Genomic DNA, 126,680 nt, shown 5'->3' with positions numbered 1-126,680 from the left:
TGGAATCTCCAAGGCCACTTGCCATGGCTAAGGCAATTTTCAGCGCCTGGATGAAAAAACAGAGTTCAGAGAATGGGATTTTCATGGTTGACGCTATCCCGGGAACGTCTGTGACAAAATGACCCAGTACCTCAGCAGTCCAGTGATAGGTGATGTTCCTGGGGACCTGGCTGGTGATGTTGAAGCCCTCCAAGACATTGAGGGCTGTGATCAACGCCACTCCAGCGTGAGGGGGAGGTGCCACTAGGACCTGATGTCCTGCAAATGAAGCAGCACACGGAAGATTTCAAGCAGGAACCTCCAGAACACAAGTGTGATGGTCAACGTACAACCATCAGCTTACCTTGATATAAACTCTCCACTGGTTGCTGTAAGACAGTACTGTAGTTACTGAAATCCTCTTCGGTCAAAACTCCCCCATTTGCTCTAACCTAATGAAAAATAGAGTGTTTATAGTGACAGTACATCATGAAAATATACCACATTGTTACTATTTTGGCCCAGCATCTCCCAAGGTTGGTACCGGGCTTGAATTTTGCTCTGGATTTTGGTAAAAATCAGAACCAGAACTCTGGACCTGCAGATATGCACTCTATATCCTTCCATACTTAAAGTTATGTTTTGGAATAAATGAAAAATAAACAATATTATTGACATAAACCCAAACGCAAAGTATCCCAATTTTTCGGATTTGACCAAGAACCAAGGAGGGATTCTAGTAGCAGTTGCTGTTAGCGTAACACCTCACCAACACTGCTACTTCCAACACACGGTCACACGGAAGACAGCAGTGAGCCGAGGTTCTCATCATCAGTAATGCGGATGAGAAGCCGAAGTGTGATGACTGATTTCAGCCCCGTTTCTTCAGAAATGTACCGACCTCAGCAACCATCTCCTGTGTCAAGTTTCCACTGTAGAACTCAGACAATCCACGGGCTGCGACCGCATCCAAAATGGTGGCTAGGTCAAGGCGCCTCATAAACAGTCCTGAGAGCGCGGGCTGGCCGTCAGGCAGGAACAGCTCCCGGAATCTCTCCGAAACATTGGAATCCTTCACGTTGGACAAGGCCTCAGCTACGGCAAGAGCACAAAAAACATGTATGTAGATGGTTGATCCCCCATGGTTTGGGGTCATTGTGTAAATACAGAGTGCTCATCTGAGTTTTACTTACACAAAAATATTCTGAGGGCTGAATGAGAAATTATAGGTTCAGAGAGATAACCAATCATATTGTACAGGAGGTGTGTCCAAGAATCTACAGGAAGCAGGACCAACCAATCAGATGTCTTTGTCCTGCCTCTTCTAGTTGCTTGGACCCACCTCCTCTACAATATGATTGGTTCAATTTTTCATTCTGGCCTCAAAACATTTTTATGTAAGTAAAAGTCCCATGAGCACGCAGCTCAATGATCTCTTCTAGAAGCTAGGCATGCTCACCAAGGTCATGGGTGACATTAAATCCATTTCTGGCAACGTCTGCAGCCATGGTAACCACTTCTTTCCATGGCATTCTGGGAAAAGAATGTTTAAGCCATGAAATATTTTATGCTACTTAAATGCCACGGGCGTGGACATACATTCCACCTTTAAGTCTATTGGTAATTTTGTCTTTTGCAGTCATATTTTAAATCCTTTTCCGAGAACCTAAACTTTCAAATTAAGAAATGCAACATTCGTTTAGGTTTTTTTTATTCCTGAAAGAACTTCAGAACAGAACAGAAATTCAGCATTACGGTCCGTAGGACATTACTGTGGAGGTTTCAGCGAAAACAGAAAGTTCAGTGAATACATTCCAGCAAACGGCAGACACAGTCTGTATGGACTGGCTGAATCACACGCTCCTTACCTTCCATAGAGCTTGTGGGCCTGGTAGAGTCCGCTCAGCATACCCGGTACACCCACAAAGAGGCCCGGCTAGAACACAATGGCAAGGAGACAGAGTGAGTGCCAATTGGCCACAGCTCCCCCGTCCCATTGCCCACAATCCCTCTCTGCTTGGTTTTCAGTAATCAGGCAGATTTGCCTAGAAGTATGGATGTTGTGTCTGGTAAATACGATTGTTAGAAGGTTCCCATTTTGACCTGTAGGGGGAGACATGTTCCACTTCTTTCAAATTACAATTTTCTTTTTATCCAATTTCACCAACCATTAACAGGAAAAATTGGAGAAATTGAATTATTTTGTACACTGGTCATTCGTTTTCAGCAGGTTTTACCAAGAGGGATCTTAGGGTCCTTTTTCATATAGGCAGTAAATGATCTTAATATTTACATTCAGATTCATTTATTCAGCGGACACTTTTGTCTGAAGGAACGATTAGGGAGCAGGGTCAGACAGTTCCTGGAGCAACTCGGTTAAGGGCCTTGACCAAAGGCCCAGAAGTGATCAGATTACTCTGTGAGCCGTGGGATTTGAACCAGAGACCATCTGAGCACAGGCACAGTAAAATCCATACTTAGAGTTATTTTTTCTTAAAACTTTCTATTGCTATATATAACATGTGTTGTTCGAAATGTTACATTGTGATCATTTAAAACTGGAATGAAAACTGGGGTCATATCAAAATAAAGTGCCCTTACTTTCTGAGCTGGATTGAACTGCAACATCTCTTCCCGTATGGCAGAGGGCGCTGTTTCACGGAAGTCAATGACCCGGCTCTCATTCCTCCGGATGTCATGAACCAGCATCACTCCTCCACTGCAGAGAGGGTAAACAGATTTCCAAGCCCTGCCATGCCACACATATCTACAGAAGAGATCGTGCAAAGACTTGTTTCTGTTGCAGAAATAAAGTCGTGTCATGTTGCAGTTCCCCCCACAAACATGGCCCGATCTAGATATCCCGTTAGCCGATTAGAATGGCGGAATGGCGGCACTCAAACATGTCTGGCATCGCTAGGCCAACTCACCCGCCGATTCCAGATGTGTGTGGGTGGATGATACCCAGACAGAGGGCGGAGACGACGGCTGCATCCACAGAGGAGCCCTGCTTATTCAGCACCTCGAACCCCAGAGAGGTACAGTGTGCCACGTCCGTTACCACGGCACCCTGATTGAAGATCTGACTCGAGACAAACACAGCGACCACAAAAAATGGATAAAAGCTTGCCAATGGAAATAATAAAGTCTGCATCATATTCAGTGGTCCCCTGACCTCAGATTCCTTGGTCCCGACCTCCTCTAGTTGCTGGGGCCCACCTCTTCTACAGTCTGTCTGATCATTTCTCTCATTTTTCATTCTGCCCTCAGATCACTTTTGTGCACGTAAAAACGCACACGAGTAAACTCCAACATGAGCTCCCATCTTTCCAACACTCAACTGCAGATGGTTCATCTTACATCCAACAAACTCAGAACCAGACTGTTCTCTTCTTCTCCTCCGTCACTAAGCCAGAATTGTACGTGATGTTTGCGGTGTTAAAGGTGTGGCTTCAGCTTCGAGTTGTTGGGGGCAGCCCCAGAATAACCTGGAGGGGGGGGGGTGCCAGCAGTAAGGATTGCTGAGCAAGTCTGAACAGTCTATTTTTCCCTCGGGGGGCGGGCTCGGGTCAGTCCTGTGGTGTAAGGTGTAAACAGTGTTCCAGACAATAATCACATCCACACCGAAGGTGAATCGTTGACGTGGGGGGAGAGGCCATCAATGTTTTCACCACAAAGCCAACACAAGAAGTTCCAGAGTGACACCCCCACAGTATACGTCCTACTTATTAGAACAAGTCCAAAGTCTTGTCTTACCTTGTCCTGCACTTTACAGACTTGCTCAGAGAGAGGTGATAATACAGTTAGCAGATTGTCATGAATGTGCCAGGGCACCAGACGGGTCTATGATCTTACAGTGTGCCCGCTGACGGTGGAATGTAAAACAACAATGCCGTCTACCAGTGAGCGCTCCGACTCAGAGACAGCTGTTCACTATCTGGGAATCCGATTCGGTCTTTCACAGTTACATACTAGGGATGCCGGTCGCTCAATACAGACAACTACTCCATCTACACTCACAACCCCCCCCCCCCCCTCTTTCTTTCCACTCTTTGCAAAGGCTCAAGTTTGTCATGCACTTCTGCAACTAGAATCCTACTAAGCGAATTAAACTGTATAGCTGGTTTTGCCTCTGGCTACACAAGAAGGCGGAAGGCCTGTATATCTCGTTTGGCAGTGATATCACGTCCCTCACGATCACTGCGGGCAGGTCGACTCAAAAGGGTCACCTCAAACCCTAACCCCCCCCCGCCTCACCATTTACTAATATATAATGTATAAAATATGCGTTTGGCAAGAAGAACCCAGGACTAAAAGACACATGATCAAGCAGGGAAAAAAACAAAAAGTAAAAACTTTACAAAAACTTCACATAAATTGCGAGAGATAAAAATAGTAGAGAAAAATAGTCGCTAAACAAGGCTACAAAATGTTAACATCATGCTTAATAATAAATTATATTACAAATAAATACCTTTCAATTATAGTTATAAAATAGAGACATTTTTTTAAATTCAAAGAATTAAATAATACACGTATATAATGAGATGGTCACACACCTGAGGATCTCCAAAGTAGATCTGCACGATAAGGGCGATGGTGACCCCGGTCGCAAAGGTGAGACAGGCAGTGATGATGACAGTGAGACCGTCCTGTCGGCAACTACAGTCCTCGGCCAGGGGGTCGCGGCGCGTCTCCCGCAGCGGCGTGCCGTCGTGGCTGGCCAGGTCCGACGCCGAGGACGGAAGCCGCTGGAGCCTTGCCGACTTCAGGAAGAGGTCGGGATCTGCTAGAAACCGGTACCAGAATCTCAGAGAGCGTATGCACCGGTTCAGAACTTATGCATACAGCAAACGTATACAAGCATGCATGGGATCATTTAAAAAGCAGAAATAATTTGGTCTTGTATTGAATGGCCCCCGATAATATACAAAACTATGAAAGCCATCATAGCACAGACAGGTAGTCTTCAGGTATCTCCTGCACATATGGAGGTTACCAGTTTCCTGCTCGCTCAGAAAGTTGTCCTCATCTTTGCGGGACTTCAGCGTGTTCTCCCCGGGCACGGTGTCTTCCTCGGGCAGCCTGGGGAAGCTGGTGATGCTCATGTAATCGACCGGCGAGTAAGCGCTGCCCAGTGTGGTCTCTTGGCCCGCATCCGTGTCCGGCGCGCCGCCGCCGCTGCTGCTGTACCCGGCCATGGCGTCGGCGCCCGGAGAGTACATAGCCGTCTGGTGCTTGTTTCACCCCGGCAAAGCGGCTGACCGCACACCGTCACACCTCCTCCCCTCCGCCACCTGGCCTCTACAGACCCGATCAGAGCAGATTTTTTTAAAAGAGATGCAATACACAGGATCTATTTGTGGGTGCGACATGAGATGCCATTTCCGATCTAAAAATGAAAAGAAAAAAAAATGTATATATGTACATGTGTTTGCGGCACAGCGCGCATATTTTACACGTTAAATAATGGGCGGACCTGCACGTTTATTACAATGCAGAGCATATTACTCACCACGGCTTTAAAAAAAAAAAAATCCATGATGGAAAACGCCGGTAATTGCCGATCGACTACATGTTTACCTCCCCAGAGATATCAAACCCCCAACGCGGGAATCCGAGCAAAATTAAAACGGTGGACAAATATCACGTTTTCTCCCCCCGAGCGCTGTTTTCGCACGTCGCTGACAAAGCCCCCACACCTACCTGCCACCGACGCCTCGCCCGGCCTTATAACACGCCGTCAACATGGCAGCAGCATCCCGACCCACTTACCGTCTGGATGCCGACGCGATCTCTACACCATCGTCCGTGTGTGTGTGCCTGTGTGTCTGAGTGTTTGTGCTGCGAGTGCAAATGCAATCCGAGACTCCCTTGCAGCCATTACCAGACGGGGAAAAATGGTTATCATTAAAGATCAGCTGACATCACACTGGGACTGTCAGTGCGTTAAAGGTGCAGGTTTTAAATAGGAAGCGATAGCGATTAATCGCAAATCACGCACCCAGACACTTCGCGCATTTGAACACTTGAGATTTTCTTTGACACCGCGTGAAATGCGCTCTGTCGTTTACTGCCGGAGTCACACACACCGTCTTTACGTTGAACTCGACTGGCTTCTGGAGATGGATTTGCCGCATTAGGAAACTGTAGAAGTCGTGGCAATTGCGGTGAAACCGATTGGTTTGCGTTGAAGGTGCCAGGAGGAGCCGATGCCGGAGGTGACACAACGAGGCGGCCAAAGCTGCGGAGCGAGTTTAGCAGCTTCTCCTGCTATTCATAATAACAATGGGAGGCGTTCGCTTCTAAAGGCCTACTTATGTCCATATGATCACCGCCCTATCGATATGACTGGGCATGAATAATTGGGTATAAAATCGCTATAGATGTCACGTAGCCTATAAAATAAATTTTAATTAAATATATACAAATATGTATAGATAGATAGCCTTTGTTGTCTTATAAGGATTTTTGTCTTCACAGTTCCAATACAAACTCAAGTACATTACCGGCCTCTAACATGTTAAACATGTTGTGCAGAAATACATAAAACGGCACACATAAACATATACACACAATTAGTAGCAGAGATTTGATGGGTACAAGGTTAATGTGGCAAGTTAAGTGCAGATATGGCAGTAGGGACGAAACTTGCCAAAGCGAGCCCGTTTCCATTTCAGGGTCCTGTATCTTCGACCTGATGGCAGCAGAGTAAACTGTGTATTAAGAGGGTGACGTGTCATTGGTTATGGTTCAAGCGAATCGAATGATAGCTCTGTGGTTTTCGTCAGCTAGACTTGGAATGTCATATCGCTGTTTTCATCTGGACGTCGAATTCTTCTAGTCGTCAGAGCTGATACCTTTAGTGCTATGTTTAAGTCAAGGCTAATGTTACACCTGTAAGAGGTAACTGCAGTTCAGCTACCGGGAAGGCACCTTCCTGATACAGGTATATCAAGTATCTACGGCACCGCGATCAAGGCTCTAAAGCGACCTCTCTCGTCTCAAACCGGTCACGATAAGTACCTCTCTTATAGCCTTGTGTTAAGGCTGCATAATATTAACATGAAAATTTACATTCACTTTGGATGGTATCTTATTATATGATGCGCCACACAGGTATATAAGTTAAACAAGCAATAACTTCTACATATATCTGCTATACATACTATAAATTCTATATAATACTATATATATATATATATATATATATATATATATATATATATTTGAGTTGGGTTTGAGTCTCCGCCATGGCTCCATATTCCTGTCGTCATGAGGTGTCCTCTGGTTGACTCCCCCCCCATCAGTATAAATGCTGTGTGTGTGTGTGTGCGCGTGTGTGTGTGTGCGTGCCCTGTGATGGGTTGGCACCCCATCTTGTGTTGTTCCCTGCCTTCTGCCCATAGGCTCTAGACCCCCTACAACCCTGAATGGAACAAGTGGTTTCAGGAAATGGGTGGATGGATGGATTATATATGCACTATACATAATCTAATCTATATATACTTTTTGTGTATTTGGTATTTCCTTTGTGAGCACAATTCAGGCAACAGGTGGAAAAGGCATTACACTACATATGTACAGTCTGTGCATGTGACAAACAAGACATTAAAATGCTGGTATCTATTATTATATTACTTATAATAATATTAATGCATACCTTTTGATTCTTTGAATAGTTAACTGTCAAGCTGCATGTTGTCCACAATGAAATCACAAAGATTTAACTCTTTCCTATCTGCGGTGTGTTGGCGTCTGCCTAGGGTTGGTTCCTGCCTGCGCTCGTTATTCCCAGTTGGGATTAAGCGGTTACGGTGATGGATGGATGGACTCTTTCCCATGCACAGTGATAATGTGCCTGTCAGGGCGTTTCCCTGGGTGACAGTCTGATGATTGTCAGTCCCCAGACAGAGGTGCTGAGAATGAAGAGTCACAATTCAGGTGTCAACCTGAGCGTTTATTGAGATTTTTGCCTGGCACCTGCGTTCCAGACTGACTGCAGGAACCGTGTCTGTTGTTTGCATAGGTCTATACTGTTCGAGACTGCTGTCCAATTGGGATGCAGGAACTGGGACAGTAAAAAAAAAAAAAAGTCACTAAACCCATGCAGACGAATGAAAGGCACAATCACCATAGATATCAGATACACCAGTTTTTCTACACTTTTTTTCGGGGGGGGGGGGGGGGGGGGGGAGACGCGTGTTCTTGTGGAGGGGATTACCCAACATAGACATCACACCCTATATTATGTGTTCAGTTTACATTTTCAAGCTGCCATGTTTTTAAGCAATTGAAACACAATATAAATCCCCCCCCTCCCCCATTTATAAATTACTTAGCGCTACTGTCTAAATGATTTAGGAAAAATACAAGCTTTTTTTGTTCAGTTTCATTCAGTTTTAAATCTACCCTTTCCCCCAATTTCTCATGCCACGCAGGTTACACATGCTTACAGGCGTGTCTCCACCACCAGTCACCGCATCCCATAATAAAACAAATGTATAGAGGGGGTGCCAAAGGCGGAAGCAGTTGAGCACTGTGGTGAGCCCAGGTTGACCAATCATAGTGCAGGTGTGGGAGTCCCCGCCCAGTCCCAGCTCCATGCCCATTGGCTCCTATAAGCTCTAATGGAAATCTCTAATGGGCGAGTCACACACTCTGCTGATGAGGCACTGATTTGGTAATGAGTGGGAAAGGAGCCCAGATCAGGGAGATTATGGTTGCTCACACATGCAGGGACTCCGAAATGCTACAAGTGCTAGCCAGCGAGGGCCTCACCACTGTGTCTCTTACAGAGGAAAATAAAGCCATCAAAAAGAGGAAGAAAAACGTTCCTATGCAATCTTAAATGCTGTATGTAGACTGGTTATCAGTAATAACGGGGAGATATTAGTGTGTTACTAGAGAAAGGTCAGTTATTGTATTCTAAGGAAAATCAGCCACTCTCTAGCTTACGAATTTCCTAAGGCTGCTGCACTACGCCATTTATTCAAGCTGTCAATCACCCACATCTTGTGTTTTAAATCCCACCTTCAAGGCGGGGATGTAGGTTTGCCATCGCCAGTCCCCTTACTTGCCACTAGGGGGCAGCCTCGGCGCATATCTGGCGTGCTTTTGCAGCAAATAGAAAAACTTCTACTTTAACTGCACGGACGCGCTCACAGTAAGGCTGAATGTGAGTCTTACAAGCCTAATTTGCATGGATGCTGAGTACTGACTCCAGCTTGGATTGTGTAAAAGATCTCCTGAGAGTTTGACCTTCAAAGTAGCAGGTGAAACATTTAAAAATACATTTAAATACGTAATAATTGTAAGCCTAGCTATTTAATTTCATCAGAAGCTCCTACAGGTCAGTCTATCCCTTTTGTATTCTGTAAAGTAATAGAACACGTCACACTTCTAAAAAATATCTCAATCACAGAAATATAAGACAGTGCAAACTTACATCCATATCTCATTAATTCACATACTTTAGCATATATTAAATTTACTTCAGCACCATAATGCTTCTACACTTCTCATTACCAGTGTAAATGTAATATATATTATAGTGATACTATACATTTGCATGGTTGTACTAAACAGGGGGGGGCAGGGTCAGTCATTCCATTTTGGGTTGGGTTTAAAAAAATGCATTAAGATTCCTGTTCTTGCACATACCTTAAATACTGATCGACATGGCTGGAATTAAGAGGTCTAATCTAGGATTCATCAAGAATGTTGCGTGGCATGATCCTATGAAAAGAGCACAAACGCACGCTGCATGACGCACCGCATGCATTTTTAAACGCATTTACATTTCACAGTGACGCAGTGGGCCTGGTCATCCCATAAAACGCACCTGCCTGGCTGCAGTACTGCTAGGAAATAGGTCTTAACCTCTGCTCTTACTGTCCAAGGACAGGCTTTCGGAAATGGCCCTAGGATTTGCAGGTATCCTCAAAAAGGCTTCTCCGCGACAACAACAAGCAGTGTTGAAATATACGATAAACACACGCAGCTATCTTTAATTCCACTCGTCAGCTTCTTTAGCACAACTTACCCGGTAATTCTGTCACTGCACACAACATTCTCCTTTCCAGCTACAGAGGCTTCTCGATGTACAGATTCCTATTAACCTCTCCCTGAGCAGGGCATTTCCTCATTCTCTAACAGACAATACGCATGAAAATGACACCAAGAACCACACTAAACACTGAACCTCTTTTTTCTCTTTACCTTCCCCTAATCCCCTCATCCCCTTCCTCTCACCTTCTGCTACATGCTTTTGCCCACGCTGCCACAAAACCTTCCCTCTGCTGTGTTAATCCTGAATGTTTTGGTTTTTTTATAATGTTCCGCATGCGACTTGAATGAACAGGGATGTATCCTTAGCCGGCAAACAGGAGACAGGTGCCATATTCCCTACAATCCTTTTCTAGTTGTTACAATACAAAACAAATGAGAAAATTCAATGTCTGAATGTAAGTAAACAATCTGCACCACTTTTGCAGTCCCGCCTGCCAATCGCCTCTGGATAATGAGCCCAGTCCCCAGGTCACAGACACATGCGGACCTGGTCACATGCTCACCACGCATCTTTGGTCGAAAGCCTGTCCTTGACCTGCAGAAGCAGTTTATAGCAATTTATACTCTTTCCTGTCGCTAATCAGCCTCCCTTTTACAAAACAGTTACTTAGCCAATTTCAGCTGGTTTCTGTGACAAAAAAACCTTCAAATTAGACTGGGACCAAGTCAAGTCTGACCAGGAGTTTAGGGTGAACTAGTCACTTCTCACTACAGCAGAGGAACGGGAACATGAGACTGATTAAGTATCAAAAATAAGGGGGTTTCACCCATACTGGGGGACTGCTGCAGTGCTGTACAGGGAACAGGGACCCCCAGAGCCTACAGCCTTTCTAGGACATGACCACACAACCGTAATATTAATTAATGTCATGTTAGATGCGCATAACACAATAAGTAACTTGTCTTTTTAAAGTTCTGGTGAGAGCTATAAAGGGTTGGCTAAAATGATACGACAACTAGGTTTTTAAAAGAGGGCGATGTTGGGGTTAGAATGATGGGGAGGCGTGATAATGCCCTCAGTGTAAACATTGTTCCCCCCACCCCGCCCCGGGTGGTGCCTCAGTGGTTGAAGGTGCGCTGGCACGGCTGGCGCAGGTAGCTGCCGTGCACGTGGGCGGGCCGACGGGAAGCCTGCTCCCGCACGCGGTTCTGCCGCTGGACCCGGTTGCGGGCGAGGTGGCGCCGGTCGGCTCGGGCTTTTGCCCGCTGCACGCGGGCCACTTGGGTGACCTTGGCCACTGCCCCGGCCTTGGCCGCGGCTCCGCGGGGGATCCTGCGGGGGGCGCTGTCCTGAGATGCCGGCGGTACGACCTCTGCCACCCTGCTGGGAGTGGAGAGATGGAGGGTGAGAAGGTGTGGAAAGGTAGAGAGAGAAAGAGTGGGTGGGGAAAAAATGAAGAGAGGAAAGGCGTGGCAGAAATGATAATGGAGAATACAGGCAGCGCTAGACTTATAGTGCTGAGCAAAAGTTTTGGGCCAGGGGTGGGCAGTCTTATCCAGAAAGGGCCGCTGTGTTTATATGCAGGGTTTTGCTGCAAATCCCTAATTAGATTACTAATTAGAGGACTGATTGGTTGAAGAGTCCTCACACCTGGGTTTGAACAGCTGACCTACAGGTTATCCCAAAAACCTGCATACGCACCAGCCCTTTGCGGGTAACATTGCCCACCATGGTCTTAGACAGTTAAAGAAAATTACGTTTAAATAATCTTCATGTTGGTGTATGATGATAATATATCTGTAAAAGTGTGTTTGCTTATTTCCAAAGCTCTTAAAGTCACCCCAATATTTCTTTTGGCTTCTTTTTTGAGTCCCCCCACCTCATATGGCTAATCAATACTTCAGTGACTGCTTTAAACTAGTCTAGTAAATTTAGCGAGCTGGTGGTGATATTTAACATGGAAACCAGCACATGGACTGGCTGAGGTGCCCCTGAGGGGAGATTTGGGAACCAAAGCGATGTTCATCTAGCCGTCCAACTCGATATCAGTGACTTTTGGTGGACTAAAGAAGTTCCTGTCGGATTTTATTACGTTACTTTTAAGTCTCGTATGTTGTAATGTGAAATTGTGTTTTTTGTTCTTAGTAAATATACATTTACTACCCAGATAAAGAATTTTAAACATTTCCTTTGACTTCCTAATACTTCCCTAAGAAGTGCAAACGCGAAAAGCCTCCCTGTTCTGCGGAAGATGGCGGCTGGAGGGGAATCGGCTCACCTCACGCTGCCCGTCAGGCTGGCCACGCTCTCCTGGACGACGGACTGGTTTCCGAGAGCGACGTATACGGACATGCTGGGATGCTCGATGAGCAGGTCCTCCATAGGGCTGCTTTCAGCGGTGGCCCCTTCTGCGGTGAAACAGGCGGGAGGGGTGACAAACCAGCTCTCATCCATGCAGCAGCTACAGTCACTCCGAGGGCCTGGGGGGGCAGGCGCGGAGCCCGGGGTGCGGGGGGTGGAGCCAGCCAGCCGCGGCCCATACACCGAGCTGTCGGGCAGGGCTGGCGGTGAGCGCTCCAGTGGTTTTGTGGCGGTAATTTTAGTCCTGTGACGAGTACAGGAGGGGGAGGGCAGGGGGGCTACCATCGACAAGGGGCTGCCCCTGGCCCCACCCTCGCAGGAGCGTAACGGTGCTGCCGGATCCCAGGAACTGGGCCTCGTCTCCACTGGGGCACCTTCCCCTGAGCACCGAGGTGAGAATCGGGCAGGCAAGGGGGCATTTGCACAGGATTGGGGGCGAGGGGGGGGGGGGTTATAATGAGAACACACACACACCCCGTTACCACAGCATGAGGGAATTCAAATAAAAGGGAGAAGGAAAATGGAAAGAGGAATAAAGAAAAAACCCAAACACAAAACATGGAAATAGGAAGTATTAGTTATTTTTTAATTAGAATATTTCAAACCAAAGTCTTTAATATATTTTTCCACTTCCCTTAGAGTTCTCCTTATAATTCAGAGGTTGAACAAGAATGGACAAACTCTGGCTCATGACAAACTTCTCAAGCTTCTTGTATTTTTATTCATTTCATTTAGGCTTGAAGTAATGACACACGACAAAAGAAATTGACCGGTCTCCCCTTGGACTGGGTCACAAACATGCCCTGATATTGTAAAGTTGTCAGTCAAGCAACAGGCAAGAGGCCAATCCGCGGAGGTGAGGAAGCCTGCAGTGTGCGACCATGTCCAGGCCACAGATGCAGAATACGACACCATCGCTCACCTGCTAGGTTGACCAGAAGCCAGCCTTCCTCATCTGCATCCGTCACGCAGGGCTTTGGTCCACTGATGTCAGAGGACACGTCCTCCACCTCGCCGAAAAACAGGGCGCTGAGCCTCTGGAACATGCTGGGTGACGGGGATCCGGGACTCTTGGGAAAATCCGCTCTGGCGTCGTTTGCTTCGGTCTTGATCCCCGGTTCTGTTCTCTGGCTTCAAAGCCACAGAGGAGCTGGAAGGCTGGTGCAGTGTAGAAGTAAGGTCTCACTTGGTATATGTGCAAAGGCCTGTTAGGTTTAAAGATAAAACCAACATGTATGTCATTTTTAAAAGATACTTTTTATCTGCACATGTATGTAGGAATTTTTTTGCCTTTAATATGTCTCTTATTGTTCTCCTGAGATACACCTACACAGATGCCAGTGAAGTCTGGGGATCAGGATGCAGGATCTGCAATTTTGGAGCAGTTTTCACGGTTAGAAGCTTCGCCCAAGAGCCCAAAAGTGACGCGATTTCCTCTGCTGGCCATGGGATTTGAACCAGCGACCTGCCAGACGCAGGCAGAGAGGCCAAAGCCACCTAGGCCCCCACCATCCCCAGACTGCCCCAATGGGAGCAACCAGTGGGAGGAAGGCAACTGGAGACAATATACCAATTAAAAGCAAAGAGCTTTCAAAAAAACTCTCATTTACATGTCGAGTTCAACCATCCTTCATAATTTTCCACACCCCCAGTATCTGATCTATTAATAAATGTATGTCATTCCAGCCTTACCTCACTGAAGTCATGCAATATTATCGACATCCCGAAGTTTACAGTAGTAAATTCCCTGGATGTGTACTGAGGGTGGAGTCAAAATATGCTCCCTCCTCCCCTGCTCAAGCCAGGGTTATTAAAACAACATAAGTCCACCCCCTCGTCCTATCATACTGGTTTCCTGCTCTTCTTATAATAGGACTAAAAAAAGAAAACGTTTTTCTTGGTGTTTGGCTAGCAGCTGTTTGGGCGTGTCATAGACAAACGAATGCCTGCTTTAAAATGTGTCCCATTTAAAAACTCTAGGTTATAACTTTCATTAAAGCATTAAAGAACCCTTAGAAGAAGGGTTATATGTAAAACCGAAGCCATGAGTTCTAATCTGACACAAACAGCGCTAGTCTTTGTGCTCCAAAGTTAATACAATAAAGCCACGATAGCGGACAGGAGACTTCTCAGATAAACACGGCCTTCTCTCAGAGTCCGGAAGGGTGACCCTGTCATTCTGCAGAATCCTCAGCCCAACACTCAAGCCAGTCGTAACAAATGTGGATTCCTTATAGGTATCATTGAACATACACGTCTCTACAAGTTACACTTGATCATTTCTCAGCTTGCCATTGACAGCAGAAGAAGAAATCTGGCACTTTAATAAATACTGATCTCTGGCTTCTTCACAAATAGCCTCAAACTGTAGGAGCAAATGTTCTCTCCACAGTTTGAGGCTATCTGGCGAGAGTAAGCAGCAGACTTTATATATATCCATGACTATGTGTGGTAACTGAACGTGCTAAGGGACAGAGCAGGTCATGTGAATCCTGCTGTGCCCTCCCACCTCACACTCCAGGGACATTGTGTATCTGGTATGAATGTCCCAGGAGAGGTAGTTAAATACAGGCCCCACTTAAGCTCAATGATAGTCAAGTCCTGTCTGTTCAGGTCTGAGAAGCCTGCTGTCAAATGAAAAATAATCCTGGCAAACTCCTATGCAAATCTCGGAACACCCCATCTTCCAATCACAGGCAGCCTCAGAGGCTTAAGTGTAAACTCTCTTCTGGTATTGGCAGTAAGTGACCTAATTGGAAAGGTAATAGTACAGCCTTTAGTAAGTTACTAGACATATGGCAGCAGACACACCTCATCTGACTGAATCCAGACTCTAAGGAATAACTGAGCCTTGAGTAAATAAAGTGATTTTCCCCATACAATGTCACTAAAGATGGGTAATTCTTTATATAAAAAAAAACATTTCCTTTCTGGATCCTCATCACTATCAAGACTCAACTATGTGCAATTTTGTTACACTAATATTCCTGTAGGGTATATCACACTCTATTCACACACATAAATCAGTCAGAAATCAGTATAGTATACTACAAAGAGAAAAAAAACTACTTTGAATCCTTTTCTGCATAGGATCACAAGGAAGTTGCAAATTAGTGGGGTCAAAGTGGGTCAGTTTTTACTTCCCAGCAGTATGTGGCAGAACAGTTTAACAACTTAAAAACAAGCACAAATTATTCTTTGCAGGGTCTTTGTCCCTGGAAGTGCCCATGCTGGTACCTTGAGTGTAGAGCAGAACATCCAGTCCCTTTGGATGCTTTGAAGCCAACTATACAGTGAACTCTGAGACGATACCACTTCAGGCAGGCAGTGGGGGAGGGGTGTATCTAGCCTCTATTACTTCTTTAATGCACAGTTTGCAATTTTACACCTCATCTTACACTACTACAACGGAAGTACTAAAGGCAACATACCTTCTGTTAATTCAACATTATCATTGTTGAAGAATTTATAACAAACATGGTTATGTTTTCCTTTAAATAAACTATTAGCTTCCCCTTTAACAAGTCTCCCTTTGAATGTATGCGGACCTCCCTTTAATTATGAAGTCGGCGCAATCAGACTCACATCAAAGGAGTTCTTGATCTTCTTTTGCATGCCAGTATATTACAGGCTAGTGAATCTTATTAAATGTTGAATACATTATGGTACATTTAAAAGAGACCTCAGATTTAATCTGTAATCCAATTAATATCTCCTTAACATGGGCATTCTTAAAATACAATTATTGTACTACTATGTAACAAGTAGGCTGCCACGGAATTTTTTTATGGTTAATAGTTTAATAAATGTAGTGCACTAATTTACGCAATTCACCATGTTCATTGTATTGCATTAACAGATTCATTAACATTCTTAATTTCACGTATTTTCCTCTTAAATTATTGCAATAGTAGTGATTATATACCAGAGCAGCGGTAATATCGCAGGGACAAGAAAAAGGTTAACATGGACGACGGAAATTTCCTTTTGACGCGTCCTACAACCGAACCTGATTTAAATAATGATGTCAATAAACTTAAAAATACGACTCCATATTTGAAACTGGAAAACTTCCGTATCTCGGTATCCAAAGACCGCGTCACTTCTTGGGAACGTCAAAATGGGCGGGGCTTCTAAGCAGGCCGCAGGAGGGGCCACTTCACACAAAAATAAAGACCGAATTCGCATTGGTGACGACAACACATACGTCACCAAGGCTGCTATAGCCCAACCCACCACAGTCAGAAAATAAAGAAATATACGTTTAGGAAGAATAAGAAAAATAAATATAATGTAACTATACAGCAAAGCACAGAAATCAAAAGCAGAATATAACACAGTTGTCTAGAAAGCCTTTTTGAACAACTGTTTCCGCCTAGCAGATATACATATAAAAAATAGCATATAAGCGTATCGTTTCAATCCAGTGTTTACAGTTGAAACGGAAAAGAAACCAGGTGCTTATTTTTCCATCTTACATCCATTTAGCTTACAGTGATTCAAAAGAAAGCACTCGTCGACTGCAAAAGCTGAAACTGAATTATCTATCCTTCGGAAACTCAACGCTCCTTTGGTGGAGGGGGAGAGCGACGGGGTCAGTGCAATGACAGATAGGCTCAGTGGTACAGTAATTTAAGTGGGGACTAAATTATTCATTTCCGAAAAAAAAATCTTGCTAAAGTAAGAATAAAATTCAAATTTCGTGCAAAAAGCGCATCATACAATATATCACCACTGTCGTTTCTCCATATATTACATTGCCAAGTCTTATTTATCCATAACATAAATGGACACAAGAAACGTTTCCCTCGTAGTGCCGGGGATTTAACGCTTCAGTTCGCTTTAATATATCTGTACATAAAACGCAGTCTCACATCGCGAATTTTACATCTGCACTATTTTGAGTAGAAGTCATTCATCACAGAGAAAAGAACCAAGATGTTTGTTTTTAGTATTGTGTGCAAGAATACGTAATTGTATATACATCGCATCAAACCCTATACAGTACAGTACTACAAAATACTGAGATCATTTTTTCCTATTTTGTATACTGGAGTAAGTGAGATACTCGCGCAGCTATATTTGCATTTTCCTAGTCAACGTAAATAACAAGGTGAAAAATCTCCGGCACGAATGTTACTTATGTCACCAACGCTGTTATTCAGTCATTCGGGTATAGACTTGATTATTGTCTTACCTGCCTTCGCAACGTTATTCAACGGTGTAAACGTGATGCCTAAAACGTTAAAAAATAAACAAAAAAATCGTAAAGCACAGCTTTAGATAGTTGCTCGATGAGGTAGGTATTTCGTAAAATTTAAAAAGGCTTTCTTCTTAGAAGAAGGGTTATACGTAAAACTGCATTTTCACTGAATTTATGATACCAAATATGCAGTTTGACAGTTGTGTTTTCCTGCAGATTTTTGTGCTGTTATTGCTGCCAACCAGCTGATCCTTGGATCAGAATTTAGAACGTACCAAACAGCTGATTGTGATATCACAATACTATGTAGTAACGCCCTTTCCCCGCCCACTAGCTTTTTGAACCTATCAGAATATTACACAAACCCAGAAGCTGGGCCTCATGTTGAAGGGATGGGGGTGGGGGAAGCAAGCTGTCATTGTAAACCCATTCCAATAGGAGTATTTCAAGTGACGTAACACGATGCCATTGCGGTTCTGAATGAGTATCCATTATTATGTATGTGACACTGTTGGTGCTATTTGTTTTGACAAACCTGTAAAAGCAACATTTTTCAGTTTATATGGTCTGATGTCATCTTAACCATGCAAATTGCTTCATTTTAACTAGAAATATTTGACAAGAATAGCTAGTTAGATAATGTGTTTTCACTTTCTGGATATTCAGCTTTGCATTTCCACAATTTCAAACCGATGTTCATTCTGTGTTATGAATGCGTTGTGGGTGCCACAGTGGGTAGATGAGTAGCACTGTTGCGTCATGTCTCCAGGGTTGGGGATTTGAATGCCAGTTCAGCTCTGAAATTGACCAGTTTCTATTTTCTCCCTGTATTCCAAAAGAATGCCGCTAGGCTAATCAGCATCTCTAACTTGCAGATTGTGTGTGTGCCTTGTTATGGACTGACACCCTATCCGGGTTCTGCCCCTATCTAGGCTTCCCATCCCTCTCATAGCCTGTCCAGGCTAAGTGGAGGAAGAGTGGATAAAAGCTCTGTGGGGCAGAATGGACTCAGTGACACTTGTAACTTGTGATTTTAACCTTCCTTGTTTATGGGTGTTTCTCTCCCTACGTTGTCCTTATGTTAACCTCCCAAATTTAGTGGGCCATGCAGCAGCCATTAAAGAGAGAATCTAGTCAGAATTTTTCTGCAGCCAGTAAACTTATAAGGGAAGTGACCAGCAATCATCATCTTCTTAATCGCAGGCAGGCAAAGGTTGAACTCCACCCTTCATTTTTTTCCAACTGTATCCACAGCCTTGGTTCTAAGGGTTTGTTTAGCGTTCTTTCAGGGTTTCGCTGTGACATCAGCACTGAACAGTGAAAGCAGCTGTATTCCAGTTCTCTTTAAGCACATCGGTCTTGGCTTCTCCTGGTCCACCCAAAGATTTGCATTATCCACCCACAGCTTCCAGCGATCCACCCCAAGGCTTCATGTAATCCACCCACTGTTTCTTGCGACCCGCCCAAGGCAGCGCACCTTTCAGAAAGCAGCACATTCATTTTCATCAAAGCTATGACTTCCTCAGTCATAATCCTCGTCAATGTTCTATAGTTGTCATACTGTTCTGTGCATGGATGTCAAATGGATCTAGTGTGCTACTACATTAAAGGCCAGAAATTGCTTTGTATTGTAATGTATTTGTATAAATAATTGAACAAAAATATAATAAAATATTTGTTATGGAGAGACGTTTTGATGTTTATCAGCTGTCACAAGGGAACTCAGATGCTACTTTACTTTTAAGAGTTCAGAGGTGTAGCCAATGAGAGTCGGCCAAGCTAAGAGACGGTCCCCGGCGACTGGGCGACATGATGAGCTCTGACACCCCCGGACACACGCATTACATCAGGACGCCGTCTTCTTGGCAGCCGAAGTGAGCAGAGGGCCCTCTGAAATGCAGGGGCGGCTGTTTGCAGGCTGAATGCGCTGTGGCTTCAGCACTTCTTCTGTAACCTTTGACGGACCTTTGACCTTTGACTTTCAGGGATGCCAAAGAGCCATGTGAGCTTGAGCTGGGAAAACAAATACTTCAACACAATGGTGTTAACTGTCCCCTAAATGATATTGTACATGTCCCTTTCAATGTGTGACCTTGGTTCCTGGCAGCTGTCTGGATTTTATGTGACGGTGTACTAATCTTAATCACGGAATATTACAAACATCAGAGCAGAGATCTAATACATCTCACGCAGTGCCCGTTCTCTAAAATGCGCACTTATGGTGCATTTCTATAACTTACCATCTGATTTGAAATCCACATGTACTATCTAAATGTCCTATTTGAACCTATTTATGGCCGGTATATTTCCCTAGCATTGCTTGCACATGCATTTATGAGCGCTGTGTTATTTCTGACGGGGCTAAATACGCCCATAAAACAGGCCTTTACCTGACGCTAACTAACTTTGTCTCCTCCTCCGCCGTGCTTCAGTTGTCTCCCCACTCAAATACACAAGAGGTACAAGAGTTTGGATCTTCAGTTACTTGGTGCTAGGCAACATACAAGGTGTGAAAGGCCAGTAGACTTCTCTTCTTTCTGTTCAGGTCCAGATACGTCGTCTGCATCATATGATAGCCTGGAAAGGAAATGCAAACATATAGCAGCCAGACTGTCAAATGAGACGTCTATAGCTCCCGTGACACAAACTATGTGTAAATCATGTGTAATACTTTAGCTGGTAATAAAACTCAAGAAAACACCTGCATGCACTGTCAGAATTCTGGAAGCCTTTCAGCGCTAAAGTTACACACTCAGTGGAAATCTCACTTGCATTGATTTTGAGGAATGCACTGAATAGAAGTGTAAATAATCAAGAATCTTCTCACCATATGCCTTTACATCTAGTTCTCTGCAGTTAGTGAAAGCATCTGCCCTTCATAACACGTCGCCCGTAGTTTGACTGGTTCACAGCCACTGTTCACTCTCAGTCCCTGACAGAAGTCATGCCTTTATATGGACTCTCAAGCATTCGTACCATGGAATTGGATCTGAAGTGTTTCTGGCCTCCTGATCCAGGGTGGGGGGCAGGGAATCGGCGTTAAACCTGATGTTTTTAACACGCTTTTAACACCGAGAAATGCTGGGGTTGATGCTGGTGCCCCTGTCGAGCACTTACATAGCAGGCAAAAGAATGATTCAACTGACAGACAAGTATGTCTCAAAGTGCAGACTGCACTCTAATGTAACCTTGAAGAATATTGAGAAAGATATATTAACGAACTGAAAATGCCTGAGGTATATACATTGCTCTGGAGAAAAGCCTTGTCAAAGTAATGCAAATTCCGTGTAATAACAAGAGTAATAATAATCTGAATAACAAAGGGAGGCAGTGCAATTATCTGATGTAAATAGTCAAACAAATATGATTAGGCCTCATCTGAAATGCTGATCTTTCATAGGTATTAATGAGTGTGCTTCTCACCCTATTTGGGCATTCTTGTTCGCTCCTCTCACCTCTTTGACAATAACAGACACTTTCCATTGCACTTGACCTTACCCACATTCGTTGTCATACTCCCCATACCCTTCATAGCACCCTTTCATCTAAAGCAGTGTTTCCCAATCCCATGCTCGTGGACCCATAGTTGGTCCGGGATTTTTGCTCCCTCCAAGCTCCCTGCCAGGCAGTCCACATTTTTGCTACCTTCCAGCCACTGGTAGGGAGCAAAAACATGGGACTGTCTGTGGGTCCCCGAGGACTGGAATGGGAAACACTGGTCTAAAGACTTGCCAGCCATGCATACTTGCTGCTGAAGTAGCTAAACTATATTGCCAAAAGTATTGGGACATCTGTCTTTACATGCACATGAACATCCCATTCTTAATACATAGGCTTTAATATGAGGTGGTCCACCCTTTGCAGCTATAACAGCTTCAACTCTTCTGGGAAGGCTGTCCACAAGGTTTGGGAGTGTGTTTATGGGAATTTTTGACCATTCTTCCAGGAGAGCATTTGTGAGGTCAGGCACTGATATTGGACAGGAAGGCCTGGCTCTCAGTCTCTGTTCACTTCTGTAGGCTCTAATTCACCCCAAAGGTGTTCTATAGGGTTGAGGTCAGGGCTCTGTGCAGGCCAGTCAAGTTCCTCCACACCAGACTTGCTCATCCATGTCCTTATGGACTTTGCTTTGTGCACTGGTGCACAGTCATGTTGGAACAGGAAGGGGCCATCCCCAAACTGTTCCCACAAAGTGAGCATGAAATTGTCCAAAATGGCTTAAAATGCTGCAGCATTAAGAGTTCCTTTCACAGGAACTAAGAGGCCAAGCCGAACCCCTGAAAAACAACCCCACACCATAATCCCCCCCTCCACCAAACTTTACACTTGGCACAGTGCAGTTAGGCAAGTACCGTTCTCCTGGCAACCGGCAAACCCAGACTCGTCCATCGGATTGCCAGACAGAGAAGCGTGATTCATCATTCCATAGAACATGTCCCCACTGCTCTAGAGTCCAGTGGCGGCAGCTTTACACCACTGCATCCAGAGCTTTGCACTGCACTTGGTGATGTAAGGCTTGGATGCAGCTGCTCGGCCATGGAAACTCATTCCATGAAGTTCTCTACGACCTGTTCTTCAGCTGATCTGAAGGTCACATGAAGTTTGGAGGTCTGTAGCTACTGACTCTCCAGACAGTTGGCGACTTCTGCACTCTGTTCACCTCAGCATGCGTTGTCCCCACTCGGTGATTTTACGTGGCCTACCGCTTCATGGCTGAGTTGCTGTTGTTCCCAATTGCTTACAGTTGACTGTGGAATTTTTGGTAGCGAGGAAATTTCACAAATGGACTTACTGCACAGGTGGCATCCTAACACGGTACCACGCTTGAATTCACTCCTAAGAGTGACCCATTCTTTCAGATATGTTTGTAGAAGCAGTCTGCATGTCTAGGTGCTTGATTTTATACGCCTGTGGCTATGGAAGTGATTGGAACACCTGAATTAAATGATTTGGAGGGATGTCCCAATACCTTTGGCAATATAGTGTAGATCACTCAGCAGCTATGGTCCCAGAGCTCCACAGATGGATGCCCTTGATGACCTCTGCAAAGGGGGGGCTCTGGTGGCCTCCCGCACAAGCCTGGGAGACACCTGCTCCCCTTCAAGAGGAGCAAAATCCCAAACCCTCGATACTCAGTAGCGCCAGTCTACTGAGGTCCGGTAATGTTAGGAACCAAACAAGCAAGTCATTTTAATTACAGACTTCTGGTTGTGATAAATGGCTCATTTCCTTCCTCAGCATGCAACAGTGTCGTTATATTTCTGGGTCATAACTGTATGCCGTATGATTATTTACATGAAAGCGATAAGCGAACTGGTAGAGAGCAGCGAACCCTATAACCTTGCATCACATAATATGGTTCTGTCAGGCCTGAAATATCCCTGTCACTGTCCCAGCTCGCCTTACATATATTTATAACATGGACACTTTGACCCACTAGGGTGCTGAAGCTTTAGAGGGACATACCATTGTCAAAAAAAGGTAACTCTCATCGGGGCTGGCGGGTGCTGTCTATTAGCCGCTGAGGACTGCAGGAAGTGACCAATCACATAGAAGAACTAAATATATCACAATGGGTGAAGTGTAGTGGTTTCTTTGGACGTTATATTTACCCATACAGTACTGCAACATCACAATGACCATGAACAATGACCAGCTTGTCAATACAGGATCATAAGAAGGACCAATGACCAAGGATACAGAAATTCACCAAACATTCCTAATCGATCGATCGATCGATCCATCCATCCACCTTTCACCCTGGGTGGGAGGGGCTGAAACCTATCACAGGCAGTGCAGGACAGGAGGGAGGGATGTGCCTTTGAAGCAATGCCAATCCACATCACAAAATGAACACACACGATACTGGCAATTTAGAGACACTGATTAACCTGAAACAAGTTGCAAAAAGTCTCACTCCAAATGTTTCTCATGTGTGGTTCTCTGATGGTGGAATGAGCTGCTGAACCACCTTCAAGAAATGCCTCAAGACCCATCTGGTCTAGGAACTCCTCCTCTAACCCGATACCTCTTCACGTCCCATGAAAGTTCCTGTGTTGTGCTTCTGGTCATTGAATAGCCTTATTATGTTCTTACTTTGTCTGGAAGTTATTGCGCAACTCCTTCTCCAATGCTGCTTACACTCGTACCCAGGCGCTCACTGGAAGGTCAGCTTAGCTGCACCTATGCCTAGCTGATTCCCTGACAGCTGTGTGTTTGTGATGTCAGAATCAGAATCAGAAGACTTTATTAATCCCGGAGGAAATTGCTCCTATTGCGACTGCACAATCACACATAGACACCAAGACAAGAACAATACAGTATAAGTACAAAATAGGAATGAAGTGTAAAACATATTGGAGCACTGTTAAACATTCTAATGAAATAAAATAAGAATAAAATGTGCTATTTGCCTCACTTGTACGTTGCTTTGGACAAACATCTGCTTAATGATGTAACTGTAACCTGAATGCATGTCTCTGAGCAGCAGGGGGGATTTGCAAGCCCCCACACATACTGAGAAGAGCCCCCCCCACTCGAGTGGCGCGAGGCAATAGCGCTACCCAGCAAGTTAGGCCCTTACAATTTCAGAGTCTCAATGCTAATTATAGCACCGGTTCAAACTCCTAATGTTTTGTCTGGAATAAGATGGAGCAGGGCATTGTTTTCACCAAACAGGGGCCCTCAGCACAGTGTTACTCAGACCTGATCATGGATACACTATGTACTGATGTTCACGCCCAACCCGTGCTCATGGTACATTTGAAGAAGAATTTCAGGAATAACATATGTTGACAGTTCTGTCTTTTATGTCAGAAATACCTTGGAAGAATTGAACACATAATTGTATTATATGCTAAAAATTATAGCACCATGTTTATTAATACAGTTCAGTATCAGTTCCCTCCTTGTGCATAGTGCCTTTAAAAAACAATGATTTGGAAAATATAGCATCATCCCACAAACACATATCATTACACCTGTTAATTGATCTGATGCATTAATCAGTATTTTGCAACAAAATATATGATGTGTAGCTTTCAGCCAGTTGCGGTGTGTTGCATTAAATTTATGACTGAATTTTCTGATGCAACAGTTTCATTTTCCTGGGTCAAATAGTTTCAGATCTCCACTCGCTGGGTGTGGCGATAAAACAAAACAGGGATGCAGGTGTTTTAGTCATGAAATTCCAGCCGGTGTTGCTACACGTTATTACTGTCTCTCGAGTGCTGAATAGACTTACGCACACACTCACAGCCAGTCTACATAGCAAAGTGATACGTCAGAAGTGCACGTCAAATTAAGACTATAGTTTATGCACTATTCACCAAAGAGTCATTTAAACTTTGAATGTTAAGTCACTTCACTGGAACTTTTTTCCAAAGCAATGTGAAAGTTATTATTATTATTATTATTTTAGCAATTGAGGACTAGCCATTCAATTCAGGATAAATACCTCGTTATAGGGTACTATATCCCTCCTTAGGCGTGAATCAGCAGCCTGCAGGATACAAGTTTGAGTTCTTAACTACCCTGCCACAATCTAACTCAGAAGATAGAATATGATTAGTTTTCTTGTCAGAAAGTAGATATATTTTACCAGGAACAAAAAGGTGAGAGAATTATTTTTAAAATACGCGCTGAGAGAACAGAGCGCGCAGGTAAAACACAACAGCTTTTAAAGTTGTAAATCCGTCGTTGAGGAAACTCCCTTAAACCGCGGTCTGGAGCCACCTTGTGGTCTTTTTATGGTATTGCATTACATTTATACTTCAGCGAAGACCAGGTGATGGCGCTCTCGCATAGCGCTCATTTCACGGGACTTAATCCAAAAAATTCATTAGTTAAAATATAATATCGGGGAAAATAAAGTACTTTCAATGTGTCACAATCTAACCAATGCTGAAAAGTCAATCAAATATTTGGGAGCATATGGTTAATAAAAAAAATAATAATAATCTGGTAACGATTCATAATTCCTCTCACAACCTGCTGCTGTCAAACGTATAAAATTAATAGACCTACATTAAATTGAAAACAAGTTGCTTCTTTCTGGACCACAGCTGGAAATAAATTACAATTTTATTCACATTAACCACAGAGAGTGTATCAAAGTACAAATGCAAGAGGGTTGTGACTTTTCTGTCATGTTTATTATTTTACCCCTTCCGAAAACGGCATCACCGTCAGGACTCAGCATCTATTGAGAAGGGCACACCCAAATACCGGACACACGCTCTTTGATTTCTAACCTTCTAACTGATCCATAACTCGAGAGATTATGAACGCTTTTGTCAAATCCCGAGCACTTCATTTCAGGCGCGTAGCCAGTAATGGGCCAGGGCGGCACTGGCCCGCCCACATTACTCCCTGGCCCACCCAGGCAAGTTTGATCAAAATACATTTTTAGTTTATTTTTATTATTCAAATGTATTAAAAAATATATATTCATATAAACCTGATTTATTTATTTCAAATCGTTCTCTGCTGAGAGTTTTCATTATTTTAATTTCTTTTACTTTTAGCCTACTTTATTTTCGGGTGAACTGTCTGCTCTGCACTGCTGACTAACCTGAATAAAATAGACAGGTTATTGTCTATGCTGGTGGTTTGTCCAGCCTTTATTGAGCACTGTTGAACATGATGGTTAGACGGTGTTTTGTTATTGCCTTTGCCGAATATTGCAAAATAAAGGTGTGTTTTTGCAGTTTGTTTGTCTATTATTTTTTCTACTCTCTAAGGTTTAATTATTATTTAAGTAATATTTTTTCTAGGAAAAAATATAGTCCCGCTCACTTTTTCAATGGCCCGCCCAAAATACAATTTCTGCCTACGCCACTGCTTCATATATTTTAACAGCTTATTATATTACGCAAAATACCGGTCATCTTATTAAACATAACTAACAACTACCACGCGGCGTCTAAACTCCAGATTTAATTGCACCGCTGAAGTTGCTGACGAGGGCAATTCTTCTCTTTACTGATGTGGATCAAAAACTATGTAGTGTACATATGAGTTAGACTTTCTACAGTCTTCACCAGTACCTAAATTAGATCAATTTGTTTATGATAAATTACAGACTTGTGCTAGACTTTGTGGCAATGAATCATCATGGTTAGTTGGAGGCTACTAAACCGGCGGTGGGGCCACCTCAAACCATGTTTTCTTTCTCAAAAAAGAAAAGATGACCACGTCGACACTGGGCGGGGATCGATTGGGTTGGTGTACCCTGGCTGGCCATGTTGAAACGTACACGGCAGCCAGACCTGAGTCAACTACGTAGGCTACGTCTGGTCATCGATCACTGATCAATCTGTCGAAATTGTGTATTCGGTTCTGCCGACGTGGAACGCAAATGAAGTATAGGCCCTATCCACTCGTCGTTTAAAATAAAGTAAGTTCTGTCGATATATGCTGCCTTGTCGAAAAATGCTACCGTAGTGCTAATCGATAGCCCGAACCCTAACCCCCCAAAACCCCTAAAACCCTTACCTTAACCCTAACCCTAACACCTAAAACCTAACCCTAATCCCAAGACGGTGGAACTGCACATGCGCAGAAAGGCTCGATAGCACGTCTCGATAGGTAGTATTTTTCGACAGAACAAAGTATCTTATACAGTACTACACCGTGCTGTCGGTCACCTTTGTCATTTTCTAAATCTATACAAAGGGCATGACAATCTTAAAACAACAAATGCATCTCGGAGCAATTCTTCTGAATAATTACGATATGATTTTGAAAAAAAATGAAACTATATACAGGGTTTTTCTGACACAAAATTCAAATCTCCCCACTCATCGGTATTTACATGTTCCATTGAATCCTTTCTGATGTAAACTGTAGACTTTCAGCTGGATAGGTGCAACACAAAATGGGTGGATTAACCTGCTGCGATCTGGAATTCCTATAGGACATCTCGTGTAGTGCCCGGAGTCTTCACCTGCACAGAAAGAGAAAAATCAGTATTTTCTAAATGTGCTGTCCTCCTAGTATATTGCTAACGTGTTATTTAAAGGAATTTAAATGAACACACGGGCAGTGTACATATTTACTGCTTATTTAAACTGATAAACTTTATTAAATAACATATACAATCCATGCACATGTCACTTTTTCAAGAACTTTTTAACTATTTACGATGTCTTGCACTATAACCGTAACGGTGATGTACACTGGTTTTTGCTGCTTATATTGCGGTTAATATATTCGTATGTCAGTTCCACTTATATTCTATTATCTGTCTATTTTCTATTTAGATTTTATATTTTTAAGTTTAAGTTTTTTTCTAGTATTAACACACTCTGCTAGGCCGATGGGTGAGTCAATGCAATGTAATTTAATTCGTTCTGATGTGCACTAACCAGTGTATGTTTTGAATGACAAAAAAGTGGCTATTCTATTCTATTCTATTCTATTCTATTCTATTCTAAAATACCCCAAATGGCATGTGAATCATCAACGAGTATCAACGCGTTTGATTTCTACTGAATGCTAAGTCTATCTGGAAAACCTATAGCAATTCAATGCAAATACGCTGCGTCGAGCCGGTGGAATTTCGTAAGGTGTTCCATTTCATGAATATCAATATAAGGTAGATAAATGCTGCAGCGTTGTCTAGTTCTTTATTTAGTTAATTCGTTTATTTAATTATTTACAGCCTCCTCGATTGAGTAGGGCAGCTGCTTCAAACCCGTGTGCAATAAGTTTATAGCAGAATAGCCTAAACAACAAACAGTGAACAAACAACAAACTCCATATTTTTTTGTAAGCTTGTTGGGTTTTAGAATTTCGGCTTGCTAGTGGTGGATCTGGCTGAATACCAGTCCAGAACCAGGTCTTATGTATTTACATAATATAAAAGAAAAACTGAAAAGTTGCCAACATCATTTGAACATAAGGGGGAGAAGAATAGTTGTTGTTATATGTATTATCCAACTAGTTTACCATTTAATGTAGGGTACTACGGCCTTTTATATAGGTTGTTAAAATGTAAAACTTAATCTGTCATATATCTCAACAGTTATTAAAAGTTGAATTATGAGAAGGCGAGAATAAATATTATGGTACGTGTGCATGTACAGAATCCGAACTTGTTTCAAATGAAACTTGACTGGGATAAAATCTATTTATAAAACACATTTTCCACTTGTACAATATATTTGACTGAATCTTAAAAAAACTGGGATTAGCCCTGGTATAAATATGCACCTGCGAAACAAACGAATAGTATTTAGTATACCTTTAATGTCAATCTGAATGGCGCGTGAACATTCCTGAGAAACAACGGGCATTCCGGACACCCCCAGCAAACACTGAAAACGTGATATTGCTGTATAAAGGTATCCCGACAACCAACGAGAAAAAAACAAATAATCATTTAAGGAGACTGTAGAGTGGTACGTCTACAAGATTTTTACAACCGCTGTTCGCATCTGTTGTGCTTCCCTAAACCAGCGTATACACCCACCACTTGCACAAATTTGGAAGGCAAGCGGTGGTTTTTTTCCCGATGGTCTCTAACCACAGGGCTGTACCGCCCCTCTGCCATAGAGACAACACTTGGTGCATTTTGGGAGATCAGATTCAAGTAATGTTTCCACGGTATTCATAAATCCCAATAATAAGTAGCCTACTGATTTGCGAACATTTATTCTTTTTTTAAAAAGCAGTTAAAGCATACAGTAGTTGTAGATATTCTTGTTTAAACGAACCATTAATGAGCAGAAGCACATCAATGCTTGTAAATGGAGATCCGGCGGCACTGTGGCCTCACGCTGGGGGGGTGAATGAGCGTGCAGTTTGCATGCTCGTCCGGCAGTGCATAGACACATCCGGAGGACACATAGGCCTATAATGTAACGTATTTGCTGATGCTGGTTGTGCTTTTTAATAGTGCTGAGTATGGCCGCTTTTGTGACTTTTTCCACGGATGCTTCCGACAGGGGACGCTGTGACCATATTAAGAAATGAAACATTGCCTTCTATGTTTTGTGAAAGGGAAAAGTTTTTTACTTAGCTTGCATTTTTATTTAGGATGTCTTCCAATATATTGAAATTTACGCGTTATGCTCCTGCTTATCCAATATATGCCCATAATTTATCCGACCCTGGTATGGTCCTTAATTATTATAGGTCTAGTTATTAGGCGTACAGTGAAATACTAAATAGCCTAATTATTTCTATTCTAATCGCACAGAACTATTAAAAAGTAAAACAACTATTTTTCTGTATAATTTCCTGTCCGACATTTAGAGGTTTTTAGTAGGCCTATGGAACTGCACTTTTACGTCTAATTATGTTTTTTTTTTTATATAAGTTTACATTCTTTGCACGTATTAAGTCTTAAAACCTATTTAGGAAGTCTGTCAGCATTCCTGAGAACTGTCGACTAGCTAATGGGCAATCGACCTTTTGCAGTGTTTACTGGCCGGGATATAAACAGCGCAATTCGATAAATCGTTTGCGTAATCTTTGTCGGAATGCGCCTCTTTCAATAGGCGACAATGGCACTGCGATGGCTGGGCGACAGTGCGCGTCGGCGTGATGGTGTCGTGTATTTGCGCTTCGGGCCACCTGTTTTTGGGGGACAGCAGGGCTGTGGTGGGCGGCTTTGGGGCGGGGTTATGATCTAACACTCCGACCCCCTGCCTTATCCTGCATGACTATATCACGCATCGCAGTGGACACTAGACCTAACTCTGCGCTTGTGGGAGCTGCACGATCTCTGTATGGGCTTCGGAAAATATCTCACGTCGAGAAATCAAACTCAACTTCTGTCTCTGCAAGCGGGTCTTTAACTTTTTGCACACATTTTTTTGTTAGCTATTCGTAGATTGGAGGGAGTGCGTAAAAATCAGGGCAACATCTGTACACATCAGCTCCGTCTTCTTGAAGGTACAACGATGCCTCGGTCTTTTCTCGTTAAGAAATATTTCACCAGTAAAAAGCCGAATTACAGCGAACTGGAAAGCCAAAGCGGTGAGTATCTCGACGATAAATATCTACACCAGGCAGATCTGGGCGTTTTTGTCGGCGCTCCATATTGAAATCACGGTTATTCCAAGTATTTCCCGTCATTTTAGAATGTGCAAGTCGATGCTATCATTCTAAAAAAAGAAATCTATCCCATAAAAAGTCGTTCCACCCCACAGCATGTAGAAATTATTTCTCTTGCCATCTGCGATTTTTTTAATGATAATTGTTTTTTATTCGTTGAAATACGTGTAGGATTGTAGACTTGGACGATGCAAGGCTGTGCTAAACACGCAGGATAGTAGGAGCAGGCTGTTCGGGATTGTGCTTGATGCTGATAGTTTGCAAACTGTTACCTGACACCTTGGGTGTTTGTTTTCAGGCCCCCTCTCAGCAGGTGTGCCGGAGAGGTACCCTTTAGCGGAGCTTCCCACCGGGGAGAACGGTCTGTCTACAGCCTGCTGCCCGGCCGGCCTGGTGTGGGACGTCAGTATCCTGCCCGGTCTCTACACCCCAGAGCCTGTTTCCATTCCCTCCCCCACGGGACCCCTGGACCTCAGCAGCTCCCATTCCAGCAGCAGCGAGGAGGATGAAGGGCGTTCGTCGGATCCCCCTAGCCCGGAGCCTGCCGAACGACACCAGTGCCCGAACTGCGGCAAGAGCTACGGCGGACCGGCGGCACTGTCCCGCCACCGGCTGTCTTGCTGCGAGAAGGACGAGGCCGCCGCACCTGCCACGCGCCCCGCTTTCCGCTGCAAGCACTGCACTAAGGAGTACAACAGCCTGGGGGCGCTCAAAATGCATATCCGCTCGCACACGCTTCCCTGCGTCTGCGCCACGTGCGGGAAGGCCTTCTCCCGGCCCTGGCTGCTACGTGGGCACATCCGCACCCACACAGGTGAGCGTCTGCAGCTAGCCAGGTTTCGGGGATTCGGCTGGGGGGGGGGGGAGGGAGTCGGTTTATGGGAGAGCAGCACTGGACAGGGGTCAGTGAGTTATTCATTGATAGGTACAATCTTATCTGGGTCGTTTAAGCATCGCCGTGAGTCTTGGTGGCTCCTGTCCGATTGATGTCTGAGTCACAGCTCTGAAAAATTCCCGTCCTCCGGTCAGGCTGATAGCGGAGGCCTCCGTAAGATCGGAGATGACTCTTGCCCCCTTTGTTCCAGGCGAACGGCCGTTCTCCTGCCCCCACTGCAGCCGGGCGTTCGCGGACCGCTCCAATCTGCGGGCCCACCTGCAGACCCACTCCGAGGTGAAGAAGTACCAGTGCGCCGGCTGCTCTCGAACCTTCAGCCGCATGTCGCTGCTGCACAAACACACGGTGGCTGGCTGCTGCTCGTCCCCCTCCTCGTAGGAGGACTGACGCACCCATATTCCCCAAAACTGGCCTTCGTCTGCACCGCACTGCAGTCGCAGTGGCGCAGTGGAGAGGGAGGCCAACCGGAAAAGATGACACAGCCTACATGTCTGCGGGGAGAGAAACCCTTCCCACTCCTGAATTTAATTCCTCAAGTCCTTTTTTGAACGTTACAGAAAGAAAAAGACTGTTCCCCCCCATATGAACCAGACAGACTCTACATGTGGAATCCATTCCATCGTCCTCGTGGGATGTGAGTCGGCCAGCCGGAATATGGAGAGTAGGATGTGCAGAGTCTTCCCAGGATACCGGCTGGCTCGGGACTGTGGCCTCGGTGCAGCTGCTGGCGAGTGTGGGGGGGCGTGTAGGTTTGGGGGGGGGGGGAGGGGAGGCGTCTCTCAACACGCTCCACACACATCCAGGAATTTATTGAGACAGCTGCTTCGGCACAGAGAGGTGGAGGCAGGGCGCTGACATATGTGCTAACCCTGACCTTTGGTGCTCCACCAGCAGGTGACCCCCCCACCCCCCCCGTAAACATCGAGAACTGACTGGTGGGAAATCAGGCCGTTCGTGCAGGGCGAATCGCTGGCCTGTGGGTCGCCACTTTCCAAAATGGACCAGATTCTTCACTTTCCACGTCGACATGTTTTGTTTTTGGACATGCAATGACTTTCGGCCGCTGTAACATCCCGGCTGCTTCTAGGCTGTTCTGCACATGATGTTAGTCTTCCTCTCTCCGGGATCTGTGCCTTCGTTCTGGCAGAAGTAAACTAGACAAAATATGTGCCTTACTTTAGATGGTAATCCTTTCTGTATGTGTGTACTTGTTTTTATACAATGCTAGTGCTGCGGTATTTGATATGCAAGGGGTGGGGGCCACCAGTTTTGGACCAACTGTCAATTACACAACGGATTTTTAGAAATATACCACGTGCGAGTCTGGTTTAAAAATTTGTTTACATTATGGTTTATGTTTTTATCCCTTTAAAGAAAATCAAGTCATGAAAGTTGCAGGGTTGGAGTGGGGGTGCTTTTGAAAATGCCGCACAGCCCCCCCTCAGCAGACTCCTGGTATGATTTTTATCTGATCCCTACTTTTTGTACAGGCATCAAATTAGCATTCAATAAAATAATTTATGTTTGTAACAAAAAAAAGAGGCTGTTTCTGTCCTGGTGTTGTTTATGCTACTGATCTCTGTGCGGGGGTGGTGGGGGGGGTAGGATTAGTGTAGGACTGGGGAGCTGAGAGGTGAGTAAGTCCCCAGCACTGCGGACCGTCCTTTGGCGCCCGTGTATGACGGATGGTGCAGCTGTCTACACGATAACGCCTCAAGAGGAGGACTTCCAGCTGCACATGAACCTGTCCATCCAGCAGATCCCTGGCCTCCTGATTACTGCCTAGTGCATTTTATATTGGAAAAACACGAATAACTTTAAAACCTACTATTAAATCAATACTTTACCCCCCCCCCCCCCACATATATATATATATGCATATACATATGTAAGCTTTCAACTGAACGTGAAGAACGTGCAAACTGCAGCCATTTGTATATCTCCACCTGAAGCAGGGCCAAACGCTAAGCTCACTGCACCTGGCGTGATTTACCTCGTCATCTTCCTGCCGGTGTGTCCGAAGAGGGTGTTTCTGATAGTCGGAACGCGGCGTTTGGCTTGGCCGACGCTCCCGGGGAATTTACGAGGAAGGCAGACATAGGCTATGAAGCACACGTTAAACTGTGGGGGCCTGAAGACCTCAAGATGTTCAGGGTAGGGTTGGGTAACAGCAGGGCACCAGCGATGGAGCCGAAGTCAAACATTCTGGTGCAAACCACCCTCCCACCCCCGCCCTCTTGGTACGATCCGCCCCGTCCCTTTCGTGTCAGTTTCTATTCTTAAAACGAACAAAAACAAACGCGGAGTCCCTTCAGCGCTGAGCACGCAGTTAGCGGCAGTGTAGGGTGTCCGTAATTGATGGGTCGGGTCCCGCCAGCTTGCTCGTCTCTGGGGCCTCTGGAGTTGTATTATGTGTCTGTCACTAATGGCTCAGGAATGTCGCATTAGTCAAGGCCCACACGCGTGACAACGACGCGACACCGGCGTTTAAAAGGGGACCTCAAAGCCACAGAGCCTGACACGGACAAACCCCAGAAACATAACCCGTAACCGAAATGTATGGCTCTGGTTTCAATATCACAAGAAAACAATACGATACGCTCTTTCATGTGGGCAATAAATTCTTATGGCATAAACGGGGCTAAAAGGACTGATGTGATTTTAGACTAGATCAGGCTGCTCTTTTCATGTTTTTACTGCTAAGTACTATTTTATTTATTAGTCGCCGTTAAGGCCACTGTAGGGCGTCAGATTGATTAACAATTTCGCTTTTCAAATGTGTATCTTTTACCAAGTCTACCGCGGCCCGCCGGAGGGTCTCCACGCCTACGCCGGGCACACGATCTGCCGCTTCTCAGTGACCTGAAGTAGCTTCAGGGAAGGTTGCAGATTCTGGCTACGCTGGACCGCAGTGTGTCTCCTGTCCTGCGGGGAGGGTGAGGAGGTGCAGGAGGAGCACTCCCTCCAGCCTGAGCTTTGAGCTCTGGACGGGGATACAGGAAGAAGCCTGTCAGGCTGAAGTAAAGGAACCTCATCCTGAGCTGTTGATAAAGAAGCAAAGGGGGGGGGGGGTGCGTTCAGAGAGACTTCTATTACTTGGGGGGTGGAAGAGCAGGAGCAAGCCTTGCATCTGCTGGCACGAGACTGCAGTGCCTAACTCAGGTCCCCCTACTCACTGCAGACCAAACGCAGACCCATGGCTGAGCCTGGCCAAGCCCCCAGCTCCATCAGCTGCTCCCCACCAGTGCTGCTCCCTCCCCCTGGCCAAGTGGCCCAACTCCTGGCCCACAGCCAGCCCCAGTGGATCCCGACCAGTACAGAATGAGCCGTAAATTTTTTAAAACATGCATTGTTGTTTTATATTATTGTTGTTTTTTTTTTAACCCATTGCCCGTAGAAACCCTGCAGAATGTTTCCGGCTGCCTGCTGCTCTGCCAGGAAGATGCGGCGGGTGGCCCCTGGGGGCCCAGGCGCCCCGTGGGGGGGCTGCCGCCTGCCTTCCTGGACAAATAAACCCGGCTCGGCCCCGAAGCAGGAAGCGGCTCCGGAGAGGCCCATCGGCCTGCATCCTGCCCTGGTGGCTTCCTGTGTCACACGGGGCTGTTATCGCCGGCCGGAGGCACGCCGCTCCCCCCGCCGCTCCCCCCGCCGCTCCTCTAGCCCCTGGAGGTGGCGCTGCCGTGCCTTTGTCCAAGGACGCCGGCTTGTTTGTTCAGCTGGATGGGCCCGAAATGGCCGTAATGCCACGCAGTAAGGAGGTAACGAGAGCCCCACTGGACAGAACGGGCTAGAACATTATTCGACATCATTAGTCGGTCATTGCCGTCTGTATCTGTGGCCTCCCCCCACCCCCGTGATTTGCTTGGCTCTCCGGCCCCCTGGCTTTCCTCAGACAGGATTTCTGCACCGTTCCAGTGACATCATCTCTCATCCTTGCAAGCGAAAACCAGGAGGGGGGGGGGAGGCATTGAGGGGAACGAGTATGAGAGGCAGAGGACCAAAAAAGGAAGAGGGACATTGTTTTTTTTTTCTCCTGAATAACTCTCCTCCTCCCACTCCGTTTTCCCTGCCCCAGGCTCTGATGACCTGCTGCAGTTTTTCCATAGATTCCAACTTATATCGCTAAGTAAAATTGAGTATGATAAATACTGAGAGACATATGTTCACTGAAAAAAGTTAGATACATGTGTCTGCTGGAGCGAGCGGACTGGGGGGGGGGGGGGGTGTATGGGTGGGGTAGGTGGGGGGTTGAAAGTGCAAGGTGCACAGCCCTTTTTGTGCTCCTGCAAGGGCTTGCAGGGGCTTGCAGGGATTTCAAGGGGGGGGGGGGGCACGGACGGTCCCATTGTTCTGGCACATTCTTCCCAATGTCAGACGGGGACAAACAGGCAGAGAGGAGTGACGCACTGACCGATCTGTGGCCTTCTTGCGCCCTTAAGGTGGAAGGTGTTGGGGGGGGGCGGGGTGAGGTCACCACATGCAAAAAAGGGCACTCGTTACCCAGAATCACTCACCAAAGCTTGAACTCCCATAATGCATTTTTGTTCAAGAAACACTTAAACACAACGGCATCAGCGCATTGTAGGAATCCAACATGGCATCATCACGCCGTCAATCAGAATAAAGACAGTGCAGTTCGCAGCTATATTAAATATGTCTGATCCCGGGACCAGGTTTTACGAGTAACTGATACAGATGACCCGCGTAGGGGTGAATTTCCTGGTGCCGTGTGTCCCGGCGTATGTTCAAGGTGCAGCAAGTCCCCCCTCACAGAAGGTGAGGGACAGGTGTTTGGAGACAGGAGGTGCCTTCTGGCTGTGGGGTGTGGCGGGGGGGGGGCACACCTGTCCCTGCTCAGCGCGGAGACTCCGGTTACACCGGGAGGGAGGCTGGGGCGTGTGCACAGGCTGCGAGGTGGCTGCGTGTGGGTCATGGTGGCACGCACACACGTGCAGACGCACAGGCGGGAGCAGTGGTCCGCAACAGACTCCCCCCCCCCCCCATCTTGGCCGGGGTTTCCTGCAGAGTGGCTGCAGCTGTTAGAGTGAAACACTAACTCTTTCTCCACCGGAGTGGAGCCTGCTTAAGGGTGGCCACTGGGCTGGGAAGCCAAAACAGCAGGCGGATTAAAGAAAAGGGCCCCCCCCCCCATAAGCCCCAGCCCCCAACCCTGCTTGGTGCTCCCCCACGGGCCAGACGGCCAGCTGGACCAGCAGGGGGACACGTTCTGTACCTACATGGGATCCTTAAGTACGTTCTGAAGCCTCACTTCACTCAGAACCCAAGTTGGACACCTGGAGCCCAGAACGCGCTTCTGTGACGGCGGCCAGGCGACCCCCCCGCCGGACTTCCCAGGATTCTGTGCCGCTGCAGGACACCATCACATCTACAGCTACAGATCTGTGCCCCCGTCTTACAACTCTACAAACAAAGATGGATGCTATGGAAAGAGAGAGAGGGAGTGTTAAGGAGACTAAGGGCTGAACGAAACGGCCGATGGCGCTGATCCAGTCCACCTCCCACACACACACTGAAGTCATTACTGAGCATTTTTTTTTAACCCAACCAAAAACAGTCTCTCCAGGAGAACAGCCAGAGAATTCCCACACAAACTGGGACAGCGGATCTGAAGTGGGACACCGACCCCCCCCCCCCAACCCTCTGACCTGCCCCAGATGAAGCCTTTCCAGATGTTCTCACATCCGTCCCACACCAGTCGGCGCCAGTGACACACACACGGACACACACACACACACGGACACACACACACACACACACACACACACACACGGGCAAAAAGTTTATGCCAAGTGCAAACACATGGTGCCTCAGGGAGATACAGTCACCAAACGCTAGCAGTTAGCAGAACGCCCAGGCCAAACAGATTCTCTCCCTGTGGTCGTCGAGAAGGAGCTGCGCTTTCCATACCTGTCACATCTCCATCTCGTCAGCTGCATCTCAACTCACATGAAACCTAGAGGTTCCTGAGCCTGATCCATAAACAACGCGGACCGAGATCTCCAGGTTGGTATGTGCACCGATGGTACAACTAAAGGTTTTTGGAAGGAAATAAACAGATTTAGAAAATGCACTGTGCCAGCCCATTGTGTATGTGTGTGTGTATGCATGGTGGGGGGGTTGCTGGCCCTTCAGCTTCCAGGTCCGGGGCCGACGTGATGAAAGTGTTTCTCGCTGTAGACAATACAGGCTGCCAATTAGCGCCTCTCACTGACATGTTAAATGGGTAACAAATGGCTAATTGACTCCCCCCCCCCCCCCCCCCCCCACACCGCTCACACCTGAGATCAAAGCACCAATCAAGAGAAAGATGCCACACCTCAAAAAACAGAAACAACACAGTGCACCATGCGGGAGACGCGATGCGAGGCTCCTGCCACAGGGGAACGGGTCAGGTTAATATTACATAATAAGGTTATTATTACAGTCAGGGTTGTCTTTGGGGAATGACCTTCTCCTTGCCCATGTTCTGGGTCGGTAGCCATTTTTAAGTGACTAGCTCTACATTTACATTTATATTTCTGACACTCATAGCGACATACTTTTATGAGGAAGCAGCGGCAGACGGTCCCTGGACCTATTTGTTGTTAAGGGCCTTGCTGAAGGGCCCAACAGTGACATCGCTCTGCCGACCCCGGGATCTGAACCTGTGACCTTCTTTCGGCAGGGTGAGGCCTAACTAAATAGGTAAAAAAAAAGTGTACTGGTGGAAGACATGGCGCTACCAGGCGAAGGTTGCAGGTTCAAGCCACATGTCAGGTACGGCCGTGTTACGCTTCACCAAGCGACTGGAACTGACTCCTTCCATACAATATCCAGCTCTGTCAATGGATTTAAAATGCACTCAGTGGCCAGTTTAGTAGGTACACATGCTTGTTATATGACATGGCGGTTCCAGTGTCTCGAAAACAGCTGCCCTCCCGGGATTTTCACTCATTATAATAGTCTGGAGCTTACAGGGAATGGCGAGAACAAAAAACATCCAGTCATGCCGGAGAGTTACGTCACCGAGAAGCACCATGTTAATGAGAGAGGTCAGAGGAGGATGGCCAGACTGGTTAAAGCTAATGGGAAGGACGCAGGTGAAAAGATAACGGCTCAGTACAGCAGCGGTGTGCAGGAAGGCGTCCCACAACTCTTGGGTTGGTTGTGGTCTTGGAGTCAAAGGGAATCCTTCGGGGTGCTATGTAGGGCTATGTAGGGCTATGTAGGGCTGCCTAGTGAAGAGGCCCATGTGTGTACAGCTTCTCGAATGGTAACATCGGCAAACTGCATCTGCTGTGTCGAGGCTGTGGTGCGACGTACCAGAGCTTCTTTGCCTGGAAGGTCTCCTGCTGTAATCTTCAGCGGGACTGTGGTCACATCCCTCAACCGCACTTTGCTCCGAACCGATGGCTCAGACCGAATGAAACTTCTGTGATTTTCGAAAGGCAATTCTGCCGCCAAAGGTGATATTGTTTGGGGTGGGGGGATGGGGGGGGGGGGGGGGCGCTGTCCTGCTGGATAGGTTTTTGTTTCTGGGTTCAATGAGCACTGAACACCAGCTGGAGCCTGTGGGAAGGAAGGAGGGGGGCACAAGGTGACAGGAAGTGGCGGGGGACAGGAAGTGGGGGGGGGGCGGACAGGAAGTACCACCGCTGGTCTGAGCTTCGCTTCCACACCTCTGCTTGGCTCCCTGCCACCCTCTCCTGCCCCTTTATCCTGCCCCACTACTGAAGAAGACACACACACACACACACACGCACATGTAGGGTATACATATCCTTATGGGGACCGCTCATTCATTTCAATGGGAAAAATGCTAACGCTAACTATGACAACCTTAACCCCTACCCTGCCCTAACCATAACCATAAGTAACCTAACAAAATACAAGAGTTTTTGCATTTTTAGTTTTTTCATAGCAGTCACCGATTTTTATAAAATAGAGTTCCTGGTCCCCATAAGGGAGAAAAAATGGATATTTATCACGTTATGGGGACATTATGTCCCCATAAGGATAGGTAAACCCGCTCGCATACACACACAGATACACACACACACAGACACACAAACCTGTACTCATATCTTAACCTTAAGTAACCAAACTAAATACGAGACTTTTGGCATTTTTAAGTTTTTGATTGCAGTGACAGATTTTTATAAAAACCAATAAACTGATAAAATGTCCTCGCAAGGTCAAAACAACAGGTTTTTATCACATTGTGCCCTGCTGTGGGGTGGGGGTTGGTGGGGGTCCACAGGCACACTAAGCCCAGTTTACTTCTCCACCGATCCCCCCCCCCACACACACACCGCAACACTGCATTCCTTCTGAAGTGTGTCTACAGACTGATTTAGTTAATTGTCAACAACGGGCCTGATTCACATAGTACCTCAGAGGTACAGCCCCCCCTTCCACCCCCCCATCACAGAGCGCTTCGACTGGGAAGGGCATGGTTACGAAACAGTGAAGAACGGGGGGTCGCTACCTTCTTCATGCCATAATTAGGTATTAAACTATTGTACGTATTTTCAGCGAGTAAATGGAGAATAAGCCGTAAGGTCGTCTCTAAGTGCTGGGGCATGGAGGTGATCAACGTCGGGGGGGCTGGAGCATGGGATGGTGCAGAATGAACAGCAATGGGCAGTTCAGGTTTGGGGAGTAGGGGGGTGAGAACTGGGAAGGCACCTTGCAGCAGCTGGTCTCCATTATCCAAGCAGGGGGGCGCAAAGGGGTAGGGGGGCACGGGGGGAGCATAGACCACAGGCGCCAGGAGGGGGGCAACAGGTCAGGGAGGATGAAGATTATCAAAATACAAGCAGGCAGCAGGCCCATGTGGTAGGTGTGTGTGTGTGTGTGTGTGTGTGAGCGAGTATACACGATGTCCCCACAATGTGATGAATACCAGTTTTTTTTCCTTATGGGGACCAGTTTCCAGGTCCCCATAAGGGAAAACTCAATTTAATAAAAATCTGTGACTGCAATGAAACTCTTGTATTTTGTTAGGTTACTTATGGTTATGGTTAGGGCTGGGTAGGGGTTAAGGTTGTCATAGTTAGCGTTGGCATTTTTCCCATAGAAATGAATGAGCGGTCCCCATAAAGATATGTTTACCTGACTGTGCATGTGTGCATGTATATGTGTGCGTGTGTGTGTGTATATGTGTGTGTGTTTGTGTGTGTATGTGTGTGCTGGTGGGGTATTCCTTTGCTTGATTCAGCGAATCAGTGTCACAGGATGTTGGTCGGTTGTGTGTTTAATTCCATTTCCTGTTGAAAGATAATCCTTTCCTGTCCATGTCTTCCCACCCCCACAGAAGAGGGGAGGCGGGGGGGGGGGGGGGGGAAGCAAAAAGAATCTCAAAACTAAATTCAGAATTCAGGAGGACTGTAGCAGGACAACAACAACAACAACCAGCAGAGAGCAGCATGCAACCAAAGGAAAAGAGCCGTTTATCTGTCTCCTCTCCAGCAGCTGGTTAACAGCCAATGAGTGACTCCGTAGCCAAAGGCTCCGCCTGCTGGGTTTGATCAGCTCAGGTGCAGCTTCCCAGTGACAGAGGCTTTGAACAAAACCTGATTTCTCCATAACACACTGTCTCCTGTATCCCACATACCGCCATTTCAAATGCGAAACCACCCCGCTTTCCATTTTCATACCATACCATTGTCATGCGCGAGTACCATGCCTGTAACAAGAAATAGATTTTTTTTTTTTTTTTTGGGTGGGACCCCCTCTGCAGATTTTGGCAACTGGTGGTGGGGGGGGGGTGTTCCCTCTCATTAGAATACAAGTGGAGGGGGGACCTTGTTGAAGCAAATTTCAAGGGGGGTGTAAACTTTCAGCCTTGGAAATGTACTCCATTGCTATGTCTTTGAAAGTTCGGTGTAGGAGCTGAGAGGCTTCCTCACGTTCTACAGAGATCCGTGTGACGTGAGCGGAATGAGGGACAGGTCTCTGATGATGGGCCAGCAACAGGAGAACATGAAGTCAAATATAAAATAGGTTTTAAATCGCCACACCATGGCTGGGGGGTAACCAGTAAGGCTCCCCCAACTGCATTATGGTTTTTAAAATCAAGTGTTTATATCAGAAAAATATAGAGGCCGACGTGACGCAATCTGTTGGGAAAAAAATCATATTGGGAAGTTTAGACTCACCAGGAAAAACCCCATTTCTACCCAAATTATGCCAGCAGTGCAGCAAAATGTGATAATGTTCACACTCAGCTCGGAGAAACTGTAGCAGAGTAAGACTCAAAACTGATCAAATGAGTAAAACGGCTGGTAAAACATAGAGTTGTTTTCATTAAAGAGACCATACAATTCAGCAGGGAGTCCAGGGCCACTGGCATCTATCTTCAACCTCGTATGTCCAGCCAAACACACACAAATAATGTTTCTATGTGGAAACTGACATCAATAAACTGTGGCCATTAAAGTCTAATCTAGAGTAGCAATGTGTGTAACAATGAAACGGATCACAAATGGATCATAAACTGTGCGATTGTGTGTAACACAGTCTGAAATTTCTATTTGTGGGATTAATAAAGTTAGTCTATATCTTTTTTTATATATAAGTTTGAGCTCAGGAAGAAATCCTGAGAAATGCTGTCCTCTTCATGGTATGTCATCTCTACAGCATCACTCTGACGTACCCCAGCAAGAAGTTCTTTAATCAAGACGGAATAAAGACAGAATTAAAAAAAAAAACTAAAGAAATTACAATCTCACTGTAAAACGTACAACCGCGTACAACCGCGATAGATGTGGGCACGTTGCTTTCTTGAAAAAACAGAAACGAGAAATGGCGCCCTCTAATGGTTAAATATCAGAAACATACCAGAAACAGCAGCGCAGTCAGAGTTAACAAGGAGGTTTATTATTTTTTTTGAACAAACCATCACCAATATACATTTTATTCATAGTTTACAATCCATAGTGTTATATATTAGCAACATACATATAAATGACTCAGCTTTGACCCACTTTTTCCAGAAACAGTATGAATTCTACATTTCTAATAAACAATTGCAGAAAACGAAAACATCACCACAGAAATCAACCAGTAAAATAAGTACAACCCAGACAAAAAAAAAAAAGTAAGATATCATAAAAAAGAATGAAAAGATGGGGGGTATTTGAGTGCATTAAGGCTCCAGGTACAGAATGTTATGGGTTCAAAACTCATTGTTGAAAAGGAAAAACATGATTAATGAGCAAGGACTTTAACCCCAGTTACTCCAGGGATATTAGCTCATATATGAAATTAGGGGTTTAGTAGCAGTAGTACTACTTATTAGTAGTAGGATTGTAGTCTTCGAAGAATTTCCTGGCACGGCTCAGGCTCTCTTCATCCGTATTTTTGCAGTAGACACGGATTACCGTCTCTGAAAACCTCTCAGGGAGGATCGCGGAGACCTATGGTTGGAGTGTTAAACACTGCATAAGTTACCATGTAGTGATCGGGTTCTTTCCCAGACTACATTGGAATGACCAGCTGATAACATCCTCCATATAAAAATTGGGGAGTTGTTGCATAATGTTTGTGCAATTCATGTATCCAAGACCAGCCAAGACAGGTAAGAGATACAGTTCTTCCCATTTATACAGCCGAACTCTGTGTCCCTTTGGTAGGATGGGGAACAATGTCAGAGCCAGAGCTGATGTTTGGATGAGAATCCCTGGGAGCCGGATATCATACCTGATCCTTAGTGATTGTGATTGCGCGGTCAGGGTCATCTTTGCTGTAAAACCGCATTCTATTGATTGGGTTCTCCTCCTTCATTCCATAGTCCATCCTAATTTCCTGAATGATGGTATAAAGAAACACCAGATGAACTGTAGTGTTGGTCAAATCAACCAATTACAGTGAACATGTTTGTTCTGATGAGTAATATGACAAATGGCAGGCAATCAGAAATCTATTTCCAGGGAAGAATAAGGACAATATGGGTTGGCCTACTTGGACTTACGTCAATGACAAAGTCTTCTTCGGCAAGTCTGATGTCATTTCTGGTCTGAGTTTTGAACCACCAAAGAATTTCATCCTAAGGAAATGCAGATTTCTGGATTAAAAACCACAGTAATTGGCAGTCAGAGATGTATATGAACAGCACTCTAAACCTTCCTCCCCTCAGCGTTAATCTGTGGTTATTCACCTTGGTCACAGTGGATGGGGGTCGCCGTTTCTCAAACACAAGCCTGTAATGCTTGCGGCTCTCAATCTTCTCCAGGATCATCCGTGCCTCAGCAAGATTCTGCTCAGTGGAGTTCAAGATCTCATGAAACACATGGTCTAGGGGGAGAGATTGACAGTCCAGCTGACAAATCAGCAGAGTGTTCGAGGAAATCCCACTCCACAGACACATCCAAGATTTTCAGATCTCAAACAAGACAAATAGCTATGGAATTTTCTCGAACACACCACACAGTTCTTGAAGGTATGCATGAAACTTGTATTTCTTCAGTTCTCCATATAAACCTGGTTGATTTAGAGATGATCAGCAATACTGATAAGATCCCTTCCATTTTCTAACAAGATGCCAACTAGAAGGCCTGACCTGTCAGCTTGGTGTAGGCCTCCATGTCATCGATAGCAGTGGAGAGGTTAAACATCTGGCCATCAGAGCCAGAGATCTGGATATACTTGTCAGCCTTTTCAAAAGCCTCTGATATCCTGAAAAACAGAAGGGAAAATCCTCATCAAAAAAAAGAACTGGGTTCTCCTAGAAATCTAAGCAGTGACTGTATCACCTGAGGCATCTGAGGAAATTCTAAATGTCCTCTGTGCTGCAAAAAACCTTCTACAGCACGACTGTGGGATCTGTGATTTCTGGGAGCATCACTGCCTGGTATGGCAGCTGTAGAGCCCAGAAGAGGGCGATATGGAGCACACAGAGAATCACCTGAGAACCACAAAGATTGTACTTTTGGTCTTGACAAGAAAGATCTTGCAAGATCAGTAGGACAGAGAACACACCAATTGTGGACTGAGCCATCACAGCAGCACGCAATGAATCATGGGATTGCTCTCATTTGGCAAGGATGCACCTGATCCATCCCCGGTATTTGGGGCTGAGCAAGACCAGCATTTAGGGATTTTTACTGTCCTCTGATCTTGTGATCGTAGTGTTGGAATTGGTCTTCGGCAATAGAAGATGACGTAAAACAGGCACACGAGAACACAGGTATGGTCAAGCACACAGACAGAACTCCCTGGCCTGCAGGACATCAGCACCCAGCGATGTAGGTCCAGGACATTACATATCATCAGAGAGACTCACCGCCCAGTGGCTGTTCTCAGACAGGTGCCTCACGGCATCCAACCTCTCCAGCTTCTGCCCCTGTTTTCCACTTTACATTATCCTAACCGATTCAACTAACAAACCTCACTCCACTGGCCAGAGAGAAGCTCCCCAGTGAAGACCAGGCAGTAGATAAAGTATGAACCAGGCTTCTCCAGCACAGATTACCCCTGGGCTTTGCTGCAAACAGTAGTTTCTGACTTCCGGTATTGAACACAGATTCTGGAGGACAGTACATGGCCTGTGGCTTTGCACACAGCAGCACTCACATTCTCTGAATGATGTGCACCACTCTGTGCTGGTAGGCCTTCTGGTGGAGACGGTGTCTGGTATGAAACATGTCATAGAGGTTGTGTGCTTCCTGAAAAGTAGCAGTTTACAAGAGTACAGTCAGCACTACCTTACAGAATGTCAAGAAAGAAATTAACATGGACACTGAATTAATATTCAATATTGATTAACTTCTGAATAAATTCAAGAACCTTTTATGAGATAATGTTTAACTAGTTAAGTATTACCAGTAACATCTCCAGTAATAAGCACATATTTATATGTAGAAATATAAAAAGGATATTTACAAGTACTTAAATTAAACCATTTCCAATGATAATTCAAATATAGTTTCTCTTTTGAACCTTTATTATATTACATGTATTATTATACATATAAGTGATAAAATTCATTTCCAAAGAAAGGCAAAGATTAGAGCAAACACCTTATCTCTGGTACAAATATGCATCTTCCCGTCCACGTCACACACACGGGCTAATTTCAGGAAACGTTTGTAATCAAAATTGTTCTGGATGCCCAGGTGGTGACAGTCTCTAATAGGGGACACAAGATAGATGAGATCAAAGGCAGGTAGAGCTGCAGGACCAAAAGCTTAAACATAAGGATGAGAATTTATGGATTAGGTTTAAATTGAGGAAAACCAATTGTCATAGAAGGACAACTTAATAACCAATAATTTGAGTAACAGAATAAGGGCTGGTTTTAATAAATCCAAGTGCAACAATTATCATACCACTTTAGTCAGCTGGTTCTGATAATCACTGACCTCCATCAGAGCTAAGAGGTACAGAAGCCTTACCTAGCAAAATAATCCCACTTGTCCACATCGACGCCATTTGTTTTATTCGCCACTATGTCATACAGGAAGGACTTGGATTCCGGGCGACCTTTGTACTTCCACTAGAAAGAGGAGATGAAAAACACACAGCAGAGACGCTAAAGCTTGGATCAGAGTCCGTTCCTTTTGATCGCTGCTGCTTTGACACAAGTGAGAGAAATCAGAGTATAAAAAATAAATATAATCATATACTATAATAGTATAATAATGTGTTTCACCCTAGTAACTGACAGCAAAGGTTCACATACTTTTCACACACAAATATGCAATGTGGGGGGGGCAGCATGGTGGAGCAGTGATTAGTGCTGCTGCCTCACAGCAAAGTCCTGGGTTCGATCCCTAGGTGGCGTGTGGGACCTTTCTGTGTGGCGCTCACATGCCCTCCCCATATTCTTGCGGATTTCTACCAGGGGTCTACAGTCCAAAAGTGTGTGTGACAGGTTAATTGGCAACTCTAAGTTGGCTCTGTAATTGGTCGAGTGTGAGTGTTTGCACCCTGCAGTGTGTTGGTTCCTACCCATACCCCTTGTTCCCAGGATAGTCTCCAGTCCCCCCCAAAATCCCAGTTGGGATTAAGCAGTTACAGTGATGGATGGATATGTAACATGGTTAGTTTTCCTTAATAAATAAAAGAACAAGATTAATGTTTTGTTTAATTTGATTTTCATTATGTAGTTAAAAGGACCATTTCTTCTGATCATTTATCCAGAAAGAGTAAAAATTCACAAACTTTCAAGCACCACTGTATTTTCCTCATTAGCTATGTTTTTTGTTGACATAAACCTTCCTGAAGAACCATTTGCTTTATTTCCTCTGCAAGTTTTGACTGAACTAACACATTAAACAACTTCTGCCAAAGCAGGGGTCTGGGGCTTCCTTTGGTTATGGGCCAACCCAGGAAAAGATGGCCGACCCCAGCCACACCCCCATCTACAGTGTAAAACACAACACAGATGTAATCACTGAGCACATAAACCCGCCTTCGGATGTAGCAAGCGACAGACACAGAGAAGTAAACTGTCAGCTTCGTAGCAGCTGGCTTCATAAAACTCCACCATCACTGAGACTGAGACTCACAGCAGCCTGATCCTGACTGAGGGACGAGGGCGGCTCCAAGGGGCCGGCAATCTGCTCCTTGATGAAATCCAAGTCTTCCGGCAGCTTGAGTCTGTACTCCTCCATGACCCCCTTCAAGCCGTTCACCTCGACCATGTGATCAAACATGTCCACACTGGCCTTCTCATGCTAGGACAGACAGACACACACACATGGAAAGACACTGTTGAACCAGGTAGATGCAGGTTTAACACTGATCCATTATCTGACATGAAAGACCTAAAAATCCCAACAAACAACCATTAAAAAACCATTACCTTCCAGTTCAACCCAGGGCGCATTTTTGGGATAAACATTCCATCAAACATATGAGAGAAAGGGCCATGTCCTAAACACAAGAAGAGTTCAGATTTTAATACCAGGGTACTGTTTAGACTTTGATTAATGTTTAGACCTTATAGATCTTTCAGCAATATATTATCCTAATTTACCCAGAAAGCAAAATAATGATAAAACAGCTGTGAAAAGCCACACAGCCGTGGAGAGAGAGCAGGGCAGCTGGAACAGACACTAACGCATACAACATGCACAGCTTACCCAGGTCATGGCAAAGACCAGCAATCTGCACACACAGCTCGTCCCTGGGGCTGATGCCCAGCTCTGGTTGCCGTTCACTCAGGGCCCGGACCAGCTGACCAGCCAGGTGTGCCACCCTGCAAGAGGAACCGGAAGCCAGACATCACCTCCAGGGGATCTGAGTACTCTTAGGCAAACATGCACTGACTGGCTGGTACACAACTTTACAAGGAATAAAGCTTAATACTGAAGTAATTTGCAGGAAGAAAACTTCACACCTTTTAATAAACTTTGCATCCCAGGCCAGATCAAAACAGAGGATGAAACACAGAATTTTACACGTTAGACACAAAAGAATGAATGAACACAAACTTGCCCGATGGAGTGCTCAAAGCGGTTGTGGCTGGCTCCCGGGTACACAGAGTATGCCCCCAGCTGCTTGATGTAACGCAGCCTCTGAAACTGCGGGGTGTCGATGATGCACACCAGTAGGTGGTGTAACTCAATGTGTCCATGGATGGGGTCATTGACCAACTGTGAGGGACGAGAGCACCTCTGTGATGGCCCAACCTACTTTTGACCACCAGCAGATGTTCTTAACATTTTTTGCACCATGACCCAATTTTTAGCATGCCAGCTCATTCACTACCCTGTATCAAGTATAGGTTTAAATTAATGCTATGATAAAGTATGCAGTGCACTCTGAAATTTGTACCAATCAGTACCTATCACACAAATCTGATTGGATGGGCCAGTGAATTTTAAATTAAGCATCTGTGGTGTGGCTTCTTGGATTGGTTGAGTGGTCACTAGTTTTGCACTAAACATTTGCAGACCCAAGACCCATTTATATAGGTTAATTCTAGGATTGGGGCTCGGAAATCTGATCATGGATCAGCACAGGAGCTTGCTGGTTTGCATTTCCAACTCTGCCTCACAACCCTTTCAGAAATTGCCGTGACCCAAATTTGTCACGACCCATGGGTTGAGAATCATTGCTCTACAATGAGCAAACATCCAGCTTTACCTTGTCCTTGTTGGTGTACATCCTCTTAGTTGGATTAGTTATTTTCTTCTCCTTAGGGCTTAGAGAGGAGAACAACCACAGCAAGAAAGAGTTAGCCAGCAAAACAACAGACTGGTATGACTGCATGTTTTGTCTTAGGAGAGACTAGCACATGACTGATGGCAGCACAATAACCCTACTCACCCAGCCTCCCTCTTCTCTAGCTGAGAGAGAGTGGGAGGGAGAGTAAGAGGATGCTATAGGTGTGATGCATTGTAAGATCTCTTCAAGGGCTTGAATGATTAGAGATAAGCAAAATCCATTAACCTTCCCTGATGAGTGTCTGTATGAGTAATACTCACATCAAAACCTGTTGGGGTTGCAGATACTCGGAACTGATGCTCCAGCTTAGGGCGCTCCTCTTCAAGCTGATCCGCCTCTACGTTTTTCTGTAAAAGCATCAATCTGCAAGTTATTCAAAGGCACTATATGTTTAGGTTTACGATTAGCTCACAAACACTTGGACCTGCATCAGATATACTGGATGCTTCTCCTCTAACTCCACCTCCTTGAGGTGCAGAGCCAATGCAGGTTCAGAGGTGGTGCTGAAGGTTGGTGTAATCCTCAGGCAGCATATTACCACCCCAGTGATAATTGTTTTGTTTTGCAAAACAAAAGGAGAAAAAGGGTCAACTGACCATTCCACCCCAAATGGGCAAACAGGCTAGAAATTAGTAATGCACATCAAATATGTTAGAATATATTAAACATGCATGTCTTTGTGGATCTTCACTCTATCATTACAGTAAAGTGTTGTGAACTATGACCTGTCTGTTGTTTCCCAGTTTGGCCAGTGGGTGTCACTGGTCATGTTGTTCTGTTCCCAGTGTTCCCCTAGGTTTACCCCCATTCCATGCTTATTTGCATTACGAAAGCTCTATGAAGCTATCATGTATAATGTATTATACATATCTTCCTAATGCAGTACAAAGAATCCATAATTCGTATACCGACCATTATAATGCATTATGAAGGTATTTAAAGTGCATTATACATGAGCACTTCACAGAGCATTCATGATGCATTATAATGGTCAGTATCTATAGTGCAGTATAGATGAGCGCTTCATAAGCAGTGATAATGAGTGATAAAACATAGCTATAATGTATTATGCCTTTTTATAAATATTTATAGCTGTGTTTATAATACTTTATGAACGCATTATAATGCATTATGAGGGTATCTATAATGCATTTATATGACTGCTTTAAGCAACGTGTTATCACTATTAATTTTGGATTTCTGGCCATGTGCATCTCTGGGTGTCTCTATGTATTTCATCATTTCTCACCCATTTTTTACAGTGTAACGCAGGTAATGGAAAGGGGATCATGCTTACTGGGGAGGGGACTGGGAATCACACGCACCTGGAAGAACATGGAAGGAGATACCATGGAAGGAGATACAAGCACTTGGAAAAGAACAGAGAGACAATATTGTGCTCAGTAATACCTCATAGAAATGATTCCTCACAATGGGTTGTGGGAATTATGGGTGGGCAGTACACCAGTCCCATCGTCATTACCAGTGTGATTGTGTGCCCAATTATACAACAGCCTATTTATTGAAAAAATAAAGCATTTTATTTTCTTCAAAGCTTCAGTTCTGAATACTTGTCATTATATAGTATATATACCCGGTTTATCTGTGTTGTGTGAATTTTCTATGAAACACACTCTGACGCTGTGTCATGATAGCAAATGAGCAAATAAACAGATTTTGTATAATTATACATGTGTATATGTAATTATACATTTTAAAAAAATAAACCGGCTACATATATATAATAGCAAATTAAAAGGTGAAACATTTCGGCTAAATCCGCATATATATGCGCCGCTGCCTTCATGGGTGCCTAGTAAAAGGCACAACTGTCCAATTAACACACGGTGACACTGTGCCAAAAGTAGCCACTTAAGCTCGATATTGGCTAATAAAGATAAGAAAGGTTAGGAAAGAGGAATAAAAAGGACATGAGTGGAATGTGGGAACCAGCTGAGACGTCAACAGGAGAGGAGACTCTCGTTCCACAAAGAGGGTGGGGTGTCTGTGTTATTTGGAACTGGTTTGGTTTCAAATCACCCAACATGGAGCAAACATCAGTGTTATGCAAGAGATGTCGCTGTGTCATGATAACAAAAGGTGGAAACACCGGCAACCTGTTAAATCACTTAAAAACACACATGTCCGTGAATATGAAGAGCTGATGCATTGTTAACTCTCCCTCCTTATCCACTTAAAGTTACTCTGCATGACACATCATTTAAATATTTCCCTGTATGTCTTAGTAGGCGTGTGGCTCAATGCTTTCATTTGTGTGTTCTTGCAAATTTCTGTAACAAATACAAACATGGAAGGAGATACAAGCACTTAGGAACGAACAGGGAGTTAATAGTATGCTCAGTAATACCTGGTAGACATAATTAATGTCGAAGTGGGTTTTGGGGATTGATCTGGTTATATACATACAGGGAATCACGGGAACTGGTACGGAAACAGGTCGCAGCTGTTAATTCTATGGAGAGATAAATGGGTGAAGGGGGGATGGTTGATGTGGTGGAGGTAGAGGATTGAGTTGTACCTTATACCCAGCTTAAATTACAAACCCCATTTCCTGAAAAGTTGGGACATTTTTAAAAATGCAACAAAAACAAAAATCTGGGATTCTTTAATTCATGTGAATCTTTATTTAACTGAGAGAAGTACAAAGAAAAGATTTTCAAAACTTGTACTGACCAACTCAGCTGTACTGCAGAGCAGCGGTGTGGCGGAAAAGGAGGAAAGGGGCAGAGACCACAAGTCGAGCGGCAAAAAAACAGGGGTCTTTATTTCAGCTCGCCAAACACCCCAAAAAACCCATGCCAAGAGAGTGCCAGCTTGGGCATGAATGCTCACCACAGAACCCTGCACGCATGAGCATGGGTAAGGAATGTGAACTGACAAACTTTAACTAAACTTTAACTGACTAAAGTTTGGGTCAGAAAGATTGAAAAGCACAGAGAATATTCCAGTAACACTGGTTTGGAAGACACCGCATTAGGCAGGCTAACTGCGAGCAGGTGAGGTATGATGATTTAGTGTAAAAGTAGTCAGTCTTTGTGAGCAAGGATGTATTGTGTCTCACCCCTTTGTGTCAAAATTCATGAGACAATTGTTAGTCGATTCAAAAAGAACATCCCTCAATGCAAGATTGCAGAGAATTTGGTCTTGCAACATCTACAGTACATAATTTTGTGAATATATGTTGAATGCATGTGATATTTGTGCTCTCAGCCACCCCCCCCCCCCCCCCCCCCCCACTGCCTAAGGAACTGTCACAATACAGTGACAAATACATCCCAGGATCGCCAACTCTCACGCATCTGGCGTGACTGTCATGCTTTCTGACTCTCATGCTCACACTAGAAATCTTACAGCAAATCATTATTACAGTATTCCATTATTAACCTAAAATTAGCTACATCAAAAGTGTTGGGGTAGTTTGCAAACCCCACTGTTTATTTACAAGGTAATAAAACTGTTACATACATGTAAATGAAGGCGCAGACTTGTCTCAGGTTGAAAATCTCATCCCAGCCAGCTAACAAAAGTTGACAACCCTGATAGCCACCTGAGTTCAGGGAATACTTCTGAGAACCATTGTCATTTAACACAGTCCTTTGCTGCATCCAGAAATGCAACTTGAAACTGTATTATTCCAGGAGGAAGCCATACATCAACTCTATGCAGAAACGCCAGCGAGGTCTCTGGGCCTGAGCTCATCTCAAATGGACCAAAAGATTGTGGGACCATGTGCTGTGGTCAGATGAGTCCACATTCCAGCTTGTTTTTGGAAAAAACAGGCGTCGAGTTCTCCGTGTCAAAGATGAAACCGACCATCCAGATCACTATCAGCGAAAGGTGTAACAGCCAGAATCTGTGATGGTTTGGGGTGCATCAGTGCCATGGGAGAGTTGCAGGAATGTGAAGGTACCATTGACTCTGAGGCGTATATTGGGATTTTAGAGAGACACATGTTGCCATCAAGGTGATGTCTATTTCCAGGACATCCATGCTTATTTTAGCAAGGCAATGTCAGTCCACGTTCTGTACGGGCTACAACAGCACGGTTTCGTAGACACAGAGAACGTGTGCTTGACTGGCCTGCTGCCAGTCCAGATACATCTCTTACTGAAAATGCATGGTGCATCATTGAGCATTAAGAAGAAGAATCCGGCCAACACGTCTGAAGTAGCGAATTGGACAATGGTGACCATAGAATGTAGAGCAGTTGAAGTCTTACATCATGCAAGAATGAACTTAATGTCCAATTACAAAGTTACTACAATTAATATCCTCAGTTCTTAAAAAGAGTTATTAAAAGGAAAGGTGATGTAACACAATGGTAAATATGCCTCTGTCACATTTTTTGTTTAGTTTGTTGCAGCCATCAGACTCTAACTTTGCGTATATTTATGAAATACAATTAAGTTGGTCAGTGAAACTGCTAAAAATGTTTTCTTCAGTTAAATAAATGTTCATGTGAATTAACATATCACAGATTTTTGTTTTTATAGCGTTTTAGAAAATATATCAACTTTATTGGAAATGGGGTTTGTGGTAATTTTCACTGTACAATTTCCTTTAAGTTTTGCCTCATCACTGAAGGAAAAGCCTATACCGCAATGAATGGGTTAGCGCAGGAGTCGGCAACCTGCGAATCTCTTTGACCGCGTGACTGCGGCTCTTCTCAGAACGATAGCCGCATTCACATTTTCATGTCTTAACATAATTATGGTAATACATTTGTAAAGATTAATTATTTATTTATGGGTTAATATTATTTTTCATTTAGATATTTCTTTAGCTATATGTGAATGAGGCAGTCCATCACACACTTCTGTGATGTTTTAACGGCATCATTTACATCTTCCTCAAAGTCATTCTCTACGACGAGAGTACGTCTCTGGTCAAATGGTATGCTGTACCTGAGATTGGATGTAAGTTTCAGAGTTTATTGGGATTCCTAATTCTTTCATATACTTTCTGTAGTAAATCGTCACCACGCCTTCCCAGGTCTTCGTAAAAATTATTATATTTCTCCTGTTTACATATTACAGCCAGCTGAGTTGTTACTACATTTGCGCTACTCGTCAGCACAGCAGTAGTGAGGAGGAGACTGAAGGGCAGACGACTGCAGAGCCGAACGAAAAAAGGGGTGAGAGTGACGACTATCGCTACAGAACTGAACAATGTTGTAATATTAGTCACCTTTGCGCTGTTACGCGTCTGAGTGATTTAAAACTGTGATGCCCCCCGAAACTGGTTTCCTTTATTTTTGTAAATACTTGAACTTTTGTTTTCGCGTTAAATGCATATATGCCCATATCACATTAAACCCCCATATCTCAACCCCCCTTGTCTACCCACTGCGGCTCATTGTAAATCTTGGTTCAGATATTTAGGAAAAAATGGCTCTTTGCGTTAAAAAGGTTGCCGACATAGACATTGAGGGTATTGGGGAGGAGCCGAGCTGACACCAGCTGTTGATTGGCAGAGGGTGGTTAGCGCCATGCCCTTCCCCTGTTTTAAAGCACTTTAGAACAACACGCACCAACACCACATCTGAGCGGGCGAAGGGAAGCATGGGGTCTTTTCACACCCCCGTTCTCTGTTCGCCGTCTGGAGCTGGGGGCTGGGAGGAGCTGGCCGTCCGGTCGGGGTCTGGGTTGGTGGGCTTCTTGGCTGCTGTGGGGTCCGGGGTGGTCTTCTTGTCCCATGCCAGAGGAAAAAAGGGATCCATCTCCGAGGTCTGGTGGCAGATTGCCCCTCTGGGGGTGGTGGTGCCTGGATCTCAGAGTATAGAGTATATATGGGGAGTGTGAGTGTGTGTACGGCGTTCATTTCTGTGTGTCTTTATGTTGGGCGAATGGGTGAATATTTGTTTATGTGTGCATGAGGGTGGGAACGTATGCTTGTGTATGTGTGCGCCTGTTTGTCTATACGCATGTGTCAGGTTGGGTCTTAGACTCCACCTGGAATAACATCTCAGGCTCTATTCCCCCCCCACCACACTCCCTGCTAGTGGAGAAGCGTGTGATGGACTCCCGGCTGCCGATGCTTTGGTGGTTCTCGATGTCCGGGGCTGGATGCTCTGGTGTGTGCTGGCTCACTCTCGGCGGTTGCCTGTCGGGGCCTGGTCCTTCCGGCTCTGTCGGGTCCCGGCTGGGGGGTGGGGGGGCCCTTGGACCTCTGGGCCCGGGGTCCGGTCTGCCCTGGTGTGGCCGGCCGCCGACAGAGCCTGCGTGCTCGCCGCCACGGCCCCCTGGGGCTCCTGCGATGTGGCTGCCGAATGGCCCCCCTCCGGAGCGCTCCTCTGCCCTTTTGTGGGTGGGGGCTGCAATTGTCCCTGCGGTGGTCCTCCTGGGGTTCCCGTGCCCTGGGGGGCCTCTGGATGTCTGGGGCCCAGGTCTCCTCCATGTCGGCTTCATGTCCTTGGGGGGGGGGGGGGGGGGCGGGGCTGTGGCTCCCCACACACACTACTAGACATTTACATGGAGAAACCTTATGAACACCAGCGCACTGACACACACAGGTGTGCGGACAGGTGTGCGGACAGGTGCTCACGGACGTGCGCTGTCTTGATCGGCTGTTGCTTCTGGGCATGTGTTGTAATGCTGGTTGTGTGTGCTGTTCAACAACATTTAACGTTTGATGGTCGTTGTGATTAGTACAGATGTTGTATGTTGTCTTTCTCTTTTCAGCAGACATGGAAGCAGCGGACCACCTGCGGACAGATGGTAACAACCTCCCCGCCAACTACAAGAAATGTGTGACAGCTGTGCTTCCAAACAATATGCTTTTTTTATAAACAATGGTTGGTGTACTGATGTGTCTGTGATTCTTCAGCACTGCTCCTCTGACCTGGAATCTTTTTTCATAAATTGCAAACCCTTCTACTCCCCTCACGAATTTGCGTCATTCATTCTAGTTGGAGTTTACATTCCACGTAAAAATCGTGCAGCGCACGCTGGTCGACCAGATACTGAGTGTGAAGCAGGGAAACCCAGACTCCCCAGTTATTGTCCTTGACGACTTTAACAAAGGTAACCTCAGCCACGCACTTCCAAAATGTAAAGAGTTTATTAAATGTCCGGCCAGAGAGGAAAATATCTTGGATCACTGCTATATCACAGTTCCCATCACACTGTACTCCGCGCTGCTTTGGGCCACTCCGACCACGTCATAGTGCACCTTATACCATCATACAGGCAGAAACTAAAGCTAAAGAAACCTGCAGCAAGGACTACAAGGGTCTGGAACAACACGGCTGCAGAGAGACTTCAGGTGTGCTTGGACTGTACTGACTGGGATGTGTTCAGGACTGCTACCAGTAGTCTGGTTGAGTACACAGAGGCTGTAACATCCTACATCAGCTTCTGTGAGGACTGCTGTGTACCATCACACACCAGGGTGAGTTACAACAATGACAAGCCCTGGTTCACAGCTAAGCTCAGACAGCTATGGTTGCGGAAGGAAGACGCCTTCACAAGTGGGAACAAGGACAGGTACAAGAAACTGAGGAACAGGTTTAGCAAAGAGGTGAGAAATGCTAAATGACTGTACTCTGAGAAACTCCAACACCAGTTCCCAGCCAACGACCCCACGTCTGTGTGGAAGGGGCTCAGACAGATTACTAACTACAAACCCATAGACCCCCACTCTGTCGATGACCTGCGCCTTGCAAATCAACTGGACGACTTCTACTGCCGCTTTGAAAGACAACTGGACAGTTCACACATCACCATCCCCCGCAGCTCCTCACACCGACCACTGACCACCTCCCCCACACCAACTGCTGGTGTGGCATCTTTGAAACCTCACACCCCATCTCTTCATATTCAAGACAGGGACGTTAACAAGGTCTTCAAGAAGCTGAACCCTCGCAAAGCTGCAGGTCCAGACTCCATCTCCCTGTTCACCTTTTAACACTGCACTGACCAGTTGACTCCTGTGTTCACAGAAATCTTCAACACCTCACTGGAGTCATGCCATGTGCCAGCCTGCTTTAAGACCTCCACCATAATCCTTGTGCCAAAAAAATCTAAGATAACAGGACTAAATGACTAAAGACCCATTGCTTTGACGCCTGTAGTTATGAAGTCCTTTGAGCGCCTCGTACTCCAACACCTCAAAGTCACCACAGACCACCTGTTGGACCCCATGCAGTTTGCCTACAGAGCCAACAGATCTGTAGATGATGCTGTCAACATGGCCCTTCACTTCATCCTCCAGCACCTCGACTCCCCAGGAACATACGTAAGAATCCTTTTTGTGGATTTTAGCTCTGCCTTCAACACCATCATCCCAGCCCTTCTGCATAACAAGCTCTCCTACCTGCATGGACCCACCTGCAGATGGATCACAGACTTCCTGACCAACAGGAAGCAACAGGTGAAGATGGGGAAACACATCTCTATCTCCCAGACCATCAGCACTGGATCTCCGCAAGGCTGCGTCCTTTCTCCCCTCCTATTCTCCCTCTACACAAACAGCTGCACCTCCACCCACCCGTCTGTCAAGCTCCTGAAATTTGCAGAGAACACCACCCTCATCAGACTCATCTCTAATGGGGACGAGTCTGCCTACAGACAGGAGATTGATCACCTGGTGTCCTGATGCAATGGGAACAACCTTGAGCTCAACGCCCTGAAGACAGTGGAGATGATTGTGGACTTCAGGAAAAGCTCTGCCCCACTTCCACCCATCTCCCTGCTTGGCTCAAAAGTCACCGCTGTGGAGAACTTCCGCTTCCTGGGCACCACGATCAGCAAGGACCTTAAGTGGGAGATGAACATCTGTTCTCTCACCAAAAAAGCTCAACAGAGGATGGCCTTCCTGAGGCACCTGAAGAAGTTCAGTCTGCCAAAGACTATGATGGTGCACTTCTACACTGCCATCATTGAGTCCATCCTCACCACCTCCATCATCGTCTGGTACCTTCCTGCCACTGCTAAGGACAAGAGCAGACTACAGCGCATCATCCACTTTGCTGGGAAGACGATCGGCTGCAACCTTCCACCTTTACAGGACCTGTACGAGTCCAGGTCTTTGAAAAGAGCAGGAAGGATCATGGCTGATTCCTCTCACCCTGGTCACAAACTTCTTCGGACTCTCCCCTCTGGCAGAAGGTTGTGGTCCATTGGGACCAAAACATCACGACATAAGGACAGTTTCTTCCCCACCGCAGCCCGTCTCATCAATAAGGTCAGAAACACTCGCTCCAAAACTATTTCCCCATCCTAGTACAAGCATGCACTCTCTTAAATATGTATATACTTCCACTGCTGTATCATATTCCATAATTCTCTGACATTTTATATTAGCACCTGTACATTTGTAATGGAGTTACTCGATGAATCGTTGCAGCCCTAACGTATTCAATACATTCTTCTGATATAAACAACTTGACTACAACAACAGCAGCTTGTTCAACAGGAGTTTGGTTGAGTCATGTATAGTACAATTATTTCTGGTGAAAAGCTGTTAAGCTTCAGTAACAAAAATAAAAATGTTTAGAATTTCTGGGTAATACAATGTAATGTAGGGAGTGGACAGGAGATCATGTTTACTGGGCACGCATATGGAAGAACATGGAAGGAGGTACAAGCGCTTAGGAAAGAACAGGGAGTTAATAGTATGCTCAGTAATACCTCATAGAGATAATAATTAATGTCGAAGTGGGTTTTGGGGATTGATCAGGTTATATACAGTACATACAGGGAATCATGGGAACCGGAATGGAAACAGGTCGTGGATTGTGTTGTACCTTAGACCCATCTTAAATTACAAACCAGATTTCCAGAAAAGTTGGGACATTTTTAAAAATGCAATAAAAACAAAAATCATGATTCGTTAATTCATGTGAATCTTTATTTAACTGAGAGAAGTACAAAGAAAAGATTTTCAACACTAGTATTGACCAACTCAACTGTATTTTGTAAATATATGCAAAGCTGCAACACACTCAAGAAAGGTTGGGACAGAGGTAAAATAACATTGAAAAGTGGACCGAATATTCCAGTAACACCAGTTTGGAAGACTCCACATTAAGCAAGCTAATTGGTAGCAGGTGAGGTATGATGATTGAATGTAAAAGTACAATCCGTCAAAGCCTCAGTCTTTGCAAGCAAGAATGGGTCGTGGCTCACCCCTTTGTGCCAAAATCTGTAAGAGAATTGTTAGTAGGTTCAATAAGAACATTCCTCAATGCAAGATTGCAGAGAATATAGGTCTTGCAGCATCTACAGTACATAATATTGTGAATAGATGTTGAATGCATGTGACCTTCGAACCCTCAGGCAGCACTGCCTAAGGACTACACTACTTTTCCAACACTCCCACATCTGGCGTGACACTCATGCTTTCTGACTCTCATGCTCACACAAGAAATCTTATAGCAAATCATTATTATTCCATTATTAACCTAAAATTAGCTACATCAAAAGTGTTGAGGTAGTTTGCAAACCCCCAGACTATATAGAAGGTAATAATACTGTTACATATATGTAGATGAGTGTGCAGATTTGTCTTGAATTGAAAATGTCACCCCAGCCAACTGACAAACGTTGGCAACCTTGATAGCCATCAGAGTTCAGGGAGTACTTCCATGATGAAGCCATACATCAACTCTATGCAGAAACGCCAGTGAGGTCTCTGGGCCTGAGCTCATCTCAGATGGACCAAAAGACTGTGGGACCATGTGCTGTGGTCAGATGAGTCCACATTCCAGCTTGTTTTTGGAAAAAACAGGCGTCGAGTTCTCTGTGTCAAAGATGAAACCGACCATCCAGATCACTATCAGCGAAAGGTGTAACAGCCAGAATCTGTGATGGTTTGGGGTGCATCAGTGCCCACGGCATGGGTGAGCTGCATGTACAGTGAGTAATTATTTGACCCCCTGTTGAATTACTAAATAGATCCATTTATATATAAAAAAGTCTGTAATTCCAATGGTAGGTTTATTTTAACAAAAGAAGACTGATGTTCAACAAAACAAACAAGAAGAAAATCATTATGTAACAGGTACAAATCAATTTGTCATTTATCTAGGGAAATAATTATTTGATCCCCTACAAGCCAGCAAGAACTTAGCTCAAGTACAAGTAGTACTTAATTAAGTATTAACAGATACCAAGCCATCATTGTCTCTTAATGGCATTACTTTGTTAAATAGTATTTTTGGGTGACTAACCTGTCTACATCTTCAACCTTATCACCATGGGAAATAACAAAGCTGTCTAAGGACATCAGAGACAAGATTGGTGAGACTTGGAAGAATGTGATGTGAACTCTACTCGCCGTGTTTGGAGGAAAAAGAATGCTAACTATAACCCCAGGAACACCATCCCTACCATCATGGAAGCATGGGGGTGTTTTTCTGCCAAGGGTGCAGGACGGCTGCACCGCATCGAAGGAAAGATGGACGGGGCAATGTACTGTAAAATCTTGGATGAGAACCTCCTACCTTCAGCCAGGGCATGGAAAATGCATTGCGGGTGGATCTTCCAGCGAGACAACGACCATAGGCTTACGGCTAAGGCAACAAAGGAGTGGTTCAAGAAGAAGCACATTTAGGTCATGGGGTGCCCTAGCCTGTCTCGGGACTTTAATCCCATAGAAAACCTATGGAGGGAACTCAAGCTTCATCTATCCAAGTGACAGCCTAAAAACCTTAAAGATTTGAAGGAGGTCTGCAAAAAGGAGTGTATGAAAATCCCTGATGATCTGACCAACTACAAGAAATGTTTGACAGCTGTGCTTCCAAGCAATGGTTATTCCATCAAGTACTAAAGCATGTGTTCCAAGGGATTAAATACTTATTTCCTGAGATGAATGACAAATTAGCTTGTATCTGTTACATGATGATATTTTCTTGCTTGTTTTTTTGATAAACTTGAGAATTCAGCATGGGGTCAAATAATTATTTCCCTCACTGTATGTGAAGGTACCATTGACTCAAATCTGTGGGTACTTATGTATTAGGAATTTAGAGAGACATATCTAAAGGTCATGTCTATTCAGGGCATTGTGCTTATTTTAGCAGGACAATGCCAGACCACATTCTGCATGGGCTACAACAGTGTGGCTTTGTTAAGACAGAGTGTGTGTGCTTGTTCAAATGAAACACTCCTCAACACAAGATTGCAGAGAATTCAGGCACTGCAACATGTACAGAACATACTATTGTGAAAAGATTAATCTCAGTGTGTAAAGGGCAAGGTTGGATTGTTGAACGCACATGATCTTCGAGCCCTCAGGTGACATGCCTAAGAAATCATCATGCTACTGTGACAAAAATCGCCCAGGGTCGCCAACTCTTACACATCTGATGTGACACTCATACTTTCAGACTCTTAAGTTCACGCAAGAAATCTTATGGTAAATCTATATTATTCCATTATTAACCTAAAATTAGCTATATCAAAAGCGTTGGAGCAGTGTCAGGGTCAGCTCCTGCTGTGGTCCTACCATGTCCCTTCCCCATTTGACCAGCAGGTGTCGCTGGTCATCCCGTCCTTCATGCTAGTCTTTGTTCTCCCCTGTTACCTGTCTGGTCATGTGGCTCAATGTGTTGAGCATGTGGTTGTCTGTGTACCCTTCTGTCCTGTGTTTGAATCCCACCTCCTGTTTTTGTATTTTGCTCCATAGTGTTTCATTTGAGTTTCTTTAGTTCTTGTGTCTGATTTTGTAGTTGGGTTTGGTTTTGTTCCTTGTGCCCCTGCTTGTGTCTTTACCTGTTTAATTCCCTAGTGTTGGTTTCTGTTTCCCTGTGTCCTTGGTTAGTTCTTAGTTTCCCTGTTTTTAGTTCCTTTGAGTTTATTAGTTTCACCTGTGCATTAGTCTCACCTGTCCTGTGTTAGTCTCGTTACCCCTTTAGTATTTTAGTTCCTGCTTCTGTTTAGTTCCTCTGTGGTTCATTGTGTTGTTGTTTGCGATGTTCAATGGTTTTGCTATTTTCAGTGTTTGATGTGTATTCGGTTTTTGTGATTTAGTCTTAGTTTATTCCCTTTAGTTTTTGACCCCTCGTGGTCCTTTTTGGTTTGTTATGTTTGTAGTGTTTTCTGTTTTATTTTATAAACCCTCTTCTGTTCTTGGAGCCGCTAGTGGGTCGTCCACCCTTTTTTGTGCCTGATGCCATGTCCTCGTGTCCGAGCCGCCCGGATCCTTGACAAGCAGTTTGCAAACCATACAGACTATTACAAAGTAATAAAACTCTTACATACATGTAAATGTGTGTGCAGACCTGTCTTGAATTGAAAATCTCACTCCAGCCAGCTATTCAAAGTTGGCAACCCTGATTAGGCCTTATATTCCTGTCACGTTCCACAAGGCACGAGCGAGGAAGCAGGCACAGGAGTCCAGGGAATCGGGTGAACATGGGGTTTATTCGGTGTAAAATACACACAAGAACACAGAACAGGCAACATTATAATGTTAATGACCGGACTGGGGAATCACTCACAGTAACTCACTTAATTACACAGAATCAATTAACACAACTAGAAACTGCTGATAACAAGAGGATTCCACACGAGGTAAACGAGGGGGCGTGGCACACAGGAGGATCGGAAGTCGGGACATGACAATTTCAATGTTTACAGTTGCACATCACATTCAGTAGCTTATGCTGAATTCACTTACAGTCATTGGTGATGAACAGACACAATGCAATTTTTAATAAGCATGTACATTGCCCGGCCAAAAAAAAGTCTGTATTGACAAGTGAGTTGAACCACTCCATAAAGCCTCCTTCAGCACATCCCTAAGACCTTCAATGGGGTTAAGGTCACAACTCTGCGGTGACCAAGTCATGCGTGAAAATGATTCCTTATGCCTCCTGAACCACTCTTTGACAATTCTAACCCAATATATCTTGGCATTCTTTTCCTGGAATATGCCCATGCCAACAGGGAAGAAAAAAATCCATTTATGATGGATGGAGGTATAACCTGGCCATTCAGTAGATTCAGGTACTCAGCTGACTTCACTTTATTGCTGTATAACGTTGCTGAGATGTAACAATGATCCAGTCATTGGCTCTTGAGTATTTGCTGATATAAATTCAAATGCCGATTTTTTTTTGGCCGGGCAGTGTATAAAAATACATAATCTGAAAGTTAAATGGTACATTTATAAAGCTGTATTCAAGCCGAATACTTTTAAGCTACATCTCCAAAAAAATCATGAATATGATTTTCCAGTGTGAAGGCGTTTTTTAAAGCAGGACTGACTTCTAATTTAAAGTGTCATAATTTTCAGCCACTAATCCAGTGATTATAAGGTGGCTATACCTTATGAAAGCAAAGGGTGGATCTTTACACACTATTGTTTCTTTATAGAGAACAGCATGCATATCTTTTTTTCTTTTGGAAGGGACCAAATGTCATCCACCCAAATCACCACCAGTTCTTGTTGCATTGAATACATCTTACTGCTTTGCCATATTTTAATACTCTTGGGAGAAAATATTAGTCATTATATTGCACTCGGGTACAAAGATATCCCGGAGTGATGTACCCCTTTAAGAATCACTGCAAAATATAATGCATGGTTTGGAGCAGGGCCGTGCAGAGACGTTTAAAGGGGCGGGTGCTCAAAGTTAAAAAAGATAGAACAGGCTGAATAACAACAACTCACATTCATGACGAATCTAATATGGAATTATGTGGATGTTGGGTTGAGATTGTTTATATATTATCACTCATGTCTTAAAGTATAAATAAACCCTCTCGTGGTGCCACACCCTTGTAGCTACACTGCGGTGTGCACCCTTGCAAGTAAAACAGCGCGTGTCTCATACTCTGTGGGCCAGCGGCCGGGGGGGGCTGATCACTCTCTCCGACAGTGGATATCCATATTAGATCATTTTTAGTGAAATAAAAGCCCTCCAGAAAAGAAGGGAAAAGTCCAGTAACTTACTTTAAAACAAAACATGTTCCCTAAAACGGTGGACAGAGCTACAGACCCCCTTGTAACACCCTTACCCAGTTAGCTAGCAGTTAATGACCACCACTACTCGTGCAGTTCATAAAAGGACAGGTAATGTTTGTCGCGCTGTTGCACAAACAGCACGCTCATTTATTTCAATTCATTTGTTGTTATAGACTATAGTGTGCGCTGTACACCCTATTTACTGTTTTGTTACAGTCTGCACCTTCCAATTAATTTGCCTGCTTCTCCTCCAGCTCCGCACCACCCAGCCTGCAGAAAATGCGTGTGCACTTTGCGAGCTTGTACCCGGCTCGTAACGAGCGCGCTCTGCCCTCAAGGGCGAGCATTGGTTAATGGCAGTCATGTGACTGATGCAAGCCAGATCCTTTTATTTAGCAAAATTGAGATTAATAGTTACATTTTATTGTTGAGGGGCAAAGACAGGGCTCCATACGCACATACATATTAAAAAAAAAAAACAAAAAAAAACAACAACAACAACAACAACAAAAAAAACCCAAGAAAAGGGGAGGAAAGGGGCGGGTCCTCAAGCACCCTCCGCCCCCCCCTCTGCACGTGCCTGGTTTGGAGCTTAAACCGCAGTTAGTACATATTTGGTTAAAGGCTCATTTGTGCTCTATTTGCATACGAAAATAAATACTGTATGTCCATTTCCACCGATGTAAGTGTCACTACCCTCCTGAAGATCTTCCAGACACAAAACACTGAGGAGAGAAGGGAAGTGAATCAAATGGATCTTTATTTATCAGGCAAACAGAATCCAAATCACTGGGCGAAATTGTGGTTGACAGAGCAAGAGCAGGGGTCGAGACATCCAACAGAATCCAGTGGACACGGAGATCACAGGACAGGAGCTGGAGACACACTGGGATCCAGGGAGCACTAAGATGGACGGGATCACAGCAGGTGGGTCAGATCAGGGCTGCACGGTGAACTAGAGGAAAGCGCTCAGTATTTATGGATGGATGGGTCAGCTGAGTCTAATTTGGCTGTTCTGCCTTCTGATGGGAAGAAGGCATTTCAAGATCTACATTTATTGTTTCCTTTGTGCAATAAACAACCACTTAATGTTTTGTACTTTTCTATAACGAACTGCTTAAAGCACAATACAGGCTACTTGACGTGAGTGTCTTATTTCCAATGCATACCAGTAATCTGAAAATCCAAGGGGTGCGCATAGTTTCTCACAGTCACATTCAAAGCACACTTTGCTAGATATCTCTATCTCATTGTTTTAGAGTTATTTAAACAGTTATTACACCGTTTGTGCTGTGCAGGGACATTCAGTCCACAAGATGGCGCAAGGCCTCATCCTTCACAGCAGAAAAATAGTCAGACTCGCCAAGATGGCTGCTTTACGGGACCCACCGACTACATTTAAAACAAGAGTGTGGGGTTATTTTGGTTTCTATAATTCAGGGCATAATTGCTTGTCATGCAACATGCCATTCGCAAAGAGTGTCACATGAAAATAAAGTACTCCGGAAATACGACCAACCTGAGGGCTCCTCTCACAAAACACCACTGGATTTACCGGCACCCGAAAAAGGTGAAACGGAATAAACCTACTCCCCCAAATCAGCACTCAATGGATACACTTCATTTTACTAAATTTCCTGCAAACTCAGAGGGAGCAAAGAAAATTACACAGTCCATCGCCTACTTTGTCTGCAAAGATCTACCACCATACAACGTCGGGGAAAATGAGGGGTTCCACTATATGCTTCTTGCAGTAGAACTTAGGTATGTGATCCCATCCTGGCTCTATTTTACTGACACGACCATCCCCAAACTCTACAGTGAAGTGAGGCAACAAGTAGAGACATTATTGCGTATAGCAGCAGCAGTTACGATAACGTGTGACTGAGTCTTATGTGACTGTAACTGCACATCACATTACGAATGAATGGCAGCTTCTGTCCCACATTCTCCAAACCAGGGTGAAAAATGAATGCCGTACTGGAACTAATATGGCTGAGCTGCTAAAAACTGCAACTGAAAAATGGGACATTGCAAACAAACACCTTGTTTTAGTTGCAGACAATGTGGCCAGTATATTAGTTGGTGCGCAGATGGGAGGCTACATCCAGGTAAAATGCCCTTAGTGCCCTTAATCTTGCCTTACAGAGTCCCGTCCTCAGATGAGATGTGTAACCTATATCACAGTGGCTGTCGAGGCAGCCCAATGAACACAATTTGGACTTACAGTCCTCTTTGTTCGTATGTCTGAAAGTTCGTAAGCAGAGGAGCGTCTGTATTTATTTATTAGAAAACGAATATGCATGGGGAAAGCACCAAATTCAGTTATTAGTGACGCTGTCCATCTTATTATCTTTATTTTCATGTAAAAAAATATACTAATGAATGCCATTTGGATGGAAAAAAATAAATAAATGAAAAAAAAATCAGTTACAATGACCATCCAGACATATATGATCAGTATAAGCAGTTGCCACTGTACACTGTATTAGCTTATTAGTCTGGTATTCTTTATACATGTCTTAGTATAACACTGTTATGTTGTAACAACCCCTTTTATTTAAAAAAAATACAAAAATAAAAAACTTTGAGCATTTTGTGGAACATTTAATAGATACTTCAAACTTCTAAAACTGATTTTTCTTTTAAAACAACTTATTTTGATCTGATTTTGATCTGATTTCTGATTTTGAACTCCTTAACTTCCAAAGACAAGATCATCTGGGCTAGCTGACCTACTTGGACAAACATTTAGTGATGCCAGAATCCCACCAAAATCTGCATTTTCTAAAGCTGAAGAGGACGTGAAGAGATACCAAGTACTGTAGCTTCACCACTGCTACTGGAAGACGACCCCCTCAGCTGGTGGAAAGCACCTGAGCAAGTTTATCCCTACTTGTCCAAACTGGCTAAAAGAGATCTCTGCATTCCAGGCACGAATATGTCTTCTCAACCGCCGATGATATTGTAACAGCTTAGCGGAGCACTCTAACATCTGAACATCAATGCTGACATTACCAAATCAGTTTAAACATTTCGGTTGACAATAAAACAGCTGACTGGAGCCCAGTATCAAACTCTTTAAATTTCATTGAAGCTTTAAGTTATTTTAAGTTAATTTCGTGGAACAATCTTTGCCAATTTTTTACTCACAAACTTCAATAGTAAGACTGAAGTGAGATTAATTGAGTCATGTGTTATTTTCCTTATTACTTGTGGTTGTGTTAAAAAAAACTCTGCATGCAAAATTCGTCCTTTACTGGTACATTACCATCACCTACAGAGCCTCTAATGGAACAGAGACACTGTCTCCATACCATTATGCTGATATAGCCCATCTGAGAAAAATGTATTAATGAATAGCTGCAAAAGAATATATGCTAGTATTTAAGAAATAATTATAACCAAATTGTAATGTCTTTGTCTGGAGGCTGATGAGTATCATAAACTCATATTTTGTAAAAATTCAATTCAATTTCATTCAATTTTATATAGCAAGTTTCACAACAGAGTCGTCCCAAGGCACTTTACATGGATGTGTTGTGACTCATCACAACATCATTAGAGAGAGTAATATAAAATGGGGAAAAGGAAGGAAAGAAATTAAATAAAGAAAGCCAGAAGACAACGGAGGAGAGGAACCGAAAACTCCCAACTAGGGATAAAAACAAACCTCTGGGAAGGTCAACTGTCTGGCCAACCACCCCCCCTAACCCTAACCCTAACCCTAACATTATTGAAAACAGAAAAGAGTGGAGTTGCTTGCTAAAGCCAAGGTGTAGGCTGTGATTAAGGATCAAGACAAAGTCCATCAATGAGTCTGTTATCCATGTTGGCCTGTGTAGTGAGGCATTGAAGGCTGCACCCATGAAAACATAAAAAGGACACGTCTAGTGTTATTCTGTATTTTATTTTGTCAGCAGTCGCACCCAAGTCTGCAAGTTCCTCACACAAACTGCGTGCAAACTCATCAGAAACAGCTTGATCTTGGAGACTGGCCAAGTCCAACCTTATTCTCAATAGTAGGTGGTAGCCTACTGGATCTAACCTGAATCTTTAGAGTAGCAACAACAAGTCTGTGATCAGAAATTACAAACTGGGCACTTCTGTAGACCCTGCAGTTCTGCAGGAGCCTCTAGCATCAGTCGATGAGGATGTGATTGATCTCCTTCGCTGCACCAGTAGTATTGCAGTACCAAGTCCAGCGATGCGGCTCAGGGCGTTGGAACCAGGATCTGGCCACCCGAAGCCCCAGACCTTTCACAAAGTCAGAACATGGAGCCACTCTCAACCCAATCTCCGGACACAATCTCATAGCCAGCCCTGTCCGTGCCTGTGGTCACTTTGAAGTCACCCATGACCAAAGGAGTGTCACCTCGTGGACACCCATCAACCACCGAGCGAAGTTGCAAGTAAAATGTGTCCCTCAACGAGACATCACACCGCAGTCGGAGCATAGACTGAGACAACAGTCAAGACACCCAGAGAATGCCTAAGCCTGAGCCTCATAATATGCCCGTTGAAAGGAGTGACATCAGAGACCTTTGGGAGGAGCCAATCCTCTACAGCAACAGCTACTCCCTGAGTACGGCAGCCGTCAGACCGACCAGACTAAAAGTAGGTATACCCACCTACAGAGATCTGGCCCCTCTCCGGTCTGCGTACCTCAGGGAGTGCCACCACCGAAACGCAAAGTTTACAAAGCTCTCCTCGACAGCAGAGGAAGGTCATCTTGCCGGAGGTAAGATGTTCCACAAGCCTGCCCGGATGGGCCGCCTCAAACTCATGCAGCAGGCGACATCTCAGCACCACACCAACCCCGACCCCCAACAGGCCTGACCCTATTAGCTCTCCAATGATTTCTATCTTCCGGGGATGAGGCTCACCAAAGGCCTTCCCCTATCCCCTTCATGATGCGTGCAGCCTTCCCGTGGTTGGCTGCAGCAGAGCTAGTTCCGTGGAGAGCAGAAGGGTATCGGGCCTGCTTAGACTGAGTTGTTCTGTGTTGTTTTGCGGTGGCTGGAGTGCCAGTCCCTGCACCAGCCCCCAAAATTTTTCCCAGCAAGTTGGAGGACCACTTGCAGGGCCAGGTGCAGTTTAACATCATATCTTTGACAATTACCTAGTAGCTGTGACTGCAGAGATTTTGCCGTGGCCTGACTCCATGGAGACGTGGAACAAAGGGCACAAATTCAGCATTTTAAGTTTTAATTTGTGACAGGAAGAACAAACATGGAGGATAAAGTGGGGCGAGTAGAGGGGCTGCATGGTAAGTGCTGGTTGGGCCGCTGGTTTCTCGCACAGGGGCCGCATGTTTTCAGACACGTTGGCAGGTTCATTACAGCATTACAGTCAGGCTGGAGGCCGGAGCCAGATGCCTGCCTGTGGTAACCGGCGTCATCTTGCATTGTGTTACTTAAATGCATCACAAACCAGGATTCCCAGCTGAGCTGGCTTATTCTAAAAATGGTCAAACATGGGTATCACTGAGCTGTTCTGGAACCATATTCTCAGCTGAAAAGGAAACATATCACAAATGGGCTCCTGAGCAAGGCCCATAGCCCCAGCTACTCACGGGACATTGGCTGACCCTACTGTCTGATTCTCACTATTACACCACAGCAAATTACCTGCTACATAAAGGAAAAGAGCAAGGAATGATACTTGGTATTTTTAAGAATAAAAAGTGCAATATTGATTAACCATGGAAATTAGTGAAATGCACACAAAAGAAGAAGATTTGTAATCTAGATTTAACATGGCAGATGTTGGGACAATCATGTACCATCACTGCTGTAGCAGGAACCTTGCAGATATGAACAAGTACCAGCTGTATTTTGTACACTGTGGTTGTGGTACATAGTGATAACTGGGCACAAGAAATGTACAACATCCCAAACTAAACAGCAAATACCTGCAGTACTTACCAACATGCATGATAAATCTAACAGAAAAATGTCCTAAATTACACCAATATGAAAACTGTAACATTAAATGAGTTCACTGCAACAACAATTACAGCACATAAACGAAAGATTCTGGGAATAAACATAAAGTATAAAATAAATACATTCCCCTCCTTGGCAAATGTTGCGCTGACATGCAGATTAACCCTGGTTAATGGTGTCGTACCACTGCTGAAAGTACATCTTGGCCTCTTCCAGGCTCTTATCATCTGTCTTTTTGCAGTAGACGCGGATTATCTTCTCTGAAAACTTCTTAGGGAGGAGCTCAGAGACCTAAGGTTAGAATGTTAAACAGCACATAAGTGATCAGGCTCTTTCCCAGAATGACCAGCTGTTTACACCCCATTCAAGACTCTGGAGTTAATACATAATGTTTGCACAATTCATGCTCTTTACAAATTACTTTAACCTGAAACCACCTAAGACAGATAAGAGGAGCATCCAGGGGCCTCATTTATAAAAGTTGCGTACGCACGAAAGGAAGTCCAAAATGTGCGTGTGTATCTTCCAAAGCAAAATTTAGGACTTAACAAACAAAACTTGTTGGGGAAAAAATGCAAATATTTATAGAAAGTCAACGGCATGGATAAAGTTTGAAAAGACAAATACTGTAAAGCAGAGAACTGTAGCTAAAGCAGCAGTGTGACTTTACGAATGCTAGCAATTCATATCAGCAACCTGTTCTTTTGGCATGAAAAACTGTCAATCTGAGAATGTTAAGTGGAATTTATCGATTTTATGTATTTACATTGGAGAAATTAATTTTCAAATGCCACATCTTGTCACCACTTACCATGAACTGATGTATGTAGCTAATTGCTCTTAGTGCAAATTTCAAACATTTGCCTGCCACATATGTAGTCTTTAGTCATGAGAATGTGATAAAGCATAATGGCATTCTTATTAGTGTTGATGTGAACAACAGGATTAGAAGAGATCGAGTTTTCAGGAGCCACTAAGATTTTAGTTTTTTACTCTTTTACTTGCTTAAGGATTGCACTGTGTGTACTGTCTTTGCACTTTGTCTGATTCACGTTATATGTTTGTCTACACTATGTACCTTGCTGCTGTTTGCACAAGAATTTCCCTGTATGATCAATGAAGTTTATCTTATTGTGTTTTGCCTGTGATTATGGCTGGCATACTGTATGAACCGATTTAGGCCACCAAGAGCCATTCTTTTAAATGTATGTGCTGATGTGAGCCCCAGATGTCAGGACCTGTGTGTCATGTTCCTGTATGGCCAGCAGAGGTCACTGCTGGCCATTCCATTCCCTTCTGTATGTGTCTATGGAAACCACCTGCCTCTCCTCCGTGCTGTTAGTCCATATATATTACTGTCTGCCTATCCTGTGCTCCCCAGTCCGGTCATTATCGTCATCCATGTTATTCCCTGTGCCATTCCCTATGTGAGCATTTCCTGCGTTTCAGTGTTAGTCTCGCCTTCCCCATAGCTGTTCTCGGTCCCTGGGTTTTATCCCCCTGGTCCTTTGGTTCCTGTTTATGTTTGTTTCGGTTAATAAAGCCCCTTTTCAGTTCACCCTACAGCTGCCTGTGAGTTCTTCCGTTCCCTGATGTGACACATGATCAGAGAGACCAACCATTCAGATTTGGGCTATACCTGCACATACAGTACTAATCAAAAGTTTGGACACGCCAAGCTGCCTCCAAAGGAGAGTGATAGTGTTGTTTCACATGACCTGGCCATCTGACCTAAGCACAGAAGAAAAGGTTTTGGAGGAGTCTGACCAGAGAGTGAAATAAAAGTGGCCAATGAGTCCTCAGTATATGTGGGACCTCCTTCACTACAGCTGGAAAAACATCCCAGGAGGCCTCCTCATGGAACTGGCATAGAGGAGAAAGCAGAGTCAGCCAGTGCCTAGAGCAATTGGGGTTAAGGGCCTTGCTCAAGGGCCCAATGGTGGCATCATTCTGTTGACCATAGGATTTAAACCAACAACCTTCTGAGCCTCAACCCACAGAGCTGCCCCCTCAACAAATTAATTTGACATTTTTTGTGTTTAATATTGTTTTGGTCAGTGCATAAATCCAGATATGTGTTTCTATGGGTAGCTGTGTCTAAACTTTTGATTGGTACTGTATAGAGGTTCTGCCTACAGTTGGCTTTCTAGCAACAGGCCCCTACCAGAGGGAACTGGCATGCTGATTGGTGATGTCACAGCCAACCGTCAGCTCCTTCATGCCATCCATGTTGGATGGCATAACAAAACTGGCAAGGAGCTACATCACATTTCCCTGTATTGTGGGTCAGCAGATGAATCCATGGTTGCCAACCTTAAATTTGTGATTTTACTGACAGGACTGACCACAGTTTTTACTGACACCATATTTTTACCTTTTTTAAGGACAATCAAATTTATTTAAGGATTAAATTTAAAGGGCAACTTTAATATAGACTGTCTGTAAATTTACAAACAGTTGGCAACCCTGGATAAACATAAAAACTAAATTTGCAGCAATTTCTGGTTTACAGTCGCGATTGTCAGATTTTGTGATAGAAAGGCTTGATTTGTGTATTATATGAACAGGCAGTTTATTTGCATGAACATTTATATCGGGTAGCATACCTTTTCTTCAGGTAATTGGAACGCTTCGTCAGGCTTATCCTTGCGGTAAAACCGCATGGCATCGATGGGGTTCTTCTCCTCCATTCCATAGTCCATCTTTATTTCCTGAATGATGGCAGAAAAAAACACTTTTGATGAGTATCGTGACAAATGGCATGAAATCAGTAACCTGTTGTTTCCATGGCAGGAAAGAGCAAGGAAAGTTGGGTATTTGTATAGTAGCCTGATAAGGGCTTTATAACCAAACTTACTTCAATGATGATGTCCTCTGCCTGAAGTTTGACATCCGACTTGGGTTTATTTTTATACCACTCATGAAATTCCTCCTAAGGGGAAGTAAATTTATCAATTAAAAACATCAGTAAATGGGGTACATAGGGGTACATCAGCAACAATCTCCACCCATTTCCTCTATGTACTAATCTGAGTTTTACGTGACAATCTTCACCTGCTTGATCTTGAATTTTTGGTGTGGCACCTCTGTCACAAGCCTGTAATGCTTACGCTTAACAATCCTCTTCAGGATCCCCTTTGCCTCAGCAAGATTCCTATCCGTGGAGTTCAGGATCTTGTCAAACACATGGTCTAGGGAGGGAGATTGACAGTCCAGCTGACCAATCAGCAGAGTATTTAAGGAAATTCCACTCCACAGACACACCCAAGACTGTCAGATCTCAAACAAGACAAACAACTGTGGAATTTTCTCGAACACACCGCACACAGTTCTTGAAGGTATGCATGAAACTTTTATTTCTTCAGTTCTCTCTATAAACCTGGTTGATTTAGGGATGATCAGTAAAACTGATAAGATCCCTTCCATTTTCTAACAAGATGCCAACTAGAAGACCTGACCTGTCAGCTTGGTGTAGGCCTCCATGTCATAGATAGTTTCGGAGAGGGAACGCATCCGGCCCTCAGAGCCAGAGGTCTGGATATACTTGTCAGCCTTTTCAAAAGCCTCTCCTATCCTGAAAATACAGAGGAAAATCCCAATAGTCAAAAATAGAACTGGGTTCTCCTAGAAATCTAAGCAGTGACTGTATCACCTGAGGCAGTTGAGGAAATTCAAAATGTCCTTTGCACTGCAAAAAACCTTCTATAGCACGACTGTGGGATCTGGGCTTTCTGGGAGCATCACTGCCTGTTATGGCAGCTGTAGAGCCCAGAAGAGGGTGATCCAAGAGAATCACCTGTAGGATATGTACATCCAGCAAAAAATGTTTTTTTTTTCTTACTGGAATTGTTTTATTGTTATTATTAATAATTTATTTAACTTAGCACAGAAACAGCTTATGTGATAACTGTTTTATGTTTGATTGTTCTCTGTTAATTTAACCCCTATGTACATGGGACATTCAGGAAGTTACTTTATTAAGGGTAAAAAGCAGTCGAGCATTGTCTGCAAATACAGCACTTAAAATGCGTGTGTAAAAATACAATTAGTTTGCCACGTTCTGTTCGCTAGCAACCCAGGACTTTTTTGACAAATAAATGACCATTAAAAAATTTTACGTTAAGCTATTTTGCCTTAAATTTAAAGTAAACTGTTGTGGAAGTAGCGTACATAGTATAATCTGACTAATTTTACACATAAACAATATATGTATGTGCTCATCGTGTTAGCCACCACATGTAAAGCAGTTAACCAAGCTTTCAAAATAATTTTAGACTCCAATAAATTGCAGTGATACAGCATTGTTGTGTTTTTGGTTCCCACAGTACATGATTTGGTGTCATTTTGTTGTTCTTGTATGTTTTTGTGTTATACAGTGCTGTGTGACTTTTTTGTTTGTTTTTGAACTGTGTCTTGAGATCTAAAGAGATCTAAAGTGCATGCGAGTGCTTCCTCTTGCCAGTGAACTTTACATACTGTAATGTAGAACCTTGCAAGGTTGAAATTGGTGTCTTTGACATGAATAAGCATCAATTTGCTAATGAAAAATGGTCAGTCAGTGACAATGAGAAAGTGGAAACCTGTACTATACTGTCATTCAGCATTGTGGAGCTCAGGAGCAGACTGACACTGACATACTGACAATATATCTAAGCATTTTGACTCTCATGGTTAAAATGATGCAGGTTGTACTATTCATTTTCGTAGCACTGACTAATTCCTTGGGGAAATTATTTGCTTTTGAAACATGAGTTTTTGTTTTGGGTTAGTTACAGGCTTTTGCAGCTAAATCATAAATTATTACAATATGCAGGAACTGTTTTGAGAAATGCTCTTATAGTCTTGAGAATATTAAATATGTTTCCCAAAATGTGGCATAGCAATTTAGAAAAAGTCACACCACCAATTAAAAACTAAACTATGACTGCAACAAAATGATGTACATTGGGACCCAAATATACAACAATGCTGTATCACTGCAATTAATTGGATGTATTTTTAAATTATTTTGAAAGCTCGATTAAATGTTTTGCATGTGGATGCATATATAGTTTTGGGTGTAAAATTATTTCAGTGGGAAACTACATCATCTTTTTTGACCAACGAGAATAAAGTTAGCTTTCTAGCAACAAGAAAATTGTGCCAAATGATGACAATTGTACAAAACAATTTCCATATACAGTAAGTATTAAAACATTTGGAAATTTGTGTGAAGCAATGAGAAATTATGTTCTGCTGTGCAGAAGTGACATTATGGTCTGGTGATTAAAGTTTTTGTTTTGCAAATGTTAAATACCATTTGAGAAATGCTCCAAAACCATCAAGAAAATTTGTAATTTAGTTTTTCTACCTTGTTTATTGCACAGTCTGGAGTAGTGGCAATTTAATTTCACTGCTGGTGTAACATTACAGTCATACATATGACAAAGAAAAAATTCTTGAATCTTGAATTTGAATTTTCCTCCATACATCCCTGATTGGTCCACCAAATCATCTTCACACATACCATCACGGTTCCATTCAAGCTGCTTGCAAAATCCTAACCGATTCATCTAATAAACCACTCCACTGGTCAGACAAAAGCTTCCCAGTGGAAATCAGCCAAAATATAAAGTATGCAGCAGGTTTCTCCAGCCCAGATCCCCCATGAGTGTGACGTGAACATAAAGGTTCACAGCTGTTTTTACTTCTGGTATTGAACACAGATTCTGGAGGACAGTACAGGGCCTGTGGTTTTTCATATGGTAACACTCACATTTTCTCCATGATGAACACCACTTTGTGAAGGCAAGCCCTTTGGTGGAGGCGATGTCTAATATGAAAGAATTCATAGAGATTGTCTAATTCCTGCAGAAGTGAAGGGTTTACGGTTAATACAAACAACAAAAATTAAGTCAGGCACTGAGCTGAATATTGGTTATTAACTTTTGCATAAATTCAAGAACTTTTTGTGAGGTTATATTTTACTACGTAACTAACCCCGATAACATCCAAAGTAATATGCGCATTTTTATATGTATTGATATAAAAATGATATTTGAGTACATAAGATAAACCACTTCTAGTGATAATTTAAAATAGTTTCTCTTTAGAACTTTTATTATATTACATGTAATATTATACAGTTTATGAGAGATTAAACTAATTTCTAGAGAAAGGCAAAGTTTAGAGGAAATACTTTATCTCTGGTGCAGATTTGCTTCCTCCCATTCACCTCACACACACGGGCAAACGACAGGAAGCGTTTGTAGTCAAAATCATTCTTGATGCCCAGGTGGTGAGCGTCTCTAACAGGGGACACAAGGGAGATGAGATCAAAGGCAGGTAGAGCTGCAGGACCAAAAGCTTAAACATAAGGATGAGAATTTATGGATTAGGTTTAAGTTGAGGAAAACCAATTGTCATAGAAGGACAACTTAATAACCAATAATTTGAGTAAAACAAAGGGGCTGGTTTTAATAAATCTATGTGCAGCAATTATCATACCTCTATAATCAGCTGGGGCCTGATAATCACTGACCTCCACCAGAGCTGAGAGGTACAGAAGCCTTACCTAGCAAAATAATCCCACTTGTCCACATCGATGCCATTTCTTTTATTCGCCACTATGTCGTACAGGAAGGATTTGGATTCCGGGCGACCTTTGTACTTCCACTAGAAAGAGGAGATGAAAAACACAAAGCACAGAAGCTAAAGCTTGGATCAGAGTCCGTTTGGATTATCAGATTTAGATAATGACATCCAGTGCAGCTCCTTGACCCCATGGAAGATGGAGGTTTCTCAGTTTAACATCCCTGTGTACAATCACTTCATGGTTCCTGTTGGACCTTCGACAAATTACAGAAATCAGAGTATAAAGAAATAATACTATATGATAATAAATATTTTATGTTTAGTTGAAGTTATTGCTGCACAAAGGGGGGGGGGGTGTCACACTAGTTACTGACAGCTATGGTTCATATACTTTGCATAGACAAATATGTCATTGGGTCATAATGTTTTTGTGTCACTTGTTTAATTTAGTTTTCTTTATGTACATTAAGAATGTCTGTTCCAATCATGCTTAATCACATTTTCACAATTCCAAGTTTACTGGTTAAGTGACAGAGCATCTCAACCTGGGCCTCTCATCCATCATGCCAGGTTTTCAGTCCCCTGGCCCCTTAGACCAGCAGTCCCAACACAACTGGAAATAGGGAACTGGGGGACTCGGTACCATTGACTGGATGGATAGTTCCAGGATGAGATTGTCAGGGTCAGCACCTGTCCAACCCTGCCCTTCGTGTCTCCTCCCTGTTTGGCCAGCAGGTGTTGCTGGTCATCGTGTCCTCCTCCCTGTCTCTTGCTCTTCAACCCCAGTGTGTTCTCCCTACTCTGCCGCATGGTTCAGTGGGTTGAGCATGCGGTTCCAAAACCGTTAACTCTCCATTCACAGGTTTGAGGCAAGCCTCTGTCCAGCCTCATCTGCTTACTTATATTTATTGGTTTTCTGTTCCCCAGTGTTTTTAAGGTTGTTAAGGTCATGTTTTTAGCAATTTATAAACACATTCATAATGCATTATAATGCAGTCACAAAGCATTATAAACATGGCTATAAATATTTATAAAAAGGCATAACACATTATAATCATGTTTATTATGCATTATGAATGCCGTATGAAGTTCTCATCTATAATGCACTATAGGTACCTTTATAATGCATTCTTAATACTTATACTGACCATTATAATGCATTATAAAGGTACCTATAGTGCATTATAGATGAGAGCTTTGTATGGCAGTCATAATGCATAATACACATGGCTATAATGTGTTATACCTTTTTATAAATATTTATAGCCATGTTTATAATGCTTTGTGACTGCATTATAATGCATTATGAATGTGTTTATAAATTGCTAAAAACATGACCTTAAGTAAAGTGTTACCAAACTAACAAGAATTTCTTCTGTTCTCCAAAAAGTTACTGATGCCTTGTTGGATGGCTAGATGAACACCGCTTCAATTCCCAAACCTCCTCAGGGACACCTCAGCCATTACATGTATTTATTACATTTCACCACCAGCTCACTTAATTTAATTAGTTAACAAAACTGAATGAGGCATTGATTAGCCATAGGAGGTGTGTTAGTGGTCAAGTCAAATAATACATGGGTGTATTGGATGGTTGGTGCAAATACTGTGATGACTTTAGGAGAGGTTTTGAAATGACTAAGCTGGCATGCTGTGATGGAAATAATATTATAGTTCTTCACCAACATGAAGATCATTTGAAAACCATTTTCTTGCACTTTTGCACAGTACTGTATGTATGCGATCATCTTGTTAGCCACCACATGCAAAACAGTTAACCAAGCTTTCAAAATTATTTAAAAATATTTTCAATAAATTGCAATAATACAGCATTTTTGTGTTTTTGGTTCCCAAGGTGCATGGTTTTGTTGCCATTTTGCTGTTTTTGTGTTATACAATAGTTTGGTTTTGTACTGTGTCATGAGATCTGAAGAAGTTACATGTGCATGCAAGTACTTTCTCTTCTGAACTTCACATACTGTAATGTAGAGCCTTGCAATGTTGAAACTGGTGTCTTTCACATGAAGAAGTTGTCAGGATCAGCACCCCTCCAATCCTGCCCTTCGTGTCTCCTCCCTGTTTGGCCAGCAGGTGTCGCTGGCCATCCTGTCCTCCTCCCTGTCTCTGGTCCTTCAGCCCCAGTATGCCTAAGTCTTTGTGTGTTTTCCTTGTTACCCGGACTGCTGTATACCTCTGTAGGTTGATCATATGGCCCTGAGACTGTAAACCTGCTGCTCATGCGTTTGAGGCTTCCTAGTCTTCTCTAGAGTTGTTAAGCCTTTTAAGTGTTTGTTAGGTTCCCTGGTTCCTGGGGGGTATTTCACAAAGCAGGATTTCTTGCTTTGCCAGATGACTTGTCAGAATTAAGGTAGTCTGGCCTGCGTTTGTTCATTTTCCCAGTCAGTCATGGTGTTAAGTTTCTGTATTCATATTACTGTGCATTTGGTACGCTGCTTGTTTTACAGTCCTGCTCCCTGTGTTGCCATTTTCCTTTGTTATGTTACTTAATGATCCGTGTAGTTGGCTCTTATATTTGCATGTTAGTTTTGGACCCATTGTGGTCCCTTTAACTTGTGCTTTTCCCCAGTGTGTTCTGTTAAATTCAATAAACCTTTCATTGTCTCGGAACTGCAAGTGGCTCGACACCTATCTCCCCATCTGCACCAAGCCATACCGTAATGGAAGTATCAGTTTGCTGAAGGAAAATGATCAGTCAGTGACAGTGAAAAAGTGGGAACTAACCTCATTCTGAATTTTGGAGCTCAGGAGTATACCTATACTGAGGCACTGACAATATATCTAAGCATTTGAACCTCGTGGTTCAACTTTTCATTTTGGTAGCACTGACTAATTCATTGGTGGAGTTATTTGCTTTTGAAACACAAGTTACTTGTTTTGGATCAGTTACATGCTTTTGCAGCTAAACCATACTGTTGTGCTATATGCATGATCTGTTCTGAGAAATGCTCTTATAGTCTTGAGAATGTTAAGTATGTTTCATGAAACACGCTAAAGCAATCGAGAAAAACTGCAATAAAATTCCACTACTCACAGGATCCTTGCACTTGGTTGAGTTGTCACAGAAATCCAGGCACTTGGTTAAAATCACACACGGATCCAGGAACCTGGTTAACTTCTCGCAGAGATCCAGGAACTTGGTTGACTTGTCACCCAATCCCAGGGACTCGTTCAGCTCATCAACCAGATTCTTGTACTCATTTGGCTCCAAGGGTCCATCAATCTGCTCTATGATGAACACCAGGTCCTCTGGCAGCTTGAGATTATACTTCTCCATGTCCACCTTCAAGTTGTTCACTTTGACCATGTGTTTAAACATCTCCACACTGGCCTTCTCATGCTAGGACAGACAGACACACACACATGGAAAGACACTGTTGAACCAGGTAGATGCAGGTTTAACACTGATCCATTAGCTGACATGAAAGACCTAAAAATCCCAACAAACAACCATTAAAAAAAACCCATTACCTTCCACTCTCGGCATACTTTTTTGATAAACATTTTATCAAACATATGAGAGAAGGGGCCATGTCCTAAACACAAGAAGAATTCAGATTTTAAATCCAGGGTACTGTTCATACCTTGATTAATGTTTAGGCCTTGTACATCATTCAGCAATATATCATCCTTATTTACCCAGAAAGCAAAATAATGATAAAACAGCTGTGAAAAGTCACACAGTCGTGGAGAGAGAGCAGGGCAGCTGGAACGGACACTAACACATACAACATGCACAGCTTACCCAGGTCATGGCAAAGACCAGCGATCTCCACACACAGCTTATCCCTTTTGCTGATGTCCAGCTCTGGTTGCTGTTCTCTCAGGGCCCGGACCAGCCGACCAGCCAGGTGTGCCACTCTGCAAGAGGAACCGGAAGCCAGACATGACCTCCAGGGGATCTGAGTACTCTTAGGCAAACATGCACTGACTGGCTGGTACACAACTTTACAAGGAAGAAAGCTTAATACTGAAGTAATTCGCAGGAAGAAAACTTCATGCCTTTTAATAAACTTTGCATCCCAGGCCAGATCAAAACAGAGGATGAAACACAGAATTTTACATGTTAGACACAATAGAATGAATGAACGCAAACTTGCCCGATGGAGTGCTCAAAGCGATTGTGGCTGGCTCCTGGGTAAACAAAGTATACTGCCCCCATCTGCTTGATGTTACGCAGCCTGTTGAACTGTGGAGTGTTTATGATGCGCACAAGCAGGGGGTGCAAAGAAATGTGTCCATGGACGGAGTCATTGTACACCTGTGAAGAACAAGAGATCCTCTGTAACCACCTAACTCAACAGTTATATTTGACCACACCCTTCAGTGAGCAAACATCCAGCTTTACCTTAGAGCCTGGTGGTCTTTGGGGCACCACAGCGCTAAGAGAGGAGAACAGATAGAGCATGAATGAGTTAGTCATCAAAACCACAGTCTGGTATGACTGCATTTTTCTTGGCATCATAATCAGCAAACTCACCAGATCCCCATCTCCTCTAGTTGAGTGTCTATGAGGTACAAGCAAGCCAACCACAGTGATCTACTTATCTAAGAGAGAAAATGATACATAAAAATCACCTTCCACCCAATGAGATCCCTGGAACACACAGGACCCCATTTTAACTTTCTAAAGTGCACAGAATGAAGCGCACCGTGCAACTTCTATTAGAGTGTGGCCAACGCACTTCTCTCGACATGGCCCAGAAGGGTTGTACTAAGTCTCCTAATTAGTCATGTTGTTAACCAATCAGTGTCATCTCCCATTCCCTTTAAGAGCCAGGTGCGCTTGCACCTTGGTGGATTGTTATTATAAAGCAGATTTGCCAGGTAGTGAAAAAGATACGCTTCTCTAGAGAGGAGACGGATCTGCTTGTGTGTGAAGTGAAAGCGCATGAGCAGACCATCTACAGCAACAGCAGGATTCCACTAAAGTAGACGTCTGCATTCCCACGCGACGCAGCAATATAGTGCAGCATGGAAGAAATTTTCATTTTTGAATGCAGGAGCTGGTGGGAATTAGGTTACTGATATGTTTGCAGGGGCAGGAAAAAAGTTAAATAAGTATTACTCAGAGCCAGTATGAAAATCTGTAATACCTGAGGATTCAAATGCCTGATTAAGGAAAATTGAATATAAAACGTTATACAGGGTTGCTAACTCTCACGCATCTGACATGACAATCATACATTCAGACTCTCACAATCACACAAGAAATCTTTCGGTAAATCTATATTATTCCATTATAAACCTAAAATTAGCTACATCAAAGGTGTTGGGGTAGTTTGCAAACCCTACAGAACATTTACAAGGAAATAAAATACAGTGATACCTCAGTTCTCGAACTCATTAGAACTCTAATTTCTTAAAAGTTGAACCAACCAGTTAAAAAAAAATTACCTAGAGCTCTATCTGAATCTCAGAAGTCAAACCGTGAACGCCGACCTAAGATAACTTGTACGCGCTGGGAAATGAGTCATGCGGCATGTCGTTCAGCAGAAACAAAGGGTAACGCTTCAGTCTCAGCCTCACATTGGCTGTGATAGCATCGTGCATGTTTACACTAGCCGAATATATATATTTAGACAGTAAAATACATTTAGACAATGATAGATAGTAACAGTAATTATTATATAATAAAATACATTTAAAAATAAAGATTTCTTATTCACTATTTTAATATTAATAATAAACCATTAATACGTTTAATTATAATAATATTGTTGTGCCCAGGTGACTGAACGGAGACAAAGGCGCAGACATCAGGGTATCGGGGAATACATGGTTTAATTACAGGTAAGGCAGGCAAAACACAGACGGACAATACAATGACCGGACTGGGGAAACAAACTGAAACACGGACTAATGACAACAACCAGAAACAGCTGATCACACTGGGATTCCACACGGGATTAACAAGGGGCCGTGGCACACGGAAGGAGCGGACGATCGGGCAGGACACATTATTTGGATACATTTATTTTTTTGACAAATTACTGTTTTGATAAATATGCTTAGATGTGTTTAGTACAGTATATGCTCTTCTTGTTTTATCCGGTTCATTTTGTGTTTAAATGCTAAATAAAAAAACATATTTAGGTGTAATTTTTTGGGGCCAGGAACCAATTAATTGGTTTTCCATTATTACTTGTGGGGAAAATTCGATCAGAACTCGAACTTTTTAGGATTCAATCCGGAGTTCTGAACGGATTAAATTCGAGTTCTGAGGTACCACTGCAAATGTGAGTGCATATGTGCATATGTGGTTAGATCTCTCTCCAGCCAGATGGTCAGAGTCGACAACCCTGCTCTTTAACTACTTAATGTCAAAATAAGTCATGCTAAGTTCATACTGCATGATTTTCAGCGAATCCCGCACACCGATAGTTTTTGGAGATTGCTGACAAAACCCCAGATTGGAGGCAAAGCAGTGTTCGTTCGGCGGTCGTTGCTATGTGTAAATTGCTTGGTGGAGTCGCCGATGCGTCACAGATAAACACAAATACTGTTTCCTGAAAAATCTATTTATAACGACGGTTACTTTGCCTCACGTTTCTAATATGTGTACTCATTTTATTAAAGTGTATCAACAATTTGTAATGCGTTGACAATAGAATTTTGATTTCCTGGTGTCATTCACACGTATGATTTTGTTACAACCAGGTAGCGGTGCTATCGGCGGGGCCTCCGCCCCTGGGCCCGGGCTCTGCCCTGGATCGCAGAGGGCCTTCCCCCACAGCCAAAAGAGGACCCTCCCATATACTAAATACTCATAAAGTCATACTGGGTAATTACTCCCAAGCTCTTGACAGCTAAAACATGTTATTAAAATTTCAGTTGTGACTTGTGATTTTATATATCTGTCATTTTTTGTATACATTCTTCTTATGGTGGGTGTATGGTGTAATTTTTATTTTTTAGAAAAAAAAATCTGTAAAATCCTTACAACAAAATTAAAATATAATACATAGTAATATTTTGAAGTCAAACTAAGCTGTTCCTTTTTATTTAATGGTTTTCCGATTGAGGAATTTGCAAAAAACTGCAGTGCATGATGGGTGTCACGATCCGCTCCATCCGATCCCGATGTGTGCCACGCCCACCTCGTTACCTCGTGTGATTCCCTGATTGTGATCACCTGTGTCCTGTTATGTCTGGCTAGTCTTTTGTATTTAGTCCGTGTCTCAGTTACTTTCCCCAGATCTGTCATTGTATTGTCACGTCAGATGTCCGTGCCTGTCTGTCCCTACCTTAATAAACCCCGTTACCCGACTTCCTGGCTGCTCTCGCCTACTTCCCCGGCTCGCCTACCGTCCGAACGTAACAATGGGTAGGATCTAATGGTTGCTGTCGTCCTCGTCCGTCTGACGACATACATCTAGACTATATGCTCTTCTTGTTTTATCCGATTCATTTTGTGTTTAAATGCTAAAAAAAAACATAGACTAGGAAGGTGCATGCCTGGTTGCGTTTGTTTCAGAAAGAAATTCAACATGTTTAAAAGTAAAAGTGGGGCACAAAAGAGGAAGAAAAAGAAAAAGAGAACTTTGAGCAGGTTCTGTTCTAATAGGCTGTTATATGCCGTTGGCCTTCTGTTCGTTTGCAATTTTGCCATGTAGACTACATTTGTGTTTTAATTTGTTTGCAAGGTAGGGTACCTTCTTTAAACAGCGTTTTGTTAGACTACATATTTCGGGATGTTTTAGTGTAGTCTTTGTAAATATGTATATAGTTTAGCCTAACCCAGCCACTTGGGAGCAAGCCAGCTCAGCTAGGTGCCAGTGTTCTGTCATAAAATCCTACCTATCGAGACGTGCTATCGAACCTTTCTGCGCATGTGCAGTTCCACCGTCTTGGGATTAGGGTTAGGTTTTAGGGGTAAGGGTTTTAGGGTGTTTTGGGGGGTTAGGGTAAGGGCTATCGATTAGCACTACGATAGCATTTTTCGACAAGGCAGCATTAATCGACAGAACACCGGTCCCAAGCCCGGGTTAATGGGGAGGGTTAGCGTCAAGAAATAAAGAGACTGTATCTTCACTGCATCACTGGTGTCAAAATGTGGGAAATATGTGGTTGTATAAATAAATGCGTTAAAGTACGTTAATGATTCTGTGCTGTCTAAATTGTATAGAAAATTCTAGGCATAACCAAACAAATCTCCTCCTGTCTGAAAAGACGTAGAAAACGCAATTTAGCCACCAAAACTTTACAGTTTTTGTGAGGGACAGTCAAATTCTCTCGTTAAGTTTTTTGTGATCCTGCACTTACACTTTAAAACTCGTTTCAGCACCTCCACATACATGCGTGGGGGGGGGGGGGGGGGGTTTGTTTTTCCCAGTGCAGACATACGTTTTGCAATCTTCAGAATAGTACTGGGCGGTTAGCTGTTGTACAGTAACAGCAGCTAGCAGTGAATTATAACGTAACGTGTCAGTCAGTTGCAAGCAAAAGAACACCGATGTTGGTTAGCAGCTATGCTCAAGGATAATCACACCCTCCCCTGAGCAACGACTTACTCAGGACCAGCAGAAGCTAACAGGACCCAAGGCGTCTCAATCTGTACCAATCCACTTACGCCCCAACACTTTGAACGACCGGTGCTTAATAAAAGACCCCACACCAGAAACACACACATGTGCACCTGGCTGAACTTGGAAGCAAATGAAAAGAAGACTGCTCTGATTAGCTACATATCAAAAGAATATTTTACTCATAGGCTGCAGTCATGCCAACAATACAAATCATTTTAAGACTGACACACCCATGGGCGCTCAGTAAGTGCAATTGGGTGTGGTGTACCGCAAGATCCCTTCAAAGCGCATGACTAAATGGGAACAGGTACTCTCATCATCATACATAAAACATCAGCTCTCATCATCGACATCTCATGATTTAGACTCTTATCACTCTTCTGCCAGCTGACCCTCCTTACCTGCGTTGCTGCCGGCATAGACTCCTTTGTTGGCATCGGCTCATGCAGCTCAGCATCACACCTTCTAAAGTCCTCTAATGTGTCCTCATTTATGTCCAACCGACATCCTCCACACATGGCAATGTTATGCAACATATAACACGCTACAGTGAATGCCGTGACCTTCTGAGGGCTGCCTTGTAATGTTACACCTGACTTATCTAAATATCTGAAATGCATTTTCACCAATCCACAGGTGCTGTCATGAAACAGCATCCCCAATGTGCCTGGCCACACCTCATTAAAAAAAACTACTCCTAAAAATGTGAAAATCATTCGCTATTTTGACAATGTGTGTGCGTGGCATGAAAATGAGCAATGTGCTTGTAAGAAACTAGCAAAATCATTTTGTGTTGCACTTTCCGCCAGTGGATAATAGGGCCCCAGATCTCCTTGGGCAACTGCGGGGTTCAAGCAATGTACTCAAAATAATTGAAATATTAGTCAACTTCAGAATCTCAGAATGGAGGCACCAAATGAATATGCTTACTCACGTCAAAACCTGCTGGAGATTCAGACACTTGGATGGTTCCCTCCCGGCTTGGGTGCTCCAGCCCACAAGGATTGCAGTTCCAGCTGATCCGCCTCTACTTCTTCTACAGCCTCATTCTGCGAGTTATTGTGAGGCACTAGATGTTCAGGTTGATGAATAACTCATGAAAACTAGGACCTGCACCAGATATTCTTGTCGCTTCTCCTCTGGCTCCACCTCCTTCAGGTGCAGAGCCAATGGAGATTCAGAGGCGGTGCTGTAGGTTGGTGTGTTCTGTTTTAGGATATTCAGGCAGAATTATTACCACCCCAGTCATAGTTGTTTTGTATCTGCTTTGAAAATTGGTCAACTGACTGTTCCAACGCAAATGGTCAATAAACAGGCCAGAAAGCAGTAAAGCACATCAACCACATTATTCCCAACACTTATGGAATACATCAAACATGCATGTTATTATGTACGTTTGTGAAATACTGAGTGTTTGACCCAACTGAATGGCTGTTTCTTGATCTGATGCCTATTAATGACTCCTGATTTTTTGCTGTTTAGGGTCATGGATTGCATTTGCTTTTTGTCCTAACACACTTCTGCCTGTTCTTGAACTTTGGATTTGTATTACATTACAGATTTGTTTGTGCTCACTGCAACCTGCTTATCGAACCTGTGGCTGTCCAGTAGAACAATGGAGTCCCCAGTAGGGGTGTCATCCAGTACCCCATCCAAGATATCCAAGAAGGCTGTATACTCTGAACTGGTGTTCATTGAGTACGTACAGACAACAATCAGATCCCATCCCTCAACCCGAAGTTAAAGGGAGGTGACCCTCTCATCATCCGGGTGAAGACCCAACCCTGCCTGGGGTCTCTCACCATGGGAGACCTTACCAGGGACAATTGCCCCCAACAACATAGATCCTAGGATCACAGAGGAGATACAAGCACTTGGAAAAGAACAGGAAGATAATAGTGCGCTCATTAATACCTCATACAGATAATTCCTCTCAAAGCGGGTTTTGGGGATTGACTGGATCATATACATACAAGGGATAACGGGAACCGTTACGGAAACAGGTCGCAAACTATTAATACTATGGAGAGATAAATTGATGAAGGGGGGATGGTTGATGTGGTGGAGGTAGAGAATTGAGTTGTACCTTACACCCAGCTTAAATTACAAACCCCATTTCCTAATAAGTTGGGACATTTTTTAAAATGCAATGAAAACAAAAATCTGTGACTCATTAATTCATGTAAATCAACCTGACCTGACCTGTTAAATGAGGGACATTGAACAATACAAGAAGGATCAGGTGTTGGCCTTTTCAGTATTAAAAGCTGTTGTTCCATTTTCTGCAGACACATTAAATATGTTATCATGCGATGTGATCCGCTTACCTGTAAAAACAGCACATTGTGCAACAGCAGGTGCGGTTTATTCATGTTAACTATTTATTTATTTAAGTATTTTTGTAAACAGCTTTAAAACTTCCAAAATTAAAATGTTTTAGAATTTCTGGGCGTGTGTGTCTGGGTGTCTCTGTATCATTTCTCACCCATCATTACATGAGTTTTTTTACAGTGTAACGCAGGCAATGGACAGGGGATCACGCTCACTGGGGAGGGGACTGGGAATCACACGCACATGGAAGAACACATAGACAGTATGTAACTACAGCTTTCTCACTGTTGATGAAGAGGGCAACCATCTTGAAATCTTTGGTTGAGGTTGTAGAAGTTCCTTGGACATTTCGGGTTGGACCTGCGACTTCAGGCGTCTGCCAGTTGATAATTCCAATTAGGAACGCAGAAATTCTGACTTCCCAGATCAAATGGAACCGACCATTAGTGTGACATGTAAATGACCCTTACATGCATTCTGCTACTGACCAAAGTGTATTTTCACTACATGCTCTGGTGGGCTGCATTAAGTCACAGGCCTTTACATGGCCAAATGCAATGTTGAAGTTCTCATAAAGCCGACCATGTAGTACATAGAAATATATAAATAGAAATTATATTACCATTTATTAGTAAGAAGATGAATTCAAGATTTATTTAGAATTCAATTTGTACTACTAAGAAATTTCACTTTCCAGGAAACTACACCACCCAGTCGATCCGCGTCTGTCTCACTCACTGTCTGAGTTTCTTTTCTTTCCTTTATAGTCAGAGCAATGCAATAGATGTGGCGTCACATCTATCGCAACACAGTATGAATGGAAATGATGCAGTGTTTCTGTAAGGTGTTGCGCGATCACTGCGGGCACCTCACCCAGATCCACACCCTCATCAGCCAGAGATGACAGACAGCCAAACAAACATGTCAGACACACCTCTGTTGACTGTGTTGGTCCAGACCGAGAGCTTGTTTTTGAAGGCCATGATTTTATCGTTGGCCTGAAAAATGTCACACGCTCTGCCCTGGATTGACAGGTTCATCATGTTGAAATGGTCCAGGATGTCAGACAGATAGGCTACCTTAATAATCCAGGACTGATCTTGCAGGAGGCGCAATCCAGGGCTGGATTGTCTATTTGTCAAAAAGACCTCAATTTCACGTCTTAACTCGTATACTCTGCTCACCACTTTACCCCGTGACAGCCAACGAAGCTCGGAGTGCAAAAGCAGATGAACATTATCTGCACCCATTTCCTCACACAGAGCAGTAAATAGACGTGAATTTGTCAGGTTGGCTTTAATGAAGTTCACGATCTGGACCACTTGATGTAGAACTTCATGTAGTTCTGTGGACAAGCGTTTAGAGACAAGCACCTCTCGATGGATGATGCAGTGCGTTGCCTGGACTGACGGAGAAACCGCTTTCACCCGAGCTACAACTCCGTCGTGTCTACCGGTCGTAGCTGCTGCCCCATCTGTACAGACACCGACACAACGACCCCACAGCAACCCATGCCCAGTGATATACCCATCCAGCACATAAAACATTTCTCCATCGGTTGTGGTCCCTGGCAGCTCCTTACAGAACAAGAAATCCTCATGAAACCGGCCCCCATGAACATATCTGATGTACACCAGAAGCATGGCTAGGTTTGGAATGTCAGTGCTCTCGTCTAATTGAATGGCAAACCAGTCAGATGACAAAGAAACTGACAAAGAAAACACTGCATTATTGTATTAAAAATACTATATTTTGTATTCACACAATACAGTACATGGTGTCATCATATTAGAAGCATATTTGTATCCCTAATATAAGTGAAAGTATGTACTATGGAAATAAGTACATATATGTGTGTGACACAGCAAGGTGCAGGTGGGTAAAAGATGACAATCCACTAAGTGGCTCCAAGACGAAAGCGTTTATTACAGTTTTTCTTGATTGCTTTCATGCAGCAGTCAACTCAAACTCCTCAATTACAAATCAGTTAACACACAGGCCTAAACAGTGGCACTCATGGTCAAAGTGGCACATTTTGTTTGCAAAAGGCTCTAACCGTGCCAAAACATTTACAATATGAAACAAAAGCAAATTTTGCCTTCAAACAACACAACTTGCAAACAAGTGTATGAGCTCTTCCAATCAATCATTACACAATGGACAACAAAATTCTAAATGCAGCGCTCAGTGTGAATCAGTGCACCATTGCTTGTCATTGTAGCCTATTACATAGCTGTCATTACCAGTGCTATCTGTTATCTTTCTACATAGGCTGTGTCAAATTTGACTTCTTGCAAAGAATTGGATCCAGAATCAGAAATGCTTTGATGCAAATTTTATTGATTTCATGACATTCTTTTTTTCAAACTGTGGCTGAAAACTGAAATTCTGTATTACAGAAAATACATGTAAAACAAAATAACATCTATCAGAGTATAAGAAATTAAGAAAAATATATAATCTATTGCAGTAAAGTATAAAAATCTATTACAGTATAAGAATTAGCCACTATTGATACTCAGTCTCTTCTGTCTTGACGATGGGGCCACCTGGCTTCATCCACATCACATTCAATATCCTCCCATGCAAAGCACCCAGGGAAAAACCTTCTTGAATGCCTTATCCAACCTTGATATACACCTTGATTTATAGGTGTACAGACTGATTGCTGATTGCAGATTTGTGTGAAGGAGTGTCAAACAGGTGCTGTAGTGATTTCATACTGGTCTACGTAGTTTCTTATAGTTGGGTATAGATGGTTTCTGTTTGGTCACCAGAGTTAAAACAATGGAGTTTGGGCTGCTTGAATGACATCTGTGTTAACTGTTTTGCAAATGGATGTGAAAAATGTGTGAATCCAATGAAAAAGTGTTATGACATTTGCTAGACATGACTTCAGGTCTGCTGAGATGGTGATGATGAAGACCGAGTGGGTCCCAGTTTCTTTCAGCAGGTCAAAACATCCAAGAAAAACTGTAAACAAACTGAACACAGTGGGGAGAAAAACACAACATAAAGGGGCCACGAGGGGCCAAAAACCACACGGGAAAAAACAAGAACAGACTACAATCTCAAGACAATCTGAGCATTTCTCACTACCTTCATCAGAAAAGTTCATGCATATGGCACAAAACTGGTTTAGCTGCAAAAGCCAGTAATGTACTCAAAACAATTGCAGTATTTCTTGATTGCTTTGGCACATTTTGTGAAGCATACTTAACATTCTCACGACTATAAGAGTATTTCTCAAAACAATTCATGCATATAGCACATATTAGCTGCAAAAGCCTGTAACTGATCCAAAACAAGTAACTTGCATTGCCAAAGCAAATAATTCCACCAAAATGAAAAGTACAATCAGCATCATTTTAACCATAAGAGTCAAAATGGTTAGAAATACTGCATTATCAATATGTCAGTGTAAGTCTGCAAACACCTCCCCAGAGAGCCACTCAGGAGGCATCCTAGATAGATGCCCAAACCACCTCAACTGGCTCCTTTCGATGTGGAGGAGCAACATTCTCCTTTACGTCCATCCTGAATGTCAGAGCTCCTCACACTATCTCTAAGGCTGAATGCAAACACGCTGCAGAGGAAACTCATTTCTGCTGCTTGCACCCACAATCTCATTCTTTCAGTCACTACCCAAAGCTCATGACCATAGGTCAGGGTCAGAACGTAGATCGGCTTCGCCTTCCAGCTCAGCTCCCTTTTACCACAACAGAACGGTATAGCGTCCGCATTACTGCTGATGCTGCACCGATCCATCCGTCAATCTTCTGCTCCCTTCTTCCCACACTCATGAACAAGACCCTGAGATACTTAAACTCCTCCACTTGAGGCAGCAACCCATCCCTCACCAGTAGAGGACAAGCCACACAAGAACCATGGCCTGAGTGCTGATCTTCATCCTGGCTGGCCCAATTGAGGTCAACAGTTCTTCATTGCTGCTTTAAACAGCATGGATAAAGCCCTGCCCCCCCCCCCTCCCCCCCTCCCGAGTTAATATGAAGGTTTGCCAGAACTTTTTCCAGGCCAACCTAAAGTCCTCCTCCATAGCCTCACCAAACTCCTCTCACACCCGAGTTTTTGCTTCAGTAACTGCCACAGATGCTTTCCGCTTGGCCCACCAGTACCTGGAGCCCCACAAACTAGCCAACCTTGGAAGGCCTCCTCCTTAAGCCTGACAGCTCCCAACAACATAGTTCCTTGGATCACAGAGGCACACAAACCCCTCCACCATGATAAGGTGCCTCGTTATGTAGACAGAAATTGAAACATGGCAAACACCTTGTCAACTTCTGTAATAGAAATTTAAATGTTTCAGATTTCTGGGCATGTGTGTCTTTGGGTGTCTCTTTGTATTTCACCATTTCTCAACCATCATTACATGAGCTTTTTTTTTTACAATGAAATGCATGGAACAGACAGGGGATCATGCTTACCAGGGAGGGGACTGGGAATCGCACGCATCAGCCTGATCAATGAGCAGGGTTTAAAAGGACCTGGTTCTCAGCTGATCCTTGGGAAGTACTGAGTGTTACACCTCATGGCACAGCTGATTCCTGACCTGATACCTGTATGACTCCTGCTTCCTCTCCCAGCTTTTTTGATTTTTGACCTCGGCCTCTTCTTGAACTTTGTATTACATTGAGGATTCGTTTGCCCGTGTTCCCTGATACCTGGTTAGTCACCCCATGCCTGTCCATGGACCAGGAATCTGGAGTTAAACCTGTGATTTCTGCATTTTGATCTTCTCTCTGTTGAGTCATTACAGTGACCTGTTGTGCACCACATATTTTTATTCATTATTACCTTTTTACTCTTATTTTGTACAGCACTGCTGTTTGTTCTATGACCCCATGCACGCGTCCCCCATGCAAAGGTGACACAAGAATTTCACTGTATTTTCCAATCAAATGTGGCAATAAAATGTGGAACTGAAAAACTGGAAAACAAATGCTGAATGGTTAAATGAGATCCAGGCATTTAATGTCTTCTTAGGCACGGCCATCAGGAGTGTGTCTGTCTGAGGGGAGAATGTCGACCTTGTCGAGAGATTTACCTACTATGGCAGCGACATTCATGTCTCTGGTGACTCTTCCTATGAAGTCACCAGACATTTTGGAGATCATGGGGGTCATGAGGTCGCTGGAAAGGGGTGTGTGGCTCTTGATATCTTTGTAAGAGGATGAAGGTCCATGTCTTGAGAGTCCTCTTGCTCCCTGTCTTGCTGTATGGTTGTGAGACATGGACGCTATCCAGTGACCTGAGATGAAGACTGGACTCCTTCGGTACTGTGTCTCTTCAGAGAATCCTTGGGTACCGCTGGTTTGACTTTGTGTCGAATGAGCGGTTGCTACAGGAGTCCCGAATGAGGCACATTACCTGCATTGTGAGGGAGTGTCAGTTACGGCACTACAGCCATGTGGCGCGTTTCCCTGACGGTGATCATCATTGCTGAGGACCCGAGCGGCTGGACCAGGCCAAGGGGACACCCACGTAACACCTGGCTATGGTAGATGGATGGACATTTCCGGAGGGTGGGACTGGACCATGTGTCTGCCTGGGGGGTCTGCCTGGGATCCCGAGGAGTTTCGTCGTGTGGTGGGTGCGGCAACACGCTGCGTCAGTGCATGCTCCCAAACCTGACCTGACCTGTTAAATGAGGGACATTGAACAATACAAGAATGATCAGGCGTTGGCCTTTTCAGTATTAAAACCTGTTGTCCCATTTTCTGCAGACGTATTCAATATGTTATTATGTAAAAACAGCATGTTGTGCAACAGCAGGTGTGTTTTATTCATGTTAACTACAAGTATTTCTGGTAAACAGCTTTAAAACTTCCAAAATGAAAGTAAAAGTGATTTAGAATTTCTATATGTGTGTCTCTCTGGTTGTCTCTTTGTATCATTTCTCACCCATCATTACATGCTTTTTTACAGTGTAACGCAGGCAATGGACAGGGGATCACGCTTACTGGGGAGGGGACTGGGAATCACACGCACATGGAAGAACACATAGACAGTATGTAATTTGTATTTATATATTTCTATGTTTCCTCCCACAGTCCAAAGTCATGCAGATTAGGTCAACTGGCTACTCTAAATTGCCCATAGGTGTGACTGCGAGTGTGTGTGGCTGTTTGTCTGTGTTGGCCCTGTGGTGGACTGGCGACCTGCCCGCGGTGTACCCCGCCTCTCGCCCGCAGATGCTGGGATTGGTATAGATAATGGATGGATGGATGGATGGATGGATGGATATTTCTATGTACTACATGCTCGGCTTTATGAAAACTTCAACATTGCATTTGGCCATGTAAAGGCGTGTGACTTAATACAGCCCACCAGAGCATGTAGTGAAAATACACTGTGGCCAGTAGCAGAATGCATGTAAGGGTCATTTACATGTGTACCTTGTACTGCATAAGAGTCAGGAATATGTTTGTATGATGATGGGTATTATGGAGAATATAAGATTTCCTGAGCCAATAAACTAAACTTAAAATCAACTATGCTGATAATCATAAAAGAAAGAAAACCAACTGTTTTTTTACAAACAAATAAATCTAAATAAAAAGGCCAAAAATAGGCCCCATCACTGAAAATGTTTCAATGTTTTTCTGCAAGAAGTAACTGGACTATTTTAAAGTATAGTGGCACCTCAGAACTCGAAATTAGTCCGTTCAGAACTCCGGACCAAATGCTAAAAAGTTCGAGTTGTGATCAAATTTTCCCCATAAGAAATAATGGAATTGGTTCCCGGCCCCCAAAAATCACACCGAAATATGTTTTTTTTTTTTTTTAGAAATTAAACACAAAATGAACCGGACAAAACAAGAAAAGCATATACTGTACTAAAGACATCTAAGCACATTTATCAAAACAGTAATTTTTAAAGTAAGAAAATAAATGTAGCCAAACAATGTGTAAAGTTAAAAAGAAAAACAATGTGTCATGCCCCGATCGTCCGCTCCTTCCGGAACGATCACACATGCCCCGTGTGATCAGCTGTTTCTGGTTGTTGTCATTAGTCCTCTGTATTTAGTCCGCGTTTCAGTTTGTTTCCCCAGTCCGGTCATTGTATTGTCTGTCTGCGTTTTGTCTGCCTTACCTGTAATTAAACCCCATATTCCGCGATACCCTGACGTCTGCGCCTTTGTCTCCGTTCAGTCACCTGGGCACAACAATATTATTATAATTAAATGTATTAATGGTTTATTATTAATATTAAAATAATTAATAAGATATCTATTTTTAAATGTATTTTATTATATAATAATAATTACTGTTACTATCAATGTCTAAATGTATTTTTACTGTCTAAATATATGTATTCAGCTAGTGTAAGCATGCACGATGTTATCACAGCGAATGCGAGGCTGAGACTGAAGCGTTACCCTTTGTTTCCGCTGAGAGACGTGCCGCGTGACTCATTTCCCCGCGCATACAATTTATCTTAGGTCGGCGTTCACGGTTTGACTTCTGAGATTCAGATTGAGTTCTAGGTAATTTTTTTTTCAAACTGGTTGGTTCGACTTTTAAGAAATTAGCGTTCTAATGAGTTCGTGAACTGAGGTACCACTGTACTTCCAAAGCAATAACATTAAAACAAAAATCAAGTATTCTTATCACAAAGGCATAAAAGTTTTCAATTAATTTAAATAAAGAAAAGGTCAAGCTCCCTCACTGAAAAACCTTTTTTTAGTATGTACAAAATGCACTAGATGCCACATAACAGTGAGAACAATACAACAGATTTGACATTAGATTAACAGCAGAGGTTCCATAGACTACTTCAAATATAAAGTACAGACGCTCCTCTACCTACAAACTTTCAACTTACGAACTTTCAGACATACGAATGAAGAGGACTGTTAGTCCAAATTGTGTTCGTTGGGATCCCGTTTCTTGTCCGCAACATCAAATTTTGTTCTTTGTGTGAATTCCACCTAGTACGACTTCTGGCCGCTACTCTCGCCGCGCAGCAGCGTAGCGTGCCGACTCCCAGCATCCCAAATCTTTGTACTTGCATATCAGTAAGACGTGCTCTCGTAAGATCAAAGTTTACTTCGTTTTTATTGTGAAATATTCTGCGCATCCATTATCCACTTTTGTTTTATGTATCATTAGTAATGTGTTTAGGATAAGAAAACATACATTGACTTTATATCATACTTACTTATGCATGTAGATTTGAGTACCCTTAAAATGATGTTGAATAATGCCTTACGAACATTTCAAGTTATGAACAGCTGAGACTCGAGCAGGTCACGGACATCACTAGGTAGCTACGATTTCCTCCTCAAACACAATCAGGGGTGGATCTAGAAAAATATTCATGCGGTGGCAAGAGGCGGGCAGGGAATTTTCGGGGGGGGGGGGGAGCACTTTATGGCAGAAATATACGTGCTGATTTAAGCACAGTATTATCAATCAATATTCACCTTGAAAGACCCCAGATTAAGATAATTTAAAGTCTAATCTAGAGTAGTAACGTGTTTAACAATGAAGCAGGTGACAGATTGATCAAAAACTATATGAAAGTGTGATACATGGGTTTGAGCCCAGGAAGAAATCCTGAGAAATGCTGTCCTCTTCAGGGCATATGCCATTTCCCCAGCATCACAATGAAGTACGAATCACTTCTCTAATCAAAGACAGGATTAAAAAAAAATAAGAAGAATTACAGTTTTTAGAATGGAACATCACCTCACCTTTAAAAGGCAGCGACGCATGAGCTATGGCGGCTTGCTATTATAAGGGACCCTCCTTACCTGCACTGCTGCCGGCATAGACTCATTTGTTGGAATCAGCTCATGCAGCTCAGCATCACACCTTCTAAAGTCCTCTAATGTGTCCTCATTTATGTCCAACTGACATCCTCCACACATGGCAATGTTATGCAACATATAACACGCTACAGTGAATGCCGTGACCTTCTGAGGGCTGCATTGTAATGTTCCACATGACTAATCTAATCATCTGAAATGCATTTCCAGCAATCAAAATGTCTTTTCAGTTACAGTACAGTCATGGCCCAAATTATCGGCACCACTGGAATTTTTCCTGAAATTCCACAATTTCTCCCAGAAAATTGTTTCAATTACAAATGTTTTGGTATATACATGTTTATGTCCTTTATGTGCATTGGAACAACACAAAAAATGCTTGAAATAAAACGATTTACCCACAATTTTGAAAAGGTGCCAATAATTTTGTCCGGCCCATTTTTTGAGCACTTAAAGAAAATAAACATCTGTTTACCAAACATTTGTAAATGCAACAATTTTCTGGGAGAAATGGTGCATTTTCTGGAAAAATTCCAGGGGTGCCAATAATTTCGGCCATGACTATATATGTGTTAAATTCTGATAATTAACTAGAAACTAGAAAACTGCATATTTGTGAAACGCGCTGCTTAAATACCATTTAATAATGCACTACTGACTTTAAACGTGGTTTTTGTTGATCAAAAGTGCAATGTCATGTTGCTTCCTTATAGCAATGGGCCAAGAATGCATCCAGCCAATCCTCATTTGAAACACCCCACTCCTACGAGTGCTACCCCCTGCTAGCAGGTCCTCCAACTTTCAGAGAAAAATTTGGGGGTGGATGGCAGGACTGGCACTACAGCCACCAGAAAAAAATACTGCGCACTGTTCCATTTCACTCTAACTAGTGTGGTGCACTCAGATTCTCATCCCTGCGGTGGTTCATCGTGTGGTGCGTGCGGCAATGTGCTGTATCAGCGCGCGCTCCTTACCTATCCCCTCTCTATGAGCAGAAAAACGGCCGAAAAGTCATTGTTTTGGTGACATGCACGCATGACTGCCAGGAGATTTACTTGTAGAGGAGGTGGGTCCAAGCATCTCTCTGAAACAATCATTTTTCGTTCTGCCCACAGAACATTAAAAGTAAAAGTCCTATGAGCGCACGCATGGCTTGAAAATGAGGAATGTGCTGGCATGAAACTAGCAAAAGCACTTTGTGTCATGCCTTCCACCAGTGCAACATATGAACATATGACTTCTTATAAACAGTTGCAGTAAACACAAAAACACAGGGATCAATAAGTACAATAAATACAACCCAGAAAATAAAATCAGGGGGTGGAGCAATGCAGGACAAGTTGAGGTTTATCACACCTTTCATAATCAATGGTATTTAGAAATGCTTTAGATAAACATGAAAGAATATCAATGAAACAGATAGGTATCTCAGTGGATTAAGGCTCAAGATCCAGGAGGTTGTTGGTTCAAATCTCATGCCTGAAAAGGAAATATAATCACCACTGGGCTCCTGAACAAGGTCCTCAACCCCAATTACTCACGGTGCATTTGCTGACCCTGCTCTCTGATTGTCACTCATACATCACTGTGGACAATAGTGCCTGCTAAATAAGTATATATAATAAAAAGAGGAAAACCTGATACTTAGAAATATTAGAAATAAAAAATACAATATATTGATTAACCTGGGAAATTAATCAAATGCACACAAAACAAAATTTTTTAATCTAGATTTAACATGGCAGATGTGGGACAATCATGTACCATCACTGCTGTAGCAGGAACCTTCTGGATATGAACAAGTACCAGCTGTATTTTGCACACTGTGGTTGTGGTACATAGTGATAACTGGGCACAAGAAATGTACAACATCCCAAACTAAACAGCAAATACCTGCAGTACATACCAACATGCATGATTAATCTAACAGAAAAATGTCCTAAATTACACCAATATGAAAACTGTAACATTAAATGAATTCACAACAACACCACAACAATTACAGCACATAAACAAAAGATTCTGGGAATAAACATAAAGTATAAAATAAATACATTCCCCTCCTTGGCAAATGTTGCGCTGACATGCAGATTAACCCTGGTTAATGGTGTCGTACCACTGCTGAAAGTACATCTTGGCCACATCCAGGCTCTTGTTATCCGGCTTTTTGCAGAATACACGGATTACCTTCTCTGAAAACTTCTTAGGGAGGAGCTCAGAGACCTAAGGTTAGAATGTGGAACAGCACATAAGTGATCAGGCTCTTTCCCAGAATGACCAGCTGTTTACACCCCCACCGGAAGAATCTAGAGTTAATAAACATAAGAAATTTACAAATGAGAGGAGGCCATTTGGCCCATCAAGACAGATAAGAAGGGGCCTCATATATCAAAGTTGCGTACGCACAAAAAGAAGCCTAAAATGTGCGTACGCAACATCCCACACAAATTATAGAATGTCAGAGGTATGTGTGCGCAACATGGTGGATAAAGTGTGAAAAGACAACAAATATTGTACAGCATAGAGCTGTAAGTAAACCAGCACCATGATTGCAAGCATACTAGTAATTCATATGAGCAAGCCGTGCTTTGGCATAAGGAACAGTAAATCTAACTACGTTAAGTGGAATTTATTGATTTGATGCATTTACCTTAGAGAAATTAATTATAAAATACCATATCTTGTCACCACTTCCCATGAATTAATGTTGGTAACTGTTGTGACTAAATGCGTAAAGTGCAAATTAGGCAGTAATCATTTGCATGCCACGTATGTAAATAGTCTGTAGTTATGAGGATGAGATGAGGCATAATGACGATGTGAACAGAAGGATTAGAAGCTAGGTGCCAGTCGGCCCATTAGGTGACATAAGTGGCAGTCTAGACCGAGTCAGAAAACCGCCAGTAAACATCAGAGCCAGGACTGACGTTTGGGTGAGAGTCACCGGGTGATGGGTAGCATACCTCATCTTCCTTGAATTGGAACACAGAGTCTGGGTCATTCTTGCGGTAAAACCACATGGCATTGATGGGGTTCTTCTCCTTCATTCCATAGTCCATCTTAATTTCCTGAATGACAGAAGAAAAAAAATACTTTTGACGAGTAACATAACAAATGGCTTGAAATCACAGGTCTGTTGTTTCCATGACATTGAAGAGCAAGGAAAAGTTGGATATTTGGAGACTAGCCTAATAAGAAAAGCATAACCAAACTTACTTTGATGATGATGTCCTCTGCCTGAACACTGACATCTGGCTTGGAAGAGGTTTCATTTTTATACCACTTATGAAATTCATCCTAAGCGGAAGTAGATTTATCAATTAAGAACATCAGTAAATACCAATCATAGGGGTACATCAGCAACAATCTCCACCCATTTCCTCTCTGTAATCTGAGTTTTACTCAACGATCCTCACCTGCTTGATCTCCTTGGTTGTGAGGTGCCGTATCTCATCCACACATTTGTACAGCTCGCGGTCAACAATTTTCTTCAGGATGGTCTGTGCGTCAGCAAGATTATTGCACTTGGAGTATAGGATCCGGTCAAACACATAGTCTAGGGAGGGAGATTGGCAGTCCAGCTGACCAATCAGCAGAGTGTTTGAGGAAATTCCACTCCACAGACACATCCAAGATTTTCAGACCTCAAACAAGACAAATAGCTATGGAATTTTCTCGAACACACCACACACAGTTCTTGAAGGTATGCATGAAACTTGTATTTCTTCAGTTCTCTCTATAAACCTGGTTGATTTAGGGATGTTCAGCAATACTGATAAGATCCCTTCCATTTTCTAACAAGATGCCAACTAGAAGGCCTGACCTGTCAGCTTGGTGTAGGCCTCCATGTCATCGATAGCAGTGGAGAGGTTAAACATCTGGCCATCAGAGCCAGAGATCTGGATATACTTGTCAGCCTTTTGAAAAGCCTCTGATATCCTGAAAACAGAAGGGAAAATCCTCGTCAAAAAAGAACTGGGTTCTCCTAGAAATCTAAGCAGTGACTGTACCACCTGAGGCATGTGATGAAATTCAAGATGTGCGAAAAACCTTCTACAGCACAACTGTGTGGTCTGTGCTTTCTGGGAGCATCACTGCCCGGTATGGCAGTTGCAGAGCCATGAAGAGGGCGATATGGAGCACTGAGAGAATTACCAGGACAGAACTGCCCACCCTGCCAGACATCTACATCCAGCGATGTAGGTCCAGGCCATTAAACATCAGAGACACTCACCACCTATGCCATAAACTCTTCAGGTAGCTCTGCTCATGCAGGAGCCTTCAGAATGTTCTGACTGGGGCTGAGAGCCTGAGATGAAGCTTCTACCCATAACCCACTCAGATCATTAACACCATCAATTAAAACTAAAACGAGCTATGACTGCAACCTAGATCTTTACTCATCTTAATCGGGGATAATGCACCGATATGAACACTTTTCCTGCTTGCCTAAGTTACTTCCTAGTATCAATCCGCTCCCCCAAAACTTGTACACCATACAAAACTGATGAATCAGAATTTTCCAATAATGGTTTTTAACAAAAACATCCAAGGGGTGTTTTTCAGACCATCCTCCATACATCCTTGACTAAGCCACCAAATAACCTTCCCACATACCTTCATGGTTCTATTTAAGCTGCTCATGGCATCCAGCCTCTCCAGCTTCTGGCTCTGGTTTCCAGTTCAAAATATCCTAACCGATTCAACTAACAAACCCCACTCCACTGGCCAGAGAGAAGCTCCCCAGTGAAGACCAGGCAGTAAAGTATGCATCAGGGTTCCACAGCCCAGATTCTACACGAGCATACCATGAACATACAAGTTCACAGCTATTTTGACTTACAATGTCGAACACAGAGTCTGGAGGACAGCACATGGCCTGTGGTTTTGCACACGCCAGCACTCACATTGCCTGAATGATGTGCACCACTCTGTGCTTGTAGGCCTCGCGGTGGAGACGGTGTCTGGTATGAAACATTTCGTAGAGGTTGTGTGCTTCCTGAAAAAGTAAGAGGTTGCAAGAGTACAGTCAGCACTACCTTACAGAATGTCAACAAAGAAATTAAGACAGACAAATCTGAATATTGATTATTAACTATTTGTGAGGTTATGTTTAACTAGGTAACTATGTAGAATTATAAAAATGATATTAATGAGTACGTAAGTTAAACCTCTAATGATAATTGAAAGCTAGTTTCTCTTTAGAACTTTTATTACATTACACATATTAAACTCATTTCTAGAGAAAGGCAAAGATTAGAGGAAATACTTTATCTCTGGTGCAGATTTGCTTCTTCCCATCTACGACACACACACGGGCAAACATCAGGAAGCGCTCAAAGTCAAAATTGTTCCTGATGCCGAGGTGGTGACAGTCTCTAATAGGGGATACAAGATGAGATCAAAGGCAGGTAGGGCTGCTGGACCAAAACCTTAAAGATAAGGATGGGCATTTATGGATTAGGTTTAAGGTGTGGAAAAGTTTAAAGTATAATTGTCATAGAAGGGCAACTTAATAACCAATAATTTAACCAGAATAAGGGCCGGTATAAATAAAACAATTATATCACTTTAGTCAGCTTGTTCTGATAATCACTGATATGCAAGAGGCTAAGAGCTACAGAAGCCTTACTGTACCTAGCAAAATAATCCATCTTGTCCACATCAATGCCATTTCTTTTATTTGCCACTATGTCATAAAGGAAGGACTTGGATTCCGGGCGACCTTTGTACTCACACTAGAAAGAGGAGATGAGAAACACAAAGCAGAGACGCTAAAGCTTGGATCTGGGTCCATTTGGATTATCAGATTTAGCTAATGATAAAAGTGGAAGCTCCTTAACCCATGGAAGATGAATGGTTCTCAGTTTAAAATCCCAGTGTACATTCACATCATGGTTCCTTTAGGACTCTGCTGATTTGACAAGTTATACAAATCAGACTATATAACAAGATATATATAATAAAAATATATTTAAGATTTAGTAGAAGATATTGCTGCACAAGCGGGTCACACTAGTTACTGACAACGATTCACATACTTTTTACACACAAATGGGTCATGCTTTTGTATCACTTTAATTTGGTTCTCTTTGTGTAGTTTAAGAACGTCTGTTCCGATCATGTTAAATCACATTTTCATATCACATTTTACTGGTCTCTAGTGCTTACTGGTTAAAAACATTTATTGTCCTTCAGAAACAAGGCTTGCGACAGAACATCTCAACCTGGGCCTCTCATCCATCATGCCAGGTTTTCCGTCCCCCGGCCCCTTAGACCAGCAGTCCCAACACAACTGGAAACAGGGAACCAGGGGGACTTGGGCTGCTGACTGGATGGGCGGCTCCAGGGTGAGGTGAAGCAGAAGGCAGAATCCATTGCAGAGGAGTAATAAACAGGAACCAGGGAACCTAAAAAGGAGAAACACAAACAAAACCCAAGACACACATAAAAGACCCAAAGCAGGACACCAACAGCAGAACACACCAGCTACGCAATGCTGGCCACATGAAGCCCCCCTCCACACACACATAGAAACCAGCTAACCAGAAGCCCAAGACCAAATACCAGTCAACAAGAACCATGAACCCCAAGCTACCCACACCACCACACCAATACCTGCTGGCTACTGACAGTCACAAGGAAACAGAACCACTCCATCTAAACCTGTCAAACAAACCTCTGACTGAACAGCTAGAGAACCCTATGCTCCAAGAGCTTTGATGACTGAAATGACTGAAATTACTTAAATTAGCCTGGCTCTAATTGCCACCATCTTAGAGCGGGCTCAAATATCTGATCATATAATCAGGGACTGTAGTGACACACATCATATTTATGCAGAAATTCTTGCAGAATTCTAACAGGTTAACCCACTTTCAAGCACCACTCTATTTTCCTCATTACCTATATTTTTTGTTGGTGTAAACCCCATGGTTCTAACCCTTTTCAGCATTAAGGTTCACCTACTTATCACGGCATGTTGTCAAGGCCCAGTGGGCCACGTTAGATGGTATTTAATAAACAAGTACCAATATTCATCTTTCAAAAAATGTAATTTCTTTGGCACAGAAATTAAATTCACATATATACACATAAACTAACATATGGAGTACTGTTCAGATAATTTACATGAAAAAAATGAAAGATTTGTTTTATCTATAACTCAAAAACTTTAACAAAAACAGTTCCAAAAACGTTGAGTGACCCTCCAGCAGACATCAGTGCTCATCTTCTTTCCTGTGTTGGGAACAAACCTCCAATTTCGCTCCAATTTCGCTCCGATACCGCTCACACTACGATTCTGAGGCGTGCCCAAATCTACCCAGAATTCATCTGTACAATTATCAAGATTGTTACACAAATTAGCCTAGATGGAATTCGCAAAGTATTTCACAAAGGAAATTGATAAATCATACAAGTGTACTATTCTTATCAAACGTATAGATTACAATAATGTACAGCAAAAACAACAATGTGAGTATAGATTCACTTTGGGATCACTTTTCTCAGAAACACGAGTCAGTGTGCTGCGCGAATAGAGAATAGGGACGCGGCGGCATCAACGGAAAAAAATTGAGGAATTTAAAACGTGCCTGTATATTCTTTAGGCTATTAAGCCCACTGATTCCTTTATTTTTAAGATTATTTTTGTGTGGAATGCCATTGCCAAACCTGTCCGTTGTTGCCTATAAGTTGCTTAAAAATATATATTTTCTGTTCTGACTGGCAATGTTGCCGTTGTTCATATTTCTTTATGATATAAGGCTTTGGTTTAAGGTGACATTTGTCCCTCTTTTAAATTGGAGCGAGCGTGGAGCGATTTGACTGGAGCGGGAGGAAATTTTAGCGGAGCGGCTTAGTGCGAATTAGAGCGGAGGAGCGGGCGGAGCCAACAGCCTCGTGAGCGAGGAGCGGAAATTCTCACCGCTCCACTCCGCTCACATGCTTTGGTGGCTAGTGACCCTAGAATGGTAAAATGATTGTATTTTTAGTGCGCATTTGAAGTGCTCCATTTGCAAACAGCATTTGACTGCATTTTTACCCTTAGTAAAGTAATAGTGTTTCCTGAAAGTCCCACATACACACGGGTTAAATTAGCAGAGAATAATAAAAAATCAAACAATTATTACAAAACCTGTGACTGTTAAGTTAAATAAAATAAAAATGATAATAAAAATAAAACCATTCCAGTAAGTAAAAAAACAATAGGGATCATGTAGCTAATGCTGCTTTAATCCCTAATAATAGGACCTTTCTGTAAAATCTCTGACCGTGAAATAGGCAGATAATTTACTTACAAGTTAGCAGCACCGCAAATGTAATGTTATCCTATTGAACTTACCTGGGCGCCGACGCGAGTGGCAGCATGTCCTTTAGCTCCGTGTTCCTAAATCTCCATCTGGACAAATAAAGTATCTATCTATCTCTCTCTCTCTCTCTCTCTCTCTCTCTCTCTCTCTCTCTCTCTATCCTGTTAAACATGCTGTGTAATATATATTCTAAATTGCAGTCTTTTGCGATTTCCTAATCGTGTTGTTTTAAATTGAGAATTCCATTTGAAATCGATAAATCGTTCAGCCCTATTGTATCTACTGCCCAAATTAAGCATGCCTACGGGCAAATGTCCTCTCCTGATTTTAGATTCGCTACCCACACAATGGTGTCTGCTGAAAAACCTGGGTGTAAATATTTCCGAACAACCATTTGCTTCATTTGCTCTGCAAGTTTGGACTGAACTAACACATTAAACAACTGCTGCCAAAGGAGTGGTCTGAGGTTTCTTTGGTTATGGGGCAGCTCAGGAAAAGATGGCCGACCCCAGCCACACCCTCATCTACAGTGTAAAACATAACACAAATGTAATCACTGAGGACAGAAACCCGCCTACGGATGTAGCAAGTGACAGACACAGAGAAGTAAACTGTCAGCTTCGTAGCAGCTGGCTTCATAAAACTCCACCATCACTGAGACTGAGACTCACAGCAGCCTGATTCGGGGACTTGGTTGACTTGTCATCCAGTCCCAGGTCCTTGGTCAGCTTCTCAACCAGTTTCTTGTACTCATTCAGCTCCAAGGGTCCATTAATCTGCTCTATGATGAACACCAGGTCCTCTGGCAGCTTGAGATTATACTTCTCCATGTCCACCTTCAACTTGTTCACCTTGACCATGTGTTTAAACATCTCCACACTGGCCTTCTCATGCTAGGACAGACAGACACACACACATGGAAAGACACTTTTGAACCAGGTAGATGCAGGTTTAACATTGAATCATTAGCTGACAAAAAACACCTAAAAATCTTTTAAAAAACCATTACCTTCCACTCCAATTCAGGGCGCAGTTTTTTGATAAACATATCATCAAACATGTGAGAGAAAGGGCCATGTCCTAAACACAAGAAGAGTTCAGATTTTAATACCAGGGTACTGTTTAGACTTTGATTAATGTTTAGACCTTATAGATCTTTCAGCAATATATTATCCTAATTTACCCAGAAAGCAAAATAATGATAAAACAGCTGTGAAAAGCCACACAGCCGTGGAGAGAGAGCAGGGCAGCTGGAACGGACACTAACGCATACAACATGCACAGCTTACCCAGGTCATGGCAAAGACCAGCAATCTGCACACACAGCTCGTCCCTGGGGCTGATGCCCAGCTCTGGTTGCTGTTTTCTCAGGGCCCGGACCAGCCGACCAGCCAGGTGTGCCACCCTGCAAGAGGAACCGGAAGCCAGACATCACCTCCAGGGGATCTGAGTACTCTTAGGCAAACATGCACCGACTAGGTTAGGGCTAATTTCCCAAAGGAGAAAGCTTAATACTGAGGTAAATGCCAGAAAAAAAACACATCAGGCTTTTTAAAGAATTTGGTGTGCCAGGTCAGAATGAAACACAGGATGAAACACAGAATTTTACACATCAGACACAAAAAAATTAATGAAAGTGAACTTGCCCGATGGAGTGCTCAAAGCGGTTGTGGCTGGCTCCCGGGTACACAAAGTATGTACCCCCCAGCTGCTTGAGGTTACGCAGCCTATTAAACTGTAGGGTGTTTATGATGCGCACAAGCAGGGGGTGCAACCAAATGTGTCCATGGATTGAGTCATTGAACACCTGTGAAGAATAAGAGATCCTCTGTGACCACCTAACCCAAAACTTATTTTTGACCACACCCTTCAGTGAGCAAACATCCAGCTTTACCTTAGAGCCTGGTGGTCTTTTGTCCAACATAGGGCTAAGAGAGGAGATCACACACAGCAAAAATGAGTCACCAAAACCACAGACTGGTATAACTGCATTTTTGATCTTGGCATCTTAATCACCCGACTCACCCAGCCTCCATCTCTTCTAGCTGGGCGTCTGTAAGGTACTGCAAGCAAGCCCCAGTGATCTGCTTCTCTGAGAGAGACAGTGATACACTGAAACACCTTCTCCCCAACAAGATGCCTAGAAAACATAGGGCCCTATTTTAATGAGCTGAAGTGCACAGTATGAAGCGTACCCTGCAACTTCTTTTAGTGCATGTCCAACGCACTTCTGCTATTTTAATGGTAGAAAAATAATCGCTGCACCAGGCATATGACCCAGAAGGGTTCTACTAAGTCTCCTAATTATTCATGTTATTAACCAATCAGTGTCATCTCCCATTCCCTTTAAGAGGCAGGTGTGCTTGCTCCTTGGCGGATTGCTATTATAAAGGCAGATTTGCCAGGTAGTAGAAAAGAATGCTTCACTGCAGAGAAAATGGGGACCTCCTGAATCCCACTGAAGTACAGCTGGAAGACTTGGAGGAGAACTTAGTTTTTTCCCCAGGGTGTCTGGGCTCAGCCTTAGATATAGGGTGAGGAGCTTGAAAGGGTCTCAAATTAGGGCAGCTGATCCTCTGCATAGAAAGGAACCAGTTGAGGTAGTTCGGGCATCTACCTAGGATGCCTCCTGGATGTCTCCCTGGGGAGGTGTTTCCGGCGTGTCAAACGGAGGATAATCATTTATTTGCCATGAATTAAGTTTATGATACTGAATGAAATGTGTGACCATGTGTGTTCCCTACCCCTAGACCCCAGAGGGTTAAACACGCAAAAGGTATTTGACATATGACAAATGGGTGGCAGTGTAGTAAACTGCATTGAGAATAACAATGCACCTTTTATCAACAACACCACATCTCTCCCCCCCTCCCCCAAAGTCAGCTATTGTATCGTTTGTTCTCATGCCTGCTCTTGTCTCCTTCATTGTCGGAATGTGACAGAATGACTTGACTTGTAAAACTCATCAGTGGCATGCAGCCTTGCTATGGCTCTCAGGTCACCCTCCACCCAGTGGATTGGACACCCTGGGAGCTTCCCAAGGCCGTTCTCCTCTTTGCAGGGGAGGAATCGGTCAAGCTCACCCGGGATACAGATGACCGAAAGGCCGAAATCATCAGATGCATGTTATGGGAAATTGAGGAGCTGGTGAGACGTGAGTCCTCAGGCTGGTCAACTTGCCATGAATATGCCGGCTGCTTTTTTTGCTGCCAGCCCCTGAGATTGCGCTTTAGAGCTCCCCCTGCTGGGAGCTGAAGGGAAAAGCGGCAGAGGCAAGCAAGTTCTCCAACACCCTGCCCAGGAGATGCCACTGCTCTTTCACCAGTTCCCAGTGAGATCCCCACTGAACCCGTCCTGATCCCAGCTGAGCTCCATCTGACTCCAGGGCTGTACAAGCTCTGTCCTCCAAAGATGCCTGCCCATCTCCTGAGGTGCCCTCTGAGCCTGACCAGCTGTCAGAGGGGCCCGTCCTGCTGGCCCCCTCCAGCCCAGCACCCATCATGCCTGTCTGTCGTCCACTAGGGAAGACACCCCACTAGGTGACCTGGAATGGGACTTCTCTGGTCTGACCCTGAGTCCTGCACCTTGATGCCCTGGCCCCCATCCAGAACTCAGGGCCAAAACTGTCCCAGGCAATGGGGTGGTCCCTGGTATTGACAGGGGTCCAGCAGGAGGGCAGGTTGTGGCTGTCTCCCAGAGAGGGAGATGGGACTACACCTGGGGTCCTGGCCCTGCTATCCCCTTGGCACTGACTAACCCCTGTCCCTGCAGACCCCTCAGCGTCCCTTGTACCCGGCCCCAACTATGCTGTCCCCTTGGCTCCACCTGGTCCTGTGGGCTCATGTCCAGGGGTCCAGAGGTCCTTCTAGCCCAGCCCTGTTCCCTCCGGCCTCATTTCAGTTTTTGCCCCGGTGCCCTGTCCTGCCTTCCCCTGTCCTGCCTTCCCCTGTCCTGCCTTCCCTTCTCCCTGGTTTGTGGTTCCTCTCTTGCTGTCTGTTCCTGACCTTGGTGACCCTTCACTTGTCCACTTGTTTAAAGACAAACATGAAATAATACCTTTTCTGAAATTATTTTATTATAAAATGGCACGTTATTGAAATATGTATTCATTTATTTATAGATATTTTTATTTCATTTTGAGTATTATGGCGTTCCATACAAACATTTTAGGCAGTTTAGTTACCCTGAAATGTTATTATTTAAATAAACTGCAGGAAAGGGAGATCGCACTATGTAAGTCTGAAACATCGTTACCTCCATAGTTTGAACTATGTTTTCGGGAAACTCCTGTGTCATATTTGCTTACTTCAAACTATGCAAGTTGCCAACATACAGTAGTTCACACCCCAGGTGGGAAATGTGACTTAAAAACAAACAAACAAATCCTTGGCATAAATAAATGAATTAATAAATTAAACAATGGAATAAATAAATAGATACAATTCATTTAATCATTCATTTCCTTGAAAGATTAATTCATTCATTCATTTTCACAAAACATTTATTTATTCATTTATTTATTTCTTCACATTGCATGTTAATGAGGTGGGCAGCTCTAAACTTTTTTTCTAAAAATCTATTGGTCAAAAATGTACTGTAAGGCCGATCAGACAAATCTAGTAGATAATATCGAGTCAAGTACAGTGTATGTTTTATCGTTATACCCAATGACACAATAGTCCTGAGCGGTTAGCTGTTGTACAGTAACAGCAGCTAGCAGCGAATTATAACGTGTCTCAGCCAGTTGCAAGCAAAAGAACACCGATGTTGGTCAGCAGCTACAGTATGCTCAAGGATAATCACACCCTCCCTTGAGCAACGATGAGAGTATTCAGCCAAATGGCTACTTCAATATTAGTTTACATACTAGAACTCGTGGCCATGAGTGGAAATTAGTGGGAGAACATTTTTAAACAAATTTGAGGAAGCACTTCTTTACACAGCGTGTAGTTAGAGTATGGAATAGTCTTCCTGCTAGTGTAGCAGAAGCTAAAACCCTGGGTTCCTTTAAATCAGAGCTAGAGAAGATTTTAACAACTCTGACCTATTAGTTAAGTTCTCCCCAAACGAGCTTGATTGGCTGAATGGCCCCCTCTCGTTTGTAAATTTCTTATGTTCTTATACTCAGGACCAGCAGAAGCTGGTCTGCAAGGCATCCCAAGGCATCTCAATTTGTACCAATCTACTAACGCCCCAGCACTTTGAACTACCAGTGCATAATGAAAGACCCCATGAAAGAGCTTATATTGCAGTGCAGAGTCCAGATCTCCTTGGGCCAATGCAGGGTTCAAGCAATGTGCTCAAAGGTACAGAGATATGAATCAGCTTCAGTCACGAAAGCACCAAATGAATATATTTACTCACGTCAAAACCTGCTGGAGATTCAGACACTTGGATGGTTCCCTCCCGACTTGGGTGCTCCAGCCCACAAGGCTTGCAGTTCCAGCTGATCTGCTTTTACTTCTTCTATACAAGCATCATTCTGCAAGTTATTGCGAGGCACTAGATGTTCAGGTTGATGAATAACTCATGAAAACTAGGACCTGCACCAGGTATTTTTCTTGTTTCTCCTCTGGCTCCACCTCCTTGAGGTGCAGAGCCAATGCAGGTTCAGAGGTGCTGCTGGAGGTTGGTGTAATCCTCAGGCAGTTTAATAACCACCCCACTCATTATGCTTTGGTATTTGTTTTGCAAGTCAAAAAACAGTCAACAGACTGTTCCACCCCAAGCTGACATGCTATCAATAAATAGACCAGAAAGTAGTAATGCAATCAAATATGCATGTCTTCATGTAGACATTTTACTGAGAGATAAACATTGTACATTAGCTGACTTCCACAAATTATTGCAAGGAACTATATATTAGGGATGATGATTAAAAAGGACCTATTATGCTAATTCTCATTGTTCATAATTTTATTTTTGGGGTCTACTAGAATAGATTTACATGCTTCAATGTTCCAAAAACACATACTGTACATTCACTCTGTGTATGACTCTGCCTGAAATGCTGTGTTAGGGCTTTAAGCCCCACCCCTGATGAGTTCACTGTGCTCTAATTGGTCAACTTGTTCTACATGTTCTGCTCCTGTCTTGTAGTCTACAGACAGATCCTTGCAGGTAGGCAGCCAATAAGGATACTGCTACAAAGTGACCTCACCACGTCACAGAAGTATGGGCTGGAATTCCAGCAAGGTATTTCAGCCAGATTTGAGAGCAGTGGTTTCTGTGGTCCTTTAAACATGGCCCCTGTTAATGCATGAAGACCATTTTAAACAGTTATCTGACAACTACTGACTAGTAGTATTCACATATGACTATGACTACTGATACTTTGAACAGGGGAATGAAAGATAAATTTTAAAGGATTCACAAACAAGTTTAAAACAATTTATTGCGATGTTAGGCTGCATGTATGATATGTATTTATAGACAGATTAAATAAATAGACAAAAAATGGTTTGAAGAAGGATGGGTAGACTTACATCCAAAAATGCTAAAAGAAAACATCCAAAAAAGGCAAAAAATTATTTTTACAGTATGAAAAAATGGTTGGTGATGAAAACAATTTCAGAATATATTTTGAATAAAAGTTTTTTTTTTTTTGCTTCTTCACATCACGCACACATAATTGTAACATTTGTTCTTCAATTTCCTCAATATCATTTCCATTTTTGACCATTTTTTCCAGTGTACAAATAATTTTTGGCTACACTGTATATACAATGGATATAACAAGTCTACATAGGCCTGTTGGAATGGCCTTTGTTATTGTGATGTACTGTAAAAAATGAAACTAATGTAAGAGCTTTTTCTGCCTTTAAATGTGAAAATGCAACCTATAGAAATAAGATGAAACAAAGTCTTTTGGGAGGGAAAACCTAAGACTTAAAAACTTACAAGAACCTGGTTGTATAATATGCACTCCCTTTTATAACTGAGGGTGTGGCTATGTTCAGAATCAACCAATCACATTCAATCTCTTGTTAAATAGCAGTTAGTATACACCTATCAAATCTAAAAAGCCATCCAATTTTTTAGCTTATCGAAACACAGTAAAAGCCTATCAACAAAAGTATCACACACAGGTATATAAAGTTGGGTGTCATCAGCATAACAGTGGAAGTTGATATTCAACTTCCAACAAATAGACCTCAGAGGAAACATATAATTTGAGAACAACAGAGGGACCATTATCGATCCCAGTGGAACACCGTATTTAAGTCGGGCAACAGGCGAGGACACATGTCACCAACAGTAAAAGTCCCACCTTGAAGATAGGAAGAGATCCACTTCAGGACAGAGTCTTCAATGCCAGCAATGTTCTCTAGCCAATAGGATACCATGACCAATAGTATAAACAGTATTCTTCAGTTGCTCTATAAAACAACTAATAGCAGGAGTATGTGAGTCACCAAAACACAATAAGGATCTGATTGACATTGCAGTGGAAACATGCCAGCTAAGGCTAATGCAAGAATAATGTTAAGGCTAATACAAAATATATCGGCTATGTCCGAAATCAGGGGCAGCATCCTATTAAGGCTGCATTGGAAGACTGAGTGTGTTATGTAACAAGGCTGCCCCATTTTGAAGGTTCCTTCAAACGCAGTCTAGAAATGCATCCTTCTTTAACCAACTTGCGAAGGATCCACCTGATGGAACATTCGCATCCCATCATTGCGCAGCAGCAAAGTGGGCGTGTCCTGACTAGGCGATAGGAGCGGCGCTTACATGCCTCAAGCGTAAGGATGGGAACAGCTGGTGATGCAAACAGAAAATTATCCATAAGCCAGACCGTGCCATTTGACACCTTCTGTTCGATCTTCAAGAACGCAGCCTACAAAGGATGCATCCACTAAATTCGGGCACGACCAATGTTAAGGCCAATGCTAAGGTTCAGTAGTGAAAAGACTTTTGATAAGAACAGCAGTGAGGGCAGCATTTGTCTGATATGAGCGTCTTAACAAACCAGGTGTTAGGCAGGTCTCCCATTGCAACTAGTTCTGGACTGGTAGGAAAATCTTGTCCAGCAGAATCCAGGCTATTTTCTCCAATCTATCAGGGAGTATGAAGAAAATACAAAGCAGGCAGCAGGCCCTTGTGGTAGGCGTGCATCTGCTGTGTGTGTGTGTGTGTGTTAATGGGGTTTTCCTTTGCTTAATTCAGCGAATCAGTGTCACAGGATGTTGGCCAGTAGCATGTTCAATTCCATTACCTGCTGAAAGATCATTCTTTCCTGTCCACATGCCAAAACCCTCTGAGGAGGGGAGGGGGAATGGAAAAGTAATCTCAAAAATTAAATTCCATATCTGCCACCATTCCAGGTCCAAAAGTGCCTAACTTTCTGGTTAAACCATTTTTCCAAGTGTACCGTTTGCCTCTCTCAGACGCAGTTGCACTCATAACTATAAATGTATCTATAGTGCATTATAGATGAGAGCTTCATAATGCACAATAAACATGGCTATAATGTTATGCCTTTTGATAAATATTTATAGCTGTGTTTATAATGCTTTATGAATGCATTATAATTTGCTATGAATGCGTTTATAAATTACTAAAAACAAGGCGTTACCATGGTGTTCTATCAAATGTACCAGAAACACAAAGCAGACAGAATCAACATAGTGGTTTATTACTTTTTCAACAAGCCACTATCCAGGTTTTTTTTCCCTCACATTTTCAAAGCATGATGTGACACACTGCCTTGATTATACAAGATCCGCTCCACAGACCATATATATTAAAATGGGGGCACATGATGGGAATCAAGAATTAAAGCACAGACATAACAAGGGGGAAGAAACACACACACACACCCCCCCCCCCCCCCCCCACACACACACACACACACACACACACACACACCAAATAGTGAGTTTAAATCCAGCCCAAAATCCAAAAAAAAGGGACTAAGGAAAGACACGTGAACCAAACCCTTCAACGCCAGAACACCAAACAGATAAAGAGAATACTTAAAAAAATTATTGCATTGTATGCAAATATATAAAATAAATACACATTCAGGTTGAAAATGAAAATACCTGCATGCATGATAGTTCAAACATTAAAATGCTTCTAAACAGTGCCAATATGAAATGCTGTCATATTAAACAGACTATTGTAACACTGTCTAGCCAGTGGCCATACACACCCTTTATAGTACATAAATATGAATATGAAATAAAGTATAAAATACGTACAATAATTCTAGTTCTTCTCATAGCCAACAGCTGGCACCAGAGAAAACTGAACTGCATGTGGATTGTTTAAGCTGGGCTAGTCCTGCCCCTTCTATGGTACGTGCCTGTTTAATGACCAGCCTTCCCCACTCCCAAACCCCCCCTGCGTCTTCAGAAGAGGCGGTTTCTCACACCCTGGGCACCATTCCTGGAACCCTTAGGGTGGTGCTGACCAACATCATCGTCATCCTCATCATCATCTTCCCAGTTGGCCTTTAGTGGAGTGAGCTCAGGGGCAATTATATCCCCGTCCTTACAAAAAAAAATAATAAAAATGAAGACGCAAGAAATATGAAAGTAATGTCCCTTATCACCCCCTCCCCCCACTGCGGTACAGTTTCACTTGGATTAATTGTTGGCTTGGGCATTTTTTAAGTACCGTACATCATCAGAGAAGGGAGTCATTAGAAAATGGATCCAACTTTTGATGGAATACACTAGAGTACTCTATAGGGTGCCTTTTACTATTCTCAACTCCCTTGCTCGTGTCTCACACAAAAACACCATATAATTCCCCCCAAATCAGTTATAGTCCCATGACATCTGTCACAGCTACGCCCTGGTGAAAGTGATCGTCTAGCTACACGGTTACTGGTGAAGGCACAGTTCACTACCTGAGGTTTAATGAAGTCTTTGTCGATGCACCACTGCACAAAGTATTTTTTGGCTGCTTCCACACTCCCGTCGTCCGTCCGTTTGCAGTAGACGCGGATTAGCTGTTCCGCAAACTTCTCAGGCAGGAGTTGGGAGACCTGCGGTTGGGATCGTTTAAAGGTACGAAAAGTGTGTCACGTAGCATTGAGCCGGATATTTCAGCCTGACATTTATACAAGTCATGTGCTTTATAACCTTTAACCCCAAACCAACTAAAATCAGTTACGGGAGTTTGCGGTTTTCTTCCCCTTTACAAAACAAAACCCCGTGACCCATTCGAAGAGCAACATCAGACCCAGCATTGATGTTTGGAGTTCCATGGACCCACGCCAGCATACCTGGTTCTTACGGATCTTGATGGCCTTGCTGGGATCATTCTTGCAGTAAAAGCGCACGTTATTGATTGGGTTTTTCGCCTTCATTCCATAGTCCATATCAATAACCTGAACGAACGCCGAAAAAAGGGAACACACCAGATAACGGTTATAGGTCAAAGGACCATTATCTCAGGGACAAAGGAATGTCAAGTCAACAGATTGCAAAATATGGCGAATGCCTTTGTTCTGACAAACTAACGCAACAAATGACAAAAATCACAAATCCATCACTTCCATGGAATAGACCAGGGTTATTCAAATCACGGTCCTCGAGGTCTGAACACTGCTGGTTTTCCAGCCTTCCTTTACCTATCAGTCAGGTGTGAAGCCTCTGACCAGTCAGAAGCAGTAATTATTAAACTAACTACCTGGGAGAACTGAGAACAAGGCCTGGATTTGGAATTGAGGTCCAGATTTGTAGAACCCTGGAATAGACCAATGAGGACAAGTTTGCTACTCGGACATGGTCCTGAAATGGGCTGTAGAACCGGACTTACGCTGACAATGAAGTCTTCAGCCTTAAAGAGGACATCAGTGCCGCTCTGGGGTGTGGAATCCGCAACAATTTGGCACCAGTCTAGAAGGTCGCTCTGACGATGACATATTATACTACAGCAAAGGCCAGTCACAGGAGTATATCAGAAGTCCCCATGGCTACACCACTAGAGAGAGAACCAGATGTTTGTTCAATGATCCCCACCTGTGTGATCTTCATGGGCCTTCGGGGTTGGGTCTGCCCCACACACTTGTACAGCTTACGGGTGACTATGTTGTTCAGGATGGTCTGTGCCTCAGCAAGCTCGGATGATGTGGAGTACAGGATCTGCTCAAACACATGGTCTGGGGTGGAAGGAGGAAGATAGGCAGTGCAATCAGCAGAGTTTTTCCTTAAGGACCATATAGATTGATTAGATCTCAAACCAAACATATGTGCAATCCAGACACCACTCAAGCAGTTTTGAAAGATATGCAAGAAACTATTTCCTTCATTTCAACCTGGTTGATTCTGGGACAGTAGCTGTGAAGACCCTCTCTTCTCTGACAGCTAGAAGGCCTGACCTGTCAGCTTGGTGTAGGCCTCCATGTCATCGATAGCAGTGGAGATGGTAAACATCTGACCATGAGAGCCAGGGATCTTGATATGATTGTCAGCCTTTTCAAAAGCCTCTGCTATCCTGAAATCACAAAGGAAAAACCCAACAGTCAAAGAAGAGTTTGCCATTTTCCCTATGGTTTGCAATAAAATCTGAACGTTTTTAGGAATCTTGCATCTAAGATTAAGGCATCATACCTGCTCGCTACAAACCTTATTGATTACATTTAAGATGCATCCAACCTTTCTGGTTTAAAATAGGGATTTAATGAACAAACCCCACTCCCCTAGTCAAAAGTTCTCCAGTGGAAACCAGGCAGTAGATAAAGTGTGAACCAGACCTCCCCAGCCCAGACTCTACATGAACAGGCCAGTTTACACTGACTTTTACTTCCTTTTTTGATACCAGGGGACAGGAAGTGGTCTGTGGCTTTGCGCATGGCAGACTCACATGGTCTCGATGATGTTCCCCACTCTGTGCTGGTAGGCACGGCGATGGAGGCAGTTTCTGATGTGAAACATGTCATAGAGATTTCCTACTTCCTAGGAAAACAAGAGCACATTCAGCAATACTTCACAGAATGTCAACTAAGGAATTAAATCAATTTCCCCCAGCATTAAGACAATCATTAACTGGAGTAAACAAATAAATTTGTATTAACGAAGAACCATTTGTGAGCTTGTATGTATCTAGGTAACCTTATCCAGTAACTTTCCAGTAACCCAGTAATAAGGACATATTTATAGGCATATGCAAATGAAATAGTTACAAGGACATACACTATATGGACAAAAGTATTGGGACACTCCTTAATCACTGAATTCAGGGGCTTCATTCAGACCCATTGCCACAGGTGTATAGAATCAAATCCTTAGCCATGCAGTCAGGTTTACAAACATTTCTGAAAGAATGGGCCATTCTGAAGAGCTCAGGGATTTGACGTGTGGTACCGTCATAGGAGGCCATCACTGCAGCATTCACCATGCCTCAGTTGAGGTCCAGAAAGAACAAATGACCCTTTATACTCAACTGGTTGGTTGAAACAAAACCTCAGTCTGCAGGTGTACTTTCTGGACCTGAAATGTCCACCTCTGTCTGTAATAGATTACTTTTGTGAGTAAGTTCCCCAACACTTCCTACAGATTTGGACTGGAATATAATAAAAGTTCCAGTAGGTGTAATGGCCAGATGTCCCAATACTTTTGTCCATGTATGCTAAACCATTTCCGATGTTTAAAAATCGTCTCCGTTTAGAATTCATGTTAAATATACTGAGAAACAGGAACATTTTTAGACTACAAACCTCGTTTCAGGCAAATATTAAAGGAGTCAGGTACCTTATCTCTGGTACAAATATGCATCTTCCCGTCCACGTCACACACACGGGCAAACTTCAGGAAGCGTTTGTAGTCAAAATTGTTCTGGATGCCGAGGTGGTGACAGTCTCTAATAGGGGATACAAGATGAGATCAAAGGCAGGTAGGGCTGCTGGACCAAAACCTTAAAGATGAGGATGAGAACTGATAAATTAGGGTTAGGGTGTGGAAAAGTTTAAAGTAGCAATTGTCCTAGAAGGACAACTTAATAACCAATAATTTGAGTAAAAATACAGTATAAGGGTTAATATTAATAAATTCATGCACAACATTTCCCACAACACTATAATCAGTTGGTTGTGATAATCACTGACCACTGGCACTACATCAGGGCTGAGAGGTACAGAAGCCTTACCTAGCAAAATAATCCCATTTGTCGACATCGATGCCATTTCTTTTATTTGCCACTATTTCATACAGGAAAGACTTTGTTTCAGGACGACCCTTGTATGGCCACTAGAGACAGAAAACAAGGCACAGAAATGAAATCTTGGGACTAAGTCTGTTTGAAGTATCAGATTTCAGCAATGACACTATTCTGTGAAGTCCTTGAGTTCACAGAAGACAAATGTTTCTCTGTTTAATGTCTCTGGCTACATTTACTTCAAGGTTTGTTTCGTCCAAGGTTATCGTTAATGAATACTGAGCCAAAGCAAGACACAAAAACTAAACTGAAAGTAAAACTCCAAAACTGAAATAATATAAAAATGAGCAGAAACAAAATTGTGGTTTCTATTTTAAAAACCTACCAAATGTTTCTCCACTAAATAATCCACAGGCAGCACAGCCTATGATAAGCGTATCAAATTGACAAAATTACGCATGTGCCTCCGTGAAATTAAACCGTGTTTTGAAGAGATTAGATTAAACATGGACATGCAGCAAGCTGGATGCAAATGCGATGAGTAGAGTGCAGAACCATTCTGAGTACGATGCAAATTCTAATAAATGCATGTTTTATGGATGCAGAGATGGTCAACCTTATAGGCAGCATATGAAGCCAACTAGAGCGCCAACTTCTGAAGGGGCTTGACTTAGCCAGTCACTTTTACTTGTGCACAATGTGCACTGTCCAAGAGAAAGTGAAACTGACTCGCTTGTGACCAAAAAGCTATGCAACTTGGGAGCAGCAGTTTCTGGTGCCAATTTTTATTTAGCAAAAACCGTTCCTCAAAATGAAAGTTTAGGATTAGGACCAGTGTTAGCCAGTCCATGGAGCATCTGGGGTTAACCGTATTGTAACTTCTCCTTCAGCCTCCCACCGCACGCACAGAACTGAGGAAATCCTCCTTTTGATCTTATGCACCGCATGAGTGGAATATATTACAAAATATATTGAATTTAGACTCCTTGCCTTCTCTGAATGTGTTTAAAAATCTGAAACTCTGAGCTATGTATTTTTGTAGTTTGAGTATTTGTATGTGTTTTCGTTTGTGTTTATATCTGTGTGTGTGTGTGTGTGTACATGAAACATTTGTCCTATTTTTCTTATTTGTTGCCATCTTGGCCAGGACTTCCTGGAAGAAGAGATATTGTATCTCAATGGAACCTTCCTGGTAAGATAAAGGATAAATAAATTAAATTAATTATGATCAGTTAATGACACTAGACTGAAGCTAACATATGACTAAGAACTTTATAATGCTCATAACCATAAAATATGTCAACCTGATCCTTCTGCTCTTAGCTCTGCTTGCTTTTCTTGCCTAGCATGCACTTCTGTATACACTAGGAAAAAATGCCTACGCACAGACAACACCTCCACCCCTAATATACACACAAAAATGACTGTCGGTTGAATACCACTCGGATACTCTCTGTATAGTGAAGAACTTCTGCCAAAGCGTTCTTGCGCAGCCGGAAAAAAAAATGGGTGTGGTTGGCCATCTATACAACCCACGTGACCACTGAGGACAGAAACCTGTCTGTTACTCTAGCAAGCGAAAGACACAAAAGTAAACTGTGTGTTTTGTTGCGGCTGGCTTAAGAAAACCCCACCATCTTTGACATTGTGACTCACAGCAGCCTGCTCCTGACTGAGGGACAAGGGCGGCTCCAAGGGGCCGGCAATCTGCTCCTTGATGAACACCAGGTCTTCCGGCAGCTTGAGTCCGTACTGCTCCATGACCCCCTTCAAGCCGTTCACCTCGACCATGTGATCAAACATCTCCACACTGGCCTTCTCATGCTAGGACAGACAGACACACACACGAAAAGACATGACCGACCCGGGTAGATGCACTGAATACTGAACTTTCACCTGAAGATCAAAGAGATAAAAATTCCAACAACCAACCAATAAATTTTTTATTATTTTTTTTAAATACATTACCTTCCATTTCAAACCAGGACGCATTTTCGGGATAAACATTCCATCGAACATATGAGAAAAGGGGCCGTGTCCTAAACACAAGAACAACAGAGTCATTTCAGATATTATTATAAATTATATTTAAATGGGGGGAAAAAATCAGGAGGTGTAACTGAATAGCGGTTAAATTTGAAAGGCTACTGTTTAGACCATGATTAATGTTTACATCTTGGGGATCTTTCAGCGACATATTATTCAAATTTTTCCAGAAAGCAAAACATTGATAAAACAGCTGTGAAAAACAACAGGCAGAGCTCAAGGCAGCTGGAATGGACCCTAAAGCGCACAACATGCGCAGCTTACCCAGGTCGTGGCAAAGACCAGCAATCTGCACACACAGCTCATCCCTGTTGCTGATATCCAGTTCTGGTTGGCGTTCACCCAGGGCACGAACCAGCCGACCAGCCAGGTGTGCCACCCTGACAGAGGAAACAAAAGTCAGACATGACCTCCAGGGGATCTGAGTACGCTTAGGCAAACATGCACTGACTGGCTGGTACACAACTTTACAAGGAAGAAAGCTTAATACTGAGGTAAGAGCCACAAACAACACATCAGGCTTTTTATTGAACTTTGAGTCCCACGCCAGGATTTAGACACAATAGAATGAATGAACGCAGACTTGCCCGATGGAGTGCTCAAAGCGGTTGTGGCTGGCTCCCGGGTACACAAAGTATGTACCCCCCAGCTGCTTGATGTAACGCAGCCTCTGAAACTGCGGGGTGTCGATGATGCGCACCAGCAGGGGGTGTAACTCAATGTGTCCATGGATGGGGTCATTGAACACCTGTGAGGGACGAGAGCACCTCTGTGACCTTTATGACCCCCCCACACCAGTGCTTATTTTTGACAAAATGTCCAACTTTACCTTGATGGCATCTGCCGAAAGCTGCCAGAGCTTCCTCAGGCTGTGAAGAAGCTTGATTCGTTCCCCAAGAGAGCTAAGAGAGGAGCAAACCCACAGCGGACGTGATTCAGCAAGCATAACCACAGACCCGTAAGACTGCATGTTAGGCCTCTTCCGGGACGAAGGACTGCCACGTGACCGTCGACATCTTAACCACCACACTCACCCGATCCCCATCTTCTCCAGCTGGGCGTCCGTGAGGTATTGCAGGCACACCCCAGTGATCTGCTCCTCTGAGAGAGAAAGAGAGAGAGGAAGAGAGAGACAGATGGAGTGGGGGGGGGGGGGGGGGGGGGGGGAGATGCCACTTCAGAGACAGATGCCAATCGTTAAACCACAGTGGAGAACCCTTTCTTCCTCGCACAGATTTCGCATCTGCCTGCTGCTAAAACTAACACTTTACATTTCATTGCTGGTTGCCAAATGTTTTGCTAAATAATTTCAATTGCGCACTCTTCTGACAAAGAGGAACAGAAAAACATTCTAAAATATCTGTCTACTTTCCCTTTGCAAAGTGCCAGTTACAGATAGGGAAAGCAACTAACTGAAATATACTGATCTCACACAATGTCTGGCGCGGACAAAAATGCTTCCATATTCCCATGACCTTCATGAGTCTAGACCCCTTCTCTGCAGACGACACACAGCAGTCAAAGCAAAATTTTTTCGCAGTGGTTGTGTTGTCTTGCTCTAACTGTCAAGTATGAGACTTTGTTTGGCGATTGGGGGTGGGCGTCAAAACAGGGGGCATCCCAAACCATGCTCATTTATCGACACCTCATCAGCAAGTTATAACTGATTAAAATATTCTTCCCTGCTAACAGAATTAATCATGCAAATGCACAAAACACAGAGGGACAACGGTTTCCTAATCATTTTAAAATATGTGTAACAATAAACATCTGGATTCAGGTTTTATGGGATCATCATTATAACCAAAAAGGAATTGTTAAAGTAACGGATTTGTTAAGAACTCTGAAATAAAACATCAATGTCTTCCACTACGTCTTAACAGACTGTAACTCCTGGTAGTTTGACGAAGCGGTAAGCATGCAATATTAAACTGTATAGAAAGCGAATTGCAACATACAGAAATTCCAAGTTCTCATTTAGACTGAAAATGCACATCATTATGGGAAAAGAGCAAAAGATTTGAAAGACGACCCACGCTGCGCGTCTACCACTACATTTTGATCAAACTGAAACGAAACGTCATATATGCAAAACCCATTTCACTGACATACTCGATTTTAAGGGGCACGATGACAGACAGCAAAGCCCGGCGAAGGTGAACGTTCACTGCGATTTATCTGCAAAAGTGGACAGTGGAGGCTTTTTTTCAGCTAATACTTAATCGCTCAGTACCTCTGAACTTTTCTTCCAGGTTACCGAATCCCTCTTTACGCAAATATCTGCATGTGTCCTCGATCCCCCATTCGCGATAGTTAACCAGCCGATGGGGGACGTCGACAAACTTCTTCTCCGGAGTGGAGAAACTATCTGGGTGAAGGCTGTCGTCCCTGGGACGCTTTCGGGCTTCCATCTGGTTAAGTACAAGACGACCGTCGCCTACTTTTGCAAGATCTGCCGGCGAAGCAGCAACAGCGATGACAACAGTAGCCCCGCTTTAGCCGCTCATAAAAGTGCTGCGCTTAACGAAGCTTGCATCTCATTGGTGGAGAAGCAAAAAAAAAAATATCAACGCACCCTACGGTGGCCCACCAGGGTCTTATCGTGCTGCAAAAGGGATGCGTGGTGAAATTAGCATTAATGCAGTGTGCAAAATGAACACGACTAGAAGGATTATGGCATTTAAACCAAAAACTACTAAATTGCACGCAATTATACAGAAATGCAGAAATGCCGTCGTTTCGAAACCAATGATATATAAAGTTCAATAAATGTTTATATAGTGCATTACACCACATAATACTCCAAAGCACACTGACACAAGTCTACAATAGAGGTACTATAGGGTTACCACCATCCTGAAAAACCTGATTGACAGCCAACAAGTAGCCATAAGTGGTAACCAAATTATACAGAAGACGAAACATCTATCTATTTTTATCAGCCACCTAAATATTTCAGGCCGACATCTACGCTTAGTCTAAGGTATTCATGACCATTCTTATTCGGCCAATAATTGAGGAAGCATTATAACTACAAATTACATTTAAAATGTTCTTTTTGGGTTCACTTTTCTACCCTGCTTTGCTAGCTTTCTTGTAATGTTTGCCATCTTCACAGAAAATGATCCTTTTAAGAACTGTACGTATTACCTACTCATGTTTTTTTAATCATAGCTGCATTTTACTATCCTGATTAGTCAAGTTAATGCTATAGGCTAACACATATGTCACATCAACCAGAATTTAAAGCATCTGAAATTAAATTAAATAAAATTACAAATATAAAAAACTGCTAGCATCAATATAGTGTGTCTTAAACAGTAAAATATATTATGGCATTTATCTTTCACTAGTAAAGTCAAGTTACATTAAAAGACTTTTGCTCCCTTTATCAAAGGAAAAATAGATAAAACTTAGGGATATAGTCACGGAAAAAACAGTGGGCGCCAATTTGCGGAGATAATCTCTGGATTATCTGCCAGTAAAGAGTGAAGATAAATGAATGTGTTTTGCTGTCTTCATCTATAACTATGTGGGGGGAAGACTATCCCAAGAAATGGCGTTGATCAATAACTGTCACTTCTGCACTTCCTGGTTCACATCTGGTGGTTCGAACTGCTGCACTGTGACATACAAAATGTGCTTTCGAAATAAGCTCATCTGCAGATAAAATTATTTGAATATCGCATTATATGTTCGCTACACTAATCTGAAACACTAGACACACTAGAAACACTATATAGCAATAGTCATGAACTGCAAAGTGTGCTTTTTGCATATATATACATATATATATATATATATATAAACACACACATACACACACACAAACAGACATACAGTCTACATTTTCCCCGACTAAAGGATGCCAGGACATTTTGCACTAAAAGCGTCGCTTTCAGTTCAATGACAAGCAATTTGATGGCGATGCTTGCGTCGTCGAAAAGCTTAGCACTAACCTTTGCGGTACCATCAATGGCCGTATAATTATGTTCGTGGCGGACTCCATGTATACATGTAATTTCAAATACATGACTTTGTCTTCTTTGGACGAGCGTCTTATTCGTCTTAAAGGTTGTTTTATACGGGCTCTGCTTTTCTTGCGCAACGTTTGCGGGTCGCTCTGAGTCCCACACGCACCCTCTTTCTTTGTAGTAAGGGGTGAAACTTTTTTTGCCAGATATTTTAATTAGTTCCTCGTTCCGCTCCCATGTTTCGCTATCCCTTTTTCTTGAGTTTGTTTACTGACCTAAACTTTAAAGTAACGTGCCTGAATTGTCATCATAATGCCACTCCCCTAAACTGTTCTGGCTGAATAGAGGGTGTACCTTACATCAATCAATCCCGTTGTTTGTACAGAAATGATCTGACCGGGTGAAAAGACACGCTTGCCAATGATAACATTCCGTAAGCGATACTAAACCGTGTTGAACAGGGTGGTTGTCTGATTCTTTGTTCAGTGTTGGTTAGCTGGTTTTTCTGTTTAATTGTATTGTAATCCGAATAATAGGCTATTTTTGTTTTAATAGTTGGGCCACACTTGTAAGGCACTCAAGGGAAAAGCCTATAGGAAAACTTTAACATTTTATATTTCTTTTACATTATTCTAAGGAGAGACATGTATGATGTCACAGACTCAGGGCATGGTGCAGGCAGGAAAAGAGGGTCACGATCCACTAGCTGCTTCAAGACAAGTTAAGGGGGTTTATTGGGGAAAACGGAACACACTGGGGTAAACTACAAAACAAAAGGACCACAAGAGGTCAGAACTAAACAGGGGAAAAACAAAGATTAACAAACTAAAGAAAGAAGACATTAACTATCATCTCAGTGACACAAGGAGGGAGGAAGACCTGGCCCAAGAGCTAATTGCACCATCTGAACTCCCCATCCTGTTTAACATCAAGGAGCCCACCCTGGCAGAAGTCAGGAACACAGTCAGAGCAGCGCAGACAAGCTCTGCTCCTGGGCCAAGTGGAGAGCCATAGAAAGTGCATAAGCATTGCCCAAGACTTCGGGAAAGATTCATCAGGGTAGAGTGGCGGAGAGGGAAGGTAGCCAAGCAGTGGGGATATACAGAAGGTGTCTGGATACCAAAGGAGAAAAACACAAGTGACTCCATGCAGTTCCTCATCATCTCCCTGCTCAGAGTGGAAGGCAAAGTCTTTTTTAAGATTCCTGCTTACCGCCTAACAGAGCACCTGAAGCATTACTACACTGACACTGCAAGTGCAGAAGGGAGGAGTCCCAGGCATGTGAGATTGTGTAGAGCATACAGGAGCGGTTACTCAGTTGATCTGCAAGGCAAGGGGGAATAGAGGATTTGGCTTGACCTTGTCAATTGACCTTAGGGGGCAGCGTGTGGCTCAGTGGACTAAGCCTGTGTGCCTGTAATCAGAAGGTTGCCGGTTCAAACAGCCTCAGCACGTCTGTGGGTCCTTGAGCAAGGCCCTTAACCCCCAGCTCCCTGGGCACCACTACGGGTGGCTGCCCTTCGCAGACAACTTACTCTACAAAAAAGAGCAAGTTGAGGGAGGCGTAAAGACAATTTCCCCACGGGGATCAATAAAGTATCAATTATTATTATTATTATTATTATTATTAATGCCTATGGATCCATTCCACATAAATCTGTAGCAGTAGTGTTATCAAGGTACTATGTTCCAGAGATGATCAAAGACCACATAATGGACAATGACCATAGTTTCAGCTTGAGATTCACCTCTGGGACAACAACATCTGCATGGCATCACCTAGAGAAAGGCATCATCAGTGGTTGTACCATATCAGTGGCAGTGAACATGCTTGTCAAGGTAATAGAAGTGGAATGTAGGGGCCCCCTATCTAGATCTGGCACATGTTAACCTCCAATCAGAGCATTCATGTAAATCTCCAATCAGAGCATTCATGTTAACCTCCAATCAGAGCATTCATGTAAATCTCCAATCAGAGCATTCATGGATGACCTGACTGTCACAGCAACATCAGTGCAAGGATGTCGATGGCTCCTGAGGACGGGTAAAGTGATCACCCCCAGCTGGGTCACCCAGGTGAGGGTGTCTGATGATCTGAGACGTTCATCACTGATGATGTGTCCAAGTTGCAGTATATAGTGGCACAAGAAACTGCATAAAACGAAGACTGACAAAACATTCACTTAATATGCATTATAAATGTATATATCAGGGTTGCCAGCTCTCACGCATCTGACGCGACACTCACGCTTTCAGATTGTCACACTCATGCAAGGAATCTTACAGCAAATCTATATTATTCCATTATAACCATTTACAAGGTAATAAAATTCTTACATACATGTAAATGTGCATGTGTGTGCAGAATTGTCTCAAACTGAAAATTTCACTAGTCAGCTGACCAAAGTTGACATCCCTGATATTGTATATCTGACAATACTTTAATTTAAAATGCATTTAACATCAACATAGAAATTATGTTTGACAAAACATTAATTTAATATGTATTTTACATGATCAAAGGGCATATGTGACTAGTGACACATTCATTTAATATGGATTGTACATAAACGTAGGACTTATATGTGTGACGGTACATTAACTTCATATGTATTTTACATGAATAAAGGACATATTTGTCTAATGACAAATTAAATAGATATGTATTGTATATTTATTTTGAGTGCAATATAATGTGCTTATATGTTTAGCGAAAAACATAAGGGTCATATGTTATTTTAATTATAATATAATATATTATAGTCGTAGGGGGAGACAGGTGCATGCGGAGATAGAAAAAAAACAATGGATGCAATACAGGATGATATGGTGCGATATAAGAACAAGAATATGCATTAACAACTTAAATAATAAATAACGCAATGTACGGGGAAGGTAGCTACACAAGATGTGCAAATTATTAATGCAATAGTGTTGCAAAGGTGCCGGTAGTGCATTAACAATAAGGTTCTGTGTAAAACAGTGGTTATAGGATGGGCAGGTACAGGTCACTGCTTGTTTAGTGACACGAGGGCTTGAGGGAAGAAATGAAATGTGTGGTGCGGACGGTGATACACTGGTAGCGTTTTCTAGAAGGCAGGTGTGTGAAGAGGGCATGAGCTGGGCGGCTGGGATCCATGGTTCATATATAGTGTCTTTGTGACACGTGGAGAGGAGTGCAAAACACATGGGTGGCCGGAACACAGTGATGGACATGCAGAATAGTCCATAGGGGCATGTACAGTGGCACCAGCGGCCATACTTACGTGTTAGTGCTGTGTGTTAAGGGACAGGTAAAGCAATAATAGGTCTTCGGTCAAGATTTAAAGACTGAGATCGATTCAGCATCCAAAACATGAGTTTGCAGATTGTTCTGCGTATTGGGGCCCTGAAGCTGAAGACTTTAGTTCTGATGTATCTGATGGTTAAT

General features: G+C 43.3%; 5 protein-coding genes and 1 long non-coding RNA gene across 26 annotated transcripts in view; 1 reads left to right on the top strand and 5 right to left on the bottom strand.

Annotated features, from left to right (window-relative positions):
• The window catches only part of LOC111837067 (glutathione hydrolase 7), an 11,219-nt gene extending 4,097 nt beyond the window's left edge, over positions 1-7,122 (bottom strand). The window contains exons 1-11 of one of the 8 annotated variants that reach the window (XM_023798845.2): positions 6,635-7,122; positions 4,979-5,283; positions 4,539-4,768; positions 2,910-3,061; positions 2,581-2,698; positions 1,848-1,915; positions 1,439-1,512; positions 881-1,074; positions 344-431; positions 131-258; positions 1-46 (exon numbers count right to left, since the gene is read on the bottom strand). The exon at positions 1-46 is cut by the window's left edge and continues 43 nt beyond it. In XM_023798845.2, coding sequence (XP_023654613.1) covers positions 1-46; positions 131-258; positions 344-431; positions 881-1,074; positions 1,439-1,512; positions 1,848-1,915; positions 2,581-2,698; positions 2,910-3,061; positions 4,539-4,768; positions 4,979-5,204 — 1,324 coding nt within the window. In that variant the 5' untranslated portion in view covers positions 5,205-5,283; positions 6,635-7,122. The other 7 variants (XM_023798842.2, XM_023798836.2, XM_023798837.2 and 4 more) reach the window with 7 other exon arrangements.
• Positions 7,123-7,926: 804 nt separating this feature from the next.
• On the bottom strand, positions 7,927-20,466 carry tp53inp2 (tumor protein p53 inducible nuclear protein 2). Of its 5 annotated transcripts, XM_023798848.2 has the most exons (5): positions 20,383-20,466; positions 19,946-20,132; positions 13,275-13,557; positions 12,270-12,732; positions 7,927-11,374 (listed from the first exon to the last, which is right to left on the bottom strand). In XM_023798848.2, exons 3-5 carry the CDS (start codon positions 13,396-13,398, stop codon positions 11,110-11,112), a joined length of 852 nt encoding a protein of 283 aa, XP_023654616.2. In that variant the 5' UTR covers positions 13,399-13,557; positions 19,946-20,132; positions 20,383-20,466; the 3' UTR covers positions 7,927-11,109. The 5 variants fall into 5 exon arrangements, with proteins under 5 accessions (XP_023654616.2, XP_023654618.2, XP_023654615.2 ...); XM_023798850.2 differs by lacking the exons at positions 19,946-20,132; positions 20,383-20,466 and adding an exon at positions 17,550-17,862 and having other exon boundaries at positions 7,927-11,371; XM_023798847.2 differs by lacking the exons at positions 19,946-20,132; positions 20,383-20,466 and adding an exon at positions 17,550-17,861.
• Positions 20,467-29,494: 9,028 nt separating this feature from the next.
• On the top strand, positions 29,495-32,271 carry snai1b (snail family zinc finger 1b). Its single transcript, XM_023798807.2, has 3 exons — positions 29,495-30,539; positions 30,916-31,431; positions 31,703-32,271. The coding sequence occupies exons 1-3, from the start codon at positions 30,464-30,466 to the stop codon at positions 31,888-31,890; spliced, it is 780 nt and encodes a 259-aa protein (XP_023654575.2). The 5' UTR covers positions 29,495-30,463; the 3' UTR covers positions 31,891-32,271.
• A 10,100-nt stretch (positions 32,272-42,371) lies between these two features.
• On the bottom strand, positions 42,372-109,663 carry LOC111837111 (deoxynucleoside triphosphate triphosphohydrolase SAMHD1-like). Of its 9 annotated transcripts, XM_072701810.1 has the most exons (16): positions 85,616-85,821; positions 80,638-80,705; positions 80,506-80,539; positions 80,303-80,418; positions 47,956-48,000; positions 47,601-47,716; positions 47,321-47,391; positions 47,025-47,192; positions 45,909-46,009; positions 45,534-45,642; positions 45,088-45,179; positions 44,075-44,190; positions 43,673-43,809; positions 43,487-43,561; positions 43,216-43,320; positions 42,372-42,932 (listed from the first exon to the last, which is right to left on the bottom strand). In XM_072701810.1, the coding sequence occupies exons 2-16, from the start codon at positions 80,646-80,648 to the stop codon at positions 42,804-42,806; spliced, it is 1,425 nt and encodes a 474-aa protein (XP_072557911.1). In that variant the 5' UTR covers positions 80,649-80,705; positions 85,616-85,821; the 3' UTR covers positions 42,372-42,803. The 9 variants fall into 9 exon arrangements, with proteins under 9 accessions (XP_072557911.1, XP_072557910.1, XP_072557903.1 ...); XM_072701809.1 differs by lacking the exons at positions 42,372-42,932; positions 43,216-43,320; positions 43,487-43,561; ... (11 more) ...; positions 80,638-80,705; positions 85,616-85,821 and adding exons at positions 68,810-69,857; positions 72,173-72,277; positions 72,424-72,498; ... (10 more) ...; positions 106,146-106,260; positions 109,485-109,663; XM_072701802.1 differs by lacking the exons at positions 42,372-42,932; positions 43,216-43,320; positions 43,487-43,561; ... (7 more) ...; positions 47,601-47,716; positions 47,956-48,000 and adding exons at positions 68,810-69,857; positions 72,173-72,277; positions 72,424-72,498; ... (6 more) ...; positions 79,629-79,693; positions 79,903-80,018 and having other exon boundaries at positions 80,258-80,418.
• Positions 48,011-49,083, bottom strand: LOC111837112 (uncharacterized). The gene is made up of 3 exons (XR_002836576.2): positions 48,948-49,083; positions 48,607-48,664; positions 48,011-48,113 (listed from the first exon to the last, which is right to left on the bottom strand). It is a non-coding gene; the product is annotated as an uncharacterized lncRNA (long non-coding RNA).
• A 3,074-nt stretch (positions 109,664-112,737) lies between the features above and the next one.
• samhd1 (SAM domain and HD domain 1) lies at positions 112,738-123,534 on the bottom strand. 2 transcript variants are annotated; one of them, XM_023798752.2, is made up of 16 exons: positions 123,236-123,534; positions 120,311-120,377; positions 120,106-120,178; positions 119,864-120,024; positions 119,541-119,656; positions 119,199-119,269; positions 118,887-119,054; positions 117,222-117,322; positions 116,828-116,936; positions 115,941-116,032; positions 115,456-115,571; positions 115,097-115,236; positions 114,894-114,986; positions 114,358-114,462; positions 113,980-114,117; positions 112,738-113,617 (listed from the first exon to the last, which is right to left on the bottom strand). In XM_023798752.2, exons 2-16 carry the CDS (start codon positions 120,319-120,321, stop codon positions 113,477-113,479), a joined length of 1,635 nt encoding a protein of 544 aa, XP_023654520.1. In that variant the 5' UTR covers positions 120,322-120,377; positions 123,236-123,534; the 3' UTR covers positions 112,738-113,476. The 2 variants fall into 2 exon arrangements, with proteins under 2 accessions (XP_023654520.1, XP_023654519.1); XM_023798751.2 differs by lacking the exon at positions 123,236-123,534 and adding an exon at positions 121,510-121,828.
• Positions 123,535-126,680: the final 3,146 nt, after the last annotated feature.

Source organism: Paramormyrops kingsleyae, chromosome 18 (genome assembly GCF_048594095.1).
Source record: "Paramormyrops kingsleyae isolate MSU_618 chromosome 18, PKINGS_0.4, whole genome shotgun sequence".
Lineage (NCBI taxonomy): Eukaryota > Metazoa > Chordata > Actinopteri > Osteoglossiformes > Mormyridae > Paramormyrops > Paramormyrops kingsleyae.
Note: the sequence above shows the minus strand (reverse complement) of the source record. Positions and strands in the feature narration are given on the sequence as shown.

Bases quoted from the DNA above. Each gene is read 5' to 3' on its own strand.
- tp53inp2 (XM_023798848.2), bottom strand. From the start codon at position 13,398: ATGTTCCAGAGGCTCAGCGCCCTGTTTTTCGGCGAGGTGGAGGACGTG. The intron at 12,733-13,274 runs GTGAGCGATGGT...CTCGGTGCTCAG, and splicing joins GCTTCTGGTCAACCTAGCAG to GGGAAGGTGCCCCAGTGGAG. The intron at 11,375-12,269 runs GTGAGCCGATTC...CTCCACTCCCAG, and splicing joins AGCCTGACGGGCAGCGTGAG to CAGGGTGGCAGAGGTCGTAC.
- snai1b (XM_023798807.2), top strand. From the start codon at position 30,464: ATGCCTCGGTCTTTTCTCGTTAAGAAATATTTCACCAGTAAAAAGCCG. The intron at 30,540-30,915 runs GTGAGTATCTCG...GTTTGTTTTCAG, and splicing joins CGAACTGGAAAGCCAAAGCG to GCCCCCTCTCAGCAGGTGTG. The intron at 31,432-31,702 runs GTGAGCGTCTGC...CCTTTGTTCCAG, and splicing joins GCACATCCGCACCCACACAG to GCGAACGGCCGTTCTCCTGC.
- LOC111837111 (XM_072701802.1), bottom strand. The intron at 80,019-80,257 runs GCAAGTTTGCGT...TTCCTCTTGCAG, and splicing joins CGCTTTGAGCACTCCATCGG to AGTGGCACACCTGGCTGGTC. The intron at 76,221-79,191 runs GTGAGTAGTGGA...TCCTCTTTCTAG, and splicing joins CAACCAAGTGCAAGGATCCT to TGGAAGTACAAAGGTCGCCC.
- samhd1 (XM_023798751.2), bottom strand. From the start codon at position 121,687: ATGGAAGCCCGAAAGCGTCCCAGGGACGACAGCCTTCACCCAGATAGT. The intron at 119,270-119,540 runs GTAAGCTGCGCA...TCTTGTGTTTAG, and splicing joins TGGTCTTTGCCACGACCTGG to GACACGGCCCCTTTTCTCAT. The intron at 116,937-117,221 runs GTAAGGCTTCTG...ATCCCCTATTAG, and splicing joins AAATGGGATTATTTTGCTAG to AGACTGTCACCACCTCGGCA.